Source organism: Pelobates fuscus, chromosome 3 (assembly GCF_036172605.1).
Source record: "Pelobates fuscus isolate aPelFus1 chromosome 3, aPelFus1.pri, whole genome shotgun sequence".
NCBI classification, from domain to species: domain Eukaryota; kingdom Metazoa; phylum Chordata; class Amphibia; order Anura; family Pelobatidae; genus Pelobates; species Pelobates fuscus.
This window is the reverse complement of record NC_086319.1, coordinates 171342859-171477464: the sequence shown is the minus strand read 5'-3', so window position 1 is coordinate 171477464 and position 134606 is coordinate 171342859. Positions and strand designations below refer to the sequence as shown.

Genomic DNA, 134606 nt, shown 5'->3' with positions numbered 1-134606 from the left:
CTTATGGAATGTAGTGTATAGGGATACCAATTTGTGTAAGGGATGTAGTGTGTTTATAGGGAATGCAGTGTGTGTTTGCGTGTAAGGAATGCATTGTATGTTTCTGTGTGTGAGTGTGTGTGTGTAAGGGGTGCAAGGTGTGTTTCTGTGTATGTAATTGAATGCAGTGTGTGTCTGTAAAGGGTGCATTGATTGTGTAAGAGATGCATTTTGTTTCTGTGTGTAAGAGAATGAGTGTTTGTGTGTACGTAAGGGATGCATTGTGTGTTTCGGGTGTGTTTGTGTGTGAGTTTGAATGCATTGTATGTTTCTGTTTGTGTGTGTGGGGGGATGCATTATGTATGCGTGTAGTGTAAAAGAGAGGGTTTGTGGGGTAGGATAGGGACTGAGAGGGGAGCAGCTCTTTATTTTTTTTTAAAAAAAATGTCATAGTGCTCTCCCCTCCTGTCAGTTATTGATTCCCCCTTCCCTCCTGTCCCTCCGTGTTCTCCCCTTCTGTCCCTTAGTGCTCTCCCTTGACCCCCTGTCCCTCTGCAGTCCCCCTTGGTGGTCTTCTCACTCCCCCCTCTCCCCCTTAGTGGTCCTCCCCCTCTCAAACCCCTTAGTGGTAATCTCCAACCCCCCCCAGTGGTCATTAACCGTTTCCCCCCTTAGTGGTCCTTACCCTCCTCCCCTCTCCTTAGTGGTCCTCCCTCCTTACCCCCCCTTTGGTGGTCCTTCCCCCCCCTTATTGGTCCTCCCTCTCCCAAACCCCTTAGTGGTCCTTACTCCCCCCCTCCCCCAGTGGTCCTTACTCCCCCCCTCCACTAGTGGTCCTTACTCCCCCCTCCCCTCCTCTAGTTGTCCTTACCCCCCCTCCCCTAGTGGTCCTTACTCCCCCCCTCCCCTAGTTGTCCTTACTCCCCCCTCCCCTAGTTGTCCTTACTCCCCCCCTCCACTAGTGGTCCTTACTCCCCCCTCCCCTAGTGGTCCTTACTCCCCCCCTCCACTAGTGGTCCTTACTCCCCTCCCCTAGTGGTCCTTACTCCCCCTCCACTAGTGGTCCTTACTCCCCCCCTCCCCTAGTGGTCCTTACTCCCCCCCTCCACTAGTGGTCCTTACTCCCCCCCCCTCCCCTAGTGGTCCTTACTACCCCCCTTCCCTCCCCTAGTGGTCCTTACTACCCCCTCCACTAGTTGTCCTTACTCCCCCCCTCCCTCCCCTAGTGGTCCTTACTCCCCCCTCCACTAGTGGTCCTTACTGCCCCCCTCCCCTCTCCCCTAGAGGTCCTTACCCCCCCTCCCCTCTCCCCTAATGGTCCTTACCCCCCTCCCTTCATGGTCCTTACCCCCCCCCCCCCCTAATGGTCCTTACCCCCCCCTCCTGTAGATACAATTATCCATTTTGATATCTATCCTAGCTGTTCATATAAGGGTTAATTTGAACCAAGAATACATTTGGCATTTTATCTTCTATTCTCGGAAATAGGATTTATATAAAATCCTAGTTACGGGAAAAATACTGATTTCGAAATGTCCTTGTTAATTGTCTAAGATATCGGTATTTGTAAATATCTGGTTTTAATCAACTATGTAATGCGTTATATAACGAAAGATTATAACTAGAAACAGCTGTTTATAACTTGTGAAAAACATATTATGTAATAAATGCTCATGACCCCCATCAACATGAAAATGGGGTATAAATGCAACTGATGTATAATTAAAATTTGAATTGGTTATAGAACACATCTCTTGTCTTCTTGGCTGATTCCCAGGATCCTGTCTGTCTATCTAAGAGGGTGTGGCTCCGACAAAATATCCATCTAAGAAAGAGGGTTTCGTGTATAGCTGATTTTATCCCCTACACCTCCCTTCATGGTCCTTACCCCCCCTTCCCCTTATGGTCCTTACCCCCCCCCCCCCTTCATGGTCCTTACCCCCCCCCCCCCCCCCAATGGTCCTTACCCCCCTCCCTTCATGGATTGATTTGGGGATGGATTTGGATTGGATGATGGGAGTGGATGGATGATGGGATTGGATGGATTTGGATGATGGGAGTGGATGGATGATGGAATTGGATTGATTTGGGGATGGGAGTGGATGATGGGAGTGGATGGATGATATGAGTGGATGATATGGATGATGGGAGTCGATGTATTTGGATGATGGGAGTCGATGGATGATGGGATTGGATGGATTTGGGTATGGATATGGATGATGGGAGTGGATGGATGATGGGGATGGATGATGGCAATGGATGGATGATGGGGATGGATGGATATGGATGATGGGGATGGATGGATATGGATGGAGAAAGAGTGTGTGAATGTCAAATTTTTTACTACTTGTGTGTTTGCATAGAAACACTATATATAGAGAGATCTCTATATATAGTGTTTATAGGCAAACACAGTTTGGCTGAGGAGGGGGGCGGGTATAGAAAGTGAGCTGAGCTGTCAGTCAGACAGCTCAGCTCGCGAACGCGCATTCCGCACACATGTGCGGTTGAGCGCTGAGTTTCTTCATAGGGCGGCGTTCAATGCCGCTCTATGAAGAATGCGATTGGTGCAGCGCGAAACCACCACATCGCGATGACGCTTCTCAAGGAGAAGCGTCCTATTGGGCCCCGCGATTTTGTCATTTTGACGAAAAAGGGGGAGTGGCCTAGCGAGGAGCTCGGCGCTGGAACGGAGGTAAGTGTTATTATTAAAACTTACTCGGATTTTTTTTTTTTTTATGACAAGTTCATATAAAAGCAAGAAAGAAGGCTGGGGGACCTGTCTTTCTTGCTTTTATATGTTGACTAAAAAAAAGGATAAATGAGTCATTTATTACACGTGAGTTTACAGAGGAAGAGGTTCTATTTCAACTGTCAAAAGTAAAGACAAATAAGTCAATGGGACCTGATGGAATACACCCAAAGCTATTAAAAGAGCTTAGTGGTGTACTAGCAAAATCATTAACAGATTTATTTAACCAATCATTGTTAACAGGAGTAGTCCCAGAAGATTGGAAGTTAGCGAATGTTGTGCCCATTCACAAGAAAGGTAATAGGGAGGAGTCGGGCAACTATAGGCCAGTAAGCCTTACTTCAGTAGTGGGGAAAGTGATGGAAACCATGTTAAAGGATAGGATTGTTGAACATCTAAAAACACATGGATTTCAAGATCAGAGACAACATGGGTTTACTTCAGGGAGATCATGCCAAACTAATCTTATTGATTTTTTTGATTGGGTAACTAAAATTATAGATCAGGGTGGTGCAGTAGACATTGCTTACCTAGATTTCAGTAAGGCTTTTGACACTGTTGCACATAGAAGGCTTATCAATAAACTGCAATCTTTGAGTTTGGATTCCAATATTGTTGAATGGGTAAGGCAGTGGCTGAGTGACAGGCAACAGAGGGTTGTAGTCAATGGAGTATATTCGAAGCTTGGGCTTGTCACCAGTGGGGTACCTCAGGGATCTGTACTTGGACCCATTCTCTTTAATATTTTTATTAGTGATATTGCAGAAGGTCTTGATGGTAAGGTGTGTCTTTTTGCGGATGATACTAAGATATGTAACAGGGTTGATGTTCCAGGAGGGATAAGCCAAATGGCAAATGATTTAGGTAAACTAGAAAAATGGTCAGAGTTGTGGCAACTGACATTTAATGTGGATAAGTGCAAGATAATGCATCTTGGACGTAAAAACCCAAGGGCAGAGTACAGAATATTTGATAGAGTCCTAACCTCAACATCTGAGGAAAGGGATTTAGGGGTGATTATTTCTGAGGACTTAAAGGTAGGCAGACAATGTAATAGAGCAGCAGGAAATGCTAGCAGAATGCTTGGTTGTATAGGGAGAGGTATTAGCAGTAGAAAGAGGGAAGTGCTCATGCCATTGTACAGAACACTGGTGAGACCTCACTTGGAGTACTGTACACAGTACTGGAGACCATATCTTCAGAAGGATATTGATACCTTAGAGAGAGTTCAAAGAAGGGCTACTAAACTGGTTCATGGATTGCAGGATAAAACTTACCAGGAAAGGTTAAAGGATCTTAACATGTATAGCTTGGTGGAAAGACGAGACAGGGGGGATATGATAGAAACATTTAAATACATAAAGGGAATCAACACAGTAAAGGAGGAGACTATATTTAAAAGAAGAAAAACTACCACAACCAGAGGACATAGTCTAAAATTAGAAGGACAAAGGTTTAAAAATAATATCAGGAAGTATTACTTTATTGAGAGGGTAGTGGATGCATGGAATAGCCTTCCAGCTGAAGTGGTAGAGGTTAACACAGTAAAGGAGTTTAAGCATGCGTGGGATAGGCATAAGGCTATCCTTACTATAAGATAATGCCAGGGACTAATGAAAGTATTTAGAAAACTGGGCAGACTAGATGGGCCGAATGGTTCTTATCTGCCGTCACATTCTATGTTTCTATGTTTCTATGTTTCTATGAGTCCCTTTAATGTTGCAGAACTGTATAATGCATTTTTGCAAATTTAGTCCTTGAGAATGGATCCTCATGAAGTTTTAAAATTTGTGTAAATAACATGCAACCAAACTATTAAAAAGAAGTGAGAAGTTAAAAAAGCAGCGCATTTGTGTGTGTTTGTTTAATTTGAGAATTCTACAATACTCCAAAGCTGAAATCTAAAATGCTACCCTAAAATTTTTCTTTGCCCTACAAAAACAGTTAATGTAAATAAAAGGATTACTTGAAGTAATTTCATGTTTCATCTATCTACCTAAAATGCTACCCTAAAATTTTTCCTAGCCCTACAAAAACATTATTATTGTAAATAAAAGGATTACTTAAAGTAATTTAATGTTTCAACAATCTACCTGCTACATTTTATTTACAAGGGTTACACATAAAGTCTACGTCAAATCAATCTCATACAATGCTGTTTCAGGACAATACTTTAGATCTCATTCTGGAAATGTAGTTTCATGTCACATACAAAGAAATATTTGAAGCGCCCTAACCACTAAAGCAGCTGTTTTTGGTTATGGTGCCAATAGTTCCCCGGCACATGCCAACATTAAGTAGGTAAATCATTTTCATACAGTTTGACATCTTTCCTGGGTCCCTGGTTGCCCGCACTGCATGTAATCTTCTGCTGGAAAATTCTAATTTATCTATAGCAGCGCTTTCCAAACTCTCAATGTTTTTAGAGAGGTTTAACTACTACTAACTCCTTACAATGGATACTGACACATATATAAATTGTAACACATTTTTCAGAGGCTGTATCATGACGCCACACTTCCACTGTCCGATGCACAGTACCTGTATGATCCCTCAACCGTGGTGCATACTAATTGGCACTGACTAGTGCATACTAATCGGCAACTGTGTAAAATGGTCACACCTGCATACTTCATTCAACACACTAATATATCACGACACACAGTCTGGAAAGCACTGCTCTATAGCATAAGCCACAGTCAGCAGAGGACTGTGTTTACTGACTGAGAACTCTCAGCTGACTCTCACTCAATGTAGAACTAATCAGATTATCTTGCCAGAGAACAAGCATGAGATGAAGTGTGAGTGCCTGTACACTATTACACACTAAAAGGGTTTGACTGCTTATTATGGCACTGTCTCATTGCCTCCTGGCACCATAATGACTCTAGTGTTTCTAGTGCTTTGAACAACACATACTTGTGATGAGAAACAAAATAAAACATTCTGACCACAATTGTCAAGCTAGAAAAACAGTAGATTAATCTTCTTTTCAGTTTGTATCCTTATATTCAGGTCCTTCTATGGTCTTCTAGAGTTCAAAGCCTATCCCTAGCCTTAAATACTTTCTGAGTGTTCTATACAATATAAAATCTGTGGCAAAGCTCAATCAGTAGAAACAGTGGCGTACATACCGTGGTCATAGGGGTCACAGCTGCGACCGGGCCCATCACTCCAGAGGGCCCGGCCGCCCAGCGGACCCCTGCGACCAGGTACGAGCCGCCATATTTTGTGGCCCCGGCCTACGCGGCAAACCGACAGGGCCGCCGTTCAAAGGGTCCATTCTGTTAGGGCCACCCGACCAGCATGTGTATGTGCATGTGTGTGCCTCTGTATGTCTGTGTGTATGTGTCTCTGTATGCGTGTGTGTCTGTGTATATGTGTCTCTGTATATATATGTGTGTGTGTGTGTGTGTGTGTGTCTCTGTATGTGTCTGTATGTGTGTATGTGTCTGTATGTATGTGTCTGTGTGTATGTCTGTTGGGGTTGTGTGTGTATGTGTCTGTCTGCATGTGTGTCTCTGTATGTATGTGTCAGTATGTGTGTGTGTCTGTGTGTCTGTGTGTGTATGTATGTGCCTATGTATGTGTCAGTGTGTATGTCTGTATGTGTCTGTATGTATGTGTGTATGTGTCTCTGTGTATGTATATATGTATGTGTCGGCGGTGGGAGGGGGGGGGGGGGGACCAGTTTCGCACTGGGGCCCCATGATTGTGTCTATGCCAGAGTAGAAACATATTTCATTTAATTCCATTCTGCAGATCAACAATCATTTTTGTACTGCACAATTTAAATAAATCCATGTCTGCAGATTATTGAACTGTGCAGTGCAATCTTTCTTTAAACTTTAATTTATAGGAATAACCACAAAGAAATGGGTCACAAGTACGTTTGTATGACAACCAGTGATGAAACTGCAGTCAGTTTGTTCAATTGGTGCCTGTCCAAATGTGGGTTCTCTCACTGACTATACCTGGTATTTTTTGTGTTTGAGCACTTGCCTGAGACAGTGCATAATGATTGCAAGTAGCAATAGTGCTTGTTAGGTTCCAGAAATATCTTGGGATTCAGCCTAAAGGGAAATTCAATGCCCCCTACACTAACAGAGCGGTGAAGATTTGTTATGACATTTCCCTGCCTCACTTTGTTATGTAGCCCCATGTAGCTAGAGCGCAGCTAAGCGGAAAAAGGCCTTGACAGGGGTTAGGAGGCGGGCTTAGGAGGAAGTAAGCAAGGATTGGAGTTATGGGTAAGTAGAAACATAGAAACATAGAATGTGACGGCAGATAAGAACCATTCAGCCCATCTAGTCTGCCCAGTTTTCTAAATACTTTCATTATCTGGCATTATCTTATAGTTAGGATAGCCTTATGCCTATCCCACGCATGCTTAAACTCCTTTACTGTGTTAACCTCTACCACTTCAGCTGGAAGGCTATTCCATGCATCCACTACCCTCTCAGTAAAGTAATACTTCCTGATATTATTTTTAAACCTTTGTCCCTCTAATTTTAGACTATGTCCTCTGGTTGTGGTAGTTTTTCTTCTTTTAAATATAGTCTCCTCCTTTACTGTGTTGATTCCCTTTATGTATTTAAATGTTTCTATCATATCCCCCCTGTCTCGTCTTTCCTCCAAGCTATACATGTTAAGATCCTTTAACCTTTCCTGGTAAGTTTTATCCTGCAATCCATGAACCAGTTTAGTAGCCCTTCTTTGAACTCTCTCTAAGGTATCAATATCCTTCTGAAGATAGGGTCTCCAGTACTGCGTACAATACTCCAAGTGAGGTCTCACCAGTGTTCTGTACAATGGCATGAACACTTCCCTCTTTCTACTGCTAATACCTCTCCCTATACAACCAAGCATTCTGCTAGCATTTCCTGCTGCTCTATTACATTGTCTGCCTACCTTTAAGTCCTCAGAAATAATCACCCCTAAATCCCTTTCCTCAGATGTTGAGGTTAGGACTCTATCAAATATTCTGTACTCTGCCCTTGGGTTTTTACGTCCAAGATGCATTATCTTGCACTTATCCACATTAAATGTCAGTTGCCACAACTCTGACCATTTTTCTAGTTTACCTAAATCATTTGCCATTTGGCTTATCCCTCCTGGAACATCAACCCTGTTACATATCTTAGTATCATCCGCAAAAAGACACACCTTACCATCAAGACCTTCTGCAATATCACTAATAAAAATATTAAAGACAATGGGTCCAAGTACAGATCCCTGAGGTACCCCACTGGTGACAAGCCCAAGCTTCGAATATACTCCATTGACTACAACCCTCTGTTGCCTGTCATTCAGTCACTGCCTTACCCATTCAACAATATTGGAATCCAAACTCAAAGATTGCAGTTTATTGATAAGCCTTCTATGTGCAACAGTGTCAAAAGCCTTACTGAAATCTAGGTAAGCAATGTCTACTGCACCACCCTAATCTATAATTTTAGTTACCCAATAAAAAAAATCAATAAGATTAGTTTGGCATGATCTCCCTGAAGTAAACCCATGTTGTCTCTGATCTTGAAATCCATGTGTTTTTAGATGTTCAACAATCCTATCCTTTAACATGGTTTCCATCACTTTCCCCACTACTGAAGTAAGGCTTACTGGCCTATAGTTGCCCGACTCCTCCCTATTACCTTTCTTGTGAATGGGCACAACATTCGCTAACTTCCAATCTTCTGGGACTACTCCTGTTAACAATGATTGGTTAAATAAATCTGTTAATGGTTTTGCTAGTACACCACTAAGCTCTTTTAATAGCTTTGGGTGTATTCCATCAGGTCCCATTGACTTATTTGTCTTTACTTTTGACAGTTGAAGTAGAACCTCTTCCTCTGTAAACTCACGTGTAATAAATGACTAATTTATCCTTTTTTTTAACAGAGGTCCCTTTCCTTCATTTTCAGCTGTAAATACCAAACAAAAATATTCATTGAGGCAGTCAGCTAGACCTTTATCCTCATCTACATACCTTCATTCTTTTGTTTTTAATCTAACTAATCCTTGTTTTACTTTTCTTTTCTCATTTATGTATCTAAAAAAAGTTTTGTCCCCCTTTTTTACTGACTGTGCTATTTTCTCTTCTGTGTGTGATTTGGAAGCTCTTATAACTTGCTTAGCCTCTTTCTGCCTAATCTTATAGGTCATTCTGTCTTCCTCACTCTGGATTTTTTTATAATTACTAAATGCTAACTTTTAGTTTTTTTACTATTTTGGCCACATCTGCGGAGTACCACAGTGGTTTCTTGAATTTTTTGCTTTTACTGACAAGCCTAATGCAATTTTCTGTTGCCTTCAGTAGTGCAGCTTTTAAATAATCCCATTTCTTTTGGACTCCATTTAAGTTGCTCCAGTCTGATAATGACTCCTTTACACATATTCTAATTTTAGAAAAGTCTGTTTTTCTAAAGTCTAAAACTTTTGTTTTTGTGTGGTGTGACTCAGTCACTGTTCTTATATTAAACCACACTGACTGATGATCACTGGATCCTAAACTTTCACCTACAGTAATATCTGATACCAAATCTCCATTTGTTAACACTAAATCTAGTATGGCCTCTTTACGAGTTGGCTCCTCAACGACTTGTTTTAGAGACAATCCCAGTAGGGAGTTTAGAATATGTGTGCTTCTGACACAAGTAGCTATTTTTGTTTTCCAATTCACATCAGGAAGATTAAAGTCACCCATGGTGATAACTTCCCCCTTCATTGTCATTTTAGCTATTTCTTCAACTAGTAGATTATCTAACTCTTCAATTTGTCCTGGGGGCCTATAAATCACACCTACACGAATTACTGTGTGATTACCAAATTCTAACGTAACCCAAATGGACTCTATGTTTGTCTCACTAACCTTTATTAGGCTAGATTTTATGCTATCCTTCACATACAGGGCCACCCCTCCCCTTTCTTGCCTTCCCTGTCTTTTCTATATAAAGAGTACCCTGGTATTGCTATGTCCCAGTCATTTTTTTCATTATACCATGTCTCAGTAACAGCGACTAAATCTACACTATCAGTTGCCATTATTGCCACAAGTTCATGGATCTTATTCCCTAAACTGCGAGCATTTGTAGACATGACTCTAAGCTTATCATTTTTTAACACACTTGCTACAGGCACCTTCTGTCCTTGTTTTGGGGGACAATTGGATTGATGTTTTATCACCCTTTTGCCCCCCCTCCTAGTTTAAATACATCTTAGCAAAACCTCTGAACTGCTCACTGTGAACATTTGTTCCCTTTTGAGAAAGATGCAAACCATCTTTTTTGTACAGTTTATTTCCATTCCAAACAGAGCTACCATGAGCAATAAAGCCAAATCCTTGCTCCCGACACCATTCACCAAGCCACAAGTTAAAGTCCCTAATACGCATCCGCCTGTCATTCTGAGTGTTATGCACAGGCAGAACTTCAGAGAATGACAGTGTGGAAGCAACCTGCCGTATATCATTGGCAAAAACACGAAAAACTTCCTTAACCTCTGAAACCTCATTGCAAGCCAAGTCATTTGTCCCTAAATGGACAAGTACATCCAATTCCCCTTCCTGCTTTGCTTGCTTAACAATATTACAGATACGTCTCCTGTCTCTGTGAGCAGTAGCCCCGGGAAGACACCTCACAAGGCCACCATTGTCCATCTCCACACGTCTTATGATGGAATCCCCCAACAACAACTGCTTTCTATTAGGCCTCACCATAGTCTTCAAGCCTCTCTGCACAACACCACTAGCCTCAGTGCCTCTCTTCACAACACCACTGGCCTCAATGCCTCTCTCCACAACAGCACTAGCCTCAGTGCCTCTCTCCACAACACCTCTAGCCTCAGTGCCTCTCTCCACAACACCTCTAGCCTCAGTGCATCTCTGCACAACACCACTAGCCTCAGTGCCTCTCTGCACAACACCACTAGCCTCAGTGCCTCTCTGCACAACACCACTAGCCTCAGTGCCTCTCGTAGGTTTGGCTATTTAAATAGGCAGCCATTTTAGGTGAGTCATTCTAATTTCCTACCTGGTTGAATTTGTCCCACCCACCCTCCCTGTGTTTTGTTATGTGTGAATTTATCCCGTTTCTTTCACAGCGGCGGGACGGGGAGCTGAAGGAGAGGAAATAGGCTCCCCAGGATGAACGTGATGGGAAACAAACAAGTTGTGGTCATCGGTGGTTGATAGGTTTCGAGTCCTGTCGGTGGCTCAGAACCTGGTGGGGTAGGGGTATCCGGGTATACCCCTGCCGTGGTTAATGGATGGTTGCCACTGTTACAATTGGTGTATTGGAATAATGTTGGTGTATGTTATATATATATGTATATGTGTTATTTATATGGGGGTCATTGCCTTTTATATGTTATCAGAAGGAACAGGATGCGAGGGCGGAGTATGGGGGGCAATGAAACATGTTTTACCTGTTAATTTATTACTATCGTTATTATCGTTATTTTTATTATTATTATTATTATTATTATTATTGGTTAATAAAGCTGTGGACAAATTTTCCCATATTCCTTAGTGTCTGCGTGTTATTGGGTTAGGATATGGGTTTGGTTGTCCTGGATTCCGACTGCCCAAATGGCGACTATACACCTGTCAAGGATTTGGGAATTGTTAAAGATAACAAATTAGGCAACAATATGCAATGTCAATCTGCAGTTGCTAAGGCCAGTAATGTTTTGTCATGTATAAATAGGGGCATAAATTCTCAGGATGAAAATGTAATTTTGCCTCTTCATAAATCGCTGGTAAGACCACACCTTGAATATGCTGTGCAATTTTGGGCACCTGTTCTAAAGAAAGATATCATGGCACTAGAAAAAGTGCAGAGACAAGCTACAAAATTGATTAAAGGAATAGAGCAATTTAGTTACGAAGAAAGGTTAAAAAATTAAAATCTCTTTAGTTTGGAAAAACGGCGCCTCAGAGAGGTTATGATAACATTATACAAATATATTCGGGGCCAGTACAAACCATTGTGACAAGAAAAAGAGAAAAAAAAGAGAAAAAACCAAAGGTACAAAATAATGTGAAAGATACAAAAAGTAATGTGAATCACCAAAAGTGATAATATGTAAATAAATATAATACCCGCTGAGGATATGTAGAAGTGTAAAAACTCAAAATGGTATCTGCAAAAATATATATAAACAGCACATAGGGTAATATTGTTAGAGACCACTGAGCAGTATGTGTGGTAGAAAACTCACAAAAGTAAGATGGATTCAGGCATGTCTCCCTCTGTATTTAGGGAACTGGATGATATGAAAAACCTCCAGCGATGAAATTCAGTAGAGGATGATGGCAAATCTTCTAATATACTCCAAGCAGAGAAGAGAAAATAGATAGTGCAGATTGTATAAAAATAACAAATTTATTTGTATATATTGCACTTACAGTGTATCAAAGTAAAAACAGCATGTCTCCACACTGGGTGGTATAGATAAGCAGCAACTGGACCAATCAGGGTACAGGATACAAGATCAGGAACAGCAGTAGCAGCACCAATCAAATTACAAACAAAAGTTCGGATTAAAAACGAAAATAAAACAATTCCAACGCGTTTCGTCCTTCTCTGGACTTCCTCAGGGATGTGTCTTGGGATTGGTGCTGCTACTGCTGTTCCTGATCTTGTATCCTGTACCCTGATTGGTCCAGTTGCTGCTTACCTATACCACCCAGTGTGGAGACATGCTGTTTTTACTTTGATACACTGTAAGTGCAATATATACAAATAAATTTGTTATTTTTATACAATCTGCACTATCTATTTTCTCTTCTCTGTTTGGAGTATATTAGAAGATTTGCCATCATCCTCTACTGAATTTCATCGCTGGAGGTTTTTCATATCATCCAGTTCCCTAAATACAGAGGGAGACATGCCTGAATCCATCTTACTTTTGTGAGTTTTCTACCACACATACTGCTCAGTGGTCTCTAACAATATTACCCTATGTGCTGTTTATATATATTTTTGCAGATACCATTTTGAGTTTTTACACTTCTACATATCCTCAGCGGGTATTATATTTATTTACATATTATCACTTTTGGTGATTCACATTACTTTTTGTATCTTTCACATTATTTTGTACCTTTGGTTTTTTTTCTCTTTTTCTTGTCACAGTTGTTTTTGAGTGTTTATAAGGGACACTTATAAACCTTAGGTACTGTGTGCTATTTAGTATTAACAGTTAACTTTCTGCTGTTCTCAGTACAAACCATTACCTGGAAATCTATTCATAAACACGAGGTCACACATTTAGGCTGGAAGAAAGGAAATTTCATCTAAGGCAAAGAAAAGGTTTTTTTATAGTAAGAGCAATAAGGATATGGAATTCTCTGCCTGAAGAGGTGGTTTTTATCAGAGTCCATACAGATGTTTAAACTGAAATTGGATAAATGCTTGCAAAAACATAACATACAGGGATATAATTTCTAATAAGTGGGGTAATAGCTGCTTGATCCAAGGAGACATCTGACTGCTATTTTGGGGTCAAGAAGGATTTTTTTCCTACTTTGTTGCAAAATTGGAAGCGCTTCAGACTAGGTTTTTTTTCCTTATTTTGGATCAACAGCAAAAACATATGTAAGAAAGGCTGAACATGATGGACGCAAGTCTTTTTTCAGCTATGTAATAATGCTTCCCCCTACTCATGAACAATGTGCTGGTGATGCTCTCCTGAATCTTGATGAAAGTATAGCCAGAAACCAGCATATTGCACGGCCAGTTATTCAATGTGATCCCAACGCACTAGTTAACTTATAAATGGGGTGGACAGCAATGTTCTGTATCCCAGAACCCCCTCCCAACTATCACTTGGGGGGCACCACCCATTCCCCCCAAGTAGCCTGGCAGAGCACAATATTACTGGCCTTTCTTTGTTTTAATAGATGGCTACTTTGAGAAGTAGTGACCTGATGTAAAATTAAGAATAAAAACACTAATATCTTGCTGCCCCTGCACCCTGAACCTGAGATTCAGTGCTAGAGAGCCCCAATGAAAGTAGCAATGAAACCAGTGATATAGATATTTGTTGCCAACTTTCTTCTCAGGAGCAGTTTTGTATGTGATAATCTAAACTGTATGTGGGTGAAAATGGTGTGCATGGTTCAGCCTGTCACTCAACAGGAAGCATGGACTATGCAGTTGCAGTATACAGTTTTTATTATACATCTCCATTAAAGAGAAAAGACGGGTGATGTGCCCTGTATTGGTGAAATGCAGCATTATACAACCAACTGAACAACGAGTGCAGCTATGTGCATTCTAACCAATGCGCCTGCTGGAGTCTTGGTGCTTTGAGTTGGGTATCTACTGCAGTGGTCACACACAACTGGCTCAACGCAGAGGAAGCATCACAGAGGTGTGGCTGTCATAGAAATGGGTCTCTACTAGAAATTTTCAAGTATTGCTAGGCGGGCCTACTTGGAAATCAGGATCATAGCAGATTAACCCCTTAAGGACCAAACTTCTGGAATAAAAGGGAATCATGACGTGTCACACACGTCATGTGTCCTTAAGGGGTTAAGCTGGTCTGGGTGATTGTTGAAAGATATGTGATGTGGGGAAAGAGGAGAAATATCCCATTTAGATATGTGTACAGGCAGAGTTGTCATATAAGAGATTAACTGGAAAAGCTGTGGGAGATGAAGGTAAGCAGGTAGTTGGAAATATGATGGTTACGCTGGTAGTAAGATGGGTGGCAGGACTGGGGATGAAAAGAGAGTGCTGGTGTTTATATTGGGCCAAATTATAGGCCATAATAGCTGAGCTGAAATAATAAGTTTTTTGGATTTGTTTCCCCCCAATTCCCGAAATGTTTGAGTACAGTGAATAACAACATTATTTAAAAAAAAAAGTGTACGTACAAGCCTCACATGTAACTATGTAATATTTTATTTGTTTCGATAGTGATTGCAACACATATACAGCACTTTCCCCCAAAATGCGTCTCTATGCATGAACACTGTCCATTGAATAGCTTACAGTTTACATTCGGACTTTCTTTTACCATGCATAAGGTTTCTTACTGATTTGGATTGAGTGAGACCACATACGAGGTTGAAACATTTTCACTTGCACAGCATTAAAAGGTTTATATTTGTCAAACCCATGAATGCCCATCATTCCTTGTTTCTTGACTCTATATTATTTATATATTTACAGCCACTCATATAAATTTGTATATACACCTAAATCATATATTATTGTAAATGTCAGCCCAGTTATTAACTCACATGAAATATCTCAAACGTTCACTGTCTAAAGACGCAGCTTTTCCTGTAAGACAATACACATGTGCCTCTTTGCTACCGTAAAACGTTTGGGCACTTTTCTACCTCTATTTCTGGTCAATATTAAAATATGAAATATTTTTAGTGAACTGGTCTCCTTCTCTGGATTCACAGAGATATACAATATTTAAGATCAGTGATTTTACATTCTACATAATAAAAATTTAGGTTGAGCTGTTCCACCAAGGCGTAATGCCTACATGATAGGTTATTGAGAGGATAGAAAATAACCTTTTTTTAGGTTGAATAACATAAATCAGGCACTGAATGTCCCCAATGACAGAGGTTATATTTTCTGTGAGTGTGCACAGACATAGCTTTAGCACAGAGATTCTTCTAATGGTGTTCCTGTGGTATGTGGTATCAGATTATCACACTTTACTTTCTGAGGCAGATCAGGATCAGGGCAGGTCAACTGACGGAATCTCTGTGAAAGAAACAAGAACACCACATAAACAGGAAGGATTGCATATTATAGAAGAAACCGTTCATATTCTCTTCTATTCTACATACATTGTGTAATTTAGTGATTTGGGTAAGATGATCACTCTTGTTATTTCTCCCATTTTTTTACATCATGTAAAATGATCATGTTTAGGTAGTATGTAACACTTATTTTCTAAGTTGCTTTTGTGTTAATGTTTCATGTATAGAGTTGAGCGAACCCGAACTGTAAAAAAAAAAACGAACCGCAAAAAAAAACCAGACGAAAAAGGAAAAAAACTATAAAAAAAATCCATCTTCACCCATGGAGGGCTCCGCGCAGACTGAGCGGCGGGTGGGGGCCCTAAATAACGCTGTGTAATTTGACTCATAAAACTCTGATTGGTGGGCTGGGAATCTAACCAATAAGAGTGCTCTGTGTCATTTTACACAGCGTGGGAAAGTTCTTTGTAACTTTGCCACGCTATGCAAAATGACACAGAGCACTCTGATTGGATAGATTTCAAGCCCACCAATCAGAGTGTTATGAGTCAAATTACACAGCTTGGAAAAATTCCAAAGACCTTTCCCACCTGTGTAAAATGACAAAGCGCACTCTGATTGGCTTACACCAACTAATCAGAGTGTTCTTAGTCTAATTGAAGGGCGGGGGAAGGCTTTAAATGCAGTCTGCGCGGAGCCCTCCATGGGTGAAGATGGATTTAATTTTTTTTTTGCGTCACGTTTTTTCCTTTTTCGCCATTTTTTTTTTTTTGCTTGGATTTTTTATTTTATTTTAAATTCGATAATTCGGTATTATGTTTTTTTATAGGCCATTTTTGGGGCTGAAAAATGAAGATTTTAGATGAAAGAAGACATCAAATGGTAAGTTTTATTTTAATTTACAGGTTAGTTATTTTATTCCCCCCTCACTATTTATAGGGTGAGGGGGGTAGGTAGGGGATAACTCAGGGGTGGGGGCCAGGGGGGAGGACAGTAGGTCCCCCCTCATTGTTATTTAGGGTCCCCATCCACCGCTCAGGGGTGGGGACTGGGGGGAGGACAGTAGGTCCCCCCTCTAGCCCTTTCCAGGACTTTTTTAGAGCCATTTTAGTGCCCAAAAATTCGGGTCCCCATTGACTTCAATGGGGTTCGGGTTCGGGGTCAAGTTCGGGTCAAGTTCGGTTCCCGAACTCTAACTTTTTGCCGAAGTTTGGCCGAACCTGCGAACCTGAACATCCAGGTGTCCGCTCAACTCTATTCATGTACTGCTCAGCATAAATAGTACAAATTTGTTGCAGTTGTTGATGTGTTTAGTTTCAATAGACATCATATTCCGATTCCCTGTATGCAGTGAGGAACTTGTAACAAAGTGGGTGATCTTGCCTGTGCACACAGACGACATACATTTTACATTTCTTTTCCATTCACCTTTTTGTGCTTTTTATTCACCCTTAGACCTTATTTTTATAATACATTTACTGTTAAGACAAGAAACCTCCCTGTTGAGCAGGACAAGAGTGAAATTCAACTCTACATAACCTCCAGCTAACAGCTGTAACCATAGGCGTGCGCAGCCTATTGCATTAGGGTGTGCACCCTAAAGCACAAACACACGCCGCATGTATATATATATATATATATATATATATATATATAAATATATACACACACACATATATACATACACTGCTGTGTGTGTGTGTGTGTGTGTGTGTGTGCTGTTAGTGTGCTGTGTGAGGGTGGTGTTAGTGAGGGTGGTGTGTGTGTGCTGTTAGTGTGCTGTGTGAGGTTTACACTTTTTCTGATCAGGGCCTGCCTCCTACTCTCTCCATCATTGACAAATGGCAAGTGATGGTCTCTGCTTCTCATGAGAAAGGAGTCATACCTGGTTGAGCCCCATGTGATTAACAAAGATGAGTCCATAGCACCTGCCCAATCAGGTGACGCAGAAATTTTTCACCCGCGGTACATTAGACATCCTAAGTCATCCGAGTGGACACCATCTGATCATCTGATGAAATGTATGCATTTTTGACTATGCAAGCCATTTGACAAGGAAGTCAGGAATTGCTTACAAGTTGTATGTTCAAGATCATCTTTCCCCTGACAAGATCACTCAGACCCCTGAGTTTGACAAGACTATAATAACCTTTATGGTCAGGAATGGTTAAGGGCTTGGAAAAAGGCCATAAAATAGTTGAAGATCAACTCCTGGATACCACTTTAGCCCAAATACTTTACTTGGCTAATGGCTCAGTTTCTGAGGGTACTACTTTGGACCAGCATTCTGTGTGGGAATGGGCATAATGAGATGTTTGATTATTGGACAACAATTGGGGGTTCCTTTGATTTACTTATCTTCACTTTGGACTTAGCTAGGCTTTTTGTTGTTTCTTTTTGCTGTCTGTTCTCTCAAGTTTTTGAGGTTCGTCCAGAACTCAGAAAAATCTGCCCTTTGTCCGACCAACATCTTTAAGATTGATGAGCTCATGTGTGTTTTGAGGCTAACCATTTTGTTGATTCTACAGGATATATGTTGCATTCGTCACAACTGTATTTCCCTCCATTTGTTGGCTTGCATCGTTGTTTTGTAGTCCTCGTCCATTTAGGAAATATTCCCAGACCAAATACATTACAGAGCGATGCAACGCATGAAAGCCAAACACTTGCAGAAAATTCTATCCTACAACCAGATGGTACCTCTGTTAAGCCAGGTGAGGGCAGATCTCTGTTGGTGGTTGCTTCACATGAAATCCTGATATTGTAGAGCCATAGTAGATTAAGGGAACCGCGATCTAAAAAAAATGTTTTAAATGTCACAAGGCTACTTATAATGGCCTATCTTAGGAAATAAAATTCCCTTATTTTTCCAAGGCTTTGGTTCTGGGATGCTTCCTGCATGGACGGTTCTAACCACGGTTCTGACCACGGTCAGAGTCCAAAACCTTTCACCACTCAAACTGCTTTTTACTAATTAGGAGATCCTGCGTGATTCTTCTTTATTCGCAGTTTAGCACAAGATCATACAGATTGTTGCATCCTTCTTCACATTGACAATGTGTCAGTAGTTCAGTACATGAACCGCCTTGGAGGGGCTGAATTTCAAATGTTATCAGATATTTCGAAAGACATACACCATCTACCGGGAACAACAAATCTTTTGGCTGATTGGTTTTCCAGACATTGGAGGGATGTCAGTAACTAGATGCTGAACAAATCTGTATTTGCCACTCTTGAGATCCTTTGATGCACGTTCATTTTAGATCTCTTTGCATCATGGGACAATTGACAAAGACAAATGTTTTACAATTGGTTTCCAGATCCAGAGCGTACAACAGTAGACATTTGAATTTCTTCAAACCTGTGTGGATTAAGGAGCTTACTCTTTTTCACCCATCGCTGTAATAGCAAGGGTACTTCATCAGATCTGCTCACAAAGAGTAACGCTGGTACTAATCACTACATTCTGGCGGAGCCAACCCTGGTTTCCACACCTGTTGGAAATATTGTTCATGGACCTTGTGTTAATTCAGTTTTTTCCTTTACTTCTCACGGATCCTCTTTTGTTATATTTGGTTTAATTTTCCTTTTCACAAACATTTAATGTTGATGCTTTTTTCCCAGGGAGTTAAATTCCAGATTTCTCATCTGATTCTTCCTTAATTTGTAGCCATTTTATAAGCATCTCAAACTAAATATTGTTTCTACACTTTTTTAGTATGTTACTGTTACTTTGTGTTTTAAATTTTACTTCCTTTAGGCCAGTTGCTTATTTTGTATGTTCGACCGCGTTTACTGTTTTTGGTTACAATGTTGGCTTGATGGATCTGCTGTTTTTTGTCTTTATCAGGTGTGGACTCTTCGTGGCACTCATTTAGTTTGCAGGCAACTTTAATCCCGGCTTTCTCTGCAATGTTGTAACCAGATATTCTTAAATCCTCCAATTGATCAGGAGAAGACATTTTCAGAATGTTATATTTCTGCCCTTTTTCATATGCTTCTGTTTTGCTTCTCTCTCAGGGTTAAAAATGCTAATAATGGCAGTGGTAAATATTATCCCTCACTTTCACATATCCCGTTTTTGTCTTTTCTATTACCTATATGTTGTCAGGTTTTGGGGTTTACATATTCATAAGTTCTATTTTGATAAGTTTCAGATATTGCTTAGCATATTGTCTTTTACTATGTATAAGACTATATATGTATTTCTTTATGTGAAACTTAACATGGATACATTATAACTTTTCTTTCTATGTCTTTCTTTTTTTTTTTAAACTGAACAAAATTATAAACGCAACACTTTTGTTTTTGCCCCCATTTTTCATGAGCTGAACTCAGAGATCTAAGACTTTTTCTATGTACACAAAAGGCCTATTTCTCTCAAATATTGTTCACAAATCTGTCTAAATCTGTGTTAGCGAGCACTTCTCTTTTGCTGAGATAATCCACCCACCTCACAGGTGTGGCATATCAGGATGCTGATTGGACAGCTTGATTACTGCACAGGTGTGACTTAGGCTGGCCATTTTTCAGTATCATATCTTTGTTCCCTTGTTTTAGATCAACCCTTTAAGACCGGAGGGTGTACTATTACGCCCTATTTTAAGCGGCCCTAAACGCCGCCGGGCGTAATAGTACGCTCTCCATTTTTTTTTTTTACTTACCCGGTCGCCGGCGATCCCACGCCGGCGATTGCGGTTGGGGGGACTCCTAGGGAGCCCCCCGCGGCACGTCCTTCCTCCTGGGAGCCGAGGACCTCCGAGGACCTCACAATCACATGGCCGAGTTAGTTGGCTCAGGCATTGCCAGCAGGGGGACTAACTGTAATGACAGTTAGTCCCCCTGCTGTCTGAATTAAAATAAAATATAATTAAAATAAGTGTAAAAAAAATAATAATAATATACTTAGATCATATATATATATTATATATATATATGTATATGATCTAAGTATATATATATACACATACACACACACACACATACACTGTCTAGGTGTATTTTACTATTAATATATATATATATATAATTATATATATATTTATTAATATCAAATTACACGTAGACTGATACTGATTAAATATATATATATAATTATTGTTATATATATATTTATATATAATATAAAAAATATGTAAATACGTAAAAAATAAATAAATAATTAAAATATATACAGATGTGTGTTATTTAGTTCTAACTGTATTGTGATATTAATATATATATATATATATATATATATATATATATATCAAAATACACATAGAACAAAATAATATATATATCTATATACATAAATATATACATATATATCACTATATATATAGCTATATATAAAAACAAATATTTAAAAAAAATATATATATATACATATATACACACACGTATATATATATATATATATACATATATTAATTCTACACATATATTTATGTAATATTTTTACATAATTAGGTATCTTAATTAATTACAATTAGCGGGACCTGCCTGACAACCCATGCCGAAAGTATAGGGAATTTAATTTGCTAGCACAATATTTAACCCTATAACTTTCCAAGACACCATAAAATCTGTACATGGGGGGTACTGTTTTACTCGGGAGACTTCGCTGAACACAAATATTAGTGTTTCAAAACAGTAAAATGTATTACAATGATGATATCTCCAGTGAAAGTTGTGTTTTTTTGCATTTTTCACGCACAAACAGAACTTACACGGACGATATTATTGCTGTGATACTTTTTACTGTTTTGAAACACAAATGTTTGTGTTCAACGAAGTCTCCCGGGTACAACAATACCCCTCATGTACAGGTTTTATGGTGTTTTCAAAAGTTACAGCGTCAAATATAAGGCTTGTGTTTCATTTTTTTCACATTAAAATTCACCAGATTGCTTACGTTGCCTTTGTGACCCTATGGTAGCCCAAGAATGAAAATTACCCCTATGATGGCATACCATTTGCAATAGTAGACAACCCAATGTATTGCAAATGGGGTATGTCCAGTCGTTTTTAGTAGCCACTTAGTCACAAACACTGGCCAAAATTGGCGTTTTTTTGCATTTTTTACACACAAACAAATACTAACGCTAACTTTTGCCAGTGTTTGTGACCAAATGGCTACTAAAAAAGACTGCACATACCACATTTGCAATACCCTGGGTTGTCTACTATTGCAAATGGTATGCCATTATGGGTGTAAATTTAATTCCTGGGCTACTATACAGTCTCAAAGGCAACGTAACCAATCTGGCGAATTTCAATTTCAAATGTAATGTGCTATATTTGACCCTGTAACTTCCCAAAACACCATAAAACCTGTACATAGGGGTACTGTTTTACACGGGAGACTTTGCTAAATACAAATATGTGTATTTTATTGCAGTAAAAGCAAACAGTATTATGACATTGACAGTTAAAATGTCATGTAGAACTAAAAAAATAACAACATTTCTTAATTTCTCCCATTTATTTCACATTAAATTATGTTTCATAGCTAAATATTTGATATTAGATGAAAGCCCTGTTTCCTCTGAATAAAATGATATATAATAAAATGGGGTGCATTTAATATGAAAGAAGTGAATTACGGACAGACATATAGCGCAAATGCCAGGTTTTGTTTACGTTTTGTTCTGTTCACAACGTGTACATTTGGCTCAGTCCTTAAGGGGTTAAGATGCAGAGTTTTGGTAACTTGAAGATTTGGCAAAATATTATCATTATTAAAATTAAGATTATTGGTACACAAAAGCGAGCATAATATACAATTGTATTCCTGAACATTGTGAATCATGAATTGCAAAGATTATATTATAAAGCTTGATGGACTACACATTGAGCACACAGTGACACAGTTAAGATGCTCTGGGATCCTGGACAGATTTCAGGCTCAGATCAATGAATTCTAGAGCTGAGTAATTTACAAAAAGTTTGGTACACTCTAATAATATAGTTACCTCTACCAGGGACCCTTTGATTGTAGATAGTTTGTAACAAACCCACAGAGGGGTGCAGACCATAGAGGAGAGAGCTAGGAGCCATCCTATAGCATCGCCCCACCAGGGATATGTATAGCGTTTATTATACTGAAGAGGAGTGTACTTCACTAGTGAGAACACAAAGGTGGCCTGAAAAACAAACATGAAGGAAGTCACCAGCAAAAACTAACATGAATGAAGTTACCAGCATAAATAATCACATCCATGAAACATCTAGTTAGGCTCTATTTTAAAAAAAAAAATGAAAAATAAAAAAAATAAATGCAACACTCAAATAGGGGAAAAGCATGCAAATATGAAGCTCTTTGCAAGCTGATTTGCTTATTCTAGATCGCAAGTACAAGTGACAAACCTGACCAGAAACAGCTCTATTTATTTAAAAATTTCACGCATCTACCTATTCTTGCACATTTGACAACCAGTCACAGTAGCAGGTTAGATAGCAACCATTGTTGCTATAACAACTGCAGCATGAGTATGATGATATATGTGTTAACAGCATATAGTATTGCATCATATCAACAGTACCTACAGTATTTCTTTCTTACCAGGCACACAGCAGGTGTGACGAAGAGCCAGCAGTACTTGATGATGAGGAGAGGTTGGTAGCCAATCATGTGCTCAATATTATCATAAAAATTATTTGCGCCTGAAACCAGAAAGCAATACCATAATGAATAATAAAATAAATAAATACATGTGAAAACATTGCCTTAATTAGCACAAATCAAGGCCCCATAAATATAATATTTTTAAAAAAAATTGCTTTAGGACATAGCATAAACAGCAACGTGTCTTCTCCAAAGAAAATGTCACTCACCGTACACCCAGCCTATGCATATTGTCTCAAAGATTGCTACAAAAAGCAGGCATATCCCACTGGCGGCATAATAATCGAAAAGCTGGAATACATACATCCCACCCTGTGGAAGCACAAAGAGAAGAAAAAGTAGATATGACAAACTTGAACAGCAAGTTTGTAATGAGAGTTCATTATTGGAAAATATTCTTCACTTTGGACAATGAGGTATATTTAGCCACACGGGTGTGATAATGCACTGGATAGCTCAGCAGCTAGATTTGCAAAGTAGAAATCTGAGAACTGAACTACAACTCCCATAAATCTCTTGTGTGTCTATAGAGTACTGCTGTAGTTAGATTTAAGGGATACGCTCAGTCCTGCCAGACAACATGATTAGTTTGTGAGCCTGTAGTGCCTTGTGAGCCTCAATGGTTAAGTGCTGAGGGCTAGGTAGGGATATCAGAGGGTCTTCTCGGCCAGCCCATTATCATTTATTTTTGTCCCTAGTGACGTAGAGAAAATAATCTATTATGGCAAAATAATAATGCAAATCTGTCAAGCAGGTGTTAGGACTATTTCTTTAAACCTGTTCTTGTACACAGGTTATGAGTAAGAGCCAGGGATGCAATGTTAATTTAAGACAGGAGAAAAGAAATAGACCTTGCAAAGCAAATTACTGTCGGCCAGGTCTACATCATAATGCCACCATGATTCATACATGGCAGGGAGGTGTGTAGCACTGGTCTCCTAAACCTCCTGTATACTCCTTTGTTAAACCGTAAATCTCCTAACCCTACTTCTTCGAACACTAATCCACAAGAAACTATTTTATTCTCCTAAACCTTAATCCTTTTAACTAATTTTCCCAACACGTATTCTTCTGAACCTAACTCTTGCAACCCTAACATCAATTCTCCTAACTAGAATAATTTTCAAATTCTGAATTTTGAAAATGGGCTGCTGTGCTTTGACCAACATTTTACGTAATGATCCCATGCCTTTACTTACATTTCTCTCTCTATCTATATCTATTATTTCCTCTTTAAATGGATTATATTAAGAGCCTCAGGTGTAAAATTATGTTATTATTTCTGTTAGATTTCACATAATTCTATAATAATAACAACAATAATAATGGAGAACCATCATAAAGTCTTTACAAGTCTTTATTTTTATTTTAGAAGATCCATAATTAGATTGCATATACCTCAGTCAGCATGACAAGCCCAATGAGGAAGGAAAAGATGCAAATTCCAAGGATAAGCAGCTCCCGTCGATTCTTCTTGCGGAAAGTACTGGGATACATGTCAACTAGAGATGTGACCAGACTCTCAACACAGACAAACTAATAGCACAAACAGCAGAGAGAACAGATAGATATTAAAAACAAAATGGAAGTATGCAGTACAGTTACAGTAAAGTATCAATGCCTGGATACATGCAAGATGCAAGTATTCAGCTATATTAATATATGTATGCGCAGTATATATGTTGCACCTGACTGTCCAGCCCCAGTAAAACAACCATGATGAAGAAAAAGCAGGCCCAGAGTGGAGCAAATGGCATCATGGAGACAGCACGCGGGTATGCAATGAACGCCAAGCCTGGACCTGCAAACAGAGCAGCAACCATATCAGGAAAAAGGCTTATCTTCGACACTCGAAAGATTGCGTGTATTTCCTCATGCATTATGGGTTCTTGATGACCTTTGACTTTAATTTCTGTTATTTTTAACTGTTGTAGACTACAAATCTCTAGGTGCTGTATATAAACCCATAATGTTCTATCTAATGTACTACATTTCATATAATACTCTGCCAATGCCAACAATAGATGGACAACCCTAGCAAAAAACGAATCACATGCATTTACCCCTTTGAGTTTTACATTGGTCTGCATGATTTCTAAAAGGACATTATGTAGCACGTATCAGTTGTGTCCATCTGCCAGTCATAGGCTCACTTTACTAACAGTCAGTTTGTCAGAGAGATTTTGTATTTTGAAGAAGAAGCTGGGCTGTGGGTTGGGTTTGTCCTTAGTCAGGACCATCTTGCCAAATTGAGACTGTTGGTTGATAATAGGCTGTCTGTCTCCAAGGTAATATAGCTGCTAAGATCAAGGTGGAGGGAACGTGATTAACTCACCAGACTCTGCCACCTCTGAGATTGGCACTCCTTGCTCCTCTGCCATGAAGCCCAGGATGGAGAATATGGCAAAACCAGCCACAAAACTGGTGCCACTGTTGAGGAAGCAGAGGGCAATGCAATCTCTGCAAAAAAAAATTAAAAAAATAAGAAAAGGTAGAAGGAAAGAATAAATGTACTATATTATTAAACACATCATAACTGTCTGCAGTGATTTACTTTTTCTGTATCAATGTACAGGACTCAAAAATAGTCAACATAAAGCAAATGATACAAAGAATACAGAACCATTAGGGAAAAGTGTAACATTTTGTTTGAATACCTGTAGCAGTTATTGTTATATTTGTTGTAACTCCCCAGCGCTGTCAGACACCCCAAGCAGATGGCATAGGAGAAGAATATTTGAGTTCCTGCATCCATCCAGACCTGCCAAGGAGAGTCTGATGAGTGGTAGATACAAGACTGATTGAATGAGCCTGGCTTATTCTTCCACAATTTTTTTTAACATATTCAGAAGAACTAGCTCTCTAAGTGCAAACAATTTGTATAGATGAAGATTTATCAAGGTGAATAACAGGTGCTATTCTGTGAAAATGTTCTAAATAAGGAGCAATCACGGTGGAAGAATTCCAAATGTTTTGTCTGGATCCTTAAACCAGCAATACCTTCTTTCCTCTCATTGCGGTCTTTGGCAAAACTGTGAAGTTCAAGATTATTTGACAAATACAAATGTATTTCTGGGTCTAGAATTTAGCACCAGAGATGCCATGACATCACTGTCCCCAGGTCCTCCCTTAGCTCGAGCAGCAAATAGATGGCAATAATATGATGAAAGCATCAACTGACATCCACAATCCATCACTAGCTGCACATTGCAAGAGCAGGTTAAAAAATATACAACTGTGTACTTGCAATGGGTTGCTAATGATAGGCAGAATGTGCCAGGTGATGCACTCAGCCAGGGCCGGCCTTAGGCCTTTAGGCGCCCTGTGCGAAAAATATTCACAGCGCCCCTCCATGGTCACATGCCCTCGTCCATCTTGTAAAAAGTGCTAAGCCTCCATTACATAGGTGTTACGTATTAATGTGATTTCTGGGCATATCATGCATATACACGTATATTAATACATTTGTAAATGTTATAGGCATAATAACACATATAATAATAATAATACACCCATATTAATATACATGTATATTTAAATATTACTCTCAGAAATCATGTTAAATTCTACTTATTATGGTACACACAATTTCTGGTATTTTTAAAGAGCAGAAATATATATATATATATATATACATATATATACACACACACACTAGAAGAATTCCTCCCTCATGTATAGATTTGCATTAGGAGTTTCTAACAAGAGTGTCCTGTCTCCCTGAAGTTGCCATGCCATTATGTTGTGTGTGGAATAGGGATGCAGTGTGTGTAGGGAAAATAGTGTGGTGTGGGATAGGGATGTAGTGTGTGTGTGTGAGTAGATTATGTAGTGTGTGTGTGTGTTTGTGTGTTAGAGTTTGTGTAGTTAATACAGTAAGGGTGGGATAGTGATGATTTGTGGGTAGGAGGGGGTGACATAAGACTTTAAACTAGGAGGTGGGAGAGCAATTTTAGGTTTTGTTTTCTTAAATTAATTGTTGATTCCCCCTTTCTGCGCCCCTCCCTCTTGCATACCTTTGGGCAGGGATGGGAGAATACCGATTACCTGGTGGTCCAGCGGTCTCTGCGAACTCTTGAAGTTCTGCACCTTGCAGAACAGGAGCCATCCTCTCGCGAGCTCCGCGTTGATAGTATGAGAGCATTACCGCGGCAACACTCCGAATGCCGAGCTCGCGAGAGGAGGGCAGAATCAAAGCGCTCACTGCTCGCTCCCCTCATCCAACCAACGGGCCGGTGAGAGAGGTCCTCAAAAACCTCACCAGCCAATACCAAAGCAGAGCGCACTCTGTAAGGGCCGGCCAGGGCGCAATCTTTGACCCACCAGGGCGCCCTGAGGTAGGGCAGGACCTGGTTGTGCGAGCTGTGTCGATTGCCCGGTGCCCCTGTTGGCATGGCGCCCTGTGCGGCCGCACAGCTCGCACACCCCTAAGGCCGGCCCTGCACTCAGCCTATCACTGTTGCCCATTTTGTACTCAAGTTAATGCTTCCTCTCTAGCCAGAGCACCAAAGGAGATTCAACTGATAGGCATATGGGGATACTACTTATGTTAGCACTGTTCAAAAATCAGTGTAACACTAGCTGGTAAGATGGAGCCAGGGTACTCAAGGCACCATAACCACTTCATTAAGATGAAATGATTTAGTGCCTGGAGTGTTCCTTTAGGCAATGGAGAAGGTGTACAGGGCATTTCCTCTTCCCAGCTCTCCCTTTATGACTGTAGGAGGAGCAACTCTACTAGTGATCTTTTTTATATGAGGCTGATGTAAAGAGAAAGAAAAAACAAAATATGCATATTCTGCTGCCACCACCTGTGGATATCTTGGGCTAAAGAAAGTCACCCCCACCTGAGCAATGCCTATGATAGAATAGCTTGAACTCTATTGTTGTAATGTTTCATATATTCAGAGATGTATTATTCATTATGTTAATTACCACTGATATACTTGAGGCAAAGTTGCATTTCAAAAATGTTAAGTGTTGTGCATGGTTTGTGGCATCCATCTCATACAATAACTTCAGACATCAATCACCTATTGCGCTGACTTCTTACACTTCTGGACCGGTGTTTGTTTCTAGCACAATGTACGTCTATACCATTTGGTACAGACGTACAGTACAAATAAGTTGGCAGGGGTTATCTATGAATCCATGACAAATATATATCCAGAATCTGCACCATGTCACAAGCCAGGCAACTTTTCACTTAGAAGTAATTTCCGAGCGGTTTGAGTCCTGTTTACACAATCCTTTTTGGCATAAAGCTGGCACAGTTACCGTTTGTGATGAATAGAACAGCACCAGCAGGGCCAAGCCATGTGTAAACTCCACAGTGTGACAGCACAGCACGAATAGTCTCTGACATCCCATCGGGCGCAGCATGACTATCTCACCTGCTGCTCTCGGCTTAGGTAAGGAAAAACTGGATGCTAATTAGTATGGACTTCTTATTCTTATTTTTATTTTTTTTAAAGCATTTACTTACAAAAAAAAATATTTTTCAACATTTTCATTAAAGGGACACTACACTGTCCAAATAGGCCAAACAAAATTACTATTTAGTAGATATAGCCCCAATGTATACATACATGCGCTCATTGGAGATATATTTTAAAATAGCTTGCAAATGCGGCAGATCTTATGAACTGCAGCCTTAATAAGCCCTCATCTTATTTATACGGAAGAGACTTTCAGTCTCCTCATGGGGAAATAACAGATTAGAGGCTTCTCAATGAGAACCTTCTGAATTGGGGCCCTCGTGCCTGTGCGTGCACTGTTTTGTGTGTGTACGCATGTCTGGTCTATTGTCTAGAAAAAATGGGGGAGCTTATCTGAGGTCTGTGTGGGAGGAGGTAGGAGCGCTCAAGCAGCACCTACATATAAAAGGTTGGAAATCTCTAACATCATAAACAAAGTCGTGAATTTTAGCAGGATATGAGCAAGTGTGTAAAATCTGGGATATCCTTTCGTATTCCTTATCTGTACATATGTTCCTGCAATTTGATGTGAAGGGAGAAGAGTGTTTCAACTCTGACTGAGCACAAGATTTATCGGCTATACATAGTTGTTTAAAGTCTGTCAGTGGTCTAGTAAGGTAATGAATTTAATGGTATGGACCAAACTAAGTTTTAACATGAAAGTATGAAAGTCAATTTCATCAGAGATTGTAATAACAGAGTGACACGCATCCGTACAACTTTGTCGGTACAACTGCTAATCTGGAAATGTAGGTCAGATAAGCCCCCTGATTCCAGTTGGAAAAGCAGGGTTGCAGGTCAAAATCTGATTCCATTAATAATTAGCTCCAAAGAATCTCAATAACTCCTTAATTGCTCAAAATCAAAACTGTATTTTTTATCACGTCCCATATAACTCAATATCTAGTAACTGAATTTTCTCCCTGATTATAGGAATATTGTTTATAATTTTTTTTATAATTTTTTTTTTACCATGTTTGAAGCAGAACTAGCTTCAGTGTGGGTCCTTTGCTTTCTTTTGGATTAATAGCATCAATAAAGCTTATCTTAGTTTTACCTTTAACAATTATGCTGCAGGTGCATATTTATATGGCAATTGAGTGTCATCATAACCTCAATCTACAGATAGTTTTAATCTGCAAATTATATATAACCGTGTTTATTGCTGTGCGTTCTTCTGAATGTTGGTCTGTCTGAAAAGAGGTTAATCGACTGCCTTAAATTGCATATGCTTTGCTCGATAGGTGGTCTCGGGATGTTAGGTTCTTGAGTAAAAGTTACCAGCTGATCACAATGATCAGATGATATCCCTAGAACACTTCCCTTCAAGTTATAGGTATACCTAGGAATAATTAACATGGGATTAACTCAATTTCTAAGAAATGCTAGCCATTTAAAGAGATTGTGCCGTTTATTTAGTGATCTGAAGCCTTGTGTGATTGTAGAGTATTAAACAATTTATGTTGTAACAAACTTACATGTGCAGCATCTAGGATCCCTAAGAATGTGCCTGTTGAATGGTGAAGGTATAGGCATAGAAGGTATGCACCTTAATGGCAGGTCCCACTCAGGGTAGCCCATGCAGACAGTACATTTGAAGGATAGGCTGCCCTGAGTACAGCTTCCACAGTGCTTATTGGGGACATTCCCATTGTGTCACCAGACACAAGACACAAGAGAACAAAAACACGCTCGTGGAACAGGGACCCAACACTATACAATCAATGATGCTGCATTGTATAGTATATCTGTCATAATGGCATTGAATGTTACTATTTCCGTTACTAATTGCTCAGAAAGTCTTTTTGAATAATTTTTCAATTGATCTTTTTGATTAATAACAGCACCTTTTTAGTTACATCACTACAAACACTAACTCATTATTTTCATCAAATCACCAAGGCTCAAAGCTAGCAGGGTTATTTAAAGGGACACTCCAGATCACTAAAGCACTTTAGCATGCTGAAAAGCCTTCTGTGTGATGAGTGGGTCCTCTTTTCTTCATTTTGCAAAAAGTACAGATTTCAATAGAAATTGACACTTTTATAAATGATACTGGGTCCACCTCCCCCCAGCTTTTCAAGCAAAAGGAATAAAATGAAACTGTCCCTGTTACTTCCTGGTTTGGTTAGCTTATTTACAGCCACAGAGAGTCTGGGTGAGGTTAGAAGAGGAGGTCTTACAGACACAGCAGTCAAGAGATCTGCAGTTTTTGCAAGCTGTTATTAGATATATCTTCAATGGCAAAACATGCATAATTACATGCATGCACGTTTTCATTTGCGGTATATCTACTAAACAGTTATTTTTATTTATTTATTTTGTATTTGGGCAGTGAAGTGTCCCTTTAATAGAATTGAATGTGTTGGGAAATGAAAAAAACAGATTCCTTTGATATAGGGCAAGCTGTGGCATATTGTATTACCTGTGGATCCTGAAGTCTGCTCAGGTCAGGGTACAAATAGAACTGAATGCCTTGCAGTGCTCCAGGGAGTGACACCCCTCGTATGAGAAGAACGATGAGCATCAAGTAGGGAAATGTTGCTGTGAAATACACGACCTTGGATGACAAAAAGAGACTCAGTTGCTGATTCATAGTCAAGCAGACACAAAGCGTAAGACAGATGGATCAAACCCAAATACAGAGGGCTCCATTTTCTAGAGCCCACTAGTTTTTGTTTTGGCATCACAGCAAAGATACACCACAATTGCTATTTACTAACTGTTGTAACTTTGCTGCAACATCAGTTAGTGAAGAATTCACTGCATAAAATCTGTGATACGAAAAGTGAAAGTAAAATAAGTTATACATGATGAGGGAGTATTTTACATGCTCACAATATAATGAGACCACAGTCACGTTCTCTATCTGAGACATCCATTAAATAAGAAGATAAATCAATCAATAAAGAAATTAATAAAACAAGGGGAAACAGGCACACATCAAGAACAGCAAAATATGTAGAAAAATAAAGTGATTACCAAGATGTATTCAAAAAGGACAGAGTGCATCAAAACATGAAGGGGAAGACTGCAGTGAAAAGCGTTAGGTAATTGATTTTATTGAATACATTGCTTGCTGTTCATTATGTGTCTGCCGTTGGAGAGAAGTTTATTTTCAAGTAAAGAAGCATTTGGTGGAAAAGGTGTCTGGATGGGTAACTACATCTAAATGGTTATATGTAATCCTTTATGCCTATGGTTTATTTTTATTCATTGAGCACAGGGGATGCCCAGTATGCTGATCAATATTAAAATAAATATATACCCAGAAATATGTTCAATCTCCTGAGCCCATAGAGTGACAGCTTCACTTGGTTAGCTAGGGGTTCTAGCCAACCAAACCCCTAGCCACTCCCCCCAAATCATAACTTCCCATCTCATACTAATAATAGTGATATAGGGCAAAAAGTTGTATTTAAAAAAAAAAATCTGTAAAAAAAAAACATGATAGTTTAAGTTTAATAAAAAAAAGATACAGGGGGGTGGGGCCTGACCGGGGAGCTGAGCAGACACGCTATCTGCGAGCTCCTGAGCCTGAGCCCGATTTTCGGCGACAAACTACAGAAAACTTACCCGAATCGGAGCCTCCAACACAGAAACCGGCACTATGCAAGCTGGGGCACCGAATGACACCCTACAAGCCGGTACACAAGCCGAGATTCCGGGCCGGGAACTTGGGGCCTACAAAACATGGTGGACGGGAGGGACGGCCGCTCTCCCGACCCGCCAAAACAATTGGCACCCGCAGCATCTGGCCTCTCACCCCCCCCAGGACCAGAGGGGGTCATCCTGGTCCACACCAGCGTACACCCGAAGCCTAAATTGAGCGCAAGGGGTAAGAACAGCGAAGAGCAAGCCTCGAGCACCCACAACTGGGAGCAGCAAGGAGAAGCCAGACGGAGCGTGTCCAAGATGGCCGCCCGCCATAAATCACAGAGGAGAATCACGAACGAGGATGTGCAGCCCTCCTCTCTAGAGGCCCTCGACAGGCTCTGCTTGGCCTTTTACAGACTACAGTACAGCAGGGGCATGCCCAGTCTTCAAGCGGCACAGGCGGTAGCCAAGTGGATTCGACCGCTGACCCGCCGACGCTATTATGGCGCTCCACTGCAGGTACTCCAAGCGGGCGCTCGCCCACACAAGCACGGGCAAGAGACTAAGACAGAGACAACCCACCCCAAAATGGGCACCCAAACTTCCTCACACGCCTGCTGTAAGGTGCAAGCTGCACCACCCGAAAGCCCCAAGCACACCCCCGACCAGCTGACCAACAGGCGGCTACCTGGGACAGAAGCGGCACAACAAGCACCGCCGGCATCACCCACCCGCCAAACAGCCACTGAAACGGACCCGCAGGGAAGAGGCGCTCAGTCACCAACCATGCAACTAACTAGCAACCACCTCATACCGCTACAGGGACCAATGATGCCACAGCAGACCAGCACCTCCCCAGCACGAAGACACTCTCCCTGGCTATCCGGACGCTACACGTCGGGCATAGGCTGAACTGTCCACACAACCTGTCAGCCACACGGACTAGAGCCATATAAGCTCCCCAGCATCTTACCAGTGGCTCTCTCTTATACTATACCCATATGATTGCCTTTTTTTTCCCATGTTTTTTTTTGAATTACACAAACTGTTGTAGGGCCATAACTGATTGGATCCAGCTTTACTGAGCATTTAATTTTTATGTCTGTTCGCATATAATGTTACTCTGATGACCCAAGGCACTAACTTGTCGAAGAATGTACATAGATAGGTCACTACAGACCAGCACGTATTTCTAGGCCCAGCCTTACGGTTGGACTTACAGTGTAGATCTGTGTCCCCAGCTAACATGCTTACTCCTCATTAATGATGTATAAGCAAGTGCAGTTTCAGCAATATGCTAATATACGTACTTATACGCTACAGTTGAACCTAACATGTATGACAATATTTAAATCATATAAAAAATCAAACCGTGCCTTAACCTTAAGACTAGCACCTAGCGATTACTAAGCTACAGAAATAATCCCAGATTAGCATGTTCCAAGTTTCACTTATGTTTCACTTATCAGACTAATCAATATGTAACCGCTTTGCCTACTGTCATCCCCACCTCTGACATGACTTGCTTAGGCATGTTTACTACTTTAACACACACTACTCACCCTTTGACTCCACATGAGTTCTCTTTAACACCTATGAGCGAGACGTTGTTCAGCCTGGTTATACTTATTGTTTAATATTTAACGTGTTCCATACTTTGATACCCAAAATTTAAAAAATGTGCAAAGTTTCTAAATGCCAACCAATGTTAAACTATGACTGCATAATTGTCTGCACCAGCTGTCGTGGCAGTGCAAACGTGTCTGTCCTCTATATGCACAAATAAAATAAAGATTGACAAAAAAAAAAAAGATACAAAACAAAAGCAGATAGAAAAAACAATGTGAACCCTAACAGGATTAACCTAGACTAGGCATATGCTGGGCCATTTTAGAGGATGACTATTTTTATGGGCCCTTTGAGACTGGGTATCTCCTTGTTCCTTTCATCTGACTGTCCATCAAGTAGAACATAGATCTCTTTTATGACATGCTAAGGTCCTACATTTATTGTGTAAAATAAGGTGCTTCCAACATTTCAATAACTATAGTGTTATACTCTTCTTTTTATAATTAAAGTGGCACTGTCACCACCACCCCTCCAAAAATAAGTATCTCAGTCGGGATCCTCCATGAAGCTCAATGCTGTACTCATGCAGATGCCGCGCAGAGAGAGACAGGTAAGTCAATTTCACCTCATGACCATGTCACCGTCGGGGGTCTTTGCAAGTTCTACAGATTCTCCACACAGTGACAATGATGCTTTAAGCCAGGGGTCCTCAAACTACGGCCTGCAGGCCCGGTCTGGCCCTCCAGAGTACTGGACCCGGCCCACCTGGCAATTGCAGAACCCGCTGCTGTCTAGCCACAATAGCTGGGCCCAGGGCCGCCACTGGGGCCCGCACACTGATAGGGTCCATTGGGTGGCCCAAGCATTTAGGGACACCCGATGGGCCCTATATCTTCAATAGCACAATAGCACAACCGAGCCCCTTTAAAAAAATTGCAGCCGCAAAGTAGTGCTGGGAGGAAGTGATGGCCGGTCACTTCCTCCCTGCTCCCTCCGTGCGGGAGGGAAGGAGACAGGCCGCGAGGACGGGAGAGTCACACCGACTCCCATCAGCCACAGCCACCCTCCCGCAAATGTATGTATGTATCTGTATGTATGTGTATGTATTTCAGTATGTGTATGTACGTATGAATCTGTATGCATGTGTATGTCAGTATTTGTATGTATATATGTCAGTATGTGTATGTATGTCTGTCCGTCTGTGTGTATGTATGTATCTGTATGTATTTCAGTATGTATGAATGTATGTGTATGTATTTCAGTATGTATGTAAGTATGTGTGTGTGTATGTATCTGTATGTATGTCAGTATGTGTCTGTGTATATGTTTGTCTGTGTGTATGTTTGCCTGTATTTATGTCTGTATATGTATGTCTGTCTGTGTGTGTGTATGTATGTATCTGTATGCATGTGTATGTCAGTATGTGTATGTATGTATGTATATATGTCAGTATGTGTATGTATGTCTGTGTGTGTGTGTGTGTGTGTGTGTGTGTATGTATGCATCTGTATGTATTTCAGTATGTATGAATGTATGTGTATGTATTTCAGTATATATGTATGTGTGTGTGTGTGTATCTGTATGTATGTCAGTATATGTATGTGTGTATGTTTGTCTGTGTGTATGTATGCCTGTATGTATGTGCATGTGTTTCAGTATGTGTATGTATGTATTTATCTGTATGTATGTGTATGTATGTATTTCAGTATGCATGTATGTGTATGTATGTATGTGTATGTATGTCAGTATGTATGTCTGTGTGTGTGCGTGTGTGTGTATGTATGTATATGTATGTATGTCAGTATGTGTCTGTCTGTGTGTGTGTATGTTTGTTTGTCTGTGTGTATGTATGTCTGTATGTATGTGTATGTATTTCAGTATGTCAGTATGTGTATGTATGTCTGTCTGTGTGTATGTATGTATCTGTATGTATGTGTATGTATGTCAGTATGTGTCTGTATATGTCTGTCTGTCTATGTCTGTCAGAATGTACGTGTATGTCTGTATGTATGTTAGTATGTGTCTGTGTGTCTGTATATGTCTATGTGTCTGTCTCAGTATGTATAGGAATTCGTTCATATTTTTTTTTCAAACTATAGTCCGGCTCCCAAAAGTGTCTGAGGGACAGTGAACTGGCCCCCTGTTTAAAAGGTTTGAGGACCCCTGCTTTAAGCTGCTACATTACAAACTGAGTGTTTCCTCCTACACACACCACATCATATACATTTTAAAAAGGTGACTTCATTCACACACCAAAAAACATGTAATTTATATTTTTTTTAAATGCCTTCTTTACATATATTAAAAAAATTAAAAAAATAAAAATTATAAAAAAGGAAGTCAACCTTCTTCTAATTTGTAAGGTCCAACACACATGCGTTTATTTTTACTATCTGTATTTATTATAACTCAAACAATCATTGGCAGGCTACTGCTTGCTATTTCCCTAGTACCATGATTTCTTATAGAATACCAGTGGTTCCCAAACTTTTTAGGTTCAAGGCGCCGTTAATATTTCAATATTTTTCCAAAGCTCCCCAAGTCCAAAAAAATTCTAGGTTGAATATCTGTATAGCGCTGTGGCATATACTGGCACTATTCCATTGTACAGCGCTATGGAATTTGCTGGCGCTATATAAATAATGAAATAATAATAATAGTATAATGTATAGTGTTGGTGTTTAAAGGGGTGCTATAATTTTAGTATCTTAACCCCTTCCCGCTGGAGGACGGACCCAGTCCGTCATGGCGGAGAAGCAGTTAATGTTGGCTTAGCGCTCTGTATTAGAGGCAGACCAGGAGCACCCGATCGCGCTGCCCCTACAGCAGTGATCGCTCTGACAGGCTGTCAGAGTGAGCACATGTGCTGCAGGGACTCACAATCCACCTCCCTGCTCTTCCGCAGTCAGTGTGAAGTGCAGGGAGAGGATCACTGCTGATCTTCTCCCAGTGTAAAAAAAATTAATAAAGTTAAAGTAAAATCCCACCCCCCTTTCCCCTGCTTTAATAATATTAACCCATTCCCTGCCAATTGATCACTGACTACAGAGATCAATTGTCAGGGACTACATTTTACTCCGATCTGATTTTTTTTTAACCCCTGAGGGTCAACTTTTTTTTTAACCCCTGAGGGTCAACTTTTATTTTTTGTAACCCTCAGGGATTCATTTTATTTTATTAATTAATTTAAATATATTAAAATGATATATTTAGCTAGGTGGGGTGGGTGGAAGTTAGTGGGGAATTAGGGAATTTGGTGATAAAAAAAAGTTTTAAAAGTTTAAAAAAATGTTTTTATAACGTTTTTAAAAAAGTTTACAAAAATCCAGTCTCCCTTTTTCCAGTCCTAATAAAATTAACCACTTCCCTGCCAGTTGATCACTACCTACAGTGATTAAAATACAGATCACAGTATTATACTGTGATCCAATTATTTTTTTAACCCTTTAGGGTTAACTTTTATTTTTTTGAAACCTCAGGGGTTCAATTTATTTCATTAATTAATTTAAATATTTTAAAATGATATATTTTGCTAGCTGGGGTGGGTGGGAGTTATGGGAAATTGGGGAATTTACGGTTAGTGCTGCTTACTGCTAGTTAGGGGTTAATGGTAAAAAATGTTTTATAAAAATGTTAATTCTGTAAAAAAAAGTTTTAAGAAGGTTAAGGAAAGTTTTAAAAAATTAATAATCAAAAAAACCAAAGTTTTTAAACTAGTTTGAAAAAAAAAAAAAGAAATTTAAAAATGCTCATTACCATTACACCCCTGGCCCACTGAGATACCAGGAAATTTCCCGGTGGGCCATCGGCACCTGGGGCCGGGCAGGCAGCTGGCTCTTCTGGCGGCCACAGAGGGAGCTCTTTTGGCGGCTGCAGGGGGAGCTGGCTGTTCTGTCTCTGCTCCACGCCGTCATATTCCGGCCCTGGTCTCATTAAGCTGCGCGCGAGGGCGGGGAGCAGAGACAGAACAGCCAGCTCCCCCTGCAGCCGCCAAAAGAGCTCTCTCTGCGGCCGCCAGAAGAGCCAGCTCCCCCATGCGGCCGCCATCAGACTGAGCTCCCCATGCGGCCGCCAGCACACAGGTAGAAATTATGAATGTGTATCAGTGTGAGTGTATGTGTGTGTGCCTGTGTCATGGTGTGTGTGTCTGTCTGTGTCATTGTGTGTGTGTGTCTCTGTCTGTCATGGTGTGTGTGTGTCTATCTGTGTCATGTGTGTCTGTCTGTGTAATGGTGTGTGTCTCTGTGTCATTGTGTGTGTGTATCTGTCTGTCATGGTGTGTGTGTCTGTCTGTGTCATGGTGTGTGTGTCTGTGTCATGGTGTGTGTGTGTCTGTCTGTGTCATGGTGTGTGTTTGTCTGTGCCATTGTGTGTGTCTGTCTGTGTCATTGTGTGTGTCTGTCTCTGTCTGTCATGGTGTGTCTGTCTGTGTAATCGTGTGTGTGTGTGTGTCTCTGTGTCATGGTGTGTGTGTGTCTGTGTCATGGTGTGTGTGTGTGTCTGTATGTGTCATTGTGTGTGTCTGTCTGTGACATTGTGTGTATCTGTCTCTGTCTGTCATGGTGTGTCTGTCTGTGTCATGGTGTGGATGTGTGTCTCTGTGTCATGGTGTGTGTGTCTGTCTGTGTCATGGTGTGTGTGTGTGTATCTCTGTCTGTCATGTGGTGTCTGTCTGTGCCATGGTGTGTGTGTGTCTCTGTGTCATGGTGTGTGTGTGTGTGTGTGTGTGTGTGTCTGTCTGTGTCATGCAATGTGTGTCTGTGTCATTGTGTGTGTCTCTGTCTGTCATGGTGTGTGTCTGCCTGTGTCATTGTGTGTGTGTCTGTCGTGTAATGTGTGTCTGTCTGTGTCACGGTCTGTCTGTGTCATGGTGTGTGTGTTTGTCATGGTGTGTGTGTGTTTGTCATGGTGTGTGTGTGTGTGTCTGTTTGTGTCATGTAATGTGTGTCTGTCTGTGTCATGATGTGTGTGTGTCTGTGTCATGGTCTCTGTGTGTCGTGGTGTGTGTGTCTGTGTGTCATGGTGTGTGTGTGTCTGTTTGTGTCATGTAATGTGTGTCTGTGTCACGGTGTGTGTGTGTGTGTCTGTGTCACGGTCTGTCTGTGTTATGGTGTGTCTGTCTGTTATGGTGTGTCTGTGTTTCTGTCTGTGTCACAGTGTGTGTGTGTTTCTGTCTGTGTCACGGTGTGTGTGTGTCTGTGTCACGGTCTGTCTGTGTCATGGTGTGTGTCTGTCATGGTATGTGTGTGTGTCTCTGTCATGGTGTGTGTGTGTCTGTCTGTTATGGTGTGTCTGTGTTTCTGTCTGTGTCACAGTGTGTGTGTGTGTTTCTGTCTGTGTCATGGTGTGTGTGTGTGTCTGTGTCATGGTCTGTCTGTGTCATGGTGTGTGTCTGTCATGGTATGTGTGTGTGCATGTGTGTTTTTACTCACCTTTCCCCCCCCCCACGTCATGCTGGTCTCCCCTCGACTGGCCCTGCCACTATGGCTGAGATCATCAAGCTTGATGATCTCAGCCAATCCGCACTGACACAGGTAGCACCTCTAGTGACCGTCTGAGTGTCTGTCACTAGGAAAGCCTGCAGGGACAGGCTATAGACACCAGAACCACTACATTAAGCTGTGTGTGTGTGCACCTGCTAGTGAGTGGGCTTGCTTGTGTGTGTGTGTGCCTACTACTGAGTGAGCTTGTGTTTTTATGTCAATGACCTTATGTATATCAGTGAGATTGTTTGTCTATAAGGCTGTGTATCAATCAGCTTGTGTCAGTGAGATTGTCTGTGTCTGCATGTGAGTATGCTTACTGTATAATTAAAAAATTTACTCTGAAAGGACCAATATTTTATATTAGAAAAATAAATATAGATTTATGTTATATATATATATATATATGTTTGTTTATATATATATATATATATATATATATATATATACAGGGAGTGCAGAATTATTAGGCAAGTTGTATTTTTGAGGATTAATTTTATTATTGAACAACAACCATGTTCTCAATGAACCCAAAAAACTCATTAATATCAAAGCTGAATATTTTTGGAAGTAGTTTTTAGTTTGTTTTTAGTTATAGTTATTTTAGGGGGATATCTGTGTGTGCAGGTGACTATTACTGTGCGTAATTATTAGGCAACTTAACAAAAAACAAATATATACCCATTTCAATTATTTATTTTTACCAGTGAAACCAATATAACATCTCAACATTCACAAATATACATTTCTGACATTCAAAAACATAACAAAAACAATTCAGTGACCAATATAGCCACCTTTCTTTGCAAGGACACTCAAAAGCCTGCCATCCATGGATTCTGTCAGTGTTTTGATCTGTTCACCATCAACATTGCGTGCAGCAGCAACCACAGCCTCCCAGACACTGTTCAGAGAGGTGTACTGTTTTCCCTCCTTGTAAATCTCACATTTGATGATGGACCACAGGTTCTCAATGGGATTCAGATCAGGTGAACAAGGAGGCCATGTCATTAGATTTTCTTCTTTTATACCCTTTCTTGCCAGCCACGCTGTGGAGTACTTGGACGCGTGTGATGGAGCATTGTCCTGCATGAAAATCATGTTTTTCTTGAAGGATGCAGACTTCTTCCTGTACCACTGCTTGAAGAAGGTGTCTTTCAGAAACTGGCAGTAGGACTGGGAGTTGAGTTTGACTCCATCCTCAACCCGAAAAGGCCCCACAAGCTCATCTTTGATGATACCAGCCCAAACCAGTACTCCACCTCCACCTTGCTGGCGTCTGAGTCGGACTGGAGCTCTCTGCCCTTTACCAATCCATCCATCTGGCCCATCAAGACTCACTCTCATTTCATCAGTCCATAAAACCTTAGAAAAATCAGTCTTGAGATATTTCTTGGCCCAGTCTTGACGTTTCAGCTTGTGTGTCTTGTTCAGTGGTGGTCGTCTTTCAGCCTTTCTTACCTTGGCCATGTCTCTGAGTATTGCACACCTTGTGCTTTTGGGCACTCCAGTGATGTTGCAGCTCTGAAATATGGCCAAACTGGTGGCAAGTGGCATCTTGGCAGCTGCACGCTTGACTTTTCTCAGTTCATGGGCAGTTATTTTGCGCCTTGGTTTCTCCACACGCTTCTTGCGACCCTGTTGACTATTTTGAATGAAACGCTTGATTGTTCGATGATCACGCTTCAGAAGCTTTGCAATTTTAAGAGTGCTGCATCCCTCTGCAAGATATCTCAATATTTTTGACTTTTCTGAGCCTGTCAAGTCCTTCTTTTGACCCATTTTGCCAAAGGAAAGGAAGTTGCCTAATAATTATGCACACCTGATATAGGGTGTTGATGTCATTAGACCACACCCCTTCTCATTACAGAGATGCACATAACCTAATATGCTTAATTGGTAGTAGGCTTTCGAGCCTATACAGCTTGGAGTAAGACAACATGCATAAAGAGGATGATGTGGTCAAAATACTAATTTGCCTAATAATTATGCACTCCCTGTATATATATATATATATATATATGTGTGTGTGTGTGTTTATATACTACTAAATCATCTGAGGTGGCAAGACATAGCCTTACACATTACATGTGACAATATATGGCGCAATGACTTATGGGGCTGACATAGATTTTTTTTCCAGGGCTGCTTTGTATACCCAGTCCGGCCCTGCATACACTACCACGTACATACATGCATACATACATACATATATACATAGAGATATACATACACATTTAAACTCAGATACATATAAATACACTGACACATACACACAAATTTATTTAGAAATGACACATACACACACATAGATACACACCGACAAATACACACACCTTAACGCATGCATACATCGACATATACATATACAAACACATACTCTTATACATACATCCTGACACACGCAAACACTGACACATGCACACACCATGACAGACACACACGCTGACAAAAAACACACACCCTGACACACTGATGCACACCCTGACTCACACACACACACACAATCTGTCATAAACACATACAAGTGATAATTTCTTATATCTGAAGCCACCTTCCTGTTAGCTTACCTTGTGTGTCCATGAAGGTGGCTTGATTGGAGTCCTTGTCCGTCTGCTGGCTGTTGGGAGTGAGAGGTGTGGAGCAGGTCTTTGTGCTCCTTCTCCTCTCCTTTCCCCTCCCCTCATGCTGCATCTGTAGTTGCTTCCTCTTCATCCCGTGCTATCTCCCTGCACGAAGCTGGGAAGAAGTGACAGCCTGCCGACGCTACAGGGGCCGGTTGCAGTCTTAAAGGGTTTATTTTTTTTAACCCTCAGGGGTTCAATTTATTTAATTAATTAAATAAATTGAACCCCTGAGGGTTAAAAAAAAATAAAAGTTAACCCTAAAGGGTTAAAAAAAATAATTGGATCACAGTATAATACTGTGATCTGTATTTTAATCACTGTAGGTAGTGATCAACTAGCAGGGAAGAGGTTAATTTTATTAGGACTGGAAAAAGGGATTTTTTAAACTTTTTTAAAAACGTTATTAAAAAATGTTTTTAAACTTTTAAAACTTTTTTTTTATCACCAAATTCCCTAATTCCCCACTAACTTCTGCCCACCCCACCTAGCTAAATATATAATTTTAATATATTTAAATTAATTAATAAAATAAAATGAACCCCCTGTTTATATACTACTAAATCATCTGGGGTGGCAAGACATAGCCTTACACATTACATGTGACAATATATGGCGCAATGACTTATGGGGCTGACATAGATTTTTTTTCCAGGGCTGCTTTGTATACCCAGTCCGGCCCTGCATACACTACCACGCACATACATACATACATACATACATATATACATAGAGATATACATACACATTTAAACTCAGATACATATAAATACACTGACACATACACACAAATTTATTTAGAAATGACACATACACACACATAGATACACACCGACAAATACACACACCTTAACGCATGCATACATCGACATATACATATACAAACACATACTCTTATACACACATCCTGACACACGCAAACACTGACACATGCACACACCATGACAGACACACACGCTGACAAAAAACACACACCCTGACACACTGATGCACACCCTGACTCACACACACACACACACACACACACACACAATCTGGCATAAACACATACAAGTGATAATTTCTTATATCTGAAGCCACCTTCCTGTTAGCTTACCTTGTGTGTCCATGAGGGTGGCTTGATTGGAGTCCTTGTCCTGCTGCTGGCTGTTGGGAGTGAGAGGTGTGGAGCAGGTCTTTGTGCTCCTTCTCCTCTCCTTTCCCCTCCCCTCATGCTGCATCTGTAGTTGCTTCCTCTTCATCCCGTGCTATCTCCCTGCACGAAGCTGGGAAGAAGTGACAGCATGCCGACGCTACAGGGGCCGGTTGCAGTCTTAAAGGGTTGCGGCACCCGACTTGGGCCCAATTCAGCAGAAATGTTTTCTGATGCTATAATCATAGCACTGAGGAAACATTGTGTGCCGCCCTTGCGCACAGTTTGGGAAGCACTGTACTATACTTATACAGTTATACTAGGGTTTAGAGATGCACTGGCTGAACACAGTTAGTCTAGAACTGTTGTCCCCAACCCAGTCCTCATGGACTACCAGCAATCCAAGATTTATGTATTTCCCTTTTTTATTCAAATGAAGATACTGACAAAACCTGTACTGTTGGTGGTCCATAAGGACTAGGTTGGGGACCACTGTTCTGGAAGCCTGTCACATGATAGAATATATTGCAGATCTTTAAATGTAGTTCTGAGCATAACTGAATTAAGCAGAATGGATATTTGTTTCCTAATTCATGGCTCTACTTTAAGATGCAGAGTTGAGTAGGGGATGTTCACAATAAATGCAGTAAATCAGTTTTTGTTCTATTGTTCCCTTACCTTCCCCGTGGACTTCACTCCCTTCCAGATACAAAAGTAGCAGATGATCCAAGCCAGCAACAAACATAATGCCAGCTCCCACTGTAGACAACCTATATTATCAATGCCATCTGATATTTTTAGAACACGTCTCCTAAAAGGAAAAAGAATGGGTAGAACTGTTTAGATAGGGCTGGTGGTAGAAACATGAGCATAGAAAGAGATCAGAGGGGTACAAGGAGTGAAAGAAAGGGTTCAGTACTGTGCAAGGTGTGCCTGACTGAATGGGAAGCAGTATAAACTGCAAGAGGAGAAGTTTACAAGGCAACAGAATAATTAGTGCTCACTATGACTAAAATACATGGTAGTCAATTAAGGTTGGGCTTGCTAGTGCTGAGAGAGAGGGCTACAAAGACAGGGATACACAGAAATATACTAGAAACATTTTCAACTATATAGAAAATGTTTGGACACTATGGAGAGGTGATGGAGAAATCAAAGGTTGGTATTACTACTCAGAAAAAAAGCACATGATAACAAATAAAGGCAGAAAGCTGAATCCATGAGGGTGACTGTATCCTGTGGACTGGAGCAGTCATTGTGAGACTTACTCCCAAAATTCGATGACGCTGGAGGTGCCATTTACTGTCATATTCAGGGTAGCATTATCCTTGTGAAAATCCAGGCAGTTCTCTGAGGACAGATAGGGTTTGATCAGGAGGTGCATGGAGTGATGTGATAGACAGGTAATAAATTATTAGATTGCTGGTAAAATGGTGACAGTTGATGGAGAAGGAATGTTCAACCTTAGACCAAGTCAAGACCAATAATGGACATCCACCACTTCACTTGAGGGGTATCAGGATGAGGGAAAGTAAAGCATAATAAAAGAAAAGAGATAGGGTATCGGGTTTGTTGAGTGCATAAAAGGCATCAGATGTTAAATATAGTTTGGAATATCAAAGGACTAGAAGAATGCAAGAAAAACAGTGACACTAATTAGGTAGAGAAAGGAAAAGAGAATACAACAATGGAGATGAGATTGAGATGCCCAGTTGACATTTAAATCTACAAATAGTGCCCCCTATTCTGTACATAAAGATACCCACCTAGGATACCTAAGAAATGGTGTGCTTTCCATTTCTCAGGTATGCTCATACACACCAATCCAGATGGGGTAGATGTGAACGTCTTTAACGTGAACCTGTCATGGAGATATAAAAAAGTCTCATTAGACAGATCTAAATGTCATCTATAGATTGTGCTAGGGAAATTGCTAGTCGGTGTCAAGTTATATGCATGTACTTTTACTTTTATTGTCTTCCCACTTTCAGAGTCTGCATCTTCCCATTTCCATGCCAAAAACTGTCAAAATCATGCTTTATTGTTTTATTTGATTTGAAATGTGTCTCCTATTTTATAGTTTGCCTCTTGGTTATTCTTTCTAAAAGCCAGCTAAGGCCAAGTGACAATGTTAAATATCTTCCCATGCTTAAGCCATCTTCCTTTTTTCATAATTTTATTATCTGTAACTTGATTATTTTCTTCTCATCGAGACCACTAACTGTGAGAGTACTATAAACAAGTGAGGTCATTTCGGCTCCTGCGAACAGGGTCACAAATAACCTAAAAATCGAGACTTTATGGCAGAATCCCTGGCAACTTACTGCGACCCTCGAAGTGATCGGGTTACCTGAGCTGGGGAGAGGCTTGCTCCCGAAGTTTTAGTCCCTCGGAGGATGGGGCCTGCTGTAACTGGCGGAACCTATGCTGGCGGTGAGTGAAGCGGACGGCCGCCGCAACACTATCCCGCCCGACGGAGCCCGACACACGACGGCCGGCGGACCCGGTCCTGTTCCCCCCCCACTGGACCAGGGGGGTGATCCCGGTCCAAGCCAAGCTAAGCTAAACCAAGCCAGACCAGCCAGACCAAGCAGCTCTCCGAGACATCACCGACATGTGGCCTGAGTCCCACGCGCAAGATGGCGGAGACCAAGAGCACGGAACATGCAACCTCGAACGCAGGTCTGCCGACAGCCATCACTTACCCGGGGTTATACCAGGCAACGACCCACACAACCGGAGAAGCACCGGGCATCTGCTACACACCAGTTGCCACACCGGTGGATACCTCTGCCGAGTGGCCTGCTCACCCTTCTTCTGAGCCGGGCGCTCACAGGGAGGAATCACCCCCCCACACAGCCTGCCATACACCCAGGGGGAAACATGGGATCCGGCGGAACCCTGGGCCCACGGACTTGATGACGGGTCCAATGGCGAAGGGCGCGAGCGCCCACACAGGCCTCAGGCCGAAGATAAGCGGCCCTCAGGCGCAGAGGAGACACTGCAGGCAATATGGCGTTGTACCACCCGCCCACAGCAACCGCCAGAGAAACCGAGGCACCGACCATGCCTATCACTTTACCTGTCTTTGCTCCGGAATACCGGCGACCACCCACCTATACTTGCATCACACCAGACCCGCCTCTCTGCTCGCCTCTAAAGCACAGACTCCAGCGACTACCAAACCTGAAACACGAGGCCGCAAACCTGCACACGGACTCAGGACTAGGGAGTCACTCCCGCCTACACCTTTCTTACAGCGAGGCACAGCTTACCAGCGACAGACACGCACAGCAAGCAGACCCGCAAGCGGGCACAGAAACCCGGCATACCAGGAACCGGCATGGGTTGAAGGGGGACTGCCTTATAGACTAACGATACCTTCTACCTTTACCCTTCACAGCAAGGACTCTATTCGGCCCACGCACTGGTTAGCCAGAAAGTGCACTGGTAATGTAGGGGATGCTACACAGAAGCTTAATTCAACTCATGTCTCCCTACATACTGCATGATATGATATAACCTAGGTAGACAGGTCGCAGTTGCTAGCTAGACTAATGTGTTCACATATACTTACAGGTCCTTAACTTACATGTAACCTCATCGTTTTAACTCTACCCAGTCCCCGGCTGCCTGGTATATACAGCCCCTACTTGGTGGCAGCATAGAGAGCATTAGACCAGATACTCGTATAAAGTGATCTTTATTAACCGAACAAGCATTTTTAGACAAGCATTTGATAATAAGCTACTGCCTTCTCATATTTGTAAAGCATAAGCCTTGATTTTTCTGACGTATAACTGTCTTGCCCTATAAGATGATTAGCCTATGGGTCTTCATTCTACTATTCTAACTCACAGGACCTCATTTACTACTCAATAGCTATATGCTTGGATCTTGCATAACCCAATGTTAACTTCTCGTACTCTCTTGGGATAGGCATTGCTATTACTTGTAACTATTTTCAAACTGGAGTTTCACTACGCTACACACAAAAAAAAATGTGGCATTGAAAATCTGGAAATGTACTCTAACTATGCATAATGTTATACCGACCCTTTACTGTATATCACTTAAACGTTTCCTCCGATTTCTCTTCTGTATCCCATACTATATGCCTTAATAAAAATAGTACACACAAAGAGGGAGGCATTGTGGTATCCCTGGACGCAGAGAAGGCCTTTGACCGCCTGCACTGGACATTCCTAGAGGTGGTCGTGGTGAAGTTTGGTATACCAAGCGACTTTAGGTCAGCGGTAAAGGCGCTGTACAGCCCACCGAAATCCCAGGTACTTAATGTGGGATTCCTACCACGCCCCTTTAGCATCTGTAAGGGAACGAGCCAGGGGTGCCCTCTGACGCCCCTGCTATACGCCCTAGCTCTGGAGCCACTGGCCTCTAAGATTAGACAACACGACTCCATACATGGAGTGCGCATAGGGGAAAAGGAATACAAAACCAACTTATTTGCGGACGGTGTGCTACTGACTTTGACCCAACCTCTAATCTCAATGCCACACCTATTACAAGTAATACAGGAATATGGAGACAGTTCATACTATAAACTTAACGTGACAAAAACCCAGGCGATGGGTATAGGGATATCCAATAACGTACGAGGAAAATTTGAGCTGGACTGGAGGATAGATAGTGTCACGTTCCTAGGAATTAAACTAATAGTGGGTCTATTCAAGGCCAACTACGAGTCCCTGCAAAAGGAATTGGAGACCATTTGGGCTCATGGAAAGATAAATACCTATCATGGCTGGGAAGGATGGCAGCATTTAAAATGTCTCTCCTCCCCAAACTACAATACCTGTTCAGAACAATACAAATAGACCTGCCATCCTCATACCTAAATAAAACACAAACACTGCACACCAAATTTGTATGGGCACAAAAAAGAGTGAGAGTAGCGACAAAATTCTTATATAGACCAACTCATCATGGGGGCTCGCATTGCCAAATATCAAAACTTACCAGGCGACACTACTAGCCCCAATGATGGGAATACACACACACAACATAACCCCTCAATGGCTAGAAATAGAAGACCACTGGTTACAAGGGGCGGACCTTCGGAGACTAGTGTGGGTACCTAAAATGATGCGTCCAACCCAACCTTACATATTACCCACCACAAAAACAATGTTGAAGCCTGGTACAGAACACAGAATGCATTGGTATCTATGTTACCATGGTCACCGGCGACCCCACTGACCAGCTTACATGTAGCCAACAACACGTTTGACCACATAGAATGGACAAAGAGAGGATGTACACATGTGAGAGACCTCCTAGAGGTACAAAAACTTATACCATTCCCCATTCTCCAAGAAAAATGTAACCTGCCCCCCCAGACTGATATTCCCATATCTACAAGTTAAATCAATGCTAGGGGCCCAAACACCCACTGCGGAAGGGGAGAGCACACTTACAGGGTTCGAGAGAACGTGTCTGAACCAAAAGTAGAGAAAAGGGATAATATCTATGTGCTACTCGCTCCTAAATGTAGGTACCCCAGTACATCTGGACAGATTCAGTGAGGCCTGGCAGACGGATATGGGGAGACAATTTGATGAAACCCAATGGGCAAAAGCAATAACGGCACACAAGGGGAAGACAACGTGTACAATGCACTTAGAGTTAATGAGGAAAGTTTATTATAGATGGTACATGGTGCCGGCCAGACTAGCAAAAATCTACCCGTGAACATCCGCACAGTGCTGGACATGTGGGGTGATGGAAGACACGATGTACCACATATGGTGGACATGCGGGGTGATTCGTCCCTACTGGAAGATGGTAGAGCATTATTAAAGAGGTTGTAGACACCAACATCACACTTACCCCAGAAATGAGCCTCCTATTTATGGACTTGGGCCAGTACAAAGGAAGTGGGGCAATACTGATTTTCCACATACTAATAGCAGCCCTAACGCTCATAGCTAGAGAATGGAAAACCATAACAGCACCGACAAAACTAGCCCTAAAAAAGCAAATCTCCACTAACTTACAATACGAAAAGGTAGCGAGGAAAACCCATGGCAACAGCCAAAGATTTAAGGAAGCACAACTTAGCTGGGAAGCCATAAATGCCCCCACGGAAAAGGAGGACAGTGAATAGTCCACAAACCACTGGATCGACCCCCCAAGGAGGCTTTGTAATACAACAGGTACATGCCCCCATAAGTAGAAGGTGGAGCCCAAGGGACATAGACCAGAGGGGAACGAGAGGATAGATGGGCGGTAGATAGTAGGACAAGGGTACAGGCAAGAATACCACAAAAACAACAGGATGACAGAACCGGTAGGAGAGCAGGCACGCTGATCTCGCAAATCTCCCCCCCGCCCCCCCACCTCACCCCACCAGCAATTCTACCCCCCTCCCTCACCGGGATACTAGTCGGGAGACACAGAGGGCTTAGAACTTTAGAACAAAAAATGGGAAGCAAACACTGAAATCGGTACAGAGTAGTTCGAGCTCACTCGGTTAGGGACTGTAGGTGTACGCTTACAGAGATGAGGAGCGAGGAAGGTCCCAGAACCTAATGTTACCTAATATTAGAGGGCAAGTCCAAAGCGAACAATATGTATAAAATTTCATTGAGCAATACTGTACCATGTAACAACGGGAAATCTGTATGATGGTAATATATGATGTCCCATCCTATCCCCTTCTCTCTTCTGTACCCCAAGTTTTATTTTATTTGAAAATAAAAATTGTCAAATTGAAAAAAAAAAATAGTAAAGTTAAAAATTTATGTAAAAACAATATTATTCAAATGAGACACATTTAGCAAATCAAATATATCAACACAAAGCATTAAAAAATGTTTTAACTTATTAAATCAGGGACACAATGTTATGGCTGTTGTTTCCTTAAAATTAGGAAAAAAATCTGTGTTTCCCACCATGGCATGACTCAAATGGGACAGAATAGGCAATGGAAATAGGAAAATACACGTTATTAATCAAATATATTTATATAAACGCACTAGCCATTTCACAAGCACAATATATAGATCGAATTTTATATCTCTATTTAATGAGACTTTTTTAAATCTTATGACATACCGTATATACTCGAGTATAAGTCGAGTTTTTCGGCACATTTTTTGTGCTGAAAAACCCCAACTCGACTTATACTCGAGTCACTGTCTGTATTATGGCAACTTGCATTGCCATAATACAGACAATGGGCTGTGTAGGAGGGGGGCTGGCAGAGAGCGTTTACTTACCTCTCCTGCAGCTCCTGTCAGCTCCCTTCTCCTCCGCGCCGGTCCGGTCAGCTCCCTCTGCAAGTCCCAGTGTAAGTCTCGCGGCCGCGCTATGACCCCGTGGCTCTCGCGAGACTTACACTGGGAGCTGACAGGGGAGCTGACCGGACCGGCGCGGAGTCTCACTGTCTGCTCTCTGCCTTTACACCTCCAAAATTCAGATGGGACCGCAGGAAATATCCTGTGTTTGCTGGTGGTAAATGATAAAATGAGGATACAAACTTATAATTTACTTCTTGGTATTTGATGCTAAGCAAGCTTTTATGATGCAATACAAGCACTTTGTCCCACCGGGCATCACTAAAGATTTTACCTAGCAGTTTATCCCAGTGTCGTTTGAATAAGCGCTCTTCCCCATGCATGCCAACCAGTAAATACTGACAGGGGCATGAGATGGCCCTCCCCAGTTTGGCACCCCTCGCCCTCCAATCTCAGCTCTTCATACCATTCATACACATACACTGCACTCATATACACACTGCACTCATACACACACTGCACTCATATACACACACTGCACTCATGCACACACTGCACTCATACACACACACTGCATTCATACACACACTGCACTTATATACACACACTGCACTCATACACACACACCACTCATATACACACACTGCACTCATACACACTGCACTCATATACACACACTGCACTCATACACACACACTGCATTCATACACACACTGCACTCATATACACACACTGCACTGATACACACACACTGCACTCATACACACACACTGCATTCATACACACACTGCACTCATATACACACACTACATTCATACACACACTGCATTCATTATATACACACACTGTAAATAAATATTCAATTCATATTATTTTTTTAGGATCGAATTTTATTTAGAAATTTACCAGTAGCTGCTGCATTTCCCACCCTAGTCTTATACTCGAGTCAATACGTTTTCCCATTTTTTGGGGGTAAAATTAGGGGCCTCGGATTATATTCGGGTCGGCTTATACTCAAGTATATACAGTATATATTGTTGGATCTCCTGAATTGGGGGGAAGGGGGTGGGTTCCAGCTTGGCCTTTTTTGCCTCAATTTTACAAGCCATTTTTAAAGCCCTCCCACCACCACCAACACAAGCACCACCACCAACACTTTAACCATGAAATTGGTCCCCTGCTGCATCCTCATCGCACAATTATATAGATATAATTTTGAATCTCGATCTAATTAGACTTTTTTTTTTTAAAATCTTATGACAGATATATTGTAAATTCTACTGATTAAGGGCATTTTCCCAGCTTGGATTTTTTTTGTTTTTAATTGGTCCCCTGCTGCATCCTCACTGCTGTATTCTCACACCCTTCTTCCAAGACATTGCAGAACTAGGAACTTTTGATGAATGGCCTCTGAGAGAATCATCTGACACACTCAGCCTCTCACTGACCACATTTGAAAGATTTAGTACTTACTATTTCTCTCAAAGGGTATCCATTGCTAATCTGAGAGCATCAATAGTTGTTCTCATTCTATAAAGGGAAGCTTGACAAACTTTCCTGGTCTGGAAGAAGGTAGTGGTGTTGGGCAATGGGATACCAATTTCAGGGTTATACCCAAGGCAAAGGGATAAGACGAGGTAAGATAGTACAGACACTCCTGTCCTCATAACAACTTCAATAAACTGAATTTGTCATGATGATGGAGATGTTCCTTTAAGCCAACACATCTAGTGAATAGACACAGACGGACTGTGAATAATTATATACCAACTCAGTGCTATGGATTCCTTGTATACAATTAAAGGCACAGAATGTAACAATATCGAGGGTGCTCCTGAGCACAATTTCTACATGGGTCTCAGTATTCACAAGTTTATGTTAGATATTCAATAGATTAAAGCAAACTATGTAGTATGTAATGCATTGATGAGTTTTGTCTGGACCAGTCTTATTTCCTTGAGGTTTTCACTGTCTATGAACTGGCACAGTGGTTATAGTGCTATGAGACTATGAGTGCAATCAGGTCGTTTTCTGTGGTACATTTTTGGGGCAGTTTGATAAAAGCTAGAGCACTCCTTTGCACCAATAGTCCAGCTCCTCAGCATATTATACTTCTGCATTTTCAGTATGGCTTTGCCAATTCTTCTATGCAAATGATAGATCAAGAGCACTAGGCTAACCCACCTCTTGCTCTCTCCCATCATTGTCAACTAACTATACACACCAGCTCTAAAATTTTGGAAATATTACGCTTGGCAGAATTTTCATGTATTTCCAATTGATTCAGTCGAGGCCGATGTTCATAAAGGACTGGAATACTAGAGAATAATAGACCTTACCTGTGTTCCAGGTGTGGTTGCAGGAAGCCCAGGGTAGATCTGATGTGAAAGAGTTGAAGAGATAGAAGAAGGCCCAAGCCAACACTACAATGTAATAAAAATTAAGCAGGATCACAATAACTTGGGAGGAGTATCCAATACCTGAAACACATAAAATGTTAGGAATGCATCAGACTGTTAGAAAGGAAAGATAAGGAAAAGTGCTTCAGAGTTATTCACTAAAATGTGAATTGATGGCCAAAATGGCTCAATTAGAAACATGGCTCAAGTAGATTTTGTTCCAATTTGGTCTAAAATGTTCAATTCACTTTTAATTCCTCAAAGCTCACACTTCAGTAAATACCGCTGTTTATGACAAAAGATAGGCAAATCATGGCATAGATGTGTGCTTATGTAAACATAAACTCAGCAAAATTATTAAAATTGATAGCATCAGTAAAAGAATATGTCTTGGAGCAAATTGCCAACACGTGGAATATCACTTTAGGGAATAATGATTTATAGATTAAAGTCAAGCAAGTTGGTAGCTGATACACAGCACATTGTGTACCTAGACCTTTCATACACATAATTTAATGTTATCTACTCATTTATAACCTGTGTTAATCAATACAATCTTAAATATCAAGTAGATTTTCTGTCGCCAATATTTTGTAACTTGCTACAGAGTAATAATCCTTTTGCCCACATGGTGGCACTTAACATTATTAATGTCTCAGTAAAATGCAGATAACTCATTTTTATTTTATGTTTTCTGTTTTTGTGCAGCTATCAACACTAGAGGTTTTACTTTTGATGGGAAATAATTGTATTTATTAATATGTTATATTTTTCATATTTTACATGAAATTATTATTTTAATAAAATACCTGTAAAATACAAATCTGTTCCTATTATGTCACTGAGTTGTGATCTTGTAGAATATTATTTATTACAAAGATCAACACAATTAAATTCCATCACAAGCTTTCTAGTGAAGTATTCAAAATCCTATTTCCAATTCACAACATATTAAAAGGGACACTATATGCACCCAGACATTAAAGTAGGCTAAAGAGTGCAGTGTCTTTGTTCCCTTAACCCTGCAGTGTAAAACATTGCCATTTCAGATAAAGTGTAATGATTACATTGCAGTGTTACGATTGCCTTTAGAGGTTGACTACCTGACAGCGACTAGAGGTGCTTCCTGCAGTTTTGTCCTCACGCTTTGCATGAGGACATCCAGTGTGTTGAAAAACCCCATAGAAAATCATTGATTCCGTGCTTTCAAATGGGGAAGGCCAAACAGTTGTGTGGAGCTCGCCGCGCATGGACATTAATTGTCCACCATCGGCACTGAAATCGGTTAAGTGAATAAAGTTTTATAAACTATTTACATCGCCACGGGACTTTGGCACTGGCATCAGATAAGTGATTCCACTTAAACTTTACATGGCCGTGGGTGCAGGAGGTAGCAAGAGAGAGGAGAGGGCAGAAGGATCTTATAGTATTAGGAATACTAATTTGTATTCCTAACACTGTAGTGTTCCTTTGATAAACACGTCTTATGTGATGTGCAAAAGGCCACAGTAACAGTGGATTACAATGAGTTTGATGGCTGCAGGGACTGCACCGTAGTTTATATAAGATTAAGGAATGCAGTGCAGTATTGGCATTAAAATTGTATTTATTTAGCTATGACAAATCATTGATACATGCAGTATATGGATCACGAGTAGACCTCACAATCAAATAAAAAAGAAAATACCAGGAGATATTATAAATTAATAATGTCAGGTAGTAAAACATATAGATTACATGCTCCCAAATCGATCCGTACTGGTGAAGAATACATCAGACGATCAAGGACATCATGGGAACAGACATCCCCTTCCAACCGATGCCAATGCTGCTCAACCACACGCACACCCCTGAAGATATATACACCTACTCACTGCTGCGAAATCGCTCATCCCACTACTATGGAAGAGCACAGCAGCACCCATCCTACAACAATGGATAGCGAGAGTGGAAACGATTTTCAGCATGGAAATGATGACAGCCTCCCTGCAGGGAGGTTCGGAAAAATGCGCCCTGACATGGTTTCCATGGATGGAATACACGTCGCGAGGTGCAGCGAGTGACACCCCGGCGGAACCCGGGGGCGCACTCGCACCGGCACAACCACCCCGACAGACAGATGAACAGCAGTAGGAATGATCTGACACATATAACTCCCCCCCACACAACTGACCCAAACACCCCCCACCCCACAAATCCCAAGACTATAAATGACCCAGGGAGACGCTCTCCCCGACGGCACTCACATCAACCCACAACACCACGCTGAGAGAAAACAGGCCGCAGGACGACACATAGGAAGAAGGTGACAGATGTAGGGCAGACTCCCAGACAGACCTAGGACAGCTGGACCCGTCGAGGTGGACAGACACACCATACAATACGCATATACATACTGGACTTACGACACAACAAACCACAAACGACCAAAATATGAGACATAACCACAATACACCAGTATGGGGAACAAATTGACTCACGGCAACACACACGTAGCACAAACCACCTAGCCCACCGAGAAAGCATGACCTACACACTACCCAACCTACCCCATACCTGCAAATGACAACACCAGGATCACCACTGAATCACGAATAAGCCAACCGCAGACCCTGACGGAACACAGACGTAACAAAAAGGGCACGAACACTGTCGACATTACACCGGTATAGCAGGCCGGTATCGATATACAGCGACACCCACCTCTGAAGCCTAACTAAAATTAACCTGACGGTCCTCACGGACGCACAATCATAAACAAAGACCGTTAACAGAGGGACAAAAAAGGGGGTCACCAAGAAGCCCTGACCGTAACTCAGTAAACTACCACATGAGATGTGATAGACCACAGTATCAACCACCATAGCACAGTTTAAGCACTCACCTAGAACTGTTGATCATCTTGCTTGAGCCCCCACTATGAGTACCCTATTGTAATAACGAATGATATGACTGTGAAAAGTAATGTCGCAATCTCAGACTTCGCTAACGTTGTATTGAAACAAAACTATGTATACCACAAAACGAAAAACGAAAAATAAATAATGTAAAAAAAAAAAACCCATATAGATTGAAAGGTTGGAATACAAAGGGGAACACACAAATAAAAAGATTAGATAGTAAATAGATGATTATCTAGGGAGGATGAGCATTAACATTTGTACTATCAAAGTAAAACATAATTATGCACTTATCTTTTGCATCATTACTAATTAAGGGCACTGGGCAATGGTATAATTATACAACATTCTCTACATATTGAAGGGAGAGTGTAAGATTGTGTGCTCTAACTGTGAAGGTACCAAATGGGTCTGATAGCAAAGTATGTAGGTAATAGCTGGATTTGTAAGAAATGGGGTATATCAATTTGAGGCAAATTTAGAAAAAAAAATGTAATCTTAGATAGAGTGGGTTATACATGAAACATGTGCATCTTGAAATATAATAGTGGGTATTTCAAGAGAGTAAGGAATGGACATGGGCCAGAGAGAAGAGGAAGAGAAGGGGAAATATGTATAATGGGTTATTCGTAGATAGAAGCAATATACTTATAAGTCAACCAACCTTCAAATAGGGGGCATATTTTCCTCCAGGCTGTGACACCACCCTGAGTGGTGTACTGGCCAAGTGCTGTCTCCAAGAAAAAAACTGGGATCCCACAGGTGAAGAGGAAAATAAGATACGGAATAAAGAAGGCTCCTGTGTGTAGATATGAAAGACACAGTGAAGATAATAAAAAGCTATGCATGGAGACATCATATATTGTCAACAGGATAAGCATGAAGAAGTCCTTGAAATTCTGTTGCACAAAGTCTTCGAAGCTCTGAAACCTACATGGTAGTAATTCTGTTTACAGTATGTTTTCTGTACCTGGGTTGAGTATCGTTCCTGAAAGAATATTAATTAGTTCTGGCAAAACTTAATGTAAAATATTCTGAGCAATCAGTTCATCACCAACTACAACAGACAAAATTGATTATTATTATTTGGAACAAAAGGCAAGTCATATTATAGATGACTTATTTATTCAGTAAATTAAGGTTCAGTAAAGATTTTTTTTTTCACTGAACACACAAACTGTACAAAAGTGAAAACCAGCAAACGTTTAGCAACATTCAGGAAAAAGTGAACATTAGGAAAAATCTGTCCACCTTAGGTATAGTCACAGCTTAGGTAGGTTTGCCTAAATTTTGTTATATGGTTTTTCAATATATTGCTATTCAGTGTTTAGTGAATAAACCTCAACATCCTATGTTACAATGCCCTCTACTAATAGTGGCACCCTTGGTAAATATGAGTAGATAAGGCTGTGAAAAAATTGGCTTAATGTTTAACCTTTTAATCTTTTGTTTGAAAAAAAAATGCATAAATATCAAACAATTGCAAATACAACACAGGTTTATCCCCAAAAAATATTTTTGAAAGGTATGTGTGGCACAATTATTGACACCTCTATGAATTCATATGAGAAAAATATATTTCAAATAGATTCCCATTGATATTTTATATCTTTTAGCACCTGCATGACTAGGAACAGGAAATTGTTAGAAAGGAGTATAAATAATCAGGTAACACATAGGTCAAATTCCCTTATTCATTCACCACAATGTGTAAAACCAAGGAATATAGCTGTGATGTGCCGCAAAAGGTTGCTGAACTTCACAAAATGGAAAGTGCCTATAAGAAAATAGCAAAAGCACTGAAAATGTAAATTTCCACTATCAGGGCAATAATTAAGAAGTTCCAGCCAACTGGAAATGTTATGAATCATCCACCTGGATGTGTGAGGATGTGTGTGTTTATATTATCTCAACCGACTGTGAATAAGATGGTTTGAGAGTAGAGTTGAGCGAACCCAAACCGCAAAGTTCGGGTTCGTACTGAACATTAAGTTTTTTGGACCCCGGCCCCGAACACGGACATTTCAGTGTATGTTCGGGTTGGAGTTCGCTGTTCGCCCATTTAATGGCGCGTTTTAAAAGGCTGCAGGGCAGCCAATCAACAAGCGTTTGACTTGTTTGCCCTCAGAAGCCATCGCAGCCATGCCTACTAATGGCATGGCTGTGATTGGCCAGTGCAGCATGTGACCCAGCCTCTATATATAAGCTGGAGTCACGTAGCGCCGCACCTCACATGAGCTCTTATTAGTGTAGGGACAGAATGCTGCAGCTGTGAGGGACAGCTTAGGAAAGAATTCTGGTGTTGAATCTGCAAACTACAGCGATTATTCAAACTACAGCGATTATTTTAGTGGGTGCTATACTACATTTTTGTACCCTGCCCTGAGCCCAGTGCCACGGAGAGTGCAGTGCACTTGCAACTGCATGTGTGCCAGGCACGTGACTTTAATCCTGCTCTGGTAGCTCAGTGGGCAACATCTATTCATTTTTAAATACTGCAATTTTTTGGGTGCTAAATAGTACATTTGCGTACTGCATTTCTTGCAGTCTAATAACACCCTTAAATACTACTGTTACATTGTTGGTTTACAAAAATCACACTTTTTTTGTGCTAAATAGTACATTTGCGTTCTGCGGTGCACTTCATGTCTGAGAGTCAAATAGAACCGTCAAACACTGTGCTTACAGTGCACTTTGAAAAATTCAATTGGTTTTGGGTGCTAATGCTAAATAGTACATTTGCGTCCTGCGGTGCACTTCATATCTGAGAGTCAAATAGAACCGTCAAATACTGTGCTTACAGCGCACTTTGAAAAATTCTACATGTTTTGGGTGCTAATGCTAAATAGTACATTTGCGTCCTGCGGTGCACTTCATATCTGAGAGTCAAATAGAACCGTCAAATACTGAGCTTACAGCGCACTTTTAAAAATTCTAATTGTTTTGGGTGCTAATGCTAAATAGTACATTTGCGTCCTGCGGTGCACTTCATATCTGAGAGTCAAATAGAACCGTCAAATACTGTGCTTACAGCGCACTTTGACCCATTCAAATTTTTGGGGTGATAAAAAGTAAATTTGGGGTGTGCACTTCATATCTGAGAGTCAAATAGAACCATCAAATAATGTGGTTACAGTGCAGTTTGAGCAATTACATTTTTTTTGGGTGCTAAATAGTACATTTGCAGCCTGCACTTTATATCTGAGAGTCAAATAGAACCGTCAAACACTGTGCTTACAGCGCACTTTTAAAAATTCCAATTGTTTTGGGTGCTAAATAGTACATTTGCGGCCTGCGGTGCACTTCATATCTGAGAGTCAAATAGAACCATCAAACACTGTGCTTACAACACACTTTTAAAAATTCAAATTGTTTTGGGTGCTAATGCTAAATAGTACATTTGAGTCCTGCGTTGCACTTCATATCTGGGAGTCAAATAGAGCCGTCAAACACTGTGCTTACAGCGCACTTTGAAAAATTCTAATTGTTTTGGGTTCTAATGCTAAATAATACATTTGCGTCCTGCGGTGCACTTCATATCTGAGAGTCAAATAGAACCGTCAAATACTGTGCTTACAGCGCACTTTTAAAAATTCTAATTGTTTTGGGTGCTAATGCTAAATAGTACATTTGCGTCCTGCGGTGCACTTCATATCTGAGAGTCAAATAGAACCGTCAAACACTGTGCTTACAGCGCACTTTGAAAAATTCGAATTGTTTTGGGTGCTAATGCTAAATAGTACATTTGCGTCCTGCGGTGCACTTCATATCTTAGAGTCAAATAGAACCGTCAAATACTGTGGCTACAGCGCAGTTTGACCCATTCAAATGTTTGGGGTGCTAATGCTAAATAGTACATTTGCGTCCTGCGTTGCACTTCATATCTGGGAGTCAAATAGAGCCGTCAAACACTGTGCTTACAGCGCACTTTGAAAAATTCAAATTGTTTTGGGTTCTAAAGCTAAATAGTACATTTGCGTCCTGCGGTGCACTTCATATCTGAGAGTCAAATAGAACCGTCAAATACTGTGCTTACAGCGCACTTTTAAAAATTCTAATTGTTTTGGGTGCTAATGCTAAATAGTACATTTGCGTCCTGCGGTGCACTTCATATCTGAGAGTCAAATAGAACCGTCAAACACTGTGCTTACAGCGCACTTTGAAAAATTCTAATTGTTTTGGGTGCTAATGCTAAATAGTACATTTGCGTCCTGCGGTGCACTTCATATCTTAGAGTCAAATAGAACCGTTAAATACTGTGGCTACAGCGCAGTTTGACCCATTCAAATGTTTGGGGTGCTAATGCTAAATAGTACATTTGCGTCCTGGGGTGCACTTCATATCTGAGAGTCAAATAGATCCGTCAAATACTGTGCTTACAGCGCACTTTGACCCATTCAAATTTTTGGGGTTCACTTCATATCTGAGAGTCAAATAGAACCGTCAAATACTGTGGTTACAGCGCAGTTTGACCCATTTCAATTTTTGGGCTGCTAAATAGTACATTTGGTGACTGCACTTCATATCTGAGAGTCAAATAGAACCGTCAAACACTGTGCTTACAGCGCACTTTTAAAAATTCTAATTGTTTTGGGTGCTAAATAGTGCATTTGCGGCCTGCGGTGCACTTCATATCTGAGATTCAAATAGAACTGTCAAATACTGTGGTTACAGCGCAGTTTGACCCATTCAAATTTTTGGGGTGCTAAATAGTACATTTCGTAACTGCACTTCATATCTGAGAGTCAAATAGAACCGTCAAATACTGTGGTTACATCGCACTTTCAAAAATTCATATTTTTTTGGTGCTAAATAGTACATTTGCGCCCTGCGGTGCATTTCTTGCAGTCCAATAAACAAAACAAACAAACCAAAAACAAAATACAATTAAAACTTGTTGACTATTGGCGGTTACATTGTCGCCTGACATAAACTATCTGTTACTTTGGTGGGTGAACGCTAAGAATGAGGAGAGCGTCAAATAAGGGACGTGGCCCTGGTCGTGGTGCTGCTGGTGTTGGTGGAGCTCCTGTTGCAAGTAGAGGACGTGGTTGATCTGTGCCAGCTACACGCACAAGTGAAACACCTTCCTCAGGTGCGCAACAGAACCTTCAGCATTATTTGGTAGGCCGAATGCCACTCTACGAAGGGTGAGGCCAGAACAAGTACAGGTGATAGTAGATTGGGTGGCTGACAGTGCCTCCAGTTCCTTCACATTGTCTCCCACCCGGTCCCCTGCTGAAATCTCAGAGTTGGCACCTGCAGCCCATGGCCATCTGTCTTTCACCTCGCCCCCTTGCAAATCAGCCAAGCAGTCTGAGCCACAAGTCATGCAGCAGTCTTATGCTTTTTAATGACTCTGCTGGCGGGGTTTCAGTGGGCCATCCACCTAGCCCTTCCCCAGAAGTGGAAGAGATTGAGTGCACTGATGCACAACCACTTATGTGTCAGGATGTGGACATGCGAGGACCACCGCAGCACATCTCTGATGATGATGATGATACACAGGTGCTAACTGCTGTGGCTTTCGGCAGTGTGCAGACCGGCAAGGAGGGCAAGGTTGAGGAGTGAGTGGAAGATGATGTGGAGGATGATGAGGTCCTAGACCCCACATGGAATCAAGGTCATGCGAGTGACGTGTCCAGTTTGGAGGAAGAGGCGGTGGTCGCACAGAGGCACCAGCACGGCATAAGAGGGAGCAGGGTGCAAAAGCAGAGCGGCCGTCCCCTAGACAGTACGCCTGCTACTGCCCACTGCACCCAGGGACCGAGCACACCAAAGCCAGCTCCAAGGAGTTCCCTGGCGTGGCAGTTCTTCAGAAAGTGTGCTGACGACAAGACACAAGTGGTTTGCAATCAGAGCCTGAAGCAAGGCATAAACGTGCTAAACCTGAGCACAACCTGCATGACCAGGCATCTACATGCAAAGCACGAGCTGCAGTGGAGTAAGCACCTCAAAAACCAAGAAATGTCTCAGGCTTCTCCTGCTTCCTCTTCTGCTGCTGTCTCGGCCATTTCCTCCACCTCGGGAGTTACAGTGGCCCCTGCCACCCCGCAAACAGAGGATGTGGCAGCAACATCACCAGGTCCGCCACCATCCCCAAACATCTCCACACTGTCCACACTGTCCCATGGAAGTGTTCAGCTGTCCATCTTCCTGGCCCTGAATGCCAACATTTCAAGGAGGAAGAGGGGTCATTTCCATGGTTATCAGGCCAGTCATTCATAAGTGGCTTGGAGAGTGGGTTCCTGCACCAGCATAGGCCAGGTACACAATTGTCCAGCCAGGGCACATTTCTGGAGGATGAGGAGGAGGATGAGGATGATGAGGAGGAGGAACCATGTTCACAGCAGGGTGGCACCCAACGCAGCTCGTGGGCATCACTGGAGCGTGGCTGGGGGGATACGGAGGACACCGACGATACACCTCCCACTGAGGACAGCTTGTCCTTGCCTCTGGGCAGCCTGGCACACATGAGCGACTACATGCTGCAGTGCCTGCGCAACAACTGCTGAGTTGCCCACATTCTAACTTGTGCTGATTACTGGGTGGCCATCCTGCTGGATCCCCATTACAAGGACAACGTGTCGTCCTTAATTCCCTCACTGGTGTGTGATTGGAAGATGCGCGACTACAAGCGCACTCTGGTAGACACACTGCTGAGGGCATTCCCAACTGACACTGGGGGTTCAGTGAAAGCATAAGGCGAAGGCAGAGGAGGAGGAAGAGGTCGCCAGCGCAGCCACCGCCAGAACCTCAGAAAGCAGGGTTAGCATGGCCGAAATGTGGAAAAGCTTTGTCAGCACGCCACAACAACCAGCACCACCAGCTGATATAAAAACATCTTAGCAGGAGGCAGCATTTCAGTAACATGGTGGAACAGTACGTGTGCACACGCCTAACACGTACTGACTGATGGGTCTGCCCCATTCAACTTCTGGGTCTCCAAATTGGGCACATGGCCTGAGCTTGCCCTTTATGCCTTGGAGGTGCTGGCCTGCCCTGCAGCCAGTGTATTGTCTGAACGTGGGTTTAGCACAGCAGAGGGCGTTATCACAGACGTGCGCAGAAGCCTGTCACAGCCAACGTGGACAAGCTCACGTTTATTAAAATGAACTAGGCATGGATCCCACCAGACTTGTCTGTACCTTGTGCAGAATAGACATTTATACCGGCCTCACCCAGCCATTGTTAGACTCAAAAATAAAAAATAACAAATAAATAATTAAAAAACAGTGTTTGCTACCTCCTCCTCCTCCAACGCCGCTTACATCTACACCACCACGGTCACCGCCTCCTCAACCTATGGGTCACTATAAACTATGTACACAATAGCAGAGGCTTGTGAAGGCCTTTTCTCCATGCATCAGGAGTTGAGCATTTCTCCATGCATCAGGACTGCAAGAAATGCACCGCAGGCCGCAAATGTTTCTGTTTTTTATATGTCCCAATCTTTTGGGGCTACCCCAATTAAAAAAATATATATATATAAAAAACAGTGTTGGCTACCTCCTCCTCCTCCACCGCTGCTTCCACCTACACCGCCACGGTCACCGCCTCCTCAACCTATGGGTCACTTAGTATAAACTATGTATACAATAGCAGAGGCTTGTGAAGGCCTTTTCTCCATGCATCAGGAGTTGAGCTCAGTTTGAATAATGAAAGAGAATTGTATTAGACAAATTACATTGTAGTTGCAGTTGTATTAAGCTAGTGGCGTCATCCCTTGGCTCTTGGACAAACCATTTTATATTGTTGTAATAAATTAAATCTCCACTTGAATTGTCCTTCCAATCTGAAATTCTCCCACATCCTTTACCAAGAGATAATACTTCAAGTTACTAACTTTCCTCTAGAGGATTTTCTGGGTATGTATTTTCCCATGTATGGGATATAAAAATGTATTATATTTGGTGGATAAGAATTACTTATTTATGCTGGATAGTATTAGTTAATTTATATATATATATATATATATATATATATATATATATATATATATATGTGTGTGTGTGTGTGTGTTGTGATGTCTGCTATATTTTGATCTTTGATAACTCAAGTATATGTACACTGTATGATGTATGCTCTTTGAAATTTTAATCAGTGCATAATAAAGTTTACATTTTTATCTTTATGTATGCTTAATAGTGTGAGTATTGGCATTGTTCTTCGGAAAAGTAGTTGCATAGTCGAGTGCTTGTTCTAGATTTGATCTAGCTTTGTATGTGCTCTCCTTTTATAGCAATGGGATTTTGGTATCATACCATGGTACTTCTTGTTGACTTCTCCACTTGGGGCGTTCTATCTCTTGATAAGCAGCCAGTTAACTTGCAGGCTCTTTGGGCACAGGTGATTGCTGCTTCAGCGAAATTAAAGGGACAATTGTTGCTGATAATAGCTATGGTAGTAGTGGAAAATGAGAGCAATTTTCAGTCTACAAGAGAGTTTGCGAGGCTATGGTAAATTTGTCCATGTAATGGTTCAAGTTTGCCATTATGGGTCCGAGCTGCTGTTTGGAAGGTTATTGATTCTTTCATACTGTTAGGATAAGACATAAGTCAGCATGCCACCATAGACCAGAGGGACTTACAGAAAATTTAATTAAAAGTAATAAAGCAAGGGAGAAATATGTAGTGGTCTTTACAGTGGTTGGAGTCACTGAAAACCTCAGAAGAGATAAAGTACAGACTGCATAAAAAGGTACAAAACATAGTCAAACACTAGCCGGGTCCTGATACTTGGAAATGGGCTAACAACAAACCGAGCCGTCGACAGAATAGTCAAATTAAGCCAAGGTCAGGATTGCAGAATATGAGAGAATTAAAAAAAAGATAACAATAAATACAACAAACCAACATAAAACACTGAATCACTTTGAGATTATGAGAACCATGTAAGTGCACTATGTTTCCAGTGTTTTTTAACAGAGCCATTGCTATGTAGAAATCAGCCCAGGAGCTTCAGCCCAATGGTAAATGTATTAGTAAAAATAGAAAATGAATCCAGGCACTCCAAATGAATTCCAAGAAAAAGGCAATTTATTGGAACCAGCAGCTACAAAGCGACGTTTCAACCCCCAAGGGTCTTTATCAAGCTTGATAAAGACCCTTAGGGGTTGAAACGTCGCTTTGTAGCTGCTGGTTCCAATACATTGCCTTTTTCTTGGAATTCATTTGAAGTGCCTGGATTCATTTTCAATTTTTACTATTATATTAGGTCCATTTTGGTACTGGGACATATCCAGTGAAGCACCCTGGATTCCTTGGCAAGGGGTGGAGTGCACTTCCATCAATTTTCTACAATGGTAAATGTATGACCCATCCTGTATTTATTGACCTAAGCCCTTCCTAACCAAGCTCTATACCAGGGGTAAGCAACCTTCGGCACTCCAGATGTTGTGGACTACATTTTTCCTGATGCTTTGCTTACATTATGGCTGAGAGAGCATTATGTAGTCCACTTGGAGTGCCAAAGGTTCCCTACCCTACCCATGCTATATATCCAACAATAAAGTGTTCTATCATGTCTATCGGTGTTCTATCATAAATCTTTTACCCATCTATCTTAAAATCCTGTGCTTTATTGTATAATTAACTCTAATTAAATTGCACTGTCACAAATTATGGAACTGAGGTGTTATTCTCACTTAGTATTACATGAGACTCTGAAAAAAAAACAATGAAATCGAGACAAAATTAAACTCCATGCCCTGTAAGTACCCGTGGCAACGCTGCTGGTTCCTAATCTCTTTACATTGCTGAATTTGGTTGTGCTAGAAGAATCAAGTGCAAATTTTGCTGGCTTTACTATTGTCCGTGGCTGAAAGGAGCAGAGATGTCAAAGCAGTGTGGGAGATGCTACCATAAATGGGCATTACCCTGATACCATGTTATAGATCAATTCTCTCTAGTACAGAGAAAGCATTTTATAGGTTCATACATTGCACAACTATTTATTTAAAAAAAAATCATGAGTTTATATTAAAATATTAAAGCAAACCTGTCTACTGCACAGCACATTCTACTCTAACTCTATATGAACTCTATTTGAATTTCTATAACATATTAGAAAACTCAAATGTAACTAAATGTAAAGCTCATAATGTTTACATTCCAGGGGAAACATTAATCGTATGCATGTGTACCCTGCTAAAAAAAAAAATAACAACAACTCATCAATCACTGTGGACCTATAGTACTCATTGGAGGGCAGTCTCGCCCCATGAATGGGAATGTGATGAACTGAGAGGGTTTCCCTAGTTGTGCTGTTTCATTCATTCCCAGTAATTCTCCGCCCTGGGAGATTAGACGTGTGGCCCATTACAAGACTCATTCTGTTTCCCTGTATTCAGACTTTGGACCCGAATGAACATAAGTAGCATCATAACTATTAAAGGATTTGCTACATCTGTGAATCACCCCCTCCACACACAGACACTCCACCTCCAGACACACAACCAATCAGTGTGGGGGAGGTACACCCTGCTGCTCTGCTACAGATCCTTAATGTGTACTCGAAAGAAGCAAAGTTGTGTTTAGGTGTAAGCCTGTCACCTTCCAGTCTCTGGGGTGGACAGTTGCTGCCCTGCAGCTGTTATTTGATCTGGAATCGGTCCTAGGCTAACTTGCATCTTATGTTAAATTCTGAAACTGAAGAATTGTATGTGGAATGATTTGTATAGTTAATCCATGCAATGCAAAACAAACTAGATTTATCTGTGATTGTAATAATTGCCAGGGTATTATAGCCACTAAAATAAGCTGTAGAATGTATGGTGCTTGCAAGCTTTTAATTATATCACATTTTCTTTATTTTCTTTTTAATCTCTGGTGCACAAGCGATACCCACCTTCCCTCTGACATCATATGGGAAATTCAGTGTAGCCATTAAGCTGTAAAGTACTTTGCAGGCAGGGCTAGATAAGGGGCTTCATAAACATAGAACTGAACATTATGCTTGTCCTAAATACAAACATTTTAATTTTTCTTTCTTGTCTTATGCGCCTAACCTCCATCTGCAACTAGACGTTCTAGGAGCTGTCTGAGTGTAAAACAGAGCTCACAGTAGTGTGTCTATAAACTACAATAAATGTGTTTAGAAAATCAGTCTGTGTAAATTAGATATATTGTCATTGATATAAGTCACATTTTATTTCTATGAATTGTCATTGGTAAGTTATTGGTAACTCTCAGGACAACTCTGCCCCTGGTCACACCCCCACTTACACCCCTAAAATTAAATTGTTCCTCTTTGTCCATTTGAAATGTTGGGAGGTAAGGAAACATGGCCTCCCTGGTCACACAGTATGAATACAGCACCCAGCATTTCGGGACAGTTGCAAATCACAAAATAAATTACGGGCAGCTTGGTTTATGCAATGCATGAGCTTGGAACAAGTACATTTTCCCTTCATGAATGGACTGACCATGCAGTTAATGTCAATCCTCTTCACTTGCAGTTTGAGTATGCTTACTATTAGCTCTACTGTACTGTACTATCGGTATATTCTACAAAATTAAAATGTACAGTGATACTGAGCAGCCATAGCTACCTGCATCCCTATATAACACAGAGGCCTGGGATTACTGTCTTTTTTCCTATGTAAGCACACATATAGTCGAAAGGTTTGTGTTTTTATGACATTTTGGAAAACTGGATTCTAAAAAGTGTCATTAGCTTTCTAACAACCTCCAATATACAGACTAGAGTATTTATGTACTTTACTGTGTTTGTGTATGATACCCACTGTGGGCAAAGATTAAATTTGTCGTTCAACATTTCAGAACCTCTCATATATTATGAGATAAAGAATATTGTTGTTTAATCTATAGTACCTTTTGTCATGTACGCACCCTACTCCAAGAGTGTGTGTGGCTTAGTTCGGGTGGTGAAAGGGTTAAAATTCACTATTTGTCTGCACTAGACCAGACATAATGATACAAATCCCCCTTTAACACCACACTTTACCATAATATTATAAATAAAATATTCTAACGCTGCCACCACCAAAACAATTTATAAATGGGGTGCCTTGGTCCCCTAGGTAAATCAGAATAAAAAGCCACCAAACACAATTTAGCACAATATCTATGCAATTGCAAAACTCTAATTAATTGGTCTCTTCAGGTAACGTGATTCTTTATCAGACAAAGGCAGAACTTAGTAAAGGAATATTTATTATTGACAATAATAGTCACAGTGCATACAAAAATATACATGACAATCAAATTAACTACAGCAGCAACAGATTAAAAAAAGGGATAAAATTACAGAAGTCACTTACTCACTTAGGTTTTAAAAGTAAAACTTCTGTCCAGGGAGTCTCTGGCAAGGAAAGATGGTGACTCACTCAAAATTATATTTTGGCACCAAGCAAGTACAATAGACATTAACATGGTATTGGATATATACCCTCTGGATTCATCTCAAGTTTCCAAGCCTGGCCAAGACGTGGAGATAAGGTGTACCTATAGAAACAATAAGTGACCACCCCTTGTGTTCCAGACCAACATCAATCCAAAAACAAACTTTTGGTTTTATCTCCTCTTCTGTGCTTGCCACAGCAATAATAATTGTATCTGTGAATTTGTTACCATTTTTCCAATCCATAGATATGTCACACTTCTTACTTGTGACCAATATAGTGAACTTTGTAATTCCTTTGAAATTACTTATCTGGTGACCCCCATATTTACATTCTGATCTAAGGACTTGTTTTCCTCATTCTAAATATGCACAAAATGAGGCACAATTTTTAATCTGAGAGTTATTATTTGTGTGCCAATCAGAGATCAGTGTAAGAAGAGTGCTGGCTTCACTCTGGTCTACAACCAATCACTGCCCACTTATTATGTGTATAGTATTTTAAAGTCATGCTAAAGGGAAAATGGGAGATAGTAAGAGAACAGTGATTGACTGTGAGATGGAGGCATGTCACCAGCTGAGCCTACACTGATCTCTTATTGGCTGTGCTAAGTACTCTGAATACTTCCTAGTGAAAATGGAAGGAGTGGAAAAACAAAAGAGATTTGAATAAGGAAAAAAAATACAACATAAATTTAAGGCTTGCTGTGTTCCTTTAATTTTAGTTGTTTTTGTTTTAAAGTTATCCCTAAAAAGCAGTCTATTACACATGATTAAAAAAGGGGTTTCAAGGATCAGCGCTGGGTGGTCTAAAGGAAAAGAAACAGAAAGAAAGCTGCAACCTATGGGTATGAGGTTCCCTCTAATGTCCTCAAGGAAGAGTGTGGCAAAAACAGAATAATAGGTCGCGCTATACTAAAATAATCCAATAAAAAGAGAAATAAATATGAAGTTTACTCTCATATATATACACATAGAATAAAATAAGTATAAATATGTGCGTAATAGTCCCAATATATAGTGGATTCCAATAGGCTGATGGAGACTTGATACTGTAGTAGATGGAAGGCTGAGTCTTCTATGGTGTAGGTAGTCTTGACTATGCAGGAGCATGTACTAGCTCGAGTGTAATCAGCGTTCAGTGGCGTTTTACCCCCCACTGGCGGGACATAGATGTAGGTAGTTCCTCGAAGTAAAAGAGAGATAAAATATAGTGCTCACTGTATAAATGAATATAAAATAAAGTAGATGTAGGGGAGGTATATTACTCACCTATGCAAGAGCATATACTTGCTCAGGTGTAATCAGCATTCAGTGGCGTTTTACCCCCCACTGGCGGGACATAGATGTAGGTAGTTCCTCGATGTAAAAGAGAGATAAAATATAGTGCTCACTGTATATAGAATAAAAATAAAACTTAAAAGTAAAAGGCGTACTCACATTTAAATGAGCAAGATATACTGCTCACTTTGATGGCGTGGGTGGTTTGATCCCCACCTAGGATTCTTTGGACAGTTATCGGCTCCAAAATGACGTATAACCAGGTTGACGTATAACGTATAATTAAAAAAAAATTTATATATAATAATTATAAATTAAAGGTGAAAAATAGAATAAAAGGTATATGGCAAATGTATGGTGAAAAAGCCAATATTCCTTTATTAGTGCAAATAAAATATATATATAAAATATGCCAAAACGCGTTTCGCCACACAGGGCTTTATCAACTGGCAATAATATACATTAACCTGGTACAATGAAGCTTATATAAGCTTAGAGGATACATAATTGTTTGAATTTTGGCGCCAAAATGACGTCATCAGTACAATGAGAGTGATACAAAAATATTGAAAACATAAACATAACATAAAAATAACTGGAGCATGGTTTAATGATAAAACAATATACTGAATACTATAAAAATAATGTAAAAACGAGTCTTATTCATGATACATAAGGATAAAATAAATAGTCATGTGATCGCGAGCTACCGCGATCACATGGTATGTCCCAATGCTTATTGGGAGGTGTAGTATATTGGTGGCGTTCAGGGAGACCGGAAGGGGGAGTAGAAGTGAAGGACACGTGACCGCCAGTCCACCTCATTAAAAAATATGTTTTTAGAAAAAAACTATGAAGCAGACAAATTAAACACAGCCTTAGAGGTAGTAAAAGAGAAGGAAAGAATGGAACTCCTAAAATATAAAGCTAAAAAAACAGACCCCCCACAACTCCTTATTATTTTAGATTTTAATAATAAAAATAAAATTTTAAAAAAAATCATAAATAAACACTGGCACATTCTAAAACAGGACGACCTTTTAAAAGAGCATGTTCCAGACAGACCAAATGTTATATTCAGAGGAGCCCCTAATTTTAGATCAATTCTGACTAAAAATTATACTAAAGAAAACACACACCAAAAAGAAAATTTTTTATCTAGGCCTAAAGGGTTCTTCAAATGCAAAAAGTGTATTGTATGTAAAACCACGAAAGACACCACAAATTCAAAATCCACCCAGTTTTCTTCCATCACCACTAAAATTTCCTACCCCATCAAAGACTTTATTGGATGCAATACAAAAGGGGTTATATACCTTTTGGAATGCCCATGTGGATTGCAATACGTGGGCATGACCAAAAGATGTTTGAAAGTGAGACTGGCAGAGCATTGCCGTAATATTAAAAAAGGCTATGAAAACCATTCAGTCTCCAAACATTTTATAAATCATAATAAAGACCCGACTCTCTTAAAAGCTATTGGGATTGAACAAGTCACCCTCCCTTGGAGAGGTGGAGATATTACAAATATTTTAGGAAAAAGGGAAATGTACTGGGTTTTCCAACTAAAAACCCTCTCTCCAAAAGGACTTAATGCTGAATTTGATCTTTTTAACTTTTTATAATATATATTATCTTTCCCTTTACTTTTAATATATATTTTTATTATTTATGCTCCCTTTTATTTTAATCATATATATATTTTTTTTTTTATATATATTATTTTTTTATATATTGTTTTTTCCTACTTGCCCTCTTTTTAGTACTGTTTCTGTCCCTTTCCCATACTTATATTTATATATATCCATTCCATTTTCCATCGCATTTTATATAGATAGGATCCTTTTTGTTTAAACCAGTTTCCCCATACATTTCATTTTATTCCTTACTTATCTTCAGTATTTATTTCCTAGTTATTTATTATATTGTTTTCCCATGTATTTACATACATCTCTTGATTTAGATTTGTCCCCTTCCCCATAGGTTTTCGGTTTTCTGTTCTTCTATTTTTATATTTTTTACTTCAATAGGGATGTGTCTTACTAGACACTACATCCCCCACAATGCTCTGCGCAAAAACACGTGACCGCGTACGATCGCGATCACGTGTTCCCCAAGTGCTGCTATTGGACGGAGGTGTGCCCTCATAGACCAGCCTCCGTCCAGACTCTGCATCCCTCCTGAGCCCTATGGTATGTCACGTGACCGCAAGCGATCGCGGTCACGTGTCCTTCACTTCTACTCCCCCTTCCGGTCTCCCTGAACGCCACCAATATACTACACCTCCCAATAAGCATTGGGACATACCATGTGATCGCGGTAGCTCGCGATCACATGACTATTTATTTTATCCTTATGTATCATGAATAAGACTCGTTTTTACATTATTTTTATAGTATTCAGTATATTGTTTTATCATTAAACCATGCTCCAGTTATTTTTATGTTATGTTTATGTTTTCAATATTTTTGTATCACTCTCATTGTACTGATGACGTCATTTTGGCGCCAAAATTCAAACAATTATGTATCCTCTAAGCTTATATAAGCTTCATTGTACCAGGTTAATGTATATTATTGCCAGTTGATAAAGCCCTGTGTGGCGAAACGCGTTTTGGCATATTTTATATATATATTTTATTTGCACTAATAAAGGAATATTGGCTTTTTCACCATACATTTGCCATATACCTTTTATTCTATTTTTCACCTTTAATTTATAATTATTATATATAAATTTTTTTTTAATTATACGTTATACGTCAACCTGGTTATACGTCATTTTGGAGCCGATAACTGTCCAAAGAATCCTAGGTGGGGATCAAACCACCCACGCCATCAAAGTGAGCAGTATATCTTGCTCATTTAAATGTGAGTACGCCTTTTACTTTTAAGTTTTATTTTTATTCTATATACAGTGAGCACTATATTTTATCTCTCTTTTACATCGAGGAACTACCTACATCTATGTCCCGCCAGTGGGGGGTAAAACGCCACTGAATGCTGATTACACCTGAGCAAGTATATGCTCTTGCATAGGTGAGTAATATACCTCCCCTACATCTACTTTATTTTATATTCATTTATACAGTGAGCACTATATTTTATCTCTCTTTTACTTCGAGGAACTACCTACATCTATGTCCCGCCAGTGGGGGGTAAAACGCCACTGAACGCTGATTACACTCGAGCTAGTACATGCTCCTGCATAGTCAAGACTACCTACACCATAGAAGACTCAGCCTTCCATCTACTACAGTATCAAGTCTCCATCAGCCTATTGGAATCCACTATATATTGGGACTATTACGCACATATTTATACTTATTTTATTCTATGTGTATATATATGAGAGTAAACTTCATATTTATTTCTCTTTTTATTGGATTATTTTAGTATAGCGCGACCTATTATTCTGTTTTTGCCACACTCTTCCTTGAGGACATTAGAGGGAACCTCATACCCATAGGTTGCAGCTTTCTTTCTGTTTCTTTTCCTTTAGACCACCCAGCGCTGATCCTTGAAACCCCTTTTTTTGTCTACCTTTTTCCCTCTGGTGAGAGCAGCTGTGTGTTCCATAGGAGTTATGTCTATCTTTGACTACAGACGTAATTATACTATAGACATTAATCATGTTTTTGATACTAACCCCAGTGAACTTATCTATAACGATCATTCTACTTACAACCAACAAGATTTATTTAGACAATTAGAAAAATCTCTAACCTCAGAGATAAAACTCAAATGGGAAATAGCAACGTTAAAAAAGTACATTGATGAAAAAATTACTCCAAGGGGCCTAAGATTATTCAAATTGCCCACTACAGACCAAGATGATGAGGAGTTTATGAATGATTGGTTCAACAAACTTGAAACATGCACATTTGGCCTCATGGAAACGTTAATTATAAAGAAAAGTAAAAAACTTTCCATTCTAGATATCGAGATAAACAATCTCAAAGACAAGCTCCTACCTTTTACAGAAACTCACTCTTACAAACAAAATTCAGTTTTAATACAAAGCAAAATTGAAAAAGTGGAAACAGACACAAAACATATTAAAATAAAAAAATACGTCAGAGATAAACAAGATTACAACAATGATCAAGTGAGGACATATAACTTTCACAAGAAATACACCACCGACACAACAATTATAAGAAATAAAAATCAAGATTCTGAATACACTCGCCACGCCAATTCCTACCGCCACAATAAACCACAACATCACTTTTCCTCACCGCCACCACACCGTCACCGTCAAGTAAATTACTATCCCCACATTAGACAAAGACCCTCTACTTATTTCCAAAGAAACCATGATAGAGAATATTCATCACCAAATAGACATAGAAAATCGCACAATCACAAATCAGCCAACTATCAGACTCACAAACATCCCAAATCACCAGATTACCAAAACTTTCCTCACCGCACCACAACAAACAAATCTAGCTATACACAACCTTCAGCACTTACACCAAGACCCCAAAGGCCTAGATTCGGTCACAAATACTCAGACACTTCTAAGTCACCACCAAACTACACCCACAATAATAGATACCAGTTACTGTCTATCGATTCAGAGATTGAGGAGAATTTTTTAGACATACGTACACAGAACCTACCTCACACACAGACCCCATATCTACCCAGAGCAAGGAAAAGAAGCCTAAGTATAGAGGAGGGAGAGGTGGCAGAAGACTACAAAAGAGAAAGGAAGGAAAGACAACAACCACGACAGATGAGAAAAAATTTGGAATTTTTAATCTTTCTCATAAAGTTTTAACCTCCACTCAGATTTTAGTCTTAAGCAAAGGTCTTAAATATGTCCCAACCAACTCTTTCAAACCCTTTCAAGCATTTCTAGACATTAATAAATTCGTTAGGAAAGCTACTATAAAAAGATTTTTTTCCCAAAATAGTAATGTTTCCACTGTACCAAATTTAGCCTCGCAAACTCAGAATTCAGATACGTCTACTGAATGCCCTATCACACACACTGTTTTAAAAAATCCCTCTAAATTTTATCCTTCAAATTTTAAGTCAGGACCTATAGAAGTCTTTGAAAAATTGGTTCTAAAAGACTTCGAAAAGATCAAACACAAAAAGCACGACCCACAGAACCTTACCCAGAAGGAATGGAAAGCCCTAAAGGAATTACAAAAAGATGACGAAATCGTTATTAAACCCGCCGATAAAGGCGGAGGTTTAGTCATTCTATCTAAATCCATGTATACAAAAGAAGCAAACCGTCAACTCGATGACCCTGAGGTATATAATAAATTATCCTCTGACCCTACCTCCAACATCAAAAATATTTTAAGTGAATTCTTACAAAAAGGACTAGATAGTGGTATCTTAACAAAACAAGAATTTGATTATCTTAATATCCTTTACCCAAAAATTCCAGTAATTTATTTTCTTCCCAAAATACACAAAAATGCAACAGAACCCCCTGGAAGACCTATAGTATCTGGCATTAATTCTGTACTATCCAATCTTTCTGAATATATTGATATTTTATTACAACCCTCTGTCAAAGAAACTAGGTCATACTTGAAAGATTCTCTTACTCTTTTATCCTTTTTAAGTGATTTTAATTGGTGCCCAGATTATATACTAGTAACTTGTGACGTACAATCCCTGTACACCATAATTCCTCACAATATTGGATGCCAAGCAGTTGAAAGGATTTTAAAACAAAATAGTTTAATTCCGAATTCCCAAATTGATTTTATCATACAAGGTATTAATATTATACTCACCAACAATTATTTCTGGTTCGCAGACTCATTTTATATACAAAGAAAAGGTACAGCTATGGGAACCAGGTTTGCCCCCAGCTATGCCAACCTCTTCATGGCAGACTGGGAATCTTCAGCTGTCTGGGGCGATCATGGCTGGCGGGCAAACCTGGTTTCGTATTTTCGTTATATTGATGATCTGTTTTTTATTTGGCAAGGTACCGACACATCTCTGAAATTGTTTTTAGAACATTTAAATACCAATGATAGGGGTATTGTTTTAACATCAGAATCTAGTAATGTGTCAGTCAACTTTTTAGATTTGAATATTTTTATACAAGATGGGCGAATTCAAACCAAAACTTTTTTCAAAGAGGTTTGTACAAACACAATTATAGACCAAACTAGTTGTCATTATAAACCTTGGTTGGATGGTATCCCAAAGAGCCAATTTCTTCGCCTCCACCGTAACTGCTCAACAGCAGCCGATTTTAATGCCCAGTCCACCTCATTAAAAAATATGTTTTTAGAAAAAAACTATGAAGCAGACAAATTAAACACAGCCTTAGAGGTAGTAAAAGAGAAGGAAAGAATGGAACTCCTAAAATATAAAGCTAAAAAAACAGACCCCCCACAACTCCCTATTATTTTAGATTTTAATAATAAAAATAAAATTTTAAAAAAAATCATAAATAAACACTGGCACATTCTAAAACAGGACGACCTTTTAAAAGAGCATGTTCCAGACAGACCAAATGTTATATTCAGAGGAGCCCCTAATTTTAGATCAATTCTGACTAAAAATTATACTAAAGAAAACACACACCAAAAAGAAAATTTTTTATCTAGGCCTAAAGGGTTCTTCAAATGCAAAAAGTGTATTGTATGTAAAACCACGAAAGACACCACAAATTCAAAATCCACCCAGTTTTCTTCCATCACCACTAAAATTTCCTACCCCATCAAAGACTTTATTGGATGCAATACAAAAGGGGTTATATACCTTTTGGAATGCCCATGTGGATTGCAATACGTGGGCATGACCAAAAGATGTTTGAAAGTGAGACTGGCAGAGCATTGCCGTAATATTAAAAAAGGCTATGAAAACCATTCAGTCTCCAAACATTTTATAAATCATAATAAAGACCCGACTCTCTTAAAAGCTATTGGGATTGAACAAGTCACCCTCCCTTGGAGAGGTGGAGATATTACAAATATTTTAGGAAAAAGGGAAATGTACTGGGTTTTCCAACTAAAAACCCTCTCTCCAAAAGGACTTAATGCTGAATTTGATCTTTTTAACTTTTTATAATATATATTATCTTTCCCTTTACTTTTAATATATATTTTTATTATTTATGCTCCCTTTTATTTTAATCATATATATATTTTTTTTTTTATATATATTATTTTTTTATATATTGTTTTTTCCTACTTGCCCTCTTTTTAGTACTGTTTCTGTCCCTTTCCCATACTTATATTTATATATATCCATTCCATTTTCCATCGCATTTTATATAGATAGGATCCTTTTTGTTTAAACCAGTTTCCCCATACATTTCATTTTATTCCTTACTTATCTTCAGTATTTATTTCCTAGTTATTTATTATATTGTTTTCCCATGTATTTACATACATCTCTTGATTTAGATTTGTCCCCTTCCCCATAGGTTTTCGGTTTTCTGTTCTTCTATTTTTATATTTTTTACTTCAATAGGGATGTGTCTTACTAGACACTACATCCCCCACAATGCTCTGCGCAAAAACACGTGACCGCGTACGATCGCGATCACGTGTTCCCCAAGTGCTGCTATTGGACGGAGGTGTGCCCTCATAGACCAGCCTCCGTCCAGACTCTGCATCCCTCCTGAGCCCTATGGTATGTCACGTGACCGCAAGCGATCGCGGTCACGTGTCCTTCACTTCTACTCCCCCTTCCGGTCTCCCTGAACGCCACCAATATACTACACCTCCCAATAAGCATTGGGACATACCATGTGATCGCGGTAGCTCGCGATCACATGACTATTTATTTTATCCTTATGTATCATGAATAAGACTCGTTTTTACATTATTTTTATAGTATTCAGTATATTGTTTTATCATTAAACCATGCTCCAGTTATTTTTATGTTATGTTTATGTTTTCAATATTTTTGTATCACTCTCATTGTACTGATGACGTCATTTTGGCGCCAAAATTCAAACAATTATGTATCCTCTAAGCTTATATAAGCTTCATTGTACCAGGTTAATGTATATTATTGCCAGTTGATAAAGCCCTGTGTGGCGAAACGCGTTTTGGCATATTTTATATATATATTTTATTTGCACTAATAAAGGAATATTGGCTTTTTCACCATACATTTGCCATATACCTTTTATTCTATTTTTCACCTTTAATTTATAATTATTATATATAAATTTTTTTTTAATTATACGTTATACGTCAACCTGGTTATACGTCATTTTGGAGCCGATAACTGTCCAAAGAATCCTAGGTGGGGATCAAACCACCCACGCCATCAAAGTGAGCAGTATATCTTGCTCATTTAAATGTGAGTACGCCTTTTACTTTTAAGTTTTATTTTTATTCTATATACAGTGAGCACTATATTTTATCTCTCTTTTACATCGAGGAACTACCTACATCTATGTCCCGCCAGTGGGGGGTAAAACGCCACTGAATGCTGATTACACCTGAGCAAGTATATGCTCTTGCATAGGTGAGTAATATACCTCCCCTACATCTACTTTATTTTATATTCATTTATACAGTGAGCACTATATTTTATCTCTCTTTTACTTCGAGGAACTACCTACATCTATGTCCCGCCAGTGGGGGGTAAAACGCCACTGAACGCTGATTACACTCGAGCTAGTACATGCTCCTGCATAGTCAAGACTACCTACACCATAGAAGACTCAGCCTTCCATCTACTACAGTATCAAGTCTCCATCAGCCTATTGGAATCCACTATATATTGGGACTATTACGCACATATTTATACTTATTTTATTCTATGTGTATATATATGAGAGTAAACTTCATATTTATTTCTCTTTTTATTGGATTATTTTAGTATAGCGCGACCTATTATTCTGTTTTTATTACACATGATTACTGCATTGTTTTCTAAATGTATTCTATATTTAAATAAATGTCACTCCTGTGTACTTTTGCCTTTTTTTTTTTTAGAAACCAGAAAATATTTAAAAACTCCCATTAACCCACAGAATACATGTGCTACCCATAAGTTGATCTTGAGCTATATTAGTATTATATATTGTGCATTTGTGGGCTTTTCATGAAGCAAGAGAGTTAATTTTTTCATTCAATTCATTGAAGAATTGTGAGATAAACAATGCTAAACAGCAGCACATTCTAATTAAGCAAGAAATTAAGCTGTAGAAATTCCAGGACAGATTACATGTACAGACCGTGTTATTATACCACAGTTGAGATGTGGGGGTGGGGTACTTGGCTAGAAAAGTCCAACGTTGATTTAAAGTGGATATATCTTCATAAGTAAAAATGACTTCCATTTAAATTGTTTGTTAAATAGCAAACTGGAAGATGTTCAAATATATAAATAAAATGTATAGGAATAGCTGTTCTGTCTGTCTTCTATTCTTGAACAAGTCATGTTTTATGGATAAAGTAGTTGTACAATGCGCTAGTTAAAGGGGCATGGAAGCTGAATTTATATTTATGATGATTATATATACACAGAAGGAGGAACACCAAAACCAAACGTTCATATGAAAATAAACCTGTATTATACTAGCCACAAAACACTAACAGACAATGCTAAAATACAAAAAAACTAATTACAAAAGGTGACAGAGGCACAAAGTACTAAACAGTGCTATTATGATATCAGCAAACACTTACACAGAGTCTAAGAGCTGGACATGGATGTAATCCTACAACCCCAACATTTCAACACCTTGAAACATGTCTTTCTCAAGAAAAAACACTATTTAGCACTTTGTTCCCCTGTCATTTTGTGTTAATTTGCTTTGTGTTTTAGCGTTGTTTGTGTTTTGTTGCTAATATAACAAAGGTTTATTTTATATGGACATTTGATTTTGGTGTGCATCATTCTGTCTATATACAATATTGTGTGTTGGCAATTTAGAGATGCCTCTTTAGAAGCGCACCCAATATCACTTTCCATTCATTATTTTTTTTTATTTATAGGATGATTGTTATTTAGTGTTTTCAGACATCAAAATATTACTACATTTCCTTATCAGTTTAATAAATAATAATATAATTCATAGAATGAATCCAGCCTTCTTCAAAGAAAAAACCCAAAAAAACAGCAACAAAAAAACAATACTATACTATAGGCACTGGAACAGCTTTAGCTTAAAGGGACACTCCAGGCACCCAGACCACTTCTGCTCATTGGAGTGGTCTTGGTGCCAACTCCCACTACCCTTAACCCTGCAAGTGTAATTATTGCAGTTTTTTATAAACTGCAATAATTACCTTGCAGGGTTAAGTCCTCCCCTAGTGGCTGTCTACTAGACAGCCACTAGAGGTCACTTCCTGCATCATAGCACAGATTATCTGTGCTAGAGCGTCGCTGGACGTCCTCACGCTGTGTGAGGACCTCCAGCGTCTCTCTATTCCCCATAGGGAAGCATTGAAATTCATTTTCAATGCTTTCCTATGGGGTGCGCCAATGCGCATTAGGTCTCCTCGGCCGGTGGGCGGGATCAGTCTCGCCCACCGGCTGACGGAGGAAGAAGGTGGAGCGGCGGGGGAGGAGCAGGCAGCGACGTGGGACATGTCGCTGCCTGAGGTAAGTGACTGAAGGGGTTTTCACCCCTTCAGCAACTTGGGATTGGGAGGTGGGAGGGAGAGGGACCCTCCAGTGCCAGGAAAACGGATTGTTTTCCTGGCACTGGAGTTTCCCTTTAATGAAGCAGTTTTGGTATATAGATCATGCCCCTGAAGTTTCACTGCTCAATTCCATGCCATTTAGGAGTTAAAACACTTTCTATTGTGTTTCTATCGCCCAAATCACACCCTTTCTGCAAGTGCTTTGCATTACCTTCCTAAACACTTCCTGTAAAAAGAAATCTAATGATTAACCCCTTCCCGACTGCGGACGTCCGACAAAAAACGGTCCTTAAGGGAGGCGATCGCTGGAGGCGATCATGATCACTTCAAACCGCTCTAAGGGTATTGCGGCGATGCCTCGATGTCGAGGCATCATGCAATACCTCTCCTTACTGCAGGTCCACCGGGCGATCACTTCCAGGTTGCTGCACGTGGCTCCCAGCAGTGTAAGAGAGCATCGGAAGCAATCAGGAAGGCTTCCAATGCTCTGTCTGTGTGCTGAGAGTCTCGAGGGGTTGAGGCACGCAATGAAGATAAAAACCTATTTAAAAATGAAATAAAACAAAAAAAATATGTATTAACACCCTCAACCATCCCCCATCACCCCTCCCAGGCATGTGGTTTCCAAGATGGCCACTGCCTTTCTAAAGGCAGTGCATCATGGGCACTTCTAGGGGTGTCCCTTGCACGCCTCATTCTAGAGGCAGGCTAGGGTCATCCAATCAGAGCTTGCCACTATAATAATGTTACTCTAACTATGATTTCCATTTGTCTGTTCAAGTAAATATTAGTAAATATTGACTCTAATCAGTGTTGATCTCTTCTCTTGTGTTTTAGTGAGAGAGGGAGAGCGATTTGTGTTTTAGGTAGAGAGATTTAGCTTGTTTTAGGTAGGGATTTGTAAAATTGTGAGACCCAAAGGCTCTTTTCATAACCATTAACCCCTATCTCGCCAGTGATCACTATACTGTAAATCACTGGCTCTTGCACAGCAGCAGTTTTTTGCTGTCTGTGCATTTTCTTTTTACAGAATTTTTGTTTTCTGAGACCCAAAAGCTCTTTTCAGAGCTATTCAGGGCCGGATTAACATAGGGGCTGATGGAGCTGCAGCTCCAGGCCCAGGCCCATGGAATAGGCCCATTGGTTTAAAAAAAAAATATATATATATTTTTTTTTACATTTTTATTTTTATTTATTTTTACACACTACTCTTAGGGTTGCCAGGCATTTCTCATGTATTTCTTAGGGTTGCCAGGTATTTCTCAGAAGTATTTCTCAGGTATTTGAGGCTGCCTAGCCGGTGCCGGTATTGCAGTAATACCGGCAATGCAAATGCCTGTCTCAGCATAAACATAGATTATTCTGCAATACCAGCTCCGGCCAGTAGGGGTCGCTGTTTGTGTGGAGAGAGGCAGTGATAAGAAGTTACGGCATCTCCCTCCCTGCCTCTCTCTACTCACTGATCTGCGGGGGAGCAGCTCTGCACAGAGAGTTCAGACAGCAGCTCCGAGACATGGGGACGCTGAGACATTGGGACACTGGGGAACATGGGGACCCTGAGCATGGACGTCCGCAGGAATTTTTCCGTGGGGGGGGGAGGCATAATTGTAATGACATCCATGCTTGGCCCCTTTTTGACAGTGTCATGAAAGGGAAGAAGCATAGTCATTTTCACATAAAGCAAGGATGAATAGCGTTTTCACAACTGTGTCAGGAATATATGTTTGTATTCCTGACACTATAGTGTTCCTTTCATCAAATTACAGGAACATTCTGGTCACCATAACAACTTTATCTAAATGAAAATGCTGTGATGCAAGGAGGTCCCTGGGTGCTCTTTCTTTGAAGGGGTTAAACCGCTCTCAAATGGTTTACCCCCAAAGGCTTCCTTCAGCTCCAGATCTCCAGGTCGCTCAGTGGTATTCGACTTCTGAAACAGAGTGTCAGGAAGTGCAGATGGGCATGGGTGCCGCTGATTGGCTAGAGTGGTTTTTATGAATGGGGAGCTACTGATTGGCTTAGAGTCCTAGCTGACCCATCTAGCCAATCAGCGGCACCCCTATCCAGCGGCCCTCTGTGATTCTGACACTCAGTAAATAAAAGTGAACACATTAACACTGATATTGTTTGTTTTTACCTGGGGAGATGAGAAGGTCCAAAGTTTCCCTGCCAGGCCCAAGTACCAATGCCTTATGATGTGGTGTCCAGAATGAAGTGCTCCAATCTCATTTTCTTCTCCTTCATTTGACACAGTCTTCTTTGTCTTCTGAGGCTCCTTCTGCTCCTTTACCTTTCTGCTACTTTCTGCTTATTTTGCGCCCTTCTGCTCCTTTCTCTTTCTGATCCCTTCTGCTCCTTGATGTCTCTTCCTGCTCCTTGATGGCCCTTCCTGCTTCTTGCAGACCATTCCTGCTTCTTACTGCCCTCCCTGCTTCTTTCTGCCCCTTCCAGCTTCTTGCAGCCCCTTGCTGATCCTTTCTGTTCCTTCTGATTCTTCCTGCCCCTTCCTGCTCCTTGCAGACTCTTCCTGCTCCTTGCAGACTCTTCCTGCTCCTTGCAGACCATTCCTGCTCCTTGCAGACCATTCCTGCTCCTTGCAGACCCTTCCTGCTCCTTGCAGACTCTTCCTGCTTTTTGCAGACCCTTCCTACTCCTTTCTGCCCCTTCTTTCTCCTTGCTGCCCCTTCCTACTCCTAGCAGACCCTTACTACTCCTTGCTGACCCCTCCTGCCCCTTGCAGACCCTTTCTACTCCTTGCTGCCTCTTCCTACTCCATGCTGACCCTTCCTACTCCATGCTGACCCTTCCTACTCCATGCTGCCCCTTCCTACTCCTTGCAGACCCTTCCTGCTCCTTGCAGACCCTTCCTGCTCCCTCTTCCTACTCCTTGCTGCCTCTTCCTACTCCTTGCTGCCCCTTCCTACTCCTTGCTGCCCCTTCCTACTCCTTGCTGCCCCTTCCTACTCCTTGCTGCCTCTTCCTACTCCTTGCTGCCTCTTCCTACTCCTTGCTGACCCCTCTTGCTCCTTGCAGACCCTTCCTACTCCTTGGTGACCCCTCCTGCTCCTTGCAGACCGTCCCTACCCCTTCCTGCTGCCCCTTCCTATTCCTTGCTGACCCCTCCTGCCTCTTGCAGACCCCTTCTACTCCTTGCTGACCCCTCCTGCTCCTTGCTGACCCCTCCTGCTCCTTGCTGTTCTTTCTACTTTACCCTCCTGCTCCTTGAAAACCTTTCGACCCCTTCCTGCTTCTTGCTGCCCCTTTCTATTCCTTGCTGACCCCTCCTGCCCCTTGCAGAACCTTTCTGCTCTTCTACTTTACCTTCCTCTATGCGGTCTCCCCCACCCCCCATCCCTCACTTACCTGCTCTGTAGGCTGCCTCTGTGCTGCTCCCCTGCGGTTTCAGTCATGAGAGAGAGGCAGGCATAAGCTGTAGCCACCTACTGGCCAGCGCTGGTATTGCACTGTATTCTTACACTAAAACGAAAAATAGCAGCACAAGCTGAAAAATCCAGGGGGGGGGGGGCAAGTACCCCCATTTACCCCCCATTTGGACGCCCATGACCCTGAGACACTAGGGACACAGTGGCCCCATGTCTCCCAGTGGCCCCTAATCTGTGTCCCCATGTCTCCCAGCCACTGTCCCTAGTGGCTCAGTGGCCCCATGTCTCCCAGTGTCCCCATGTCTTTAAGTGTTGCCTAGTGTCCTAGTGACATCAGGACACTGGGAGACATGAGTACACAGACTCTAGGGGACACTGGGAGACATGGGGATACAAACACTACGGGACACTGGGCGACATGGGGACACTGAGAGGCATGGAGACACAGGGAGACATGGGGACACTGGGCGACTTTGAGACATAGGAGACATGGCAGTGTCCCCATGTCTCCCAGGCAGTGTCCCTAGTATCTCAGTATCCCCATGTGTCCCTGGTGTCTCTCAGTGTCTGTAGTGTGCCAGTGTCCCTAGTGTCTCAGTGTTCCCTAGACTCCCAAAGTCCCCTAGTCTCCCAATGTCTCTTTGTCCCCATGTCTCCTAGTGTCTCAGTGTCCCCTAGTATAAAAGAAAAAATCTCAGGCACTCACTGTGATAGATTTAGGCAGGTTTATTGGACACCGCAACGTTTCGACCTGTACCCAGGTCTTTATCAAGTCTCCAATGTCCCCTATGTATCAGTGTCCCCTATGTATCAGTGTCTCTCAGTGCCCCATGTCTCTCTGTGCCCGTAGTGTCTCTGTGCCCGTAGTGTCTCTGTCCCCTAGTATAAAAGAAAAAAATCTCAGGCACTCACTGTGATAGCTTTAAGCAGGTTTATTGGACACTGCAACATTTTGACCTGTACCCAGGTTTTTATCAAGTCTCCAGTGTCCCCTATATATCACAGTGTCTCAGTGCCCCATGTCTCCACGTGTCCCCTCGTGTCTGTCACCCAGTGTCCCCAAGAGTCTTAGATTTTCCAGGTCTCCCAGTGTTCCCTAGTATTTGTGTCCCCATGTCTCCCAGTGTCCCAATGTCTCTCAATGTCCCTTAGTGACATGGGGACACTGGGAGACATGAGGACACAAACACTAAGGGACTGGGAGACATAGGGACACAGACATTCCCCCTTTTTGTGTATGTTCGCCCTTTCGGCCCTTCTGGTTATGTGATTTGTGTCAGTAGCCCACCCTTTTACCACATCCATAGACTTCCTGCTTTACTGGACACTGCTGTTAGGGGGTATGGGTTTACTTGAAAGATGAAAGCATGAGATTAGCAAAGGGTATGTGTTTTCTCATAGTTGCATCCTATGAGTTTCCCTACAGCATCATCTCCATCAGATACATGACGCTTAGGAGGTAGGACTGTTTTAGTGTTTTTGGTCAATAGGATTTTGTAATTAGGCCCATCATAATTATCAGCACCAGGCCCACTGGGCTCTTAATTCGCCCCTGGAGCTATTAACCTCTATCCTGCCAGTGATCACTGTATAGATCTCTGGCTCTTGCACAGCAGCCCTTATTTTGCTGTCTGTGTATTTTTTTAGAGCTTATTTTTTGTGATTTTTTTTGTGACAGATCACTAAATAAAGTGATTGTGATCATGTCAAAGAGGTCACAGAGGTCATACAGCGCTTGTGTTAAAGTCTGATGCTTCTATGTCTGACTCCGACCCTGATTTTGACCCTGCCAGGTGCTCAGTTACATCACTTGATACAATGTCTGCTGCTAGTGATGTATCTAGTTATGATGTATCTGTGGCTGCCCCCCTGCCAGAAGGAGGCGTGCTGCAACAGCTGGCAGTGCTGCTGAGGAGTGGGTAGCGCCTCATTGCCAGAGGCCAGATATCCCACCCTTCTGTGCGATGATGTATTGGGGAACATTGTCGCCTAAACTTATTTATGAGTCTTTTTTTGGCAAAGCTGTAATGGGCCCCCATCGATGTGCCAGAATTAAAAAAATTCTGGTCATTGACTATGGTGATAGGCATCATAAAGTAGCCCCATCTGCTCTACCCACATTTACTCCTAGTACATGTCGAGGAAGAGGTATGAAATGATTCTACATTTCATGCACTTCATCAACAGCAGCCTGTGTCCCCCTAGGGAGCATCCCCAGTTTGACAGGTTGTATAAAATCCGCCCCAAGATTACCCACTTCACAGCCGGGTTTGCAGGTGTTAATACACTTGGAAGGAATATATGCGTGGATTGAATCCCTGATGAAGTATAAGGGATGGCTGGGATTCAAGCAGTATATTCCTTCCAAGCGCTCCAGGTATGGTGTAAAGGTGTATAAGCTCTGTGATAGCGAGATTGGGTTTACTCAAGCCTTCCGGGTGTACGAGGGAAAGGATAGCCACCTTGACCCTCCAGGTTGCCCAGAACATATGGGAACCAGTGGCAAGATTACCTTGGGACCTGATATTACCACCTAATGAACAAAGGGTACCACTTGTATACAGACAATTTTTATACAATTGTCTCTTTGTTATTGTTATGATTATTATTGCCATTTATATAGCGCCAACAGATTCCGTAACACTTTACAATATAATGAGAGGGAGGATTTAACTATAAATAGGACAATTACAAGAAAACTTACAGGAAACAGCAACCAAATAAAGTGGGAGTGAAGCAGAGCTGGAGGAGAGAGTAAAGTGCTTCCCTTTAGGAGAGAGCAAGAAACAGGTAGGTAAGGTAGAAGTTACTCTGGGAGGCCATAAGCTTTCCTAAAGAGATGGGTTTTAATGCATGGGGGGCATGGGTGTACTCGGGAGGCCTTGCAAAAAAAAAAAACAAGCAGGAGTGTTTTTTTTTGCAATATCCAACAACAGCCTCCCGTAAATCACACACAAATGTGTGTGGAAAAATGAAATTTGATAAATTACCACCACACATTTTCTCAAATTTTTTGACTAAAACGATTGCATCAAAGGCATCAAAACACTCCATATACAATACGTTGGGGCGTCAATTTTTCAAACATATGCACGCTCATGGCAAGAAAATGAATTGGGATATGTAAAAAGGCCCCTAAAAAGAACATAGGCAAAGAAAATATGTCAAATTTGACATGTCAGAAGTTTGGCATTGCACCCCCCAAACAAACGAACAAACCTAATAGGACATGGGTGCATGATGACCAGCTGTGAAAATTCCAAGTTGGGAAAATTGAATTGTGCACGCTCCAAATAAGGTATTTTAGCCCCCAGAGAACCTGACACACCTGTACATGTGTGGTATCACTGTACTGGATGTTGCTGAACACATAGTGGGGTGTTCTTTGGCAGTAATACATAACAGGAGCTGAAAATCCATGCCTAAAGTAGAATGTTTGTGAAAAATAACACAAAAAAATTAGTACCCAAAAGGTTGACAAAGACTTGTGGTAGAATTAGTGCATGGAAAGTGTTAAAATGCCACCATTTGAAATACCCTAGGGTGTCAAATTTTCAAAAAAGATATGGTCTGATGGGGGTAAATTACAATGACCTGCTTAAAAAATGTCCCTAATAGGACATGGGTGCATGATGACCAACTATGAAAATTCCAAGTTGGAAAACTAGAATGCGCACCCTGCAAATAAGGTATTTTAGCCCCCCCGATAACCCAACACACCTGTACATGGGGGTATTACTATACTCAGGAGATGTTGCTGAATACATATTGGGGAGTTTGTGGCAAACCTAGCCACTTTAGATCATATTGCTGTAAAGGTTGAAAGCCGCAGGAATTCTGTGTTTAAATGTATGCCTGTAATGTTGTACTATAGAGCATTCGTATGCTGGCGGCCGAAAGCCACTAGCATTCATATGGTCGTTTCACGAACAGTGACTTTACATGCTGTTCATGAAACGAATAACGTACCGAACAGGAGCCCACACATAGAGGGTCGTGTGGCTCCCATTAGCCGATTGCAACATTGTTGCAATCGGCGGTTAATTACTTTCCTGGGTGGCTGTCGTTCGGCTACCGACCACGCGGCGGTCGGCCATCTTGGATCCTTTGTTAACCCAGCGGTGTTTGGTCGTCGAGCGCCTGGAACTAAAATCGGCTACTCGACGGCGCGAACACCGCTGGGCTTCCAGGCCGTTCGGGAGCTCCGGTCTTTCAATATTGTGTTTCCCAATCGATGTTCGGTACTTTTAGGAGAATGTGAGATAAAGTATGTTTTCGAACGGCCATTTATTATAATCACACGAATAATGCTAAAGTTATGCATTTTTATGTTGAAACCCGGTTCTGCTGTACGGAGGGATAATCCACTTAACAGGATATTCTAGTGGGAGTATCCCTCTCGTACAGCAGTGCATGGTGGGAGAAATGCTCTGTATTTTCAGTTCCCCATGTAGTCCTCTACTGTAATACCCCTGTAATGTGACTAAGGAGACCCATTGCATGGGAAACCACATAAATACTGGAGCTTGTGAATAAAAACCTCAGTTGACTCCCAGAACTGTGTTTCGTCCGGTTACTGGGGGATTTGGGATATTGCCTTCTTTTCCAGCGCTTTACTTTGGATTACTTTCTATACCAGCGGAAATCGTGGGATTTAATATTGCAGCTCCGCTACAGAGTTATTTGGCAGTAAACCTTAAAGTTCTCCATACATGTATTCTTAAATTGCTATGTGTATCAAAAAAATCACCAATTATTTTTTTATTTTGCATAGATTGGTGGTAAAATGGTTGCATGAAAAGAGTCAAAATACCCCAAGTTTAGTACCTTAGGTTGTTTTCTTTTAAAAAATATGTACATGTGAAGGGTTATTCAGGGATTCCTGACAGATATCAGTTTTACTGAAATGTAACTTTCAGTACTTTGTGGGGAAATGGCTTGGAAATAGCAAAGTGCTACTTGTACTTATCGCCCTATAATTGCAAAAAGAAAAAGCTAAGTGTAACGGATCACCTGGCACCCCGACTGGGTACCTCCGTTGAAGGATGCTCCTAGCGCTTCCTGAGGCCTCCAAGCACTCCAGCCGACACCATAACCACTGTAGTCTCCTCCAGAGACCAAGACAGGAACAAGCTCTTACAAGAGCGTAGTAGTGATATAGCAAGGGAGTATGACTAGCATAGCAATCCCTTGTAGCAGATTCCCCCAGTAACGAGACGACACTTCGTTTTGAGGGTCAAGCAGAACTGACTGTACTGGCACATACAGCCTATTTTATTCCCAATCCACAAACATAGTACTGCCCACAGGGTTTTACAGAACAACCAATCAATACGTACAATACACACAGACACTCCCACACAAAATCCTCCCCTCTGCCTGTGATATGGTTACTGAACACAATGGGTAATATAATTATCACAGACAGAGAAATACAGTTTTATAAAACATATCACAGGGACCCCAAAACATGCAATAACCCCAGAACCGGGGGATCTGGGTGAACCACATATCCAAAATTCACCCAGATCCGTTCAGTAGTTTGGAAGATACAGTTTAATGCAGATTCCGCAGAACATATACAGATTATATAAAAAGAATTACTGTATAATGTGTCCCCTGTTGTATAGTTTAAAACTACTGCACGATGTCTTTGTGCACCAAATACTGGCGAGATGGCACCGTGTAGGAAAGTCGCAACAGTGTCTGTGAGTTCAAATGGCTGCCGTTGTTCTCACCATGTGCTTCATCCATTGTTCTCACCATGTGCCTCTGATACATGAAATGGTGGCCACCTAGTAACTCCACAGTATGTCCCCAGATGGTTCTTAAAGGGCCAGTAGCAGCATAATACAATACAACATGCCCAAATCCTGTATTTAAAGGGTCAAATCTCCCAGGGGTCATAGTCAGCAGGCAGGAGGCGGGCAAACAGGCTTCTCCAATGCCCAGTGGCGAGGTTGGTTCCGCCACACTAAGAACATGTTAATATTGGGTATTTCTAAACAAAATGTAGAAACTATTTAGCATGGGTGTTTTTTGGCAGTTGTAGATGCGTAACAGATTTTATCTATAGTAAATTATATGATATGATGAAAATAATGGTAGCTTTAGAAAGACCATTTAATGGCGAGAAAACGGTATATAATGTGTGGGTACAGTAAATGAGTAAGAGGAAAATCACAGCTAAACACAAACACCACAGAAATGTAAAAAGAGCCCTGGTCCTTAACGGTAAGAAAATTGAAAAAAACATCTGGTCACTAATGCCTCGTTTCCACTGAGCGGTATGGTTTGGGTCGGTACGGTTCAGAAGGGTTACAATGGTCCAGCCTATTCAGGTGAGTGTTTCCATGCAAGTCGGACTGCCAGGGGGCATGCAGGGTTTAGACCAAATGCCTAGCGTGTCATTTGTCGTGAGCATTGACGTTTTCCTGTCCGCCAATCAATGGATTGTATAGTGTGACGCCAGTAGCTCCGCCCTAACCGTACCATATCATTTCCTATGGACCTACATCTGTAGGGGGCCCACAAATGGTGCGGTTTGGTTCGGTTGCATGGGCCACTTTCATAATGGAAACACTCAAAATAGCGTACCAGAATGTACCGATCAGAACCGTACCGCTCCGTAGAAACGGGGCATCAGGGGTTAAACATGCTTTTGAATCTTATCGCTTGATCTGTTCATAAACTGCTAGACCCAGCAGGAGCTTGCTGTGTGATTAATGGTCAATTTATAGAGCAGGATATAAAGAAGTCTAGAGTAAGTTAACATCTGATTAAAAATGAAATTATCTATGAAGCCTTAGCCAGGGGAGATATGGCTAGGGCTTCATAAACGGAAACAAAATTGATTAAAATCCTAAATAGCAGAGAATTGAGCAGTAAGACTGCAGGGGCATGATTAATACGCCAAAATTGCTTAAAGGACCACTCTAGGCACCCAGACCACTTCAGCTTAATGAGGTGGTCTGGGTGCCAGGTCCTTCTAGGGTTAACCCATTTTTTCATAAACATAGCAGTTTCAGAGAAACTGCTCTGTTTATGAATGGGTTAAGCCTTCCCCCTATGTCCTCTAGTGGCTGTCTCATTGACAGCCGCTAGAGGCGCTTGCGTGCTTCTCACTGTGATTTTCACAGTGAGAGCACGCCAGCGTCCATAGGAAAGCATTATGAATGCTTTCCTATGTGACCGGCTGAATGCGCGCGCAGCTCTTGCCGCGCGTGCGCATTCAGCCGACGGGGAGGAGAAGAGGCGGATCGGAGGAGGAGAGCAGGAGGAGAGCTCTCCGCCCAGCGCTGGAAAAAGGTAAGATTTAACCACTTTCCCCTTTCCAGAGCCGGGCGGGAGGGGGTCCCTGAGGGTGGGGGCACCCTCAGGGCACTCTAGTGCCAGGAAAACGAGTATGTTTTCCTGGCACTAGAGTGGTCCTTTAATTGAGCAAACAATTTTTAGGCCTTTAGTATCTCTTTAAATTCCTTTCTTGTTTACCTTTACATAGTTCAGGTTGGTAGGGTGCTGCCTTCAATATCTTGTCATAACAGCAAGGAGTTTGTACAAATGTATCATGAAGCTATACTATGTTAGTCAATGTCAACTAACATTGTCGTGGAAGCAACTGCAACATCTGCATGAAGTGATTTTGTATCTACATCAATTGATAGTTTGGTAGATTAGCTGGGGTATGCATCACAGCAGTAGACAAACTCCAGATGCTTTGGACTTCATTTGAATACAAACATACTTTGCATGACCAGCATTGCCTATATAGAGTTTTAAAATTGTACCCTGTTTCAAACTGTGGTGGAGATTTAACAAAGCGTTCTCTTCTAAAAAGTGGTTTAAATTGCTGAAAGTGGGAATATCACCTTGGTAATCAGTGAAACCATCTTTCACATTCCATTGATAACTCCTCCCCTTTTACATTTTCGCACCATTTTTATACTTTTTGTAAATCTCCTCCTGTGGCTGTTAATTATTTTAGTTGCAAAAGAGGAACAACTCTACCTGTAGACAGGGAAATGATTCATATGCGTATACTTATAGGTTTATTCACTAAACACTGAAATATATAAAACATGAATATTAATTGCAAGATTTAGGCTGACATAGTCAAGCTGTGACTGGAGCTGGGTTGAATTTTATTTTTTTCAAAGAGCATGGTATACCTAAACTTTGTTTTGCAGTTTACTACAATTTCTGACTAAGCCTCTGTGTGATTGAGTAATGCATAATCTCACAAAATACCTAGAACTTAGGTATTACATATTTACTAAATTAATATCACAATAAAACCTTATTAAATCCAACTGTAATTATAATAATGATAACTTTGATTTTCTGACCTCCTCCATTTTTGTAGCAAAGATATGGGAACCTCCACACGTTCCCCAGACCAATTATTTCTCCAGCCACTGACAGCACAAACTCCATCTTGTTCGTCCACTGCCCCCTTTCTATCATGTCTGTGCTTCCATCATCCTTTACTTCCTTTTTTATGAGAGGCTGGGCTGGTAATGCTTCTCCATTACCTATTGCTCCAGGAACTTTTTTATCCATAATGCCTGAACAAAAAAACAAAAAAATGAAGGCTGTTAAACAGTTTTTCCCTCCACATATATATGACATTTCTGAGTATAAGTAATACATTGCCTCTGCTGTTGCTGTGTTACTGCTCAATAATGGAACTTGTACATTATGAGGAGCGCTCGAATGCCTGCATTTTTTACTATGAAATTTGTCAGTTTCCCCTTGGAAGATTTGTGGTTAGTGCTGGTCCATATGCATATCAACTTGAGTAGGCAGGGGACAGCTCTGTAACTTCCTTTCCAAAAACATCAGAATAAATGAGAACCAGACCCGGACTGGCCCGGTGGGCTGCGATGGTCATGAGTCAAGGCCGGCTGGGGAGATCCCAGGATCTCCCCTACCGGCCAATGCAGAGCCAGCACTATCCGAGCGCTGGCCCTGCTGTATGCCTCCAATGGACAGTGGGGATATCAAAGATCTCACTCACTGGCCCACTAACACTAGCAAGCGGCCATCAGCTTGGGACGGAGAGGAGGACCCGTGGGAGCTCTAGCAAGCAGCTTCGCCAGGTTCCTCTCGCGAGGGAAACACACGGATCTTGCGACAGTGAACTCACCACTTTGACCACCAGGGATTCACCTCCACTACGACCACCAGGGATTCAAGGCATTCACCTCTATGCCCCCCCTCCCAGGCAAAGGTAAGGAGGGAGAATATAAAGTATAGATTTTTTTAAAATAAAAAAACAAACATATTTATGTCATACTTTTATCATTCCGCCACTGCACACCAAACACACACACACTAACTACACTCTTCACACACTTCACTCCTGACACACTGCACCCTTCACACAGACACACACATACACACAGCACCTTTCATACACACTGCACCCTCTACACAGACACACACATACACACAGCACCCTTCACACAGACACACACATACACACAGCACCTTTAATACACACTGCACCCTCAACACAGACACACACATGCACACAGCACCTTTCATACACACTGCACCCTACATACAGACACACACATAGCACCTCTCATACACACAGTACCCTTCACACAGACACATACATACACACAGCACATTTAATACACACTACACCCTCCAAACACACACACATACACACAGCACCTTTCATACACAGTGCACCCTCCACACAGACACACATATACACACAGCACTGCACCCTTCACACAGACACACACATACACACCTCACCTTTCATACACACTGCACTCTCCACACAAACACACACATACACACAGCACCTTTCATATACACTGCACCCTTCGTACAAACAGAACATTCCACACAGATACTGCACCCCTCACACACACATGCACCTCTCACACACAGCCTCACACACACTGCAGTCCTCCCCCCCACTGCACACCAAACACACACACACACACACTGACTACACACTGCACTACTCACACCCTACATCCTTCACACACACAAATGCAAACTGCACTCACACAATGCACTCTTCACACAACATACACACACTGCACCTTTCACACACACACACTGCACCCCTCACACACACTGCACCGCTCACACACACACACTGCACTCCTCTTCCCCCCACTGCACACACACACATTAACTACACCCTTCACACACTGCACTCCTCACACCCTGCACCTTTCATTCACACACACACACTGCACCGTTCATACACACTGCGCCTTTCACACACACACATTGCACACACACATTGCACACATTGCACCCTTCAAGAGCATTGAACCAACATGCTCACTTTGAGAGGGGGCATGCATCTCAGTGGGCGGCTGTGACTCAAAAATGCCCGGGCCGAATTTCTTTCCCAGTCTGGCCCTGATGAGAACCATCAAGAATTCCTGAAGAAACAAAAGACAGGGATCTGTGACATAACCTTTGACCTAACCTTATAAGTGTATGTCATAGATGGAGAGATGGGTAGGGAGAATGGCACAGGGGTGGAGGATTATTGAGGTGAATAGAACAGAGAAGAACTCAAATTTGGGAAGAATAAATGGAAATTGTCATAGAGGGAGGAGAGAATATGAAGAACTGGCATAGAGACACATAAGAGGTGGTAAGTAACTATAGGTAGAGGGGACTTGCATAAATGAGGGATAGTACATACATAGCACAGGTAGGGAAATACCCAGCAAATAGGCAGAATAGAAATAAACGTACCGTAATTAATTTTTAGTATGTAGCCAACAATGATAAATGCGTGGTGCTTTAATGTTCATTATAATTTACCTTACTACAAAGCACTAAGGTATAGACACACTTTGAATATATAGGGTTAAGAAGGTTTTTTTATTGTAGTGCTCCACTTTATTCACTGGTGTTGGCTTCTGCCACTCAGTTAATTTTTTTTTTTTTTTTTGCATGATAGTGTGCATTGTTAGAGAGATACTTACACTTGTGTGGTAGCAGTTTTTTTTTTTTAAATCATTTTTTGTATAAGGGCAATTTTTCACAGAGCACTTGTTTTTTTACATTACTACCTATGCCTACTATGACCGAGTGTCATCCTATATTATTTTGAGCATTATAGTATAGTAATATTATATTATAGTATTTTTTTAAGTTTGTCGTAGACTCATAGTACACTACTGCAACACTACATCAGAACCGCAATCTGAAGCCCACAGTATACATTCAATGGTTGTATGTGTTAGACAGGGCTGCTTTCCATACTCCAAAACTGCCAAGACACGGACAGCACGAGTGAAAGGGTGCTGCTGTCAGCTTACGGCATTTATTATATGCCAATAAAAGTAGCAGCACTTCAGTTAACAATAAACCTCATTCCTGGAGCAAAGGTTCACTTTTAACTTAAATGTTTCCAGTTAAATTTGCATGCAATTAAAGCATGTACTGAATCTTGTCATTTTTTAATAATAATATATAACACGATTACTGTGCTCTAGTAGTACCCCAGGACCTACGATTTAGTATTTTTTTAAAAAAACAAACAAACAAAAAAAAAACATTTTTGATACTACAGGCATCAAACGGCAATGTATGTAAATCTGCCTGTCAGTGAGATAAAAGTTTCATTGGCAGAGAAGCACAAACCAAGAAAGTTATGGTGGAGAAAAAGTCTGTGGATAGTGAATCCATTGTAAAACACAGAGAGTAGAAAAGACATGTTTACAGTAAACGGTTTATATAATGCTACACATCCAATAGCCTATTTGCATTTTTTATACATTTCATAGTCTGCGATACAGAGTTTGCAAAGTGTTGCACAGTCTGCCCTTATTAGTTCACTTTCTACTACTTTGCTTGGTAAATGTCAATTCAGGATGCCAGCAGCTTGACAGAGATTTGTTTTGTGCTCAATTAAATATTAACCCCTCAAGGACCAATAACACAGTTAAAGATCCTATTCCAAAATGGAATGACCCATTCAATTAGCAAACGTCAAAGTGGCATGGCGATGCCACAATCAAATAACTAGATCTTGATATTTAAGGGTCAGATTGCAATGAACACACAACTTAACATTTGGTCCTTTAGTGGTTAAAATAATAATACTAATAATAATAATAATAACAAAGAATTCAACCAGGAAAGGTACATTCAGATTACTCTGGTTTTCAAGTACGTCCTGGGAAACACTACCATTTCCATTCCATATGTGGTAAACATTATAAAACATTTTGTGACAGATATCGCCACAACCTGGATGTCAGTACTGTTTATGCCATTCATTGCCTGCCAAGATCCAGAGCTCCAGAAGGTTTCTGTATGACTTAAGGTTGGCACCATGCGAGTCAGCGTAATGTGGCATGGCATCTGCTTATCCCTGTTATCGAGTTACAAGTACTAAATTACATTTTGCACCCAACAGGTCACATAAAATAAATTTTTATCATAAACTGATGTGCCTTCATTCTTTGACACATAAATATACCTTTGTTTTGTCAGTGCAGACAGTGGTGCACTGGACCAAGGTGTCCTTGGAACAAAATAAATCCTGTAAATAATCCTTGTTGTAGGATACAATCCCAGAGATTCAGGAGAAGAACATCCTAGGAATAATGTAGACCGACACTATGCAGGGAGCAGGCAAACCCTCTGCACTCTCTCTTCAAACACTACAGCAAGAAGTGTCAGGCTGGGGATATTTAAAGGATGAACAAAGTAATTCTAAACTTTCTCCGCCCTCACATTCCAGGGTCTGACAGGGAAAGCAGGAGGGCAGAGGGGTTACAGGGCAGCAGGAAAATCACACTCTCTGCTAGAGTCAATCTCATTTATTGACAAAGGTGCATTTTTGCTGCTTAACCCTGTGCTGACTGAGGTTTCTCTTACACTAAGCCCTCGGTGTAACTGGATTACTATAAAAAGTATAACCATGCTGTTATCAACACAGTAAAGGAGGAGACTATATTTAAAAGAAGAAAAACTACCACAACAAGAGGACATAGTCTTAAATTAGAGGGGCAAAGGTTTAAAAATAATACCAGGAATTATTACTTTACTGAGAGGGTAGTGGATGCATGGAATAGCCTTCCATCTGAAGTGGTAGAGGTTAATACAGTAAAGGAGTTTAAGCATGCGTGGGATAGGCATAAGGCTATCTTAACTATAAGATAAGGCCAGGGACTAATGAAAGTATTTAGAAAATTGGGCAGACTAGATGGGCCAAATGGTTCTTATCTGCCGTCACATTCTATGTTTCTATGTTTCTATGTTTCTATGTGACCATAGAATGTAACGGAATTACGTTATTTCTAACGTGCCAACATATGATGAATCCATGTAGAATTGGCATTTTGTTCAGATGTCAATGTACGGGCATTTAACACAATTTATAACATCTCATTGTAGTTGGTAAATGTGTGTAGCCGGAACATTCAATGCAAGCATATTGGCATCACCCTAGCTCCTTATATTTTTCAGGAATGTAGCTACAATTTTTCCAAAGCGGGGAGTTGCTAGAGGGGACTGACAGAGGAGGGGGAGCCCTCAGTGGGGTCATGAGAAGCCCGGTTCTAATTGTGAGTCCATTTCATTGTTAGCATTGGGTCCCCTGTAATACAGAGAGAGATTTAACACACCCAGTTATAGAATGTGTGACAGAGCCACATTAATGCACCATATGTGGAGATAACTTTACAACACAATGTGTATACATGGTTTTAATACAGTGGGATGAAGGGTCAATACAGCATGGCATGGCTGAAGCCTCAGTTATTTTGCCACACAGCAATGCCCCTGATTCCAAATGATATATCCACTATTTAGCAAGTACAATCTATTTTGGTTCCTCTGCTCTTCCAACAGTTTCCTTGCCTCATCTTACTAAACTTTCCCGTAGTCTCCAATCCTTGACAAAAAACTCCAAACACTGCATGGAGCATATGAACAAAGAAGACTGCACTCAGCTCTGTACCCTTATAATGTATGCATGTTTGGTTTGAGTGCAGCATTTTTGGTTTCATATGTAAATATATTTGGGAGTCCAGGCAAACTCCTGTGCCTTTGCACCACTCACTGTCACAGGTACCTCATTTCTGGGCCCTATTAAACTTTGTACTGCAGAGAGCCCCAGGAGAAGGGTTTGGCCTAATTATCGACAGAAAACACTAAAACAGTCATACCTCCCAAGCATCAGGTATCTGGCGGAGGTAGTGCTGGAGGATACCTCACAGAATACAGCTATAAGAAAACACATACCCTACGATAATCTCTCGCTTCCATCTCTCAAAAAATACATACCCCAAACAGAAGGATATTTGTTTGCAGGTTAAAGGGTGGGCCACTGTCGTGAATCACGATACTGGCAACACCCAAAGGGTTGGACATGCCCAGAAAGGTCTGCCCAAAGAATTGGAAGGTCAGCCTGGCAGACTGGCCAACTAAGGACATACTATGCAGACAATTCCCTGAGCTTGGTACAAATGCGTGTAATGATGCGCTCACTCTACACTTTCTGGGGACTGTCCCTAGCACTCACTTGTTCAATATTCTCTTTATCTTCTTATTATCAGACAGAAGCTCCTGGTATACAGTCTGCAGCACTGCTATTCAGTATCTCCATGCAGATTCAATGCATCTTTATGAGGAGATTCTGTTAGGCTAGGGCTGTGTTTCGCCTTCCCCACCCCACCTCCTTGGCTGAGATCATCAGAATTGACAATCACAGCCAATTCAATGCTTTCCTATGGGAAAGCATTGGGACTGCTGAGATCATCAATTCTGATGATGTTAAGGAGGCGGATCATGGGCAGGGCCAGTGCTGTGATTAAAATAATGTGAGTTTTCTTATTATTTAAAGGGGGCCAGGGACCCTACATGTGTTTTTAACACTATAGGGTCAGGAATACACATTTGTGTTCCTGACCCTATAGTGTTCCTCTAACTAATTTTTATTGGCAGCCAGTCCCCACAAGTTTTGTTCCCCTACATCCCTTTTAAGTTTCCATACTAATTCCTTTAGCACAAAGCAAGAATAGTAAAAAAAGAATACATTTTTATATTTTTACCAATGGGCCTATGCCGTGTTAATCCTGTCCTGGATGCAAGTGTTTTTTTGTTTAAACTATTGCATTTTTTGAGCTTTGCAGTTGGTGTATAGTGAGTGAGTGTGCTGGATCTTGTATGCTCATTAATATATCATCATATTCCACAGTAGGTCTGCATTCATGGGTATCAAATTCTTGTGAGTGTCCAGTGCTAGTAATCAGCAGATTAGACAAATATCCTCAAAAGACGGTCAGCACTCGTCGGTCTTTCCAATTACAACTTAACTTAGATTAGTTAGAATGTAAGCATTTCATTATAAAATTTAAACTTTCGTCAAAACCTTAAAAATAATAATATTCTGCAATTTTGCACAGTGAGATGACGCAACATCCACATAAAGTGTCACAGGATGAAATGTATATTTGAGGTAAGCTGGCTCTCTCAGTGACCAGACACGTTCCAAAACTGAGTTTTTATTATTATTATTATTATTTTATTATTATTTATATAGCGCCATCAAATTCCGTAGTGTATATACCCTTTAACATGATCTAAAATGACCAATGGCTGTAGAAAACTCTTTATTATGATGAACTTATATGCAGGTCCGTTTTTTATAAGTTTGGAGACCATATACTTTTGGTCAGCCTACTGAGTATATTAGTCACTTGTTTGACATTTTTGCTAACCTAAGTTCACTTTAAAGCTTACCTCCCACGTGTCCCTATTTAGGAGGGACAGGCTGTAATTTGGGATCAAAGTGCCTCTCTCCCTCTTTTCTCTCCTAATGTCCTCTTTTCTAGGAGCTCAATATTGTTGGTGTGTCTGAGTGTATAACAGAGCTCCGCAGCAATAATACTCACTACAATGTGCTTTTAAACTACAATAAATGTGTTTAGAAATCAACCTGTGTAAATGAGATACATTGAACACTAACCTACAATTAGAGTTACCAGGTCCTCCATGTTTTCCTTGACACATATTACTGATACATATGTATGGGCAACAAAAGAAAAAAGCTGCCCTGTATTATGTAGAATTCAAATTCTGCAGGTGCGAAGTCAAGGCATTCATCTTTATAAAAAATGCTATGTACTGCAGGGCAGCACTTAATGTGTTAACCATCAACATAAAGAAGTGATAGATGTTCTGAAAACTGACAAAATACAATTTCATGCAAAAAGCAAATGCTAACCTGTATAGAGTTGTGTTGTTTTTTGTTAAAGATTCTCACCGTACAGGAGCTCGACTTATGTTAGTAGTTCCAGTTATGACGACTAATGGCTGAGATGCTGGGCAGGACTGTATTCCCTAGGAACACGAATAGAGAAGTCCTCAGGCATAATAGCTATTTGATGAACTGCTAGGTCATTCCAGTGACAAGCAAACTTCTGCACTCCAGATGTTGTGGACTACATTTGCCCTAATATTTTGCCACATTATGGCTGTAAGAGCATTACTAAAGATGTAAAATACAAATCTGGAGTGATGAAGGTTGTCTAACCCTGCCCTATTCTATATATGGGTACAAATGCTGATAGTATAAATAATTATAACGTTAATGAGCCACCGTTTGTTTGTTTGTGTGTGGAGGACGACTGTCTATATTAAGGCTGCAGCATAAATTGTTATCCGTTTTAAAACATTGTACTTGAAGATTCACATTTTGTTTTGAGACACTCAAGCACTTCTACATTTATGAGGATATATTTGCTTAAGCCCAAATAAACTTTAAATAAACACAACTGATGATAATTTGGACATTCCCTATCCAAGTTATTTAAAATCCGGTGTACATTCATGTCTTCTGCAGAAAAATTTGGAGTTTGATAGCTTTTGTGAATATCTGGGTTCTGCCTCTAAATGCCCTAAGATCATCCGAGATTATTTTTACTGTTATGACTAGGTAGCACTCGCATGTGAATAATGTTATCTTTCAGAGAGAGTTTGGAAGAACCGTCTAACATTATGTATAATCCATGTACTTCCAGGCAATAAAAATAATGAATTGGTCATGATGGTTTAATTGAGATCCTATCGATTAATTAATTGACTTCATGCTTTTTTAATGACCGATAAACATTTTATCTTAAAGTGTAGTAACCTGAATCGTCATTGGTTAAAGCTGAATTACTGAAAGTACAAAAAAATATCCTATAAACAATTCTTGCATTAATTTGTTTATTACAAAAAACAATACATAATACTTTCAAAGACAAAGTAACTTAGTTGTAAAAGAAAAAAAGCTAACTTACAATTGACTTAAAAGGGTTAATTTTTTTCTGATTTCTCTACAAATAGTTAACTTTTTGTTCCCTGCATTCTTGTGTAGGTAATCAAACTCCAAGGCCAATATACACTTAAACCAACATTGTTCTAAAAGATATAGCACTTACAATACAGAATTAGAACCCGCTGCTCTGAGTTAAAAAGTGACTGTTTTGCCTCTCTCTGTAAGGTATAATTTATACATTCATCAATGTGTGTGCATAAGTGTGTATATATGTATGTATGTATGTATGTATGTATGTATATGTGTATGCTTAGTACCAATAAAGAGAGAATTTATGGCTGGGGGTAGGACAATAAATGTTAATTTTACTGACAGATCAAATGAGAAATTGTCAAGATAGGGAAAAAAGGAATGTGAAAAAACTATAGTTATATAACCAAATGGTGAGAAAATGCATCTATTACTGTACTGCAAAATATTTGCTTTATTATATTATTGTATTTGTTTTTCAGTACACTGGTCATTTTCATGCCCTTTTTTGTTTATCCGAATTGTTTACTTGAATATTTTTTATGGATCATATTCAGGCAAGCCGAACAATCAAATGAACGAGTGTTGGAGGTCCTAAACTAAATGTATTTTTCAGGAAATATAAACTTTCTAGATGTAGCGCTCTCAAATAAAGGAAGAGAGGATGTTTCCAAAATTTTTTTGTAGAAAACAGACGGAAACAGCTTTTTACATGATTTATTTATAAAATATTTATGTATGTCCTGAGTCCACAATGCATTGCATTGTTACAATAGGGTACAATAAAATGCAAAAACAATATTAATACACAACAAATATACAAAATTGTGCATAGAACAGGTAAGAAATCATTTGTTTTGAGATAAATACTGCCGAGTCAATTCAAAGCTGACTCAGACTTGAGCTCCTGATATCAGTGGCGTCTCTAGGATTCATGTTCAGGGGGGGCACATGGTGGGCCAGGGACAAAAGTAGGGGGGCACATTTAACCCCGCCCTCACTGCAGTTTGACCCCGCCCCTGCCGCATGTTAAGCCCAGCCCCCGACACAATGTGTGTTTTGTTTTTTTAAATAATCCCTGGTGGAGAATTCATTATTTTCCACCAAGGATTATTAAAAAATAAACACATTTCCCTTGATACACACACACACACACACACACACACAGACTCCTGAGTCCATACACACACACACATAGACTGCTGAGTCCACACACACACATACACACACACACACACACACAGACTGCTGAGTTCATACACACACACACACACATAGAAACATAGAAACATAGAATGTGACGGCAGATAAGAACCATTCGGCCCATCTAGTCTGCCCAATTTTCTAAATACTTTCATTAGTCCCTGGCCTTATCTTATAGTTAGGATAGCCTTATGCCTATCCCACGCATGCTTAAACTCCTTTACTGTGTTAACCTCTACCACTTCAGCTGGAAGGCTATTCCATGCATCCACTACCCTCTCAGTAAAGTAATACTTCCTGATATTATTTTTAAACCTTTGTCCCTCTAATTTAAGTCTATGTCCTCTTGTTGTGGTAACTGCTGAGTCCAGACACACACACACACACACACCGACTGCTGAGTCCATACACACACACAGACTGCTGAGTCCAAACACACACACAGACTACTGAGTACATACACACACAGACACACATACTGCTAAGTCCACAGACACACAGACTGCTGAGTACATACACACACAGACACACATACTGCTGAGTCCACAAGCACACAGACTGCTAAGTGCATACACACACACACAGACTGCTGAGTCCACACACACACACAGACTGCTGAGTCCACACACACACACACACACACACAGACTGCTGAGTCCATACACACACACACAGACTGCTGAGTCCACACACACACATACTGCTGAGTCCATACACACACAGATACTGCTGAGTCCATACACACACACACACAGAATGCTGAGTTCATACACACACAGACTGCTGAGTCCATACACACACACAGACTGCTGAGTCCATACACACATACAGACTGCAGAGTCCATACACACATACACACTGCTGAGTCCATACACACATACACACTGCTGAGTCCAGACACACTTACACACTGCTGAGTCCAGACACACACACACTGCTGAGTCCAGACACACATACAGACTGCTGAGTCCATACACTCATACAGACTGCTGAATCCATACACACACTGCTGAGTCCAGACACACATACAGACTGCTGAGTCCATACACTCATACATCCTGCTGAATCCATACACACACTGCTGAGTACATACACACACAGACACACATACTGCTGAGTCCACAAGCACACAGACTGCTAAGTGCATACACACACACACAGACTGCTGAGTCCACACACACACACAGACTGCTGAGTCCACACACACACACACAGACTGCTGAGTCCATACACACACACACAGACTGCTGAGTCCACACACACACAGACTGCTGAGTCCACACACACACACACACTGCTGAGTCCAGACACACATACAGACTGCTGAGTCCATACACTCATACAGACTGCTGAATCCATACACACACTGCTGAGTCCATACACACATACAGACGGCTGAATCCATACACACACACTGCTGAGTCCATACACACACACTGCTGAGTCCATACACACACTGCTGAGTCCATACACACATAAAGACTGCTGAGTCCATACACACATACAGACTGCTGAGTCCATACACACATACAGACTGCTGAGTCCATACACACATACACTGCTGAGTCCATATACACACACACTGTTGAGTCCATACACACACACACTGTTGAGTCCATACACACACACACTGCTTAGTCCATACACACACACACTGCTGAGTCCATACACACACACAGACTGCTGAGTCCATACACACACACACTGCTGAGTCCATACACACATACATACTGCTGAGTCCATACACACCTGTAATAATGTTTTAATTATTTGTCTTATAAAAATAAGAGCATTTCCAGTTGTAATTTGTATACTGCACCTGAGGAAGACCCTCTATACTGGGTCGAAACGCGTTGTGCTTTTTATTGTGTTCTATTGTGTATCAATAAATGTATTACATCTACACTTGGCTACCTGGTTCCTGATCTTCCTGACTGAGGACTGCAAACACCTCCTGGGGGACCTAGCTCAGATATATGTACATCTGATTGATGCACTCTGCCTGTATAGTTTAGAGCAATCTTATAAATGCTCAAAAAATTGTGAGTTTTTCTAAGCTTCTCAATTTAATATTTTATGTTTAAGCATACTACTAGTTATGTCGCGAACATGAAATTTTCCGTTCGTGAACGCCGAACGCGAACTTCCTCAAATGTTCGCGAACGGGCGAACCCCGGCGAACCGCCATAGACTTCAATAGGCAGGCAAATTTTAAAACCCACAGGGACTATTTCTCGCCACAATAGTGATGAAAAAGTTGTTACAAGGGGACTAACACCTGGACTGTGGCATGCCGGAGGTGGATCCATGGCAAAACTCCCATGGAAAATTACATAGTTGATGCAGAGTCTGGTTTTAATCCATAAAGGGCATAAACCACCTAACATTCCTAAATTGTTTGGAATAACGTGCTTTAAAACTACTCCCCCCTGGCCCCCACCCCTTAGCGGTGGGTGGGGGCCCTTAACAAGAATAAGGGGGGCCTAATGTCCTCCCCCCTGGCCCCCACCCCTGAGTGGTGGGTGGGGGCCCTAAATACAAATTGGGGGGGACCTAATGACCTCCCCCCTGGCCCCCACCCCTGAGCAGTGGGTGGGGGCCCTAAACACAAATTGGGGGGGAACTTATGTCCTCCCCCTGGCCCCCACCCCTGAGCGGTGGGTGGGGGCCCTAAACAAAAGTAAGGGGGGGAAGACCTAATGTCCTTCCCCTGGGCCCCCACCCCTGAGCGGTGGGTATGGGCCCTAAACACAAATTGGGGGGGACCTAATGTCCTCCTCCCTGGCCCCCACCCCTGAGCGGTGGGTGGGGCCCTAAACAAAAGTAAGGGGGGAGGACCTAACGTCCTGCCCCCTGGCCCACACCCCTGAGCGGTGGGTGGGGGCCCTAAACACAAATTTGGGGGGACCTAATGTCCTCCCCCCTGGCCCCCCACCCACCGCCCTAAACAAAAATAAGGGGGGGGGACCAAAACAAAAATAAGGGGTGGGGACCCCCTGGCCCCCACCCCTGAGCGGCGAGTGGGGGCCCTAAATACATATTTAACCCCCCTCCCCCAGGTGACTAGGGGTCCCCAAACCCCTAGTCACCCCCTCCCCCAAAAAGATAAACTCCTACCTACCCCCTCACCCTAAAAATAATGAGGGGGGACCATTTAACTAAGTACCTTTAAAAATAAAAATACACTTACCATTCAATGTTTTCTTTCTTCTAAAATCTTCTTTTTTCAGCCACAAAAAGGGCCAAATAAAAATCCATAATAACCGACGCAATAAAAAAAACAAAAAAACAAAAACCGAGCGCAAAAAAAAAAACATCTTCACCCGGCGAGGGCTCCGCGCAGACTGAGCTCTGCAGGGCGGGGCAAGGCTTATAAAGCCCTGCCCCGCCTCGCAATTAGGCTCAGAGCACTCTGATTGGTGGGTTTAAGCCATCCAATCAGAATGCTCTGACAGGTAAATGAAGAGACTGACAGGTAAGTCTCTACATTTACCTGTCACAGCACTCTGATTGGTTGGTTTAAAATCCACCAATCAGAGTGCTCTGTGTCATTTTACACAGCGTGGGAAAGTTCTGGCGAAATTTCCCACGCTGTGTAATTTGACTGATAACACTCTGATTGGTGGATTAAGTAACCAATCAGAGAGTTATGAGTCAAATTACACAGCGTGGGAAAATTCCAAAATACATTCACCTTTCCTTCATTTTGTTTATTTGTATATGTAAGTGTATTTAAGTGACTGTACACCTAGGTGTTTTTGCTGCATGCTGCACTATCAGCACATTTGTTAGTTAGTGCCACCCCTTTTTCTTTTCATTTGTTTATATATGTCCAATAAGTCGCTTAGGCGCCGGAATATTGGACCGTCTATTGGTAGCCTAGTCGTGCTAGGAGGGACTGTGATCTTGAAAATACCTTTGAGGATTTTCTTAATGGGGTAGGAAGACAGAAAAGGAGTGTGGTTAGGGAAGTTAGTGAGGATGTGGTGTTGTACTCCGGTGAGGTAGAGTTTGATGGTATTATAAGAAGGTTTAAGGTGTAAATGGCAAAAGGAGGCAACAGCCACCATGGTTTTGATGGAAAGGTCACCTTGTAAGCAAAACTCGGCTGTGAGTTTATTAAAGATAGTCAGTGCCCTAGTGTAAGAGATAGTGGTGTTGGGAGATGGTGCGTGAGTGTTTGTGCGTGGAGTAATAGTTCGTTGAAGCCAGGGTTAGCCGTAGGAACGATGGTGTCCTGGCTGATTGAAGGTGTGCCGGAGGGGGAGCCTGGCCTGAGACCTGTAATTTAAGAACATAAAAGAGTTTAGTAGAACTGGAATAGTAGAATGTAGGCAAATTACAACGAAAATTATACATAGGTATGACTGAAACTACTCCTTGAACTGGAGAAAAAGCAATAGGATACAAAAGTGTAAATTAACATTTTATTACTTGGAGTGCAAGTAAGCAGCCACCCCCGAGATGGGTAAGGTTGCGAAGGAAAAGGGCCATTGTCTGGTCATGGGAATTAGGGAGTTAAGTACTAAGCAGCTGCTAGAGAAGTCCCGAAGTGCGCAAAGTCCCGAAATTCCGAAATGCCGAAGTTCCGAAATTCCTAAGTGTCGAAGTTCCGAAGTTGCCGAAGTTCCGAAGTGTCGAAGTACTGAAGTTCCAAAGTGTCAAAGTGTCGAAGTTCCAAAGTGTCAAAGTGTCGAAGTTCCGAAGTGCCAAACCGAAGTGCCGAAGTCCCGAATTTCGGAATGCCGAACCGAACCGAATATTTCCATGTACATCCTTAGTAAACATAGCAGTTTGAGCGAAACTAGGGTTAATCCAGCCTCTAGTGGCTGTCTCACTGACAGCCGCTAGAGGCGCTTTCGCAAGAGATGCTGTGAGTCCATAGGAAAGCATTGAGAAATGCTTTCCTATGGGCGGTTTGAATGCTCTTGCGGCGCATGCATATTCGGCGCTGACCTCAGCAGAAGGAGGATAGTTCCCCAGCGCAGATGGAGCCAGGCACTGGAGAAAGGTAAGGTATTTTACTCATTGTACTGGGGATGAGTATTCATTCCAATATACCATATATAGGTTCTAATTTCTCATATTTTCTTCACATCACTTTCACCTTCGGCACTTTGTATAGATATTGCACTGTGGTATCACCTTCAACGTGCTTAGAAACCAGACACCGTGTGAGCGTCATCACGTTTGGTCACATGTCCCGCCTGTGCACTTCTGGGTTTGGATGGGTGTGGGATCGGCTCACTCACTATTGGTAAGTAATTACTTATATTTCATATTTTTTTACACTCTGTACACTGGTATGTTGATCTTCAGAAAGACCCTTGTATGTGTCAAAATGTTGATCGGGACTAACGCATGTAAATCGTAATAAAACCACTATTTGAAGAATACAAGACCTCTGAGTCCACCTACTTCCTAATTTTTGATTTTATATATATATATATATATATATATATATATATTTATATACATAATAATGCGTAATATACGTAATATGTGTGTCTATATATATATATATATATATATATATATATATAGGTATATTAGTGATGTCGCGAACATAATATTTTCGTTTCGCGAACGGTGAACTTCCGCAAATGTTCGCGAACGGGCGAACCTGGCGAACCGCCATAGACTTCAATGGGCAGGCGAATTTTAAAACCCACAGGGACTCTTTCTGGCCACAATAGTAATGGAAAAGTTGTTTCAAGGGGACTAACACCTGGACTGTGGCATGCCGGAGGGGGATCCATGGCAAAACTCCCATGGGAAATTACATAGTTGATGCAGAGTCTGGTTTTAATCCATAAAGGGCATAAATCACCTAACATTCCTAAATTGTTTGGAATAACCTGCTTTAAAACATCAGGTATGATGTTGTATCGATCAGGTAGTGTAAGGGTTACGCCCGCTTCACAGTGACAGACCAAACTCCCCGTTTAACGCACCGCAAACAACCGCAAACAGTCCATTTGCACAACCGCAAACTCCCCATTTGCACAAGGTTGGATACCAAGCTAGCCATGTCCCGTTCCTTGTCCTCACTGATGTCATTGAAGGTCTCTTCCTCCACCCAGCCATGTACAACACCAAGGGTCCCTGAAAGGTGACAACAAGCCCCCTGGGACGCCTGCTGTGTTTGGTCTTCCACCTCCTCAAAGCCACTTTCCTCCTCTGACTCCTTTTCTTCAGACTCCTCTCTCTGTGTTGCCTCTCTCTGCGTTATTATAAGGTGTGTTAAGTAGTACTATTCCTATCAGTTTAATCCCTGTTACGTCCCCTATCAGGGGACGTGTATATAAGGCATCAATTTTAGGAAGCGGGAGATGGAAAAACATGCTTGGTCGGTCCTCCTACTTCAAATTTGGGGCACTGCGCGTGCAATCTAGTGTGCCACCAGATAGGAGTGGTGTGTTAAGTAGTCCCCCTCATCAGGCCTTTTTTAGTCGAATGTATCGCCCACTGTCAGTCCCTTCGGGATCCATCCCTCATTCATCTGAATAAAGGTGAGGTAATCTAGACTTTTTTGACCTAGGCGAATTCTCTTCTCAGTGACAATATCTCCTGCTGCACTGAAGGTCCTTTCTGACAGGACACTTGAAGCGGGGCAGGCCAGAAGTTCTATCGCAAATTGGGATAGCTCAGGCCACGGGTCAAACCCGCACACCCAGTAGTCAAGGGGTTAATCGCTCCTCAGAGTGTCGATATCTGCAGTTAAGGCGAGGTAGTCTGCTACCTGTCGGTCGAGTCGTTCTCTGAGGGTGGACCCCGAAGGGCTGTGGCGATGCGTAGGACTTGAAAAGCTCTGCATGTCCTCCATCAACAACACGTCTGTAAAGCGTCCTGTCCTTGCCTGCGTGGTCGTGAGAGGAGGAGGATTACTTTCACCTCTTCCCCTGTTAGATTCCCGTTATGCTGTGACATCACCCTTATACGCTGTGTAAAGCATACTTTTTAATTGATTTTGGAACTGCTGCATCCTTTCCGAATTGCCGTAATTCGGTAACATTTCAGGCACTTTCTGCTTATACCGAGGGTCTAGTAGCGTGGACACCCAGAACAGGTCGTTCTCCTTCAGCCTTTTTATACGAGGGTCCCTCAACAGGCACGACAGCATGAAAGACCCCATTTGCACAAGGTTGGATGCCGAGCTACTTATGTCCTGTTCCTCGTCCTCAGTGATCTCTCTGAAGGTATGTTCTTCCCCCCAGCCACGTTCAACACCAGATAGGTGACAACGAGCACCCTGGGATGCCTAACGAAAAAATATAGTACTAGCGCTAATATTTGGAAGTAAGGAAAATGAATAAGCAGCTGTAACACCAATTCTTATCTTAAAGTGGATCTAGTGGTAAAGTGCTGGTTGTAGCGGTACTTACCTTATCCGGGGGCCGGACGCGGTCCTCTCTTCAAGCCGCGCGCGGTCCTGCGGCTGCACGAGCCGCGCGCGGCTCGTCCGACTGTTCAGACAGGAAGGCGGGCAGTGACCGCGAGAAGCGGTCACGTGTCCCGCCTGCAGCTAAGAGCGCGCCGCGAATCTCGGGCGCGCTCTTAAAGAGACAGTGGGAGCCTAAATTGCAAAAAGGCTCCCATTGGCTCCTGTCATGCCAATCACCCCATACACTTACCTGTTGGGGGAGTGGAAGTGACAGGAGCCAATCACATTAGTTTGAAGGCTACTTATACTTACCCTTTTCCCTTAGTTCCTTGCCCTATCGTGGTTTCTGCTACAGTTCCCTTTAGTGCTTGTTGTGTTCAGTTGTGTTTCTCCGTATTTGACCTTGGCTTTGTATTCTGACTTCGTTTTCGCTTTATCCTATTCTGTACTGTTTGCCGGCTTGCTGATTCCTGTGTACCAGTCCCCGGCTAGTTTTCGTTTACGCTGTCTCTTTGTGCCCTTGACCTCGGATCGTTCCTGACTCTGTCTTATCCTATTACGTCGAGTCCGGCCACTCTAAGGTCCGGTAGACGCATCTCTCCTCTGTACTGTCTTCTGTTAGGCTGGATCCTGCGTGTAGGGGTATATACTCGTTACATTACGATAGGGCCATGGACCCCGCAGATTTAGCTCAACAGATGGCGACCCATGAGGCTAGATTTGTAGAGCAGGATCACCGTATGGATCAAATAGCTCAGGCTCTCCAGACGCTCTTAACTAGAACCATTCCAGCAACCGCACCTAACCCTCCTGCAACCCTGCTTCCTGAAGTATCGACTATGCCTAACGCTACAGCACATTTAACGCCTCCTCCTAGGTACGGAGGGGATTCTAAGACATGCAGAGGGTTCATTAACCAAATAGAGTTTCATTTTGAAATGTATCCACGTTCATTTCCCACAGAGAGGTCTAAAGTTGGATTCTTTATGCACCAACTTACCGACAAAGCACTTGAATGGGCAAACCCTATTTGGGAGGCTAATGGACCTATGGTGCATAACTTTCACAGTTTCCTAACAGCTTTTCGCAGAACTTTTGATACTATGAAAAGGTCTAAGAATGCCGCTAGAGCATTAATGAGGGTTAAACAGGGTTCTAGGTCTGTGGCTGATTACGCTATACAGTTTCGTACCCTTGCCTCACAGGTCGATTGGACCAATAATGGGTTAACTACGGCCTTCATGGAAGGTTTATCAGACTCTATATTGGATGAGGTAGCAGCTAAGGAGCTTCCTATTGCCTTAGAGGACCTTATTGACTACCTCATCGATATAGATAATAGGATTCGTGACAGGCTCTATACTAAGAACAGGAATAGACGTTTTGTTACACCTATTCAACCCAGAGTTAACATACCGGAGAGTGTTAAAGTACCTGAAGAGGAACCTATGCAATTAGGGGTTGCCAAACTCTCAGATACTGAGAAATTACATAGGAGAAGGGAGGGACTCTGCCTATATTGTGGTAAGAGAGACCATATGGTAAAGGAGTGTCCTCTGCTCCCGGAAAACTCTCGCACCTAAGACCTTATAGGGGACTGGCCTTGGGTGTGATTTCTAAGTCTCCTACATTGCCTCCTAACCGATTGCTTCTCCCTGTTTCTTTACATATGGGAGAGAGTTGTATAGTGGAAAACATAGACGCCCTGGTTGATTCTGGGGCAGCCGAGAACTTTATAGACTCTGGTTTTGTAAAGAGAAACAATATTCCCATCAGAGAGAAGGAGATACCCTTGGCCGTTGAGGCCATAGATGGTAGACCATTGATATCTCCTGTTGTTACTCACGAGACTGCACCGCTACACATGTACACAGGGGTTCTACACTATGAAACCATTCGGTTCCAGGTCATCACCTCTCCCTCTTCACAGTTGGTGTTAGGGTATCCATGGTTACGTGCCCACAATCCCATTTTTGACTGGGAGACAGGGCAGATAAAATCATGGAGTGAAGCCTGCCATGAGTCATGTACTATTGAAGTCACGCCTGTGAATTCTATTAACGTTCCTACTGTTCCTCCTTTATCTACGACAATACCCTCTCAGTATTTAACTTTAAAGACTGTCTTTGATAAAAGAGAAGCTGACAAATTACCGCCTCACAGACCCTACGATTGTGCTATTGATTTGTTGCCTGGTACTATACCTCCTAAGGGCAGGGTGTACCCCCTATCGGTTCAAGAAAACCGTGTCATGGAGGAATACATTAAAGAGTCATTAGACAAGGGATTTATTAGAAGATCCTCTTCTCCGGCTGGAGCGGGGTTCTTCTTTGTATCAAAGAAAGAAGGTGATTTAAGACCTTGCATTGATTATAGAGGTCTTAACAAGATCACCATCAAAAATGCTTACCCTATACCTCTAATAACAGAATTGTTTGACAGGCTCAAACATGCTACGGTATTCACCAAATTAGATCTTAGGGGAGCATACAATTTGATACGTATTAAAGAGGACCACGAATGGAAGACAGCCTTTAACACTCGGTCAGGTCATTATGAGTATACCGTCATGCCATTTGGGCTTTGCAATGCCCCAGCAGTGTTCCAAGAATTTATTAATGATGTCTTAAGGGACTTTATTCATTCATTTGTTATTGTGTACTTGGATGACATTTTAATATATTCTACAGACATTCACACTCATCACAGACATGTTACGACAGTTCTGAAGACCCTTCTTGCTAATGGTCTTTATTGCAAATTAGAAAAATGTCTATTCGACCAGTCCGAGGTCCAGTTTCTAGGGTATTTGATTTCCGCCGAGGGTTTTCGGATGGATCCCCAGAAGCTCGCTGCAGTCATAGAATGGCCTCTGCCGCAAGGTCTGAAAGCCATCCAGCGTTTTCTGGGTTTCTCTAATTATTATAGACGTTTTATCAAAGGTTTTTCGTCTATAGTAGCGCCTATTACTCGTATGACTAAAAAGGATGGCAATACACGTGTCTGGTCTACTGAGGCACTTCAGGCTTTTGACTTTCTTAAAACTACGTTCGCCTCTGCCCCTATTTTACAGCATCCTGTCCCCTCATTGCCATATATACTTGAGGTTGATGCTTCCGATATAGGGGTAGGTGCTGTCTTATCCCAAAGAGAGTCTCCTGACAAGCCATTGCATCCTTGTGGCTTCTTTTCTAAACAAATGTCCAAGGCAGAGAGGAATTATGATGTGGGTAATCGCGAACTCCTTGCTATCATTTTAGCACTCAAAGAATGGAGACATTTGCTAGAAGGAACTAAGGATCCTATTCTCATATTTACAGATCATAAGAACCTATCCTACCTTAGCGAAGCTAAAAGATTGTCTTCAAGGCAGGCTAGGTGGTCACTGTTCTTGTCTCATTTTAATTATATAATCACCTATAGGCCAGGTGACCGGAACACCAAAGCGGACGCTCTGTCCAGACAATTCGAGACTATTGACAAACAGGAGATTGATGTCACTCCTGTCATTCCCCCAGACAGGATAATAGCAACTACTATATTGTCTATTTCCTCGTCCCTCTTGCAGGCCATACAAGCGAAACAAGGCATGGCACCCAGCGAGAGGCCTAATGATAAATTGTTCGTTGACATTCCCGAGAGACGGGATATTCTGTCACTTTATCACGATACTAAGACTGCTGGACATCCTGGTATTTCCAAAACAGTGTCAGCCGTTTCTCGGTATTTCTGGTGGGATACCTTACGTAAGGATGTTACTGACTATATAAGTGCTTGTACTACTTGTGCATGTATGAAAACTTCTCGTAGAGTTCCTTGTGGGCTGTTGCACCCGTTGCCCGTTCCCAAGAGACCTTGGTCTAATCTATCAATGGATTTTATTGTTGAATTACCCCCTTCGAATGGTAACACAGTCATCCTAATGATAGTAGATCGGTTTTCCAAAATGGCTCACTTTGTGTCTCTTCGCAAGTTGCCCACTTCCAAGGAATTGGCTCTTATCTTCGCTAGAGAAGTGTTTCGATTACATGGTATTCCCTTATCTATTGTATCCGATAGGGGTAGCCAATTTGTTTCCAGGTTCTGGAAAGCCTTTTGTTCGGAGATGGGTATTTCCCTCTCATTTTCTTCCGCTTACCATCCCCAGTCTAATGGAGCTGCTGAACGTGCCAACCAGTCTCTTGAGCAGTACCTCCGTTGTTTTGTGTCTCACCATCAGGACAATTGGTCTGACCTGCTTCCTTGGGCTGAATTTGCTCGGAATAATGCCACTCATGATTCTTCCGGCAAAAGCCCTTTTTACGTTGTCTATGGCCAGCATCCCGTTGTTCTTCCGGCTGCATTCTCCTCACTGGGCATGCCAGTTCTGGATGAGCATTTGGCTGGTTTGCGTAATACTTGGGAGCAGGTTCAGCGTTCTTTGGTGGACTCTGCTGCCCGCCAGAAGGCTCAGGCTGACAAGCATCGCAGAGCGGCTCCTTCCTATGTTGTGGGGGACAGGGTTTTGCTTTCCACACGGAATATTCGCCTCCGGGTGCCTTCTATGAAATTGGCTCCCCGCTTCATTGGTCCTTATCGCATTATACATAAGGTTAATCCCGTTTCTTATGCCTTGGGTCTGCCTAAGAATCTGCGTATACCCAATGTATTTCACACCTCTTTGTTGAAGCCTTACGTACGCAACCGCTATACCCGGCATACTCCCCCTCCCCCTCCTGTCTCTGTGGAGGGTCATGAGGAGTTCGAAGTATCTGCTGTTATTGACTCTCGTTTTCTCAGGGGTCGGCTTCAGTACTTGGTACATTGGAAGGGTTATGGGCCTGAGGAGCGCAGTTGGATTTCTGCGGATGCTGTTCATGCTCCCCGCCTTGTACGTTCTTTCCATTCGCGTTTTCCTGCCAGGCCTGGTCCTGCCCGCCCGGAGGGCGTGTCCTCAGGGGGGGGTACTGTAGCGGTACTTACCTTATCCGGGGGCCGGACGCGGTCCTCTCTTCAAGCCGCGCGCGGTCCTGCGGCTGCACGAGCCGCGCGCGGCTCGTCCGACTGTTCAGACAGGAAGGCGGGCAGTGACCGCGAGAAGCGGTCACGTGTCCCGCCTGCAGCTAAGAGCGCGCCGCGAATCTCGGGCGCGCTCTTAAAGAGACAGTGGGAGCCTAAATTGCAAAAAGGCTCCCATTGGCTCCTGTCATGCCAATCACCCCATACACTTACCTGTTGGGGGAGTGGAAGTGACAGGAGCCAATCACATTAGTTTGAAGGCTACTTATACTTACCCTTTTCCCTTAGTTCCTTGCCCTATCGTGGTTTCTGCTACAGTTCCCTTTAGTGCTTGTTGTGTTCAGTTGTGTTTCTCCGTATTTGACCTTGGCTTTGTATTCTGACTTCGTTTTCGCTTTATCCTATTCTGTACTGTTTGCCGGCTTGCTGATTCCTGTGTACCAGTCCCCGGCTAGTTTTCGTTTACGCTGTCTCTTTGTGCCCTTGACCTCGGATCGTTCCTGACTCTGTCTTATCCTATTACGTCGAGTCCGGCCACTCTAAGGTCCGGTAGACGCATCTCTCCTCTGTACTGTCTTCTGTTAGGCTGGATCCTGCGTGTAGGGGTATATACTCGTTACACTGGTGAAGCGCTATGTAAATTACAACAGTCGTGAATAGACTCTTAGTGTATAAATACAAAAAGACAGTACCTTCTAGGTATACAATAAAAGTGTCCTTAGTTGATAGTCAATACCTTAAAGATAAACAAAATATACCAAACATAAACTGTGATAATAATAATGGAAGTAATAAGAGTGAAAAATTCCCACTCACACTTTTAAGAGCTAATAGTGTATAGCTCAATTTGATAGCCCGTGGGGTCCGTGAAGGCGACCCTATCCCTTCTTTTTACTGGATGTTCTTCCCTTTGACTTCTGAAATGTTGAAAATCATATATGGTGCAGTACCTTATGGTTCCAATAAAGTATAAAAATAACAAGTTGGTACTTACAAACACAGAGCCATCCACATCGGCTCTGATCAAGGGTATATGTGGTTAAGGACCACACGCCTTCTTTAAAAGAGCAGGAACAATGCCAGCAGTGTAGAAAAAATATATAGATATACTTTATTTACATAAAAATATATATAACAATATAAAAACACTGACTAGGCATATAAAAAGTCCAAATTCATAAAGACTGATCTTCTCCAAATTCCAGGACGCGTTTCGCTGTGACAGCTTCTTCAACTGGATATGTAAAAATCGGAAAAGTCTCTATTTCTTCTGTAGGAGCAGTTCCTGCTTTTATACCTCTTTAAAAGTCCAATCTTTAGTTCTAAGTTCGTGATTTCGCGGGTCATCACCATGGGAACGGTGACGCCCTGCGATTCACGTCTCATTTTCGTTTACTTCCTGGTTTTCCGCATCACTTCCGGTCACGTGTCGGTCGTCCGATACGTCATGCGTTCCACCTTGCGGTTCACTCGGCCGATACCCGGAAGTGTGTAGTATTATAGAGTAACAATGGGAGGTAGATGTAAAATGGTGTTTAAGCGCATAAATAAAAAATTGTAAGAAAAATTAACTTCTTTACCTCCCTCTAAATAAGAGGAATCTTAGGGTATATCTTTACTTTGAATCTCAATAGAGAAAAATAAATATAAATAAACTGTTTATATTTTCCTATTAAATAGAACCTAAAAAACTTATAGTATATCCAAAAAGGAACTTATATAGCATAAAAAGGAGTATATCCTAAACATATACATATCCATAAATATAGAATAAATAGGTAATTCTATATAAATGACCATAACACTAAGCAGCAGATAAAGACATATTTTAAAACTATATACATAGAATGTAATATACAGTATATGAGAACCATAAAAGACTCCAATATAAGTACATAATAAGAACGATGCTCAAATGAATTAGAACTAAAACATATATTTATTTTAAAAAATGGCACATCTCAAAGTCCGTATTAAGACCATAAGGGATGAGAGTGTTTAGTTTAAAAATCCATTCCATCTCGTTCTTACTCATTTTCATGTCGAAATTTCCTCCTCTCCAATCTCTTTCTAATTTTTTAATCGCAAAAAATTGAGTACCACCCATTTCACAATGATGGTGGACCCTATAGTGGGCCGAGACGCTGTGATTCTCGAAACCCTTAGTTATATTCCTGCCATGTTCTTCTATTCGTGTATGTAATGCCCTTGTGGTTTTTCCTATGTATTGTAAACCACAAGGGCATACAATGCAATAAATAAGATTATTGGAGTGACATGTTAGAAATTCTTTAATTTGATATTTTGTCCCATCGTTGCTAAAAAAAAATTATATGTCTCTTTCTGTTTGTGGTTCTTTTGCATGCTAAACAGCATCCACATCCGAAAAAAACTTTTTCTGAATTTAAAAATGTATCATTAGTTTTTCTTTCCTTTAAAAACCTAGATGTAAGTGCAGTGCGTAAATTGTTAACTCCTCTATGTATGAATCGGGGTCTTTCTGGAAGGAAGGTCTTTGCTATAGGATCCTGAAGAAGAATAGGCCAGAATTTGGAAATTATGTTTCTGACTTTATAATTTTGTGTGCTGTAATTACATATAGAGGGAATTTCTTTGAGTTCGTTATCCTTTTTTTCTTTATATTTTAAAAGATTCTCCCTTTCCATTATTTTTACCTCTCTTCTAGCATTCTCCAATTTTATTTCCTCATAGCCTTTCTCTAAAAACTCTTGTTTAATCTTATCTGATTGTATTTTCAAAGGTCGTAAGGTCGGTACAATTCCTACGGATAAGTAAGAATTGTCCTCTAGGGGCATTCTCAAGCCATGTAGCAAAATGACAGCTTTCCTTTCCTATGAAGCTGTTTGCTTCCACAGTCTTGAAATGATTTCTAGTTTTAATACTTTCTTCTTCTATGTATATCTGTAAATCCAGAAATGTGATTTCTGATTTGCTCCAATTATTAGTAAGTTTTATCTCCCATGTGTTATTGTTAAGATAATTTAAAAATTTGATAAGATCCCCTTCCTCTCCTTCCCAAATAAAAAAGATGTCGTCAATGTACCGGCCATAGGTGACCAAGTTTTGCCTCCAGCTATGTTGGCCATAAATGAACTCTTCTTCCCAATGGGCCATAAATAAATTTGCATAGCTGGGGGCAAACTTGGTCCCCATGGCCATCCCATTAATCTGAAGATAAAACTCCTCTCCATACCAGAAAAAAAATATTCTTAAGGATTAAATCCATACCTTCTAAAATATATTCTATTTTAATACTCGTTTGATCTGAAAAATTAGTTAAAAAGAATTTAGCTGCATTACACCCATAGTGATGGGGAATATTGCTGTAAAGGGCTGTAACATCACTGGTGACCAACAAACAATTTGAATTCCAAGTGCATTCTTTTAAAATATTTAAAATAGAAATGGTGTCTTTAATATATGAGGTAGTTTTCTTAACCAGAGGTTGTAAATGAATATCTACGTAGTGGGACAGTCTGCTTGATATTGAGTCTATCCCAGCTACTATAGGTCTTCCCGGGGGATTATTTACATCTTTATGAACCTTTGGTAAAAAGTAAAACACAGGTATTTTCGGGTATTTAATGTTTAAAAAGTCTAATGCTTTTTCATTAAGTATTTTAAGTTCTTTCCCTTTATTAAAATAATTAAAAAAAACTTTGATTCATATTTTTACTAGGATTATAATTACGTTTTTTGTATGTCTGTCCGTTTAGCAATATTCTTTCGGCCTTTTTACAATATAACTCTTTAGACATTAAGACTATCCCCCCTCCCTTATCTGCCGGTTTGATGACCAGATTTGTATCTGATTTTAGATCTTTAAGGGCGTTCCTTTCTTGCATAGTAAGGTTATGGTTAAAATTATCTTTCTTCTCCAATTTTTTGATCTCGGTCATTACCATAGTTTCAAATGTTATCATTTTTTCTGAAATCATTTGTTTCGGATAGAAGGAAGATTTTTCTTTTAATTTGGTATGTCTTACTTCTTCTTCTTGATTATATTGGAGTTCTATAGGGTTTTTTGCAAAGAATCTTTTTAAACATATATTCCTTTTAACCCCTTAAGGACACATGACATGTGGGACATGTCATGATTCCCTTTTATTCCAGAAGCTTGGTCCTTAAGGGGTTAAATTTGTTTAAGTCTATATAAAATTCGAACTGGTTCAGGGGTTTATTTGGGGCAAATTTTAGGCCTTTTGTTAACACTTTTTTGTGGTGTTCTGTTAAAATTTTTTGGCTTAAATTAAAAATCCCCTTTATAGAATCTGACTTCTCTGTAACCTCTCTCATTTTTCTTTTTTTTATATGTTTTCCTCCTCTAGTTCCTCTACACTCAAATTTCTTTGTCTTTTGTAAGGTGTCGTGATGTTTGGGATGTCCTCCCTTTTGTGCCTCTCTTTTCCCCTGCTCCTGCAAAAATCCTGATCCTCAAACTCATCTAGGACTTGAAATCTGTTACTGGTAGGTAGGGGTTCATTTCTTTTCATGAAGTGGGTAGGTTTCTGGTATGGGGACTTATTCTCAATTTCTCTCCTAACAATTCTTTCCTTTGGTCTTACATCTTCGTACAAAGGTCTTCTTTCATTTCTCTCCCTTGATCTTTCTTCATACATTGGTCTTTTTCTATAATTGGTTCTTTCCCATGGTCTTGTATCGTATATTGGTCTCCTTTCTTCTTTTTCTCTCCCATTGTAAACCCTATTTTGATATCTTTCTCTATTTTGAAAATATCGTGTTCTGGGTTTATCCCAATTACTTAGACGAGTTTGTTCATAATTGTCATTATATCTATGGTTATAAGATTTATATTCCCTATATTTAGGATATATTCTTGTCTCTCTATCTTCTTTTTGGTTAAGGGGGTTTGATCTATCATTTGAATGTTCATTGGGGTCTTTTAAGTTTTCTCTTATTTCTAGATCCTTATTTTGATAACTATATTTGGAAAATGTTCGAACTTGATTTAATTTATAGTCTTTAGTGTCTCTTAAATATTTATTCTTTTTTATATTAATAACTTCTTTTTCCAATTTATCTAGACTTTCTTTAATCTCCTGTGTCATATGATCGAATTGTTCTTGATTAAGTTTGTTAAGAATAGCATTTTGGCTTTTATTTATCTCCAAATCCAATTCTTTTAGATATTCTTTCCTTCTTTTTATGATAAGGTTCATGGAAGTTATGGAAAAGTTTTCAAGCATACAATTCCATTCCTCCATGAAACTTGTAACATCTTTATCAAATGTTGGAGTTTTGAAGTATCTTAATCCTCCTGGAGTGATACCTTCTTTTAAGTATTTTTCCAATGTTGCTTTTTCCCACTTTATTTTTAATTCTTTCTGTAATATTTTTTCTAAATGTTCATCATTATTATACTTTATTCTTTGTCTAATTGATTGTGGGTCTGACCATTTGGCTATTTCTGTCTCCATATCCATATATGTTTTATTTCTTGTATCAAATAGTGACATTTTAAATCAAACAGCAGCTAAGTACAACAGGTAAAAAGATAAGAAGAAATAACTAAAATAGAAGTGCAAAACGAAAAAATATAGTACTAGCGCTAATATTTGGAAGTGAGGAAAAGGAATAAGCAGCTGTAACACCAATTCTTATCTTAAAATGGATCTAGTGGTAAAGTGCTGGTGAAGCGCTATGTAAATTACAACAGTCGTGAATAGACTCTTAGTGTATAAATACAAAAAGACAGTACCTTCTAGGTATACAATAAAAGTGTCCTTAGTTGATAGTCAATACCTTAAAGATAAACAAAATATACCAAACATAGTGTAAACTGTGATAATAATAATGGAAGTAATAAGAGTGAAAAATTCCCACTCACACTTTTAAGAGCTAATAGTGTATAGCTCAATTTGATAGCCCGTGGGGTCCGTGAAGGCGACCCTATCCGTTCTTTTTACTGGATGTTCTTCCCTTTGATTTCTGAAATGTTGAAAATCATATATGGTGCAGTACCTTATGGTTCCAATAAAGTATAAAAAGAACAAGTTGGTACTTACAAACAAATCAGATACAAATCTGGTCATCAAACCGGCAGATAAGGGAGGGGGGATAGTCTTAATGTCTAAAGAGTTATATTGTAAAGAGGCAGAAAGAATATTGCTAGACGGACAGACATACAAAAGACGTAATTATAATCCTAGTAAAAATATGAATCAAAGTTTTTTTTAATTATTTTAATAAAGGGAAAGAACTTAAAATACTTAATGAAAAAGAATTCGACTTTTTAAACATTAAATACCCGAAAATACCTGTGTTTTACTTTTTACCAAAGGTTCATAAAGATGTAAATAATCCCCCGGGAAGACCTATAGTAGCTGGGATAGACTCAATATCAAGCAGACTGTCCCACTACGTAGATATTCATTTACAACCTCTGGTTAAGAAAACTACCTCATATATTAAAGACACCATTTCTATTTTAAATATTTTAAAAGAATGCACTTGGAATTCAAATTGTTTGTTAGTCACCAGTGATGTTACACCCTTTACAGCAATATTCCCCATCACTATGGGTGTAATGCAGCTAAATTCTTTTTAACTAATTTTTCAGATCAAACGAGTATTAAGATAGAATCTATTTTAGAAGGTTTGGATTTAATCCTTAAGAATATTTTTTTCTGGTATGGAGAGGAGTTTTATCTTCAGATTAATGGGACGGCCATGGGGACCAAGTTTGCCCCAGCTATGCGAATTTATTTATGGCCCATTGGGAAGAAGAGTTAATTTATGGCCAACATAGCTGGAGGCAAAACTTGGTCACCTATGGCCGGTACATTGACGACATCTTTTTTATTTGGGAAGGAGAGGAAGGGGATCTTATCAAATGTTTTAATTATCTTAACAATAACACATGGGGATAAAACTTACTAATAATTGGAGCAAATCAGAAATCACATTTCTGGATTTACAGATATACATAGAAGAAGAAAGTATTAAAACTAGAAATCATTTCAAGACTGTGGAAGCAAACAGCTTCATAGGAAGGGAAAGCTGTCATTTTGCTCCATGGCTTGAGAATGCCCCTAGAGGACAATTCTTACGTATCCGTAGGAATTGTACCGACCTTACGACCTTTGAAATACAATCAGATAAAATTAAACAAGAGTTTTTAGAGAAAGGCTATGAGGAAATAAAATTGGAGAATGCTAGAAGAGAGGTAAAAATAATGGAAAGGGAGAATCTTTTAAAATATAAAGGAAAAAAGGATAACAAACTCAAAGAAATTCCCTCTATATGTAATTACAGCACACAAAATTATAAAGTCAGAAACATAATTTCCAAATTCTGGCCTATTCTTCTTCAGGATCCTATAGCAAAGACCTTCCTTCTAGAAAGACCCCGATTCATACATAGAGGAGTTAACAATTTACGCACTGCAATTACATCTAGCTTTTTAAAGGAAAGAAAAACTAATGATACATTTTTAAATTCAGAAAAAGTTTTTTTCGGATGTGGATGCTGTTTAGCATGCAAAAAAACCACAAACAGAAAGAGACATATAAAACATTTTTTTAGCAAAGATGGGACAAAATATAAAATTAAATAATTTCTAACATGTCACTCCAATAATCTTATTTATTGCATTGTATGCCCTTGTGGTTTACAATACATAGGAAAAACCACAAGGGCATTACATACACGAATAGAAGAACATGGCAGGAATATAACTAAGGGTTTCGAGAATCACAGCGTCTCGGCCCACTATAGGGTCCACCATAATTGTGAAATGGGTGGTACGCAATTTTTTGCGATTAAAAAATTAGAAAGAGATTGGAGAGGAGGAAATTTTGACATGAAAATGAGTAAGAACGAGATGGAATGGATTTTTAAACTAAACACTCTCATCCCTTATGGTCTTAATACGGACTTTGAGATGTGCCATTTTTTAAAATAAATATATGTTTTAGTTCTAATTTATTTGAGCATTGTTCTTATTATGTACTTATATTGGAGTCTTTTATGGTTCTCATATACTGTATATTACATTCTATGTATATAGTTTTTGGGGGCGGGGCCTGACCGGGGAGCTGAGCAGACACGCTTTCTGCAAGCTCCCGAGCCTGGGACCGATTTTCGGCGATAAACTGAAGCAACTTTACCCGAATCGGACCTCCCAACACAGCAACCGGCACTATGCAAGCGGGGGATCAGAATGACACCTTACAAGCCGTTAAACACGCTGGGACTCCGGGCCGGGAGCTTGGGGCCTACAACGCATGGTGGACGGGAGAGACGGCCGCTCTCCCGACCCGACAAAACAAGTGGCACCCGCAGCATCGGGCCTTTCAACCCCCCCCCCAGGACCAGAGGGGGTGATCCTGGTCCACACAAGCGTGTACCCGAAGCCTAAATTACGCACAAGGGGTAAGAACAGCAGAGAGCAAGACTCGAGCACTCACAACTGGGAGCAGCAAGGAGTAGTCAGACGGAACGTGTCCAAGATGGCCGACCGTCATGACTCACAGAGGGGAACCACGAGCAAGGGAGTGCAGCCCTCCTCTCTAGAGGCCCTCGACAGGCTCTGCTCGGCCTTCTACAAGCTACAAAGCAGCAGGGGCATGCCCAGTCTCCAAGCAGCAAGGGCGGTGGCCATGTGGATTCGACCGCTGACCCGCCGACGCTATTATGGCTCTCCACTGCAGGCACTACAAGCGGGCGTTCGCCCACACAGGCACAGACCAGCGACTAAGACAGCGACTGCTCACCCCAACTTGGGCACCCAAACTTACCTACATGCCTGCGGTAAGGTGCAAGCCGTACCACCCAAAAGCTCCGAGCGCACCTCCGACCAACTGACCAACAGGCGGCTCCTTGGGACAGGAGCGGCACAACAAGCACCGCCGGCATCACCCACCCGCCACACAGCCACTACCGCTGAAACAGACCCGCAGGGAAGAGGCGCTCAGTCACCAACTATGCACTTAGCTAACATCCACCTCATACCACTGCAAGGACCGAAGAAACCACAGAGGACCAGCACCTCCCCAGTACGAAGTCACTCTCCCTGGCTGTCGGGAAACTACACGTCAGGCATAGGCTGAAATGTCTCCGCAACCGGTCAGCCACACGGACTAGAGCCATATACGCTCTCCAGTTCTTTACCACCAGTGGTAGTCTCTTATGTTTTTTCCATATGATTGCCTTTTTTCCCTATGTTTTCTCTTTGGACTTCCTAATGCCTATTTCACCATAATATTGTTGCCTGAATTACGCTCGCATACACAGTATAGTCTACCAGCCGGGCCGGGCTAACAGTTAAAGACCTCCTTCTTCACAAAGCAATGTTTTATCCCTTTATATCCCAGCATGTTTTATGTTAAGGCACCAATGTCAAACATAGCGTTTCGTATATCATTAGATATTTCTTCATATAAGCCTGTTTTAGAAATCTGTTTTGGACGCCTGCTACATAGGCATGTTTCCTCTCAGTGAGAATCTAATAGCATAGCTTTGCTAGAAACGGGATTACATGTGTCTAGTCTGTACCCTCAGTCACGCCTCTGCATACTCTATCCCGACAAGTGCACATAAGCTACCTTAATACTTACCTTAACACTATTAGCAGTGTGATACCGTAAACATGTACATATAACATGTATAAGTTAATTAACCCCAAGGAGACTACCTCCTTTTCTCTGCTTGTATGATTTGAGGTTCTCAGTGGTTACTATCTCTTGTAAATCTTGTTTAATCATTTTGATCCCTACCTAAAAATACTATTGTCATAACGTCAGATACTTGCATGTTTGTTTAAAAAAAAAAAGTGCTGTTCAATCTGCCACAATTTACTTTGTAAAAATGCTATGAAAAGCCAGCAGCTGCTATTGTGGCTCTGCTCGCCTATTGTTATTTCATGCACAATGAAAATAAAGAATTTAAAATATGTCTTTATCTGCTGCTTAGTGTTATGGTCTTTTATATAGAATTACCTATTTATACTATATTTATGGATATGTATATGTTTAGGATATACTCCTTTTTATGCTATATAAGTTCCTTTTTGGATATACTATAAGTTTTTAGGTTCTATTTTATAGGAAAATATAAACAGTTTATTTATATTTCTTTTTCTCTATTGAGATTCAAAGTAAAGATATACCCTAAGATTCCTCTTATTTAGAGGTAAAGAAGTAAATTTTTCTTACAATTTTTTATTCATGCGCTTAAACACCATTTTACATTTACCTCCCATTGTTATTCTATAATACTACACACTTCCGGGTATCGGCCGAGTGAACCGCAAGGTGGAACGCATGACATATCGGCCGACCGACACGTGACTGGAAGTGATGCGGAAAACCAGGAAGTAAACGAAAATGAGACGTGAATCGCAGGGCGTCACCGTTCCCATGGTGAAAGCCCGCGAAATCACGAACTTAGAACTAAAGATTGGACTTTTAAAGAGGTATAAAAGCAGGAACTGCTCCTACAGAAGAAATAGAGACTTTTCCGATTTTTACATATCCAGTTGAAGAAGCTGTCACAGCGAAACGCGTCCTGGAATTTGGAGAAGATCAGTCTTTATGAATTTGGACTTTTTATATGCCTAGTCAGTGTTTTTATATTGTTATATATATTTTTATGTAAATAAAGTATATCTATATATTTTTTCTACACTGCTGGCATTGTTCCTGCTCTTTTAAAGAAGGCGTGTGGTCCTTAACCACATATACCCTTGATCAGAGCCGATGTGGATGGCTCTGTGTTTGTAAGTACCAACTTGTTATTTTTATACTTTATTGGAACCATAAGGTACTGCACCATATATGCTTTCCAACATTTCAGAAATTAAAGGGAAGAACATCCAATAAAAAGAATGGATAGGGTTGCCTTCACGGACCCCACGGGCTATCAAATTGAGCTATACATTATTAGCTCTTAAAAGTTTGAGTGGGAATTTTTCACTCTTATTAATTCCATTATTATTATCACAGTTTACACTATGTTTGGTATATTTTGTTTATCTTTAAGGTATTGACTATCAACTAAGGACACTTTTATTGTATACCTAGAAGGTACTGTCTTTTTGTATTTATAAACTAAGAGTCTATTCACGACTGTTGTAATTTACATAGCACTTCACCAGCACTTTACCACTAGACCCTGGGATGCCTGTTGTGGTTGGTCTTCCTCCTCCTCCTCAAAGCCACATTCCTCCTCTGACTCCTCATCCTCACAATCCTCTTCCAGCGTTGCCGCAGGTCCAGCAAGCGATGCTGATAAGTCTGTTTCTGGTGGTGATGGTAACCACAACTCTTCCTCTTCACGCTCATCTACGGCCTGATCCAGCACTCTTCGCAGGGCACGCTCCAGGAAGAAAACAAATGGTATGATGTCGCTGATGGTGCCTTCGGTGCGATTGACTAGGTTTGTCACCTCCTCAAAAGGATGCATGAGTCTACAGGCATTGCGCATGAGCGTCCAGTAACGTGGCAAAAAAATTCCCAGCTCCGCAGAGGCTGTCCTAGCACCCCGGTCATACAAATACTCGTTAATGGCTTTTTCTTGTTGGAGCAGGCGGTCGAACATGAGGAGTGTTGAATTCCAACGTGTTGGGCTGTCGCAAATCAAGCGCCTCACTGGCATGTTGTTTCGCCGCTGGATATCGGAAAAGTGCGCCATGGCCATGTAGGAACGCCTGAAATGGCCACACACCTTCCTGGCCTGCTTAAGGATGTCCTGTAAGCCTGGGTACTTATGCACAAAGTGTTGTACGATCAGATTACACACATGTGCCATGGACAAAACATGTGTCAACTTGCCCAAATGTAATGCCGCTATCAAATTTCTTCCATTGCCACAAACCACTTTGCCGATCTCCAGTTAGTGCGGAGTTAGCCACTGATCCACCTGTGCGTTCAGGGCAGACAGGAGTGCTGGTCCGGTGTGACTCTCTGCTTTCAGGCAAGTCAACCCCAAGACGGCGTGACACTGCCGTATCCGGGATGTGGAACAGTACCTGGGAGCTGGAGGGAGTGCCGTTGATGTGGAGCAAGACGCAGCAGCAGAAGAGGACTCAGCCGAGGAGGTTATGGAAGAGGATGGATTAGGAGGATTAGAGGAGGTGGCAGCAGGCCTGCCTGCAAGTTGTGGCGGTGTCACCAACTCCTCTGCAGAGCCACGCATTCCATGCTTGGCAGCCGTCAGCAGGTTTACCCAATGCGCAGTGTAGGTGATATACCTGCCCTGACCATGCTTTGCAGACCAGGTATCAGATGGACCCTTGCCCCAACACTGTGTGCCAGACATGCCATTACTTCCTTTTTCACAATCGAGTACAGGTTGGGGATTGCCTTTTGTGCAAAGAAATTTCGGCCGGGTACCTTCCACTGCGGTGTCCCAATAGCTACAAATTTTTTGAACGCCTCAGACTCCACCAGCTTGTATGGTAAAAGCTGGTGGGCTAAGAGTTCAGTCAAGCCAGCTGTCAGACGTCGGGCAAGGGGGTGACTTTGTGACATTGGCTTCTTACGCTCAAACATGTCCTTGATAGACACCTGACTGTGGGCAGATGAGCAGGAACTGCTCAAGGCGAGAGACGGAGGGGCGGATGGTTGAGTGGGGGCAAGGAGGACAGCAGCGGTTAACGTGGCTGAAGATGCTGGACCAGGAGGAGGATGGCGGCTTTGAGTTTGTGTGCTGCTTGTACTTATGTGTTGATCCCATAGGCGTTTGTGATGTGCGATAATGTGCCTTTGCAAAGCAGTTGTACCTAGGTGGGTGTTGGACTTCCCACGACTCAGTTTCTTTTGGCACAGGTTGCAAATGGCATCGTTGTTGTCAGAGGCAGACACACAAAAAAAATGCCACACTGCTGAGCTCTGCAATGACGGCATTCTGGTGGTGGCAACAGCATGCGTTGATTGGCGTGCTGTCTGGCTGACCTCGGGTGCCGATGCATGCTGTCTGACTGTGCCACTAGCTCCTTGTGATGACCTCCCCCTGCTTCCAACTCATCTCCTCCTCCTCTCTGTCTCCCAATCTGAACTTTCCCCCTGTTGTTCTTCTCTTCTAGCGGGCACCCATGTGATATCCACGGACGCATCGTCATCATCAACCGCTTCACTTGTATCTGACAACTCAGCAACGGAAGCAGCAGTGGGTACAACATCATCATCATCACACTGTCCGTGTGTAATGCTGCCTGACTGAGACATATCCCTGTTATCTACATCCTCTGGCAATAATGGTTGCGCATCACTCATTTCTTCCAACTGATGTGTAAATAACTCCTCTGACATACCAAGTGAAGCAGCTGTGGTGCTAGTGTTGGTGGTGGCGGCAGGCGGGCGAGTGGTAACTTGAGAGATGCCAGAAGCTAAGCTGGAGGAGGATGGTGCGTCGAGGTTCCGAGCGGAAGCTGTAGAATATTGGGTGTCCTGTGTTAGCCAGTCAACTATGTCCTCAGAACTTTTCAAGTTCAGGGTACGTGGCCTCTGAACACTGGGCATTATTCTAGGGCCAAAGGGAATCACAGAACCACGACCACGACGGCCCCTGTGGGGTGCCCTGCCTCTGCCTGTAATTTTTTTTTCGATTAGTGGTACTATGCGTGCAAGCTACTGTGACAACAGATATGAGTGGCACTGGTGTGACACTGTGCCCTGGCAGGCCCTGAAACGTACACTTGTGAAGGAAACTGACTGCTATTATATTACAGTCCAAAAAGTTTAGTTTTTTTTAAATGCAAGCTATTGTGACACCAGTGAGTGAGTGGTGGCACTGGGCAGGCCCTGAAACGCACACTAGTGAAGGAAACTGACTGCTATTATATTACAGTCCAAAAAGTTTAGTTTTTTTTTAAATGCAAGCTATTGTGACACCAGTGAGTGAGTGGTGGCACTGGGCAAGTGGGCACAGTATACGCTGTGAGCCTGACACACACGCTGGCAGACAACTAACTGCTATTCAATCTATTACAGTCAAAATTCAATTTTTTTTTTTAATTATAGTCCAAAAAGTTTTTGTTTTTTTTTAAATGCAAGCTATTGTGACACCAGTGAGTGAGTGGTGGCACTGGGCAGGCCCTGAAACGCACACTCGTGAAGGAAACTGATTGCAATTATATTACAGTCCAAAAAGTTTTTTTTGTTAAATGCCAGCTATTGTGACACCAGTGAGTGAGTGGTGGCACTGGGCAAGTGGGCACAGTATACGCTGTGAGCCTGACACACATGCTGGCAGACAACTAACTGCTATTCAATCTATTACAGTCAAAATTCTATTTTTTTTTTTAATTACAGTCCAAAAAGTTTAGGTTATTTTTAAATGCAAGCTATTGGGACACCAGATATGAGTGAGTGGTGGCACTGGGCAGGCCCTGAAACGCACACTCGTGAAGGAAACTGATTGCAATTATATTACAGTCCAAAACGTTTTTTTTGTTAAATGCCAGCTATTGTGACACCAGTGAGTGAGTGGTGGCACTGGGCAAGTGGGCACAGTATACGCTGTGAGCCTGACACACACGCTGGCAGACAACTAACTGCTATTCAATCTATTACAGTCAAAATTCTATTTTTTTTTTTTATTACAGTCCAAAACGTTTTTTGTTTTTTTTAAATGCAAGCTATTGTGACACCAGTGAGTGAGTGGTGGCACTGGGCAGGCCCTGAAACGCACACTAGTGAAGGAAACTGACTGCTATTATATTACAGTCAAATTTTTTTTGTTTTTGTTAAATGCAAGCTATTGGGACACCAGTTAGTGAGTGGTGGCACTGGGCAAGTGGGCACGGTATATGCTGTGAGCCTGACACACACGCTGGCAGACAACTAACTGCTATTCAATCTATTACAGTCAAAATTGTATTTTGTTTTAAAAATGTACACTACTGTTACACCAGATTTGAGTTGCACTGGTGTGACACTGTTCCTGGCAGGCCCTGAAACGCACACTCGTGAAGGAAACTGACTGCTATTATATTACAGTCCAAAAAGTTTTTTTTTTTTTTTAATGCAAGCTATTGTGACACCAGTGAGTGAGTGGTGGCACTGGGCAGGCCCTGAAACGCACACTAGTGAAGGAAACTGACTGCTATTATATTACAGTAAATTTTTTTTTGTTTTTGTTAAATGCAAGCTATTGGGACACCAGTTAGTGAGTGGTGGCACTGGGCAAGTGGGCACGGTATATGCTGTGAGCCTGACACACACGCTGGCAGACAACTAACTGTTATTCAATCTATTACAGTCAAAATTGTATTTTGTTTTAAAAATGTACACTACTGTTACACCAGATATGAGTTGCACTGGTGTGACACTGTTCCTGGCAGGCCCTGAACCTCTGCCAAGGAACAACTCTACCTCTGTCCTGATTCTCTGAACTTTGTCTATGGGGAGACTTGCCTGCATAGCGACTGAGTCTAGGCATATGCCGAGGAATGACAAACTAGTGATGGGTCCTACAGTTTTGTCCATGGCTACCGGTACTCCTTATGTTGAAAAGAGTGTTACTGTTTTTGTTATGCTTAGTGGTGTGGATTCGGGGTTCTCTATGGTCAGAAAGTCGTCTAGTTAGTGAATTACAACTGGACAGCCACTGACATTCAATAAGTGTTTCTGCGAAGATGTCAAATAACTTTGGGCTACTCTTTGCCCCGAAAGCTCGACGGTTGGCGAAATAGTAAAGGTTTTTCCATTTTTTTCCGTGCAGATGCCATAGTGATGGATGTATTGGAAATAGTTTGAAGGCATTGGATATGTCGGCTTTCCCCAGCCAAGCTGCCTCCCCCGCCTCCAACATTGCCTGTATGGCATTGTCTACTGTGGCATACTGCAAGGAAAATTCCTCGGAAAGTATTAGTAAGTTTAGGCTTGGTATAACAACAGAATGAGGAGCCGAAAGGTCTATCATTAAACATTTTTTATTGTTGTGTTTGCCGGTTGCGATGCCTATCGGATTGGTTCGCCAAAAAGAGAATGGTGGTGTTTGGAATGGCCCGGTCATGAAGCCTTTTTCCAGTTCTGTGCTTAAGAGTGTGTCTACTGTTGTAGGGTCTATTGTTGCTCACTGTAAGTTGTTACATTTGATAGTGCCTACCGGTAGTACAATTAACAATAGGAAATAGTGTTTAGCGCAAAGTATATAAAACCAATATATAATATTCTCAATCCCATGGTTCACTCCACCCAATGTGTATAAAAGTGAGTATAAATATACCTTAGGATGAATACAATAGCACAGCTTCGTTCTGAAAAATAAATAGACAATACACTCTCATAGAGTAGTATAGTAATGTCCCAAGTTTTGCAGTAAATGTATTCCTCAGGTCATCAACTCACATTTTAATGAGCCTGTTAAAAAAAAACTGGCTCAGGTAATACAGCATTGTAAGACAGTGCAGGTCCCATTCAGGAATACCAGATTTTTTTAGTAGAAATAGATGAAGAGCACCAACTTTTGACTTTAAAACAAATAATATTTATTACAAAGAAGAAAAAAGTGTACATACAGAAAAGTGCCTTCAATTCCAATAGCACAACTCATTTCAACGCTAAAATTTGCGTCTTCCTCAGGTGCATACATATTTCCATGTGAGGTCTAAGCTTTTAAGTCCATTTTGGTGCTTATTTTTCAAATTAGGAACATCCCCATTACTTCCCAGTCTCATTATTCCATTGCAATCGATATCGCAATGGTATTTAATGTCACTTCCGGTTCCACCGTTATGCGTTCCAGTGGCCATATTCATGCTTTCTACCTTCTAAATGCGTTCCAGCGGCCATATTTGTGTGTTCCACCGTTGTTTATAGTTATATCTCACACAATCCAAACAGTTCCAATTTTCTTATATGGGGAAATCCTAACCTGTAATATCAATATCCTTAGTGCTCATTAATATGAATACGGTAGGTCCTCAGTCATAAAAATTACATGGACAGTACATCATTACAAGAAAGAAAAAGGAAAGAAAAAATGGTTAAAAATATAAAATATTTTATCATCTACAATACTCATACATATATTGCACTAGTGAATATCCTAAATAAAATTATACATTTCAAAATCTATATTAAGACCCTGGGGAGAGAGGTTTCTAAATCAAAGATCCACTTCATCTCTGTTTTATTTAGAATCTTCAAAAAGTCTCCCCCTCTCCATGGCTTGGCTACTTTTTGTATACCAAAAAAATTTAGCATTTTAAAATTACAATTTGGCTTTTAGTAAAATAAGAAGATACAGAATGGGTTGTTTATTTTTTATTTTGAATATTATGCGAGTGTTCGCTCACTCTTATTTTAAGTGGTCCTCCCAATGTATTTGCTATTGTATATTTTATTTTTAGTGGAATATTTAGTGTTTATAGCTGCACGTTGTCTAGCGCCTATTTTTTGGCACTATTTTTTGGGTAGTACAATTAACCCTGTATGCAACCCTTCTGTGAAACCCATGATTAGGAACTGAACAAGATCTTGTGATGGGTGAGAGTTGAGGTAGAAAGCAAGTGTGTCAACCTGTACCTCTGTTAGTAATTTTTTGGGAAAGACAGTTTGGGCACATAGTCATGGCGTGGGCTCGAAATCAGATGGAGCAGACATGCAACAACCTGCAGGCATTGAAACTGCAAGACCCTGCATTGAAGTTGTTCCATATCTGAGCCTTACCTAAAAAGACTATCGGTCTCCCCAATTTGTCTTTCATCCCTTTTTGTTCGTATGTGCTTGTGCTAGAGGTGGTGTAGCTAGTGGTAGGTAAACTAGACTTGTTGGAGCACAAATTGGTAACATGAGAGTTTGAAGAGCAAATTGCACAAGCCGATGGCACACGCCCAGCGAAGTGGCAACAGAACAACTCCATGTGACTCCAGTCTATCCTGATGTTTAACTGCGCAAATGTTGCCGCAGCCTTGGTTGAAAAAGATTTGTTGTAATTGCAAAATGTGGTGCCACCGTACTTGTTCCCCAAGTCTACCAAATTGTGTATGTTAAGGTCTAGTTCCTCTCTGTAAAAACAAAACAAAGTTCTAGTTCTAGGTCTAGTTCCTCTCTGTGCTGGGGGAAATGAAAGCAAATTACATCTCTGTACAATCCGAATGCTATCACGAAGTCTGGTATGGATAGTTTTTTGTTTAGTCTGGGAGCTTTGGCTTTGAGCACCACTGACAGGTTACCATAATTGTATGTTTGATGTCTTGAGATGCTATCAATAGGGATGCGAAGACAGTGGGTAGGGAAAGTGACGCTCTAACTAAACCTCTTAGTAGAGTGTTGCAAGTCTCTAGCTATGATTTGGGTCAATGGGCAAAAAATACCTCCGTGTGAGGATGGGTGTTGGTTTCGTGGTAACTACAAAGTATTTTACCTGTGCTTGGGGCCGCTGCAGTTCCCTACCTGCCAGTTAACAATACGAGGGTACGAATGAGAAAGAAATCTGTATGACTTTTGAGGGGTTTATGGCTTGACTGAATGTCTGGCTATCCAGATTGTGACTTAACCTTTCCCACCCCTCCCCTCTTTCCCCCCTTTTATTGCCCCCCCCCCCCCCCCGACATTTTTACGTACCGTGTAAACAAGAGAATAAATGTGATTGGTTGATAAACGCTAAAGTATTAATCTGAATTCTGAAAGTACAATAATGACAATGTGAGCGTACTTTGGTATGCATCCTACAAATCTGACTTATAAACCATTTGCATTCCTGCCAATTTGCATTTCCCGCCATTAGGATTACTTGGAATTATCTATTTTAACCAGAGCAAACAAACGATTTATTTAAGCGAAATGCTAAACATAATACATGATTAAACATAACATGGCACAATAATATTACTATTTCCCCAATAAGACCGTCTATAACTGTTGCCTGGTAAAACTACGAGGGAGACTGTTCTGGTGAAACTGGAACTGGAAGTGACCAATCGATGTCGGCCCGGAATGGAGGTAAGTTTGTGTTTATATAGGCCCCATGTACAGTGGTTATAGTGTTTTTGAAAGGGCAAATATAAAGCTTGATTTTCCGTTTTTTCACATTGATGTTTGCCAGATTGGTTATGTTGCCTTTGAGAGCGTATGGTAGCCCAGGAATGAGAATTACCCCAATGATAGAATACCATTTGCAAAAGAAGACAACCCAAGGTATTGCAAATGGGGTATGTTCAGTCTTTTTTAGTAGCCACTTAGTCAAAAACACTGGCCAAATGTAGCGTTCAAAATAGTTTTTGCAATTTTTTAAAAATTCTTTTCTTTTTTGTTGTGCATAAGAGATACATACATGCTGCTAATGCCACGACAGGCATGGTGGTATAAAGTGAATAACAGTATGACATAAAATAAGACTGCACAGTTTTTCTAATAAACATGCTAATGCAAAGTAAGTGAGAATGAGTAGACGGTAAGTCGTGACATTAAAACTGACACTTTGGTGATCACAGGAGAATAGTATAGATAAGATTATGAAACAGGCAAGTGTAGTGGAGCAGGAGAGTTCCCCTAGGAGGCATCCAGCTGGGTAGAGGTTAAGATTGAAAAATTATAATCTAAAAAAAAAACATAAAACCAAATGCTGGAATATAAAACAGGTATTCAGTGTTGTACTCTTCAGCAATATTGATAGCTCAGGTCACCCTATGCTGTTCAGGGGTATGACATAGTCTGACAACACTAGAGAAATCTGACATATGCACAGTTGTTATTCGGCATGTGCTATAACCCCACATAGATCTTTAATAAGACACAGACACCATCTTTCTGTTGGAAATATGTAGTCCACAGCTTTATTTAATTAAAACATAAATTAACACATTGGGGTCATTGCCACATAATAATAATAATACTAATACAGTCCCCTCCGTACATAAATACCCCTGGCAATGACCCCATATCAATAAACAATAAATAAGAATATAAATAACATGTAACATAACACACAGCCTACCAAAGAGGCCCCATAACCATTTGTTTAACATGTAGGGGTGTACCGAGACACCCCTACACCACCAGGTTTGGAGCCACCAATGAGCTCGAACCTACCAACCAATTGAACCATTCCATCCTCATCCTTGCCATGACCACTTTATACTCCACCTACTTCCCATTTATCCTAGCCCTTCCCCGCCGCTGTGACCAAACGGGGAACAACAACTAACCACAGGGAGGGTGGGAGGGACAAGTAACAGGTTAGTGTAAGTTGTAAATTAAAATGGCCACTCTCTAAGATGGCCATGCTATATACTCCTAGACCACGCCTCCATAATCACATGCCCAAAATCCTGCCCCAAATATTAATAAAACATGCCTACTTCCTGGCCCTGTCAAGGCCCATTCCCCTAACTGCGTTTGCTCCATGGGCTACATGTAGGTCTTTGAGCCACGAGGAGGAGAAGCGGATCAAGCGAGATGTTGTGATTGGGATTCCCCCCTGTACTTCAGTAAAGGTAAGAGCAGTGGTGTATCCTGGTTTTGTGCTGCCCTAGGCAGAACAAAACTCAGGTGCCTCCCCCCCCCCCCCGCGCTCTTGGGCGGGTGGCGAGGGAGCACTTCCTCTGAGCTGTCTGCTCAGCTCCCTCGCGCGCCACACAGTGAGGCTGGGAGGCGGAGCTC

General features: G+C 41.1%; 1 protein-coding gene across 1 annotated transcript; it reads right to left on the bottom strand.

Moving 5' to 3' along the window:
- Positions 1 to 14595: 14595 nt before the first annotated feature.
- LOC134602631 (sodium- and chloride-dependent GABA transporter 2-like) lies at positions 14596 to 95772 on the bottom strand. Its single transcript, XM_063447704.1, has 15 exons — positions 95610 to 95772; positions 91483 to 91701; positions 56175 to 56309; positions 52551 to 52691; positions 44221 to 44302; positions 43631 to 43763; positions 30973 to 31107; positions 25728 to 25831; positions 25406 to 25530; positions 24759 to 24871; positions 24469 to 24606; positions 23280 to 23382; positions 23008 to 23108; positions 22418 to 22588; positions 14596 to 15462 (listed from the first exon to the last, which is right to left on the bottom strand). Exons 2-15 carry the CDS (start codon positions 91694 to 91696, stop codon positions 15355 to 15357), a joined length of 1803 nt encoding a protein of 600 aa, XP_063303774.1. The 5' UTR covers positions 91697 to 91701; positions 95610 to 95772; the 3' UTR covers positions 14596 to 15354.
- Between the last annotated feature and the right edge of the window lie 38834 nt (positions 95773 to 134606).

Coding starts and splice junctions, on each gene's coding strand:
- LOC134602631 (XM_063447704.1), bottom strand. CDS start 91,696: ATGGATAAAAAAGTTCCTGGAGCAATAGGTAATGGAGAAGCATTACCA. Junction 25,531..25,727: donor TATAACAATAACTGCTACAG/GTATTCAAACAA, acceptor TTTTTTTTGCAG/AGATTGCATTGCCCTCTGCT. Junction 23,109..23,279: donor ATGCATAGGCTGGGTGTACG/GTGAGTGACATT, acceptor TTCTGGTTTCAG/GCGCAAATAATTTTTATGAT.